Raw genomic sequence first — 117,986 nt, 5'->3', positions numbered from 1 at the left:
AAGTTTGATTGCTTATTGACTTCTGAGTATAACCGCACATTAATTAATTAATTAATTAATTTTTTTGTAAGAAAATTTTAAATCTGCCTGAAATTAGGTTGTTTTTTTTTTTTATCTGAAACTTTAAAGTGGTTGAAATTAATCACATTTTAGAAGTTCAGGGTCTGGCCAGGTGATGAATATATGGCCAAGAAATTTCTTTGTAAGTCTGCTAATAAATAAAAAGGGCATCTTTGATAAGTTCCACAATCTTCTCTTGCATTAGATTGCATGATTAGATTTTTTCCTGTCTTTAATTCTTTCAAGGTGATAACTAGCTAAAGAAACACTATTGAGGACTGAATTTCTATGCAAAGTGATTCTATTGGTTTTTATAACTATTTTAGATGAATATGAAAAACTTTTCAAGCATATATGGAGTTTGGTGTAATATGATATGTCTGAGTGTTATATTTTAGCTCTAGTGTAATATTATAAAATTATTACTTTGGAAGAAAAATTTCATATCCTTATGAGGCCCCAAGATAGTCTTTTTCACTAAAGAAAAAAACATGAGACATTAGCTCAGCCTCTTGGTTTATAAACTGTGCAGCTTGAGTATGTTGTTAGAGTTTTAAAAACAAGGAAATTCAAATTGTAAAGAAGTCTTATGAGTTGTGGTTGAATGCAAAAATTAGTTAATTTTGGGAAGTGTATTGGCTCTATTCTGGAAGCTAATTATCCAAATCTTATTAAGATTAGATGTATTTCTAGCCCAGATTTCTTTCTTGCTAGTTGGCTCAGGATAGTTCCATACCTAGTAGAGACAGAGAATTAAAGTAATTACCTAAATATTTCAAGTGAGAAAGTGATTCTCCTTAAGTATTAAGTTTAATGAGGCTTAAAAAGTTGTTTTAGGTGACCTGAGTCAGTCTTCCCAGCCTACCCTCAATGGCCAATTGAATTCAATACTCAACACAAATAGTTTTTGTAGGGGAAAAAAAAAGGAGTCCTCTTTATGGGGGATATGGACAAAGAATTAGAAGTAGACCTTCTAGTTAGAAGGGCAGCTCCCTATGTCCCTTAATTCTCCACACAAGACCTCTGCCACATGAATGGGGTTGCTAGGACTTCAAGGATCTCTTTAGGACCATGTGACTGTTCCCTGGAACTAACATTTATCCTTGGTCTTTGGCCATTCTCTTCCTTGCTTTCATTTATTAAAATCTTAGTGTTTTCACTGGTGCAACTCCCCAAGGCTTTTACATAGGACATGGGGCTTATTTCCCATTGGCTTTTAAATGGAAAAGGATATTAAACGGGAGGTTTTAACTGAGACAGTACTATATCAGTAAGATATCAAAGTGAGTCATCAAACAGATGACCCTGTAAAGTTTAAATTCGAATGAATGTCTCCCTTCGAATGGAGGTTGTGGAGGCCAAGACTGAGAAGGGTTATCCCAAACTAGAGTGGGCCATCGGCTCAAGGAAACTGGAATGGGAATCTTCCTAATGTTGCCCAGTAGGACAGCCTGGAGGGTACTCAAGAAAAGTTAGAAGTGACTGCCAGAGTAGTAGAAACCAGGAAGGGTATAATAAACTCTGAAAGAGAATGTATTTGCTGGTCAAGAACCACTCCAATGAGTCCATTCTAATGTTGGATAGCTCTGAAGAATGCACAAATTTGCCCCATCAGAGAAAGGCTGCTATAAACATCTGTTATGCCAAGAGAGTGTGAAGGCAGCTTAGGTCTGTGCACTCAACAAATGCCAGGGAAAACACTGTACTGATGGAGTTTGGAGCCAAAGTCAGAGGATACAGCAGCACTGTTAAATATATTTAAAAGACAGTGGAGGGGCGCCTGGGTGGCTCAGTCAGGTGAGTATCTGACTTCGGCTCAGGTCATGATCTTACAGTTTGTGGGTTCGAGCCCCGTGTTGGGCTCTGTGCTGACAGCTCAGAGCCTGGAGCCTGAATCGGATTCCATGTCTCCCTCTCTCTCTCTCTCTCTCTCTCTGCCCCTCCCCCACTCATGCTCTGTCTCTCTCTCTCTCTGTCAAAAATAAATAAACTTTAAAAAAATAAATAAAAGACAATGGGAGATGGAAGCATATTGGCATATTCTGACTGTATTTCATGAACCACGTGCATAACTCCTAAGACTTGCTTAAACAATCAGGGGTTAATTAATACTGGCTCAGATTAATATTAATAAGGAAGCAATGTTTAATAAAATTAGGAATCAAAGTTTATATTTTCAGCCAGGACAAATTTTATTTACATCATATAACAAAGCAACATAATCTAAACAAAACTACTTATTGTATGCTTTTTTTTTCCCCCAGGGTGGGACAATCATAAATCACTAGGATATTGTTACTTTCTTATTTAATTGCTCATGATTGTTACTGTTTTATTTTATTATAGTGTAGGTTAGCATCTCATTTGTAAATTTAAGAAACTTTTTTAATACCTACCCAAAGCCTTAAAGTGACAGGAGGTAGGAAAAACAATAGACCTAGAAACCACTGCAAAATTCCCCTCACTGTGATGTGTTGCATTCCAGGTAGATTGCTTAATTATTGGGCCATGCTCTCTGAGATTGGCTTCTTGCCAAGGATAATATGATAGTGGCTATCCTTGTTCCTGGTTCCTTATTCCTGGTTTATACAAATCATTTTAGAAAACAAAACACAACAATGAAAGATATGTGTAATCTTAAAAATATATATATTCTAGGGGCACCTGGGTGGCTCAGTCGATTGGGCGGCAGACTACGGCTCAGGTCATGATCTCGGGTCTGTGAGTTCAAGCCCCACGTCGGGCTCTGTGCTGACAGCTCAGAGCCTGGAGCCTGTTTCAGATTCTGTGTCTCCCTCTCTCTCTGCCCCTTCCCTGCTTGGTCTCTGTCTCTGTCTCTCTCAAAAATAATAAACATTAAAAAAAATTAAAAATATATATATATATATATATTCTATTTAGAGTAATGATCTGAGGACCTGACAATGAGCTATCTACAGAGAATTATTTCTACCTGCTCCACTCTGCCATATTTTCAGTACTGTGATTTCGATTATGATATTGAGATGCACCTATTATGGCTACTACTATTACCATTCTCTTTTGATTATTTTCATTTTTCTTGGGCTTCTCCTCCTTGGTCTCCCTCAAAGGTCTTCTTCCTCTATTTTGATTCCCCAGGATTCATTCCTTGATCTTGAACTGTGCCCACTCAGATCTCTTTTACCTGCCAGTGCACTTAACTCCTCAACTGCTGTCAGTGTTGGTTGTTAATGGCTCACAACTGACCCCCTTCTCTGAAGACTTGCCAAAATAAAGAGCCACCTCTCCTGGAAGTCATGCTCAGCTCTTTTCTCAAGGCAGTGTACAGCTAATGGCTCTCTAATGGGAGGAGCACTATGAAAACCTGGCCTCTTTGCCTCAAGGTGAAGCCAACTCTGGTACACTGCTGATTCAGGCCTCTCTATGAGATGAAGCTGAAGCTAGGTTCTGAGACCATATTCTTGCTTTGATTTTCCCCCTGCATATCCTGCTTCTTCCACTCTCCTTCTCCTGAGAGCACTCCTTCAGTAAATCATTTGAACAATTCCCACTTTGGACTGTTTCTAAGGAACCCAACTTAAGACAATCATTTGTTCTCTCATTATAGTCCCTCGCTATGCAATCCCATGATTTCAATAGGAGCTAACATACTGACTTTCAAACTGATATTCTCCAGGTCATATCTCATATCTAACTTCCAGACTCAGAAATACAATTGCCTTTTTTAGGTTTTGTCAAATTTAGGACTGCCTCCCATCTCTGGGCAAGGTTGTATTTGGATTCTTTTTAATTGCATTGTATTAGAAATTTCAGGATCATAAAAGTCTGAGGCTTACTGAAAGCTGTGTATGCCCTCTGTTCCCTATCAAATGCAATTGTCTTGTGAATATAACATATTCCTATGGGCACATCAAGATTGTGGGCAGTATCATAAATTACATAGACTTGGGTTATGTGTAGTTCCTGCAGTTTTTGCCCTTTAATAGAAGTCTATGAGCATTCAAGAACATGAAAGTGATATTATAGGGAATACCTTAACTGCACTGAAATTCACAAAACCCAAATCATGCAAACCTCAACATATTAATCATCTTTAGCAATAAGTTACTTGCTATAAGCTTCAAAACACTGCTGTGCCACAACATAGTGAAGTTCATATGCCTGATGGAAGCCCTTCTTGAGTTCCACAGGCAAAGCTTAATTTGGTGAACATATCTCTATTATAGTCTCATCACATGGCATTTCAATTGTTTCTTGTTTGCATCCCCTCTGGCCCCTTGGAGACAAGGGTTGTATTTTTTTTTTTTTTTTTATAATTTCTGGATGAATAGTAGGTACTCAATAAATGTTAGTTTCTGAAATAAAGTGAAAAATGGAGAGGGCAAGAAAAATACAGAAAGAAGAGTTCATAGGATAGAGATGGGTTGACTTTGCTTTGAGGCTGTTATTAATTTATTGCTTCTTAGCACTGCATGCACACTTCAATATATTTGTTTGTGAGAAACAATGACATTCCTTCAAGTATCTCCTCTTTAAAGTGAGCACCAGTCCAGTATAGGATGCTGTATGGATATTGCAGGAGGAAGAAGTTTTCTTGCTGTCTCTTAACGTGGAACTAGGGCTTGTTAGTATGGTTGTCAGGACATTCTGTGGCTCCTGTCCCACCCATAGGCCCAAAACAGTTCTTACAAGGTCTTGCAGCCTTATAGGCCTGGCTCTTACCTTCCTATAGATATCTTGTCAGAGTAGCCAGACCTACTGTGTGCCCTGTGTTCTGCAGGCCTCTTGTTCCCAGCAGTCCCCAGTCTCCCACTGCATACCCATGTCACTGGTTGCTGTTCATCTCCTCTTCCACCTGTATGCTGGAGTTGCCCATTTCTTTCTTTTTTTTTTTAAGTTTATTTATTATTTTGAGAGAGAGAGAGAGAGAGAGAGTGAGACAGCACACAGCAGGGGAGGGGCAGAGAGAGAGGGAAAGAGAGAATCCCAAGCAGGCTTTGCACTGTCAGCACGGAACCCAGCGTGGGGCTTGAACTCAGGAACCATGAGATCATGACCTGAGCCAAAACCAAGAGTCAGACAACCGACTGAGCCACCCAGCTGCCCTGGGTAGAGTTGCCTATGTCTTAACCAGCAATTTAGACCAGCTCAGGCCTTACTGAACCAGTGAAATTCTCTGCTGTATGGTAGCCAAACCATACCTTCTCCAGCAGTGTGATCGCCTCTAAATTTGTTCTCCCCTGAATGCTCTTCCTCAGTCCTAGGGTGAGTTTCCTTGTAGTTTTCTTATAGTTACTTTTATTATATTTAATAATTCTTTATATTAACTGTCCCCCTTTTAACCTACTGTGTGGTTTCTTTCCTGATTGCACTCACACTACTACAGTGTCTGTGCTACAGTATGCCTTCTATAGGCTAGCAAAAGTGACATACCTAAAACTGGATACTTGCATTAGTTTATCAAAATATGCTGGTGCTTAAGAAAAAATCATAAAGATCTTTCACTGTTTCATTTTTGGTCACTGAATTTTTGTGTTTATTTTCAACTTGATTAGATTTCTAGAATAGATGATTAAGGCTTTTGTTTTGTTTTGTTTTGTTTTTGCTTAAGGCTTGTCATAAAATAACAATTTTGAGCTGTGAGCCTTATAGACAGACTTAAAAGTAAATAGAGATATGGGATCCACATGTATAAAACTAAAGATATTTGGGAAAGATTATTTCAGGATATTTAAAATACATATCAAACACTCTCAAAATTTGATGTGAGCTGGTTGCAAACACACAAGGATCCAACTGAAGATACTGAAGAGCACCATTGAGCATGCTCTATGAATCCCCCATATCTGACCCTTCTAGTTTTTGTCAGCTACAGAAATGATGCCTTCCACTATCAGGATTCTTTCTGTTCAATGTGACAGAAAACCAATCCTAGCTGGCTTTAAAAATCAGGAGAATTTATGGGTTCAAATAGCTTGAAAATCTAAAGGATGGTCTTATTTTAAGTGTAGCTTGGTCAGGGGCTTAAAATATGCCACTAGGGCTTTATCCCCCATCTTTACTTCTTACCTCTTTTTCTGTTGTATTTCTTCTCAGTCTCTAGAGGAAAAAAAAAGTCACCCAGCAGTGCTAACCCACATCTTCCTAGACTAAAATACAGTAGATGTGATGGGGTGCCTGGGTGGCTTAGTTGGTGAAGCGTCTGACTCTTGATTTCAGCTCAGGTCATGATTGCAGGGTTTGTGAGTTCGAGCCCCACGTTGGGCTCTACGCTGACCTCAAGGAGCCTGAGATTCTCTATCTTCCTCCCTCTCTCTGCCCCTCTCCCACTTGCTCTCTCTCAAAAATAAATAAACATTAAAAAAATACAGTTGATGTGAAAGCAGTTTTGTTTTTCTCCCCTCACCCCTCCCCCCGGGAACTCCCAGCAAGTACTGCCATTCACTCTGACTAGAACAGCTTGAGTTACATAGCTAACCTTGAGTCAAAGGAGAGGGCACATGGGTTGTGCAGCCCTTTTTTCAGGTTTGGTCACCACTGGAACCAGACAGTGTCAGTAAGGGATGATTCCCTAGAGAAATTTAAAGAAATCTACTTCAGGGTAGGGTGCCTTAAGAACAGAAAAATGCTCAGTAAGCAAAATAATAACTATACACAGCAGTAAGCAAATCCCGAACAAGACAGCCTGGCTCTCAGTAGCCCCACTACTGAGCCCCGCTACTAGCCCCAGCTGGTTTACTTAGACAAATCTTGCCAGCATCACATTTTCTTAGAAATTGGCTGGGTTCTTCCATCAAGATAGGTAGATCACCTGTCAGGCCAGCTAGACTTTGAGTGAAGACACTTGCCATAGTCAGCAGTTTTTCTGTACTTACCCCACATTCAAAAGTAACCTGTGTGTCTTTGAAACCAACCTATCTTTGTTAATTATTTTTGATCATTCAGTGTGCCATACAGTGTCTCATACCTGCCGATCTAAGATGATAAGAACAGACAGTGGAGGCCGGGTACATCTCTCAACTCCATTTCACCTGTTGATGGTAAGGGTAACTTATTGAGTGTTTGCTAAATAATAAGCACGTTTATTGACACTTTATGTACATTAACTTATGTTATCAGCACAATAAGCCTGTGAGATAAATACTATTATTATTCTTATTGCATAAGTGAGGAAACTGAGGCAGAGAGAGATTAAGGTAATTTGTCCAGGGTCACACAAGTAGAAAGAGGTGGACCAGGGATTCTCACTTAGGTGGTTTGACTTCAGGACTTGCTTTCGTAACTACTACACCATGCTGCCTCTAGTGGACACCAAGAGTCATTCTCAGTCCATTTCTAGTAGCCTGGTGGCAGAGGTGTTCTGTCTATATAAAGGAATTTGCTTTATTCAGATAAAACATAGTGGCATAGCTTTCTCATGCCTTTGGCATTTTTGCATAGCTGCTTAAATTTCTAATGCACTCTCTAGGTTTAGAAATAGGCTCAGAGAGAGTAAGATCCTGTTTAACATAATTTGTTTTCCAGAACTTTGAATTTAAAAAACCCACTTCCACATAGAAATACATCCAGACTGCTGGCCCCATGGCACTTCTTGCTCATATTGAACTTGTCATTGCCTCAGTTGTTGGATCAGCACTTGTGAGAGAGGCAGAATAATATAGCAAGTCCAAATGGGATTGGGAGTCGGAGGACCTGGGTTCAAGTTCTGACTTGTGAATTCAAATGTATGTGAACCTTGTACACTACAGTTTTCTTGTATGTGAAGTGGTGAGGAAATCAGATTTATGAAACAGGAAACTTGACTCAGCCTTGGTTAAAAAGAAAAGAAGCCACATTTCACAAAATAGTGGTAATGGATAAGGTTTAGAAGGAAAGAATGCATAGAACAGGCTGGTGGGGTGAGGCTATTTATAGTTTGTGGTCAAAGGCACACAGTCAGCAAAGACTGTTCTATGAGTGCAGACCTATGGGGAAAAGGCCCTGCTTTAGTTGAAATCTATGCAGACTCTATCTCTAGTTTTAATACTGAGAAGAACAAGGAAGCTTTCTTCTTAAGAAGAGAAGTTCTTAAGACGTTTAAAAATTCAGGTTTAATTTCTCTGGAACTTAACTTCCAGGGATAAGTGCCTGGAAGCATTATATTTTAATTTAACTTGTATAATAGATTTGCTGCAGGCAATGGATGTTCTTTAAGTTATAAAGGAACTCACCAGTCTTGTGCGCCCCTGTGTCTGTGGTATGGGCTACTGCCCTGGTTTCCCTTATCTCCCAGGTAAGTCTGGCCCACCTGAAGGTGATCTATATATCTTGATGGAAGAACCAAGCCAATCTCTAAGGGAAGGTGTTGCTGGCAAGGGTGGGGTTCAGACTGTGGCTCGGCGGACACACAGGGGCTCGAGGACCTGCAAGCAGACCACCACCCCAAAAACCGGTCCTTCCAATTCACACCGGGTGGGAGCTCAGTTTCTTGGGCAATAGTTAATGGTGCCTTTTTCACAGTATTCCTTATGAAGATTTAGTGAGATAATCATGCCCAACAAATATAGCCATAAACATGTAATCAGTAGTAGCTACTCTCACCTTGGTTTGTGCAGTGACTGACCTGGGAGCCCATCCCTGTGCTTCTCTACACACATTACCCCCCACTCCCTCCCTCCCTAAACTGGACTCTCGTCTTCTGCTCTGTTCTGCAAAAGTGCCAGCAGCATAACTTGTGCCTACTTGTGGCTGCAACCTCACTCAAACTTAGTGCTCTTTTTGCATTTCAGAAGGATTTGGCTTTAATCCTTAAGGTCCTACAAGTGTTTCTTGCTAGGGTCTGACAAGGCACCTTAATTACTCTCTAATTCCTATCCTTGAGCCATGTGCTCTGTGCTTTCTGTCTCCAGCCTGAAATGTAACAGGATTTCTTGGTACCCTTGAATGTTGTAAACTGGAAAAACTGATTTCAGTTCTCCCAAGTTATTTTGAAGATGTCAGAGCTTAGAATCTTTGCTCCAGCTAAGTAGAGCTGCTTGTGGTTATTTCTGGTTTCTTACTGGCAAAGCTATTGAGCCACACAGGCCATAGTTTGATATTCATTTCTGTACAGTGTCTACAAAGTCTATGTGGCCCCATAATTGTGTGAAATAAATTCCTGAATTATCGATAAGTGCAAAATAAGTAACATTTATATACAGAATAGATCACATATAAACAAACACAAATGTGGCTTTCTAATATTTAAAAAGGCTCTCATTTTTTGATCTGGGGCACTTAACAAGGATTTCTTTTTTACCTGCAGCATTTTGTTCTCAGTTATTACTTTTTTAAGTTTATTTGTTTTGAGAGAGAGACAGAAAGAGAGAGAGAGGGAGAGATCAGGGGAGGGGAAGAGAGAGAGGGAGAGAGAGAATCTCAAGCAGGCTCTGCACTCCCACGAAATGTGAGATCAAGACTCAGACACTTAACTGACTGAGCTACCCAGGCTCTTAGTGATTAATGGATCGGTATTTTCCTCTAGAGCACCCACCTGTTCTTTATATAACCTTGGACTTCTATTTAGTTTTTCTATGTTAGTTAAGCCTATAAATACTCTGCAGTTTCTGTAGACAACATGATACAACTTAAACCCTCCTATTGTAGATGTAATAGGATTTTGTGATATGACCATTGCAAGGAGCTAGAAGGGGATCAGGGGGATATTAAGGTCCAGATTATGGTATACTTGGACAGATGACTTATTGTTTTTTATATAGATACCTCCTGAAATGAGATAAAAGAGACACGACATAGGACACATGGATATTCCAAATCATTTAGACCAAGTTCAAAATCAAGACAGAAATGTCCCTTCTCTGGTTTTTAAAAAAATTTCTTTTACATTTTGATTCACTTCTGTTCTCCACCTTGCCTTAATTAAGACCTCAAATTTAGGCTGATTTAAGCTTTGTTTTCCCTGGTCGTACCTTACTTCATTTCCTTCTGCCATCATCTTCATTAAATCTTCAAGGTTTTCTATGAGGGCTTCATTAATAACTTATAAATCCATAATTTAATGCAACCTAAAGGGAATCTTTTCTGTTACTTTGGATATATGCATTTTCTGTGGATTAAGCATCCCTAAGAGTCAGGCTTTAAAATCAAATTTATATGTTGAATTTCTTACTAGCATTTAAAAAATGCTGGATTATTTTGGAGAGTACAATGTTAATGGTTTTTAAATTATCTGACAAATTCCCTTGATCTAATTCTCTAATCTACTCCCTGATGTTTAATATTGGGTCTTTTCATACATGGTATTACTTTCCTGGATATTTTCAGAATTTAGGATCCCTACAATGGACAGGTCAGGGATAGGTAGTGGGGAGGGTGCGTATCAGCTTTTTGGTATTCTTTTTAAGGTAAGTTATGACAATTACTTCCATTTGTGTTATAGTTTAGTTTCTTCAAAAAGTACAAAGTATAACCATGATAGTTGCTGACAACTAACAAGTAGCATAGGGAAAAAGTAAGGAAAATTGAGGATGATTATTGGGGCTGCTATATATAATATTAAATGAGAGGGCTATATAATTTCTGAGGTTGGGTATATTTAGTAACAAGATAAAATCCTATATTATTAGTATTATCTCATTTTTTATTAGTATAATTTTCATGCAGCCAATGCATCCATTAAAGTGTGCAGTTAAATGAGTTTTAAAAATGTAAATACCCAAGCTACCTTGTAACTGCCAATCCCCGATCAAGTTATAGAACATTTCCAGCACTGCAGAAAGTTCTCTCATGCTCCTTTGTATTTGATCCCCACTGTAGGCAACCACAAGCCCACTTTCTGTTACTGTAAATTAATCTGCTTCATTTAGTATGCTTTTAAGATTCTTCCAAGTTTTCCCATGTATCAGTAGTTTGTACATTTTAATTTTTTATTTATGGAGTAATACTCCATTGTATGACTAGATCACGGTTTGTTCATCTGGTGATGATCATTTGGATTGTTTCTAGTTTAAAACTACTATGAATAAAGGTGCTGCAAACATTAGTGTCCAAGTGATACTGTAAACATAACTTTTCACTTCTTTTAGCTAAATAACTAGAATAAAATTGTTTATGGGCAGCTGTGCAAATGTTTTCCAAAATGTTTATACCATTTTACACCTCCAATCAGTAATATATCAGAATTCCAGTTCCATCCAGTGTCCATAAGTGACATTTTCATTTGGTAGATAGTTTTCTTTGTTGTACAGAGACTTTTAGTTTGATGTAGCCTCACTTGTTAATATTTGCTTTTGTTTCCTATGCTTTTGCTGTCCTATCCAAAAAAATTGTTGCAAAGACCAATGTCAAGGACTTTTTTCCTCTGTGTTTTCTTCTAAGAGTTTTATTTATTTGCCTATATTGAGCTATCCTTGCATCCCAGGGATAAATTCCACTTGATCATAGTGTATGATCTCTTTAACGTGCTGTTGAATTTGGTTTATTCATATTTCATTATGGAAATTTGCATGTGTGTTCATTTTCTTGTGTATGAAGGCAATGCTGGTATCATAAAATGAGTTTGGAATTGATCCCCCCTCTTCAATTTTTTGGAAGAATTTGAGAGGATTGGTTTTAATTCTTTTTTACTTATTTGGTAGAATTTACCCATAAAGCCATCTTGTCCTGGGTTTTTCATCATTGGGAGGTTTTTGATTTCTGCTTCAATCTTCCTACTCATTATTGGTCTGTTCACATTTTCTGTTTCTTCATGATTCCATCTTGGTTGGTTCTATGTTTCTAGGTTTATCCTTTTTGTCCTGGGTTATCCAATTTGTTGGCATAATTTTGATAGTAGTCTCTTTTGATCTTTTGTATTTCTATGGTATTCGTTTTAATGTCTCCTGTTTCTTTATTATACTTTTAGGCCTTACATTTATGTCTTTAATCCATCTCAAGTGGATTTTGTATTTGGTATAAGGGTCCAGTATAATTCTTTTGCACTTAGATATCCAGTTTTCTCAGCACTATTTATTGAGGAGATTATTCTTTCCTCATTGTGTACACTTGGTGCTTTTTTCTTTCTGCTTCCCTAAATGGCTAATTTCAAATGACCTGATTTTGAGTTTGCTGATTCTTCCTTCTGCACAATCAAGTCTGCTGTTGGAAGTCTTCACTGAATTTTTCAACAGTGCTATTGTATTCTTCAGCTCCAGGATTTCTGTGTGTGTGTGTATGTATGTGTGCGTGTTTTAATGGTTTCTATTTCTTCTCATTGGTTTCTAAACTTTGTATTTTGTTCATCTATTATTCCCTGATTTCATTTCATTGTCTATATGTCTTCTATTGTATCTCATTGAGCTTCTTTTTTTTTAATTTTACATTTATTTTTGAGAGAAAGTGTGTGAGTGTATGTGCACAGGAAAGGGGCAGAGAGAGAGGGTGACAGAGGATCTAAAATGGGCTCTGCACTGACAGCATAGAGCCCAATCCGGGGCTCGAACTGACAGATCGAGCTTACAAGATCATGACCTGAGCCAAAGTCCAAAGCTTAACCAACTGAGCCATCCAGGCACCCCTCACTGAGCTTCTTTAAGATGATTGTTTGCATTATTTTTCAGGCAATTCACAGATCTTTATCTCTTTGAGGTTGGTTACTAGAGCTTTATTAATTTTCTGTCATGGTTCCATGTTTGCCTTATTCTTCATGATCTGTGTAGTCTTGCATTAGGGTCTTTGCTTTTGAAGAAACAAGTACCTCTTTCAGTCTTTACAGAGTGTTTTTGGCATTTCCTGTTGTGTCTCCAAGTATCACCTCTGTGACTGCAGTCAAGCAAGTTTAAAGTCAGGTCATGTGTCTACTGCTTGGTTTACACTGGGGTCCTCAACCGGTGGGACCTGGTAACTTGGTCTGTAGGGCTAACGCTGGGTTAAGTGTCTACTTCAGGGTCCACAGATGGTGGATCTGTTATCAGGTATGTGGATGGGTGCGGCTCCTATTATGTCCTTGGGAGGGCTCCCAACATGCCACTGAGTGGATCACTTAGTGGCAGGATTGGCCTCAGACTGCAACTGAGGGGAGTTAGAACTGAGTAACAGGACTGCTTAAAAGTCCACAGTTGGGACCGATATCTGTTGGCCTGCCTTTAGGGGCATGGACAGGCATGCCTCCTGCCAGTGTCCTGAATGACAGGACTGCCCCTAGATGCTCATGTCTGATTGGGGCTGGATCCTGACCACATGGCTGCCTCATGATCTACAGTTGGACCAAAGTCAGTGGTCCTGCTTTTGGGGAGCACAGAGAAGTTTCTCCCACTAAGTCCCTGTGCAGGCAGGACTGCCTCTGGACTATGACTATGTATGGTGGGATCTGAGTCACAGGGCCACTTCAGGATCTACATCAGACTGAGGTCAGCAGACCAGCCTTTGGGGGCATAGATGGGTGTCTCCTTCTGGGTCCCTCAGTAGGTAGGACTACTTTCTGTTGTAGCTGTCAAGGGCTGGAGCCAGGTTATGGGGCTTCTCTAAGATCTGTAGTTAGACCAAGGTCAGTGGGCCTACCACAGGGGGCATGAAGATGTGCATCTCCCAGCATGACCCTGGGTTGATAGGAATGTACTAGCCTGTGGCTGAGAGGGGCCATACAGGGCCATTTCAGATGTGCAGTTGGAATGAGGTCAGAGGACCTGCCTTAGGGGCATGCACAAGCATGTCTTCCCCTACCATCTGTGTGGGTAGGACTGCCAGCTAAGAGGAGTTCCAGCTGAGTCATGGGCTGTTTCTGGGTTCATAGCTGGGACTGAGATTGGCAAACCTGTTACTGGGAACAGAGATGGGTATAATTCTTGACCTTGATCATTGCTGATTGGCCCTGTGGCAGAACCAAGGCCAAACAGGGCTATAGCCAAGTCCTTGAGGGTTTGGGGCTATTTCTGAGACTGCAGCCAGGACCATGGTCAGTGAGTCTGCCATCTGGGAGCAGGCCTGCCTTCTCAAATTGACCCTCCTGGGTCTTTGGCTCTATTAGGTTTCAGAGTGTTTTACCTGGATCCCATAGCTCCCACAAAGGCATGGGATTTCACCATGGATGTTTACCAGATTGTTGTTGCCGAGGATGGATATGAATGGAAGTGGTGGGCTCCTATTCCGTCATCTTGCTCACAAACTTAATTTAAAAATTTTGAGTAGCCTAGTATTCGTTTCTTAGTCTTAGCTTGAGGGTGAGTTGCCTTACTTCTTTGCCTTAGTCGGTAGTTGAAAAAAAATGTTGGCTTGCTATAATTACATGACTCATCCCCATCATATCCAAATTACTACTCTGCTATGGAGTTTTGGTCTTGGAGAGTGGGTGCACATCACATTTTGCTCCTCTGGTTTGTATACCTAACAAGTATGTTAGGTCAGAATTCCACAGATGGAGATTTAACTTTATATAACTGAATTAACTTTTATTTCACAAGTGGGAGAACTAGAAAATTTTGGTCAGTCTTGTGTGGAAAGTTGTATGTATGGATGTCAGACTAATCTCAGCTGTAGCCACTTAATAACTACATGCATTTCATTATCTGTGGAAGATGGGATAATAATACCTATTTTATAGGGTTATTGAGGATTAGATATGCTTTTTTGGACAACCTATTATAAATCCCAATATACAGTAGGCAAGTACTGTTACTTATAGCTATTATTATAATCATTATCATCAGCATTGTCACAATTAAATTATATAAAAGAGGTGTGTGTGTGTGTGTGTGTGTGTGTGTGTGTGTGTAGTTTCTTTATACTGCTTAATAGTTTGGTGGGACCATGTTAAATATTTTAGCTTATACTGAAGAATTGGCTATCTCTTTATAACTAAAAATAAAAATTTTTAGCAATATTAGCTAATATAGTTGCAGTAAACTTTGATAGGCTTCTCTGAGGTTGCCCTTCCCTCCCCAGTTTTAAGGTAGATGATATTGTGTACAAATAACCAGCCTACTGACTTTTTGTTGTGGTGATGATTCTTCAAAGACATAGCTTACTTTGACTTTAAATAAATCATCTAACTATTGCTTACCTTGGTAACATCACGTTATCAAGAAATATACAAAAGATAACACATAAATATTAGCTGTAGCTCAACAACTCTATGTGCCACTTTTCTCCCTTTATTATCTTCACTTGGGCCAGGAACATTCTCTCTTTTCTTGCTGTGTAAGATGAAACTGGTGTCCAATTTCTGAGAGCTGTCTTTTTGCCTCTAAGTCGGAGATTGGCAAACCAAGGTCCATGGGCAACACTTGTCTTATCCTGCTATCTACTTTTGCAAATAAAACTTTATTGAAACACAGACACTCCCATTTGTTTATCTATGGTCTGTGGCTGCTTTGATGCTACAATGCAGAGTTGAGTAGTTGCAACAGAGACTGTATGAGACCCACTAAGTCTAAAATATTTACTATCTGGCTCTTTACAGAAAAAGTTTACCAACTCGTTCTCTAACTCAACAAAACCAATATTTTGGAACTCTGATTCCCCCTGTGGGCCATATATTGGCCTGCCTCATCTTGACCAGTTGTAATCTGGGAGTGTTTTTCCAGAAAGAACATTGAAAGAGTTTAAAATTTCTTCTTAACATGAACATTGGCATCACAATGTATTTTGATCATGAAAAAATAACATTTAAAAATAATCATGAGTAACATTGCTGTTTTATAACTTGCCAGAGAGACACTCTTAACAAATGCTAACAAGGCTTTTAAGAAGTGTGGGGGTTAGAGGAAAGAGAGAGAGAGGGAGAGAAAGGGAGAGCAAGGGCAAGAGAGGGTGAGAGGGAGAGGATGAATGGGCCTATATTTTGCCCATAAGAATATGAAGAATCTGCACCTACAATTTTACTTGCAGTTGTTTTTTGTATCCTACATAATTTTCAAAGCAGAGAAAAGGCCACTGTTTTCCAGAAAATGCTTGATTCCCTCAATTAGTAGTCTATGCTTGCTGTGGAGTGATAAGAAGTTCATTCTGTAAAGAAAGTTCTTGGAGATACATGTTGCAATTGCCATGTGATGATGAACAAAAGCCCACCAAGCATTGTTGACAACTTATCTTGCTCCTGCAATTTTTCTCTTCAGAGAACAGATTACTAATACTGCATGGTGCTAGTTACATTGTCTACTTTTGAATTTGTGGGATGAAAGTGAGAAAGCTATCATTGTTGGGGGTTGGGGTGGGGTAAGATCAGAACATTCATACTTTTGTATTAACTTTGATAACAGTCATGGGGAAACTAAAGTGGTATAATTTTATCCAGGCAAGTCTCTCTCTAGCTCTCTTTCTCTCTCTCGCTCTTTCTCTTTTTCTTGCTCTCTCTCTTAAATCTATTTTGAAAAGAGGAGGCTCAACTCAGGCAACTAGAAAACACATGCACACTCTTGATTGTAGTAAATCACTTAAGAGCAGACAGGTGCAAGATACAACAGGTGGCTCTAAAGGATGTGAAAATACAACAGCATAGATACCGAGAGAAATCCTCTCCCAAAGCCAGGCTCCAGTTTGAGTTTGTGCCAGGGGTTAGAGCTTAAAAGCTTTACAAAAAGTCATCTTGTTTCCAGTGCAACTTTGCATTTTGAAAGCTCAGTCTCTTTTGTATCCATTTGAAATGAATTTTGCATTCTCTGATTCATTTTCCATTTCCTAGTGACCCTTTTCTTTCTAAATTGCAAAACTTTCTTTACCTTGATCTTTTCAAAATTATTAATATTTTTTACTTCTTTGCTGTATGCCATTTTGGTGAGTTTGATTAAAATAAACTTTTCCATTTCCTCTTTAATCTAATTCCTTTCAGAAGGTTTTGCAGAAAGTATTTCCTTCCAGGAAAGGTATCTAAATTTTTAATAGCAGATTTGATTTCAACATGTATTTATTAAATGATTATTATTGTTCATATAGTGTTCCAAGAGTTTGGGGAGGTACAAAAAAGAACAAAACACGGACTCTTTCCTCAAATTTCTTAGAATTTAGTGGAATGTGAGTTTTTACTAGTTATAAAATTTGGAAGAGAGCTAGACAGATGGATAATAATAGAATAAATTAACATCAGTGTTACAATGTATGAGCAGGTCCTAATAATAGTGCAGGCAAAATATACTGCTGTGGAACATTCTGTGTAGTTTTGAAGGCAGTAATCCTTCACATGTGGTGGCCTTTGCTCTGTCTCCCTCATTATATCTCCACATTAGAAAAGATCTTCCTATCTTCTATGTGTAGATATTACTTTGTATCAGTCTCTCTTGGGTTACAGTTCTTTTGCTTAGTTATCTTAAATTTATAGCATCAGAGTGGATCTATTTCACGTGGTTTTTATCCTTTCTTCAATAGGCGCATGCCTAGACTGGCTCTAGCACATAATCTATGGGGTTATAATTGTTAATCTAGAAACTAGCCCTTCCCCTCCCCCATCTTCTCTGCTTTATTTTCTCTAAGCAGAAGTAGGTAACAAATCAGTCACCTTGTTTGTGTGCTCATAGGAGTTATAAGAGTAAAAAGTGTCATATACTCAAGAGATAGAGAAGAGTAGAGTAGTGGTTGAGTACCCCATCTTCGAACTCATATTGCCTGGGTACCCCATCTTTGAACTCATATTGCCTGGGTTTGAACCCCAGCTCTGTTGCTTATGAAGTGAGAAATCTGGGGCAAGTTACTCATGTTACTTCCCTATGTCAAATGGTGATATTAGCAATATTTGACTACACTCAGTTGTGATGATTAAGTTGTTCCTATAAAGTGTATAGAAGGGTATTAGTCATCTAGGGAGAACTCAATGTATGTTAAGGTTTATTATTATTAAAGGTAAATGGGCTTGAGGAAAGATTTCCTTTTTCTACTTTTACTTTCGAGGAAACATTTTTTTTCTAACCACATTTTCAGGGTTTCAAATCTCAGTGGTCAGTATTTGCTATGGAAGGCCATGAACCAATGTGATGAACTGAGATAAATTTCTAAAGAATTAAGAGTTTGGGTTGTGACTTAAGAAAAAACATGGTAGAGAGAAGAGGAAAAACGAGGAGATTTTACAACTGTGGCAGGGGGCAGAGGCCAGTATTGGAGAGTGAGGACCAAGTATAAGATGCCTCAAAAATGCAATGCTGGAAAAGTATGTACAGTTTATGAGGATGCTGACAATTTTGATCTTTAGGACAGTCATGTTACAAAGGAACGGTCACATTGATTACTGCTATGGAGTACCTGGCTGTCTGGTGATGTGGGCCCAGCTGTCCTGGCAGAGACTGTTCCAGCCTGCAGATCTTCAAAACCTTTGTGGGCAGTCTGCACTGAGGAACCTTTAAGATAGGTACAGCAGAGCCCACTTTTCATAAAGCTATGCAAGTATAGCTTAGGAGGATCTATCCAGAGTTGGAAATTATGCATTGGATCCAATTGGAAAGTCTAGATTATTACCTAGTGTCATCTCTTAGAAGTTTTCTACCATGTGTCAATAATCGGTCTGCTTTAACATTTCTTGAGCTCTGATGGATCCCTCTATAGCAAGATTGCTCATTCCTCTGTTGGAAGACTCTGATTATCAGCAAGGGATTTCGATGTTGAGCTATGAACAGTCTCCTAATTATTTACTCTCATGATTGTAGAATCCCTTCTTTTGGCTTTCCCAGCAGCTTGCACGCATGTCTATCCTGACAGTTACAATATGGTGTACTGTAACTGTTTACTTGCCTCTCTCTCCCATTGGACTTTGAGCTCCTCGGGGACAAGTGACATGTCTTCCCACTTTGTTCCTCTGGCCCCTAGCATGATTATGATAGGTGAAGTTGCCCAGTAAACATTAATATACTAGAGTTATACTAACCGGGGTGAATCCCTCTAAACATCTGACAAGCCAACAAAAGTTTGAGGACAACTGTGATTGTAAACAAGTCTCAAGTAATATTCATACATTTGCAAACAATATTAGTTGTGAAAATATGGTTTGATATATATATATATATTTTTTTTAATTTAATTTTTTATTTTTTAACATTTACATCCAAATTAGTTAGCATATAGTGCAACAATGATTTCAGGAGTAGATTCCTTAATGCCCCTTACCCATTTAGCCCATCTCCCCTCCACACCCGCACCAGTAAACCTCTGTTTGTTTTCCATATTTATGAGTCTCTTCTGTTTTGTCCCCCTCCCTGTTTTTATATTATTTTTGTTTCTCTTCCCTTATGTTCATCTGTTTTGTCTCTTAAAGTCCTCATATGAGTGAAGTCATATGATTTTTATCTTTCTCTAATTTCACTTAGCATAATACCCTTCAGTTCCATCCACGTCGTTGCAAATGGCGAGATTTCATTCTTTTTGATAGCTGAGTAATGCTCCATTGTATATATATACCACATTTTCTTTATCCATTCATTTATCAATGGACATTTGGGCTCTTGCCATACTTTGGCTATTGTTGATAGTGCTGCTATAAACATGGGGGTGCATGTGTCCCCTCGAAACAGCACACCTGTATCCTGTGGATAAATGCCTAGTAGTGCAATTGCTGAGTCGTGAGGTAGTTCTATTTTTAGTTTTTTGTGGAACCTCCATACTGTTTTCCAGAGTGGCTGCACCAGCTTGCATTCCCATTGGTATATATTTTTTAAAAATTCAATTTTCCTGTCCTTATAACTGCTTCTTCCAGTTTGTGCACATCTTGAGGGAATTATAACTTGTCAAATGAAAGTACTGATTACCTCCTTAAATCCCACTTTTAAAGCTTTTTGGTTTCTATGGTTTACCATAGGAAATGTGGGTATTCACTCCAAGCAGGCCATGATTCCTTTAACTTCAGGGATGTGCCTTCCTTCTCAGTAGTTCTTGTGCCTAGCACAGTGCCTGGCACTTTGTAAATTTTCAATATATGCCCATCGATGCATAATTAAATGAACATTTCTGCTGTTATGAAGTTCAATAATTTTACTTAGAAGAAAGGAGATTTTTTTAATGTTACTTTCACCTTTCCGAAAATATTTAGGAAACTCCCTGATTCCTACAGGAATTTAACATTAGTTGAAATAATTAATGTCTTTAGTGTTTTTGCTTCTGATTCTTTCTTTCCTTTCATTTCTTGAGTGCATATTTTGAATGCATTTCGGAAACTGAGTTTTGAAACCTCTGAGCCATACCATTAGCCAAGTCATTTAACAGTGTGAAAGTGCTTTCAGAGAAACAGATTCAGGGTTTTCAGAGGAAATAATTTCCCTTCTCACCACTGGCTCGGACTTTCGAAACTGCCTTTTTGCCTCCTGAAGCTAGTGATAGCAGTGAGTGGCTTCTGTATCTATTCTAAATGCAACCTTCCATAGCAGCTTTATAAAGCTTGCACTGGCATCGCTGAACAACCCGTTAATTAAGAATTCACAGCCCTGTTTCTCCTTCATTCTCCTCCACGGCCCGTGCTGTCAGCTTTTGCTCCTCTTCCCTAGTAACGGAAACTGAAATTAGAATTCTGAGTGGAGGCGTCACTCCCTGAGGAGACTGAGAACACCACAGTCTTCTGAACTTGTTCTCTTTTCAGAGCATCTGTCAGTAGTAGCTCACTCGTTAAAATGTGGACATTTCATCATTCTGTCACTCACTTAGCGTCTACCTCTTGGGCAAGTCACACCTTTGTAGGAGGAGGTGTGCTAGAAACCCTCGTAGTTAATAAACCATCATTCTAGCTGTGTGCTCATGAACATAAACAAACATTATTCTCTAACTCCAATTAGAAGCCTTTTTGGGATAAGTCAGGATATTAGTATCTACCCCACAGGGTTGTTATGACTACTCCATGAGTTCATATGTTTAAATTGGTTTGTGTTTATGGCTGAGAGATAACAAGCAGTCAATAAAATTTAGTAGTTCTTCTTACTATTTTTATAGTAAGTACATGTGTAACATAAATAAAATGTTTGATTACTTGACTAAATTTCTAGACAGCCTAGGAAGGGAGCAATACTCTTATTACAATTTAGCCCAAAGACTATACATGGATTTAACATGCATTTCATTGTATTTTATACATTTCTTTTAAGTTAAATTGCATACATTATAAACAGAAAATGTAATTGACAAGAGTAGAGGATCCAGAAGATTTTTTTTAAGTTTTATCTTTTTATGTATTTGTGTGTGTGTGTGTGTGTGAGAGAGAGAGAGAGAGAGAGAGACAGAGCGTGAGCGCAAGAACGTGCACAAGTGGGGGAGGGGCAGGTAGAGAGAGGGGAGAGAATCTCAAGCAGGCTACACACTGGCAGTGCAGAGCCCAATGTGGGGCTCAAACTCAGGAGCTGCAAGATCATGAGCCAGCAGATCATTCTTAATGAATGTATGAACGTAAAAGGAGTTTGATGCATTTTGGTGAAGATGTAAGCTGACCCTGAGTCGTCTGGAATGTAGTATTTTTATTTTGTTTTGAAACCTAATGGGCACTGATTGGTAGCTGACTTTTAAAAGGCAATTTCCTTTCTTGACCCCATGTTCAGTTTTAATATAACTCTAAAGCTTAATAAACATACAGAGAGCTACTAAGTGTACATTTACACCAAATGTACCCAGGCCATTGATTATTTTTCTGAATAATATTAATTTTACTTTTATTTTATACACCAATTTAATGTGCCATTGAAGTAATAACTGTTTCTTACGAAGAAATTACCTGATTATTTTATTCACATCTCTGTTGAAAGAACTAGAGCAACTTGTTTTCCAAAAATAGACAATCAGTAAGGTGAAAAAGACCTGTAAGTTTGTGATATTTGCTTTAGAAAAGGTAGTAGAGCCCAGTTTGTAAACTTGCTAATTATCTTGGCATTTGCTGGGCCTGGAACAGTTTCAAAATATATCCACACATTTTTACTGTCATAGTCAGAATTTCTTTGCCAAAACTGACTCAAACAGGCAAAGCTTAGCATGGTTTACTAAAGAGGATTATTTAAATTTATTTTTAGTAATCTGTCTCCCATTCCTCATTTACCATTACAAACTTGCTGGGGCAGACATGTAATTTTTCTGGACCTTTTCAAATCTTTGTGTAAAACTATAAGTATATAATTGAGGGAAGTTCCTAATCTCTCTCTTGTATTAACTATGTATTTGTTAAGAAAAAAAAAAGATTGGTAACAAATAGGACAAGAATATAATTCAAAAAGCAGAATTATATATAATTTTTACTAGGGAACACATTCATATGCATACAGAGATGAATCTTTAGAGATGTTTTGCAAAAATTGATCACCAAAATATTTATAGAATATTACCTTTTTTGTGTTGCAGAATTTCAGTCAAGAGGTAATGGTTTTGCAAAGGTGCTGGGACGAGGTAGAATTCTGGATGTATTTCAAATACAGAGACAATAGAATTTCCTGACAGAATAGCTTGAGGGTTTTTGAGAAAACACAGGAGACCCCCAAAATTTTGGAATAAGCAACCAGAAGGATGGAGTCACCGTCCTGTGAGAGAGGGAGGTTGAGATTGGAGCAGTTTTTTGGGGCAAATATTCAGTTTTAGAAATGTCAATTTTGACATGCCTATTATGCATGAATACAGAATATCTTCCCTTTGTTCTGTAAGATCCTTCCTCTACTCTTCTCTGTTTTGCTCTCTGCCCCAGGAAATTGATCTATGTTTATTTCATCAGTGGGATCTCTTTGCCCTTTGGCTTCCAACTGTGTTCAGCCAATGGAGAGCTTACAGAATGGATGGAGGAAGGAGAATGAAATCATGAATCTATTTTCCTGGCTTCCCACAGTGAAATTTTTCTCAAGTTCTCTGTATTACCCTACTCAATGTTACCACTATCTCCTGATAGTCTCTTCTACACAATTCTCTCCTTCTGGTTGCTAGTAACCATTCCTTCCCCTCATCAGTTTGGACTTATGGGTCTTAACAGTTCTGGTGCTATTGATCCAGAGATACTATCTATCATGGTTCCCCTACACTCCACCCACACCATTGTGAATAGTCACTTTTTCCATAAACTCTCCTCAGATTTCCTAAATTAGTATGCCCTCTGTTTCTTACCTGGACCCTGTATGATATAATATCCAAGTGGAGCTGAAGAATAAGATATTGACTATATAGGTCTGGAGTTCAGGAGAGAGACTGGGAGTCATTAACAGATGGATGGTATTTAAAATCATGAATCTAGAAAATATTATCAAGGGAATGAACATGGATAGAAACTAGAAAGGTAATAAGTACTGGGCTTGTTCTGGGGAAAAATAGGAATGCACCAAGGAATCCAGGAAGGAGTAACAAGTGAAGCTGAAGGGAAACTATGAGTGTAGTCCCGGCCAAATGAAGAAAGCACAGCAAAGAGAATGGGGGGTGATCAGCTGTGTCAAACACTCCTGAAAGCCAAGTATTATCAGGACAGAGAAGTGACCACTGGATTGAACAACATGATAGGGATAGAAACTTGATTAAAGTAGTTTCAAGAGAGAAGGGTGGTGAGGGATTTGGAAACAAAGACTACAGATAACGTTTTGAAGAGATTTGCAGCAATGGGATATAAAACAATAGGGTGGTAATCTGGTGACAGAAGTGGGGTCAAGATAAGAAGGAATGGAGAACTTTCTATATGAATTCTCTTGGTAATGTCTTACAGCCACAAAACTTTAAATACTATATAATGCTCACACTTTACTATAAGTGACATTCCAGGGAATGGAAACAATTTGCCAAGGTCTTCATCCAAGAGAAATCATGGTGCATTTGGGGGAACTGAATGATTGCAAGTAGCTCAACATGGCTGTAGGAAGGGGTGAAAGCAGAGATGAACCCCTTAGTCTGGTAGCCTAAGAGGTACTGAGTCCTTAACAAGCATATGAGTGAGCTTCCCAGCAGATCCTTCCTCAGCCGAGCCTTGGGTTTTCTACGGCCCTTGACTGTAGTCTTGTGGGAGACTCCAAGCCAGAAGACCAAGCTAAGCCGCACCCAGATTCGTGACCTACAGAAATGGGGAAATAATAAAATTGAAATCATTTGGTTTTGGACTAACTTTTTATGTAGCAACTATTAACAAATACAGTACTTCAAAAAATCACTCCAGATGACACTGTAGTGTCAAGAATGGATTAAGTAGGGCAAGACTGAACTCAGTTGCTCCAATAAGGAGGCTACTTATAGAAATGCAGGTAAGAAGTAACAGTTGCAAGTTACAGTACTCTCCTCAGACCTTCTGGAATGATCTTTCTTCATTCTACTTTTCCCTGCAGATATCAGTTCTCAGAGTATTTACCTTACTTCTGTATGACAGCCAGTTTTAGTCCTAATGTCTCTTCTGTTGACCCATTACATTGTGGTTAGGTCTTCTGTTTGGATCTGTATTATAGAAAACACTCCATGGCTCCAAAAATTCTAGGAAAGAAGATTTCAACTTAATTACTTGGACACTTAAAATTTAGCACATCAGTTTTAAGTACTGTATGTAACTTGAAAAGTAACACATTATACAGTTTCCACTCATGAATATCTTAACATGGATAACTTATCAAAGTAATAGGAACAGGACCCTGAGAGAATAGAACACAGAACAGATGGCTATTTTCATGCATGCATGAAAGAAAGGAAGGGAAAGGCATGGTTAGTGCAGTGTCTAGTATCTGGCACATTGCTGGTGTTCAGTAGATATTGACTGAATGAACAGGTTGGGATGTTAGACCTGGGACAAGGAGACTCTGACATTTAGGGAAGAATATTAGGGTACAGGAGATTGGAGGAGGCTAGGGTAGTAGTGGAAGAAGAGAGTGAGGCACAAAGGAGGAATTTGGGAGGAGGTACTATTAAAAAACCCACCAATTTCACAGGTTTATCTAGACCTATCCATGCTTAACTATTAAGAAAAAACAAGAGACATCATGACAAAGCTGAAGATTAGCACATTGTTTACAGGATTTGAGGCAGTGTATTCTATTGCATAAGCGGGGGGAAATGGGTTATTTTGTTCCTTGAATTCACACAGTAGCTACAGATATAGTTTCTGGAGGAATATTCCTCAATTTACTCTGTCATTATCAGAGAAAAGTGTGGAGGGTTTTGGTGTTGGGGTTTTATTGAGCTGTGTCTAATGTTACAATGGATAGCCTGTGTTTACAGGGAACAGAAGGGATTGTAGAATTGTTATAATGGAAAAAATCAGCTAATAATAGAATACATTAAGCAACAGTGCCAAGAAGGATTAAATATTTCCTGTCTTCCATTTCTAATTATACAGTTGTCATTTCTTGCTTAATTTTAGAATGCTCACCGCATGATTTAACTATGAGTTTAATTTTTCCACTATCATATATATTCTGAGGATAAAGATTAAGGATTTTGTCTATGTTTCCTCCAAATTTTATTATTTTTCATTAGCTTTTTACTTAAATGTGCAGAATGTTGATATCATTTATTTTAACCTCAAGATTAAATGAATGACTTTAACATCATATTGATGATTTTAGAAGCTAATGTGCTTTCTGTCCTGTTTCTAAATAAAATGGAAAATTTAAATGTGCTGGGATCATACTTCGTAACATAAAAAGTTCTTACACTGTGCGCTTTGTTTAGAATGTAGCTTTTCAGTAATTTATGCTTAGGGAAACAAATGAATATGTTAAAATTCCACCCTGTACACCACATGCAGTAGTTATTAGTGAAGTCAACATATTGCTTGACTGTCTTCATTATTACTTTATGACTACTTGTGTTTAACTAATAGCTTTTTTTGGGTTTTGTTTTAGCCTTCCAATGTACTGAAACTTCCGGAATACTCAATACAGCTGTTCCATATAATGACACTGCCTCATTAGTTTGATGCATTTGAGCATACATACTAATAAGGACAGTCACAAGGAAAAAATGCTTTATTTTGTTCTTCCCTGGTGTTCCTTTCTGAAATAAGAACATTTGCCACTAGTGGATGTTGCCGCTCAAATGTAACCAAAGGAAAAATCTCAGGAAAAGACACAGATGGTCTCATTGGACTCTAGAGAAACCTTGTCTGTGTCAGTGGCACTTTCTCCCTGGTTTATCTACCTGTTTGCACAGCATAAAAATTAATTTTTCAGATAATACTTTCATAGCTATAATTAACATCAAGCCTGTAATTTCGTATTGTGGGTGGAAGGAGAGTTACTCAGCTAAAAATAGAACTGCCTAATAGTCTCTAGATAGCCTTGTGGCCCCTTTCTATTAAGAGGTTTTCCTGCCGTGTGTGGGGCTTGCACAGGTGTGCATTACTCATATGCATTCCTGCGTCAGCCATTGTCATGCATCACGTATTACACCATGGGGTCCGCCTTTCCTGAGGAGGAGGGGGAGGTATGTTCCTCTCAGACAAATCCTAAATTGGATTTTCTAGACCATAACTGACATTGATGGTTTGTCTGTAACAGACTTGAAAAATAGTTTTCTTTTTTCCACTGTGGTTATTCCATTTGTTAGAAAGCTATGTCAATAGGAAAGTAGAGATTCATGTTATCATATTTGCAATTTAATGTCCATTCAATTTCACTGAAATGTTTTCTGAAAGAGGGTCCTATGTAGATTTACAACAACTAGAAAGAGGAAAATTTTAAGCTGCCAAACTACAGTTATAACCAAATGAATCTTTTTGAAAGGATTTTCAATGGCTACGAAGGAGTTGAAACCTGTTTGGAGATTTGTTTTGGGGACTCTGTATCTTGGTTTATTAGCAGACTCTGCTTAATTTGATTTTTTTTTACACTTATACTACTAATTCTATTTTATCTAATCTTACTGGGAAAACGAGTACCCTAAACTTTTAGATATAACCACTGCAAAGAAAGAAATGTGAGACTTAGATAATGACACTGTGTCAAGACTTAGATAATGACAGTTTAATTTGGTTGGAAAAGTGGTGGGGAAGAATTTCTTCATTTTTTATGATATTTAGTTCATGTGTTTGCTTCTTTTGTCCTAAAAAGATTTAATGAAAGTTTTCAAAAGGTATAAGATATATTAAAATTAATAATTAGATATATTAAGACATATTATAATATATATCTTATATATTATATTTATATATATTAAGGTATATAATATATTGATATATTAAGATATATATTAAGATATATATTAAGATATAATAAGATATATTAAAATTAATAATTAGAGGAGAAGCATCTAGAAGTAGATACTGATTTGAGTGTTCCTGGAATCTTTTAGCAGCTCAATGCAACCTATGTTAAATAGAAATGATTATAAAGGGGGTGAAAGAGGAGACTGTAAATGGAATATTTGTGTCAGCTAGAAGGCTGCTGCAGACAAATGGCAAGGCAAATCCTAACATTCATAGTCTCTTCTAATCTAGCAAGTTTTAGAAGGCTAAAGTCCCTTTGCTGACTTTACCTAAAAAATATCTGGAAATGTTCTTGTAGTTTTAATTGGCTTTGTGGAATCTCTGCCCTACTGCCCCATGGCCCAGTGCCTGGCATATATTAAATTCTTAGTAAATGTTAAATGTTTCATTACTAGAATGTTCATTCAAATTGTATGGAGATGTATGATTTCAGCAGAGGATGTTATATTCATGAATATTTTGGATTCAGTGTGCCCTTAATAAATCTATAGAGCATTTAATCTATCCCTGAGGAAAAAATAAGAAAAAAAAATGTACTTATTTCATTATGGGTACAATTCTTGGTCACTTAAAATACCCTTCAAAATGTTTTCTAAACAACCAAGAAATTGTCCCTTAAAGTTAACACCTTTGAATTTGACTAATTAAGAGTTAGTCAAATTCTAAAAATAAGATTTAGAAGCAAGATATAATATATGTACACAAAGGAGAAGATGATTCGTTTTTTAAACCAGGTACTGGTCTCAACTTCAAAAGGTATATTGAATTTAGTTCTTTGTTAAAAGGCAAGTAGAAAGCCTTTCATAAGCATTCTGGGAGAGAAAAGGTGTCCACATTGGAAAGACCTTTTAAAACCAATCTGATTTCTAGAAACTAGTTCCTCATTCCTCTGAATGGCCCACCAGTCACACCAGGCACTTTGTCCTAGAGGTCTGTTCCTTTACGGTCATTAATGTTGGAGAGACACATAAACTGCAAGTAAATTCAAAAATAAATACTAAAGGGTGTTCCAGATGGCTGTAGAGTGATTACTCATTAGGGATAATGAAGAATGAGATTTAAAAAAGATCCCTTGGATTAGGAGAGATATTAAAGCAGGGAGGCAGTTAAGGAACTTGGAAGAGAAGATAAAGGAAACTGAACACCTGTCCAGAGAGGTTATTTGAGAAAAGTGACCCTAATTAGATTTCATATTTTATTTATCCATATGGACAGACATATAATTGTGCTATGGTTTTCACCAAAATTTGGTGTAACATCAGCACTTAATTCTAGTTAAGAATTCTGCCTGATTTTTTTCTTCCTAGGTTTTCAGTCTGATATGTATATTCACAATTTTCTACCTTTTTCTTCTTTCTTTCTCTCCTTCCTGTTTATCTCTATATGTTTATTTAATATATACATATTTATTTTCACTTTCAGTTATACAAATAATAAAGAATGCATATAATAAAAAAAGTTCCAAGTGGTAGTGATCAATCAAGAGTCCCCTTTGGAGGTAACCTTCTTACTTCCAACTCTCCACCTCCAACCATATTACTCTGTCACCAGGGTTAATCCCTGTAACTAGTCTATGTTGATTACTCTCTGTAATGAATCTGCATTTAGATTTTTTTCCCCAACATGTTTTTTAAAGAAGGTAAAATACCTCCTTGAGAACATCAGGAAAAGCAAAGTTGATGAACTGAGATGAATTCTTCCAATACTATGCTCCTTTATGATTTATAGAAATCTGAGCTGGCTGATTACGTACTGATATTTAACTGACATAAAGACTTTAGAATACTGTAAAACCTTGGTCTGCAAGCATAATTCATTCTGGAAGCATGTTTGTAATCCAGGACACTTGTATATCAAAGTGATATTTCAACAACCATTCGCTCAGTCATGATCATGTGACATTCGGTGTCACATACTACTCATATTGCAAGAAATCACTTGTTTATCAAATTAAAATTTATTAGAAATGTTTGCTCATCTTGTGGAACACTTGCAGAACAAGTTACTTCAATCCAAGGTTTTACTGTATCTTTAGTTCTGGTATGAGAAAAACTTCCTCATACCACATTCATATACATGACATAAATCTTGAGTAAAAACCTTAAAATATTCTGATTAATACTGCATTAGCCACTTGTATTTATAATAAATGAGATAAAATTTAACCAAATTAATTTCATCTACTGAATATTGAGGTTTTTTTTTTTTTTTTTGATAGGAGGGAAGAAGTTCCCCATGACATGCATTTTTCAGTAAATCCACTTTAATTTTTTGGATGCTTTGTAATAGTTACAGTGAATAACTGAATGAATAATGGACAAGAACATGCCTGCAGTGAAAAAAGATTCCTTCCTCTGTGGTAGTGGTGGAAGAGTGAATGTTGAGCCTTCTAGTTAGCAGTAGGTGCACAGTGTAATGGAATTTTCTCATTGCATTTCAGTTAAGTGAGGATGCTCCTAAGACAGTAAGTCATTGTGCTCTACCAATCAAGTAAGCTTCACTTGGAACACAGTCCTACTTCTCCCTCCTTTACTGTGTATAAGCACTGTGCTCTGTAATAAAACTTATTTCTACATGCTTGTTTTTATGGTCAGTCAACTCCTTCAAACAAAAAGTTAAAGATACGTGGTAGATTCTTGAAATTCCTTTTCTAAGTTCTCTAAAACTTAGTAATTTGTGTCAACAGCGTGCCAGGACTAGGAAAGGGATGGTGCACAGTAGTCTTTCCAGGGAGGGATAGTCTGTGCCGTTCTGATCTGAACTTAGTTCTGAAGTCTTCAAGTAAGTCGATGTAATGTTATTCCTGTGAACTCAGTCTTAGTCACTTGCATTCCACATTGTTTTTTGAATGGCGGATAAGTGAGTAGATTGAGAGTAGAGACTCAGGTATTGTGCATGCTCCACAGCCTAGCTGACCATGAAAAAGTCTAACTCTGGCATGAGGTAGCTGATTGCAACTGACTATCATTGATGAAATGCTTGCAAATTATTCTAGTCCTTGTGAGCTGAACATATGCAGCTATGTCTCTATTATTTTAAATTTTTACCCATGGATCAAATTTTTGAGTAACTTAGAAAATGAAGTGAAGAAAAGGTGAGTAACATATTCCTATAGCAAGTGAAAAAGAAGAATAGAATGAACATTTGATACAATTTTGATGATCAAAAGTCAATAAAATATGTGGCTAATATATATATGTTATATATATATATATATATATATATATATATATGTATGTTATTTAGGTACATATGCACACATGTATAAAGATATGCACACATACACATTTATTTATATAGTTTTGTAAATTTGGAGGTTTTCTAAGAATGTAGAGGAAGACCATCCCATACATAGTGCCTTGTATATGGAATCACTTTGTGAAAATTCTTCAACTGTTATGACGTAATCTATGTATAAGTCCTTTCCTTTTTCTGTCCCACACAGTATATTTTCAAGTACCTGTTTAACTGGGGGCTGATGTCACTGTTTCTCCAGCCCAGCCCATGATCTGAAATATTCTTGTCCACGAGCAAAGCTTTATTCTACGTATTTCAATCACCATGTTCCACCAAACCGAATATACTCCATGGCCCCAGTGAGGGTTAAAATCTCTACTGAAGACTTTAGGTAGTGGTTCTGAAGCCCTGGAAAGTTAGAAGCCAGAATGAACTTGGTAAATCTGCCTTGGGTATTGAGAAGGGAAGATTTTTATTTCTCTTTTTAATGACAGATTGTCACTAAGGATAAGATAATTCTTTCCATCCTCTGCCTTAGGATATTTGGAATTTGGCTTCCTAATTTCTAGGTTGATAAGACTATATATCAAAATAAAATGAACACAAATAGTAATAATAATGCACAAAACCCCACTGAGCCCTGATCAGTGTGGTGGTATGTGAAATTAAAATTAAAATTAAGAAGAGGAATCAAAAGTATTTTTAAACTCAAATTTAAATCCCATTGTGATTTTAAAATAATTAGAGATAATAGATACATATGTTAATAGTAAATATCACTTAAAAAAATAAACATCATTAGCCTGAATTCTCTTAGTTTCCTTTATTGGCACCATTTTCTTATATATCTTTCCAGAAATACTAGGTTTATATGTATATACATCTGTTCTTCTCTCTTTTAATTATAAATTCTTCTTTTCTTTAAAAAAATTTTTTTAATGTTTATTTTATTTTTGAGAGAGAGACAGAATGCAAGCAAGGGAGAGGAAGAGAGAGAGGGAGACACAGAATGCAAAGCAGGCTCCTGGCTCTGAGATGTCAGCACAGAGACCATTGTGGGGCTCTTAAGCAAGAGCCACGAGATCATGATGTGAGACAAAGTCAGACGCTTAACCAACTGAGCCACCCAGGCACCCCTAAATTCTTCCTTTCTTAGAATACTCATCTATAATAAATTTATGTGCCAAGACCTGGGTTTAACTACTAGAAATATTGAAGTTTTTAAGGTATTGAAGACAAATTTTGGAACAAGACTTTCAAATTTATGAGTTTACTGGGGGACTCCAAAATTGATTTATTTGTAAAAAATGAAGAAATTCTTCCCCACCACTTTTCCAACTAAATTAAACTGTCCCCAAATTTATAGACTACAGATTCCTTTCTTTTTGGATCTTGATAATACTTCTTCCTATTGTATAGGTAATTTAAAAATCAAGATAAACTCAACACCCAAAAAACAAATAATCCAGTAAAGAAATGGGCAAAAGACATGAATAGACACTTCTCTAAAGAAGACATCCAGATGGCCAACCGACACATGAAAAAATGCTCAACATCACTCATAATCAGGGAACTACAAATCAAAACCACAATGAGATACCCCACCTTACACCTGTCAGAATGGCTAACATTAACAACTCAGGCAACAACAGTTGTTGGCGAGGATGTGGAGAAAGAGGATCTCTTTTGCATTGTTGGTGAGGATGCAAGCTGGTGCAGCCACTCTGGCAAACAGTATGGGGGTTCCTCAAAAAATTAAAAATAGAACTACCCTACGACCCAGAAATTGCACTACTAGGCATTTATCCATGGGATACAGGTGTGCTGTTTCGAGGGGACACATGCACCCCCATGTTTATAGCAGCACTATCAACAATAGCCAAAGTATGGAAAGAGCCCAAATGTCCATCGATGGATGGATGGATAAAGAAAATGTGGTATATTTATACAATGGAGTATTACTTGGCAATCAAAAAGAATGAAATCTTGCCATTTGCAACTATGTGGATGGAACTGGAGGGTATTATGCTAAGTGAAATTAGTCAGTCAGAGAAAGACAAAAATCATATGACTTCACTCATATGAGGACTTTAAGAGACAAAACAGATGAACATAAGGGAAGGGAAACATAATATAAAAACAGGGAGGGGGACAAAACAGAAGAGACTCATAAATATGGAGAACAAACTGAGGGTTACTGAAGGGGTTGTGGGAGGGGGGATGGGCTAAATGGGTAAGGGGCATTAAGGAATCTACTGAAATCATTGTTGCACTATATGCTAACTAATTTGGATGTAAATTAAAAAAAATTTAAATTAAAAAAAAATTAAGCTAAATACAATCTACAGTGGAGTGTAGGATTTTCTGCCCAAGCTACAAAGGACCCTAATAGTCTTACCAGTTAATCTGACAGCACAGTGCCCAACGTGGGGCTCGGATCCACAAACTACAAGATCATGACCTGAGCCGAAATCAAAAGCCGGACACCTAACCAACTGAGCCACCCAGGCACCCCACCAATTAAAGTAACTTTATCAACTCTCTGAGCAGATCGCATCCGATGGGATTTAGTCTCTTCCACCCTTCCACTTTTATTAAGGGCAACTATACTCCCCTCAAATTATATATAATTATATTATCTCTCAGATGATCCATTTAAAATATTTGCAAACATCTTTATTTATTTCAAACTTGCATTTTCCAAGGACAATAAATCTGGGACATTGTTATTCCACTATTGACCACTGTCATACAATACTATGATTATATTTTCCCCTATATATGTATATACATTGCCTTTGATCAGTGTCCCTTCAGGATTCAGTGGGCAATGAATACGTGGAGGGCCAGTCCACAGCAAAAGCTTTTATTCCAAATTCCTAGATGAAACTTTGATGATTTAGGTTGAACCAGTGGTTAGCTCCTCTTGCCCATTTTGGTGACAGTAGTGACAGCAAAATACTTTCTCCTTAAAGTGAGAGAAGAGCCAGAGTAATCTGCCTATTCCAGCATTTTTATGGAGGCAAAGGTTCCTACCAACACTCTCTCAGACCATCTTACCATGTATGTGAGGAAGAGTGAGAAGGGAGGAAAGGAAAGAGTAATGGCTGGAATTTCTCTCAGAAGGGTAACATCCAACCCTATTTGAACTTCCCATTCTTTCACAAGTAAGCATGTGTAAGACAGAAAGTCAGCCATTTTTCTGGTCTTTAATTCCCTTACCACAATGGATACCCACTTACTAGCAAAATGGACAAAAAATGTCTTTGGTTTTGAGTAGCACTCACTTTCCTTTGGAGGAGATTGAGATGATATATCCTTGGAAACAGGTGGTGGTAGCAGGATGGAACAAAATTTGATTCCTACAAGTGAGCATGGTATTTTGTTAAAGGGTTAAAATTAGCATAGCCTAAAATTGTTATTGTCTTATCATGTGGCACATGATCTTTGGCACTTTGATCATCTTTTTGTTTCTGAGCAGGAGAGTAACTACTTTTTGAAAAGAATGTTGGCTCTACCAGAGGGTCCTCCTTTGTTTATCTCTATGTGCAGATGGAGTGGCTTTCTCTTCAAGCATTTGTCCTTGTCAGACTCATCAACTTCCCTAAGAAAATGTCAATCTGGCCTCTGGGTTGAGGAGCTGTTAAAACATATGGCTTTGCATTTAACTGGAAAAACAGAATAGTTGCACTCCAGGTACTTGTCAGGGAATATAATCTTCAGCTCACTGCCATTCAACGCTAATCAGAAGCTCAGCTGGGAGAAACAGTATTTATTAAAGATTGTCTGAAGGACATGCAGTTTGCCCATTCACCTGGTTACTCTTAAATCTACTCATCTAAAAAAGACAGGCAGAAATTTCTGGAACACTGTCCGGTCCTCATGAGAATGCTTTCACTAAATTGTGCTGTGGCATTTTGCCATAATCTCATTCTGAATGATGACAGAAGGAACAGATCTTAGAAACCCACTGTGTTTACTATGAGGCTATTGTTAATGATTCTTCATGGCATTACACAGTTTTCTCTTTATGAGGGCCCATAGGAAAAATTTTTCTCTCATGTCGGTACCAGCCGCGGAAGTGTTCTACTTTGCAACTGGTTTGCCTATCAGCACATAAACACTGAATCATAACTGGTTGTGCTTCTGCCTTTGAGTAATTTGCTAGCAAGTATAAAGCAAAAGTTTTAACCCATTCCTGGAAAGCATGCAGGAGTTCCCAACATGTATTTTGAGGCCTAATTTCATGTCTGGCTTCATCTTATTTGACTTTCATCTAATTTACCCTTTGTTCTGGGTAGGATGGGGGAGGACTAAAACAAGTCTTCAAAGAAGACGTGTGGAGTCTAGAAGGTCAGTAGTTCCTGGAAGAACAAGAGGGACTCACTTCACTTATAGGGCAGAATGCTTTGGTCTACAGGTAAATCTATGCATAAATAACATTTCATAGAAATCCACGTCATATTATGTCTCAATGATGTGTCACTGTCTGTCTGGCACGCATTCTACCTCCAGTGGCCCACTTTTTGTTTCCTCTGGTCCTCTACTGAGGAAAAAAAGTCTTTTTGGAGAATTGAAAAGAGAAGCATCTGGCAATGGGGTGGGTGAGGAGAAAATGGAGTCTAGAGATAAGAAGATAGAATCCATAGGAATTACATTGCTTTCAGAGTCCCATTCAGGAATTGAATCTGAAGCTAACCATCCAGATAAAATACTGGCACTCAGCCACCAAGTGAATGTGTGCGCCAGGCCATTAGTCACACAGATGCCTCCTTCACAGCTTGTGTCAAAATCTGTCACTGATTTTGGCAGCCGCAGGTAAGTCATTCTTTCAAGGATATAACTGCATGCTATAGAAATGATGAACCTTAATTTTCATCAACTGTTAAAAGACTTTTTTTTTTCTGAAGTATCACTTAAAAGCAGTATTTTCCAAACCCTGATCTATGGAGTATGAGAAACATTTTCTGTCATCAGCCTGGGATGTAAGGGGAATATGATATTATGGGAATGCAAGGAGCTTTTCATGAAGCTAAGGTTATTCCACTTAAAAGCCTATGTTATCTTCTGAGATTAGGTACTTCCTGCTTTTGGATGTTCATATGTTCTTTCCTTTGTGACACAGTGATAGTAGATTTTTTTAAAAAATGCCTCCTGTTGTTAAATAATAACAACCTGAGAGAGTCTGTAGGACTGGCAAGTATGGTTGTTCAGGTTTTATACTGCATAAGACAGTAAAATTCCATGTGAATTACATGTTTGGTGGTTATCTAAATTCCACTAAAACTAAAAACCAACCGACTGAGAGGATGTGAGCTTTTCATGTACCAGATATACTCCCTTTTCCCACAGAAAATTTAGCTATTGTTTCCCACTAAACCTTGCCACTTCATAAATGATTCCTGTGAAAACATTGTGGAGATGAGAAGATAATTATCCACAGCTTTGTCAAACAATATGGAACAGATTAATATGCTTCACTGATGTGAAGAAGATGACAGCTGGAACCCTTTAAAAGACAGCTTCTGCAACTCAGGACCCTGAGGTTTCCAGTTGTTAAGAGCAACACCTTTCGCAGGTTGTTGATTTGTACTGAAGGGCACTTGCCGGTCCCTCACTTATTTAATATGCTGCAACAGAGTGAAAGACAGGAGGGTTTATATGCATTGTTTCCTGCCCTACTATGCTCTCAGGAAGCAAGTTTAAAATGATTTTCTACTAGGTTTCTAGTCTTCTTTTGATAAAGATGGGTATTGCAGATGGCCTCCATGCGCATGTGTGCTCGCATACAGTCCTTGCTGTATTCCAGATCCATGATGTACGACTGAAATAGAATGGGACCGCAGGTACGGTAGGGTGAGGACCATCTGTTATTAAGAACTAAGCACACTGGACACAAAGCCAGTGCTTCACCAATTTTAGAAAGTAGATTCTCAAGGTCATACAAATAACACCACTACATGTCACTGTGTGATTGTTACAAGGATGAGGAAACATGCTTTTTTTTTTTTTTATGTCATTGAAGTTTCTGTAGAGCTCTTAATCCTAACTCGATGCACTACACTGAAAAGCTGAATAAACACATCTCATCCAGCAAAGAGTTTTGCAAGGTTGAATGACTGCAGGTGATATTTTAAGCCAAAGGATTTTTCATTTCCTCTCTACTAGAAAAGCAAAAATATACCCAGTGTGGGTAAAATATGCTATAGAATTTGTCTTCCTTACAGAATGTAGTTTCCTTGTGGTAGTTCTATAAGAGATCATTTTCAGAATACAGTAAAAATTTTCTGGATGATTCCAATATTATTGGATTTGTGGATAACTTCCAATATGTAAGATTGAAACATTACCTTGTAGCAACTAAATTAGTTGAGAACATCACCTTAATAAGACATTTGGCTTTGGCTCACTCTTCTCCAAGGACGTCGCATGGTAAGATACTTCTTTACCCATGTGCATGAATTTCAAAACAATGTGGACATTTTATAAAGGTGCACATTATAATGATTTTGGACAAAAGAAGTTTTTAGATGTGAATGGAATGTAAGTCTAGTCTTATTTAAAATGTCAGTAAGGATCTCAATAGGTTTTTCTTTTCCTAAAAAAGAAATTAAGTTTTTGATAGTACTAAATACTCTTATTCTGGTAAAACGTTCAGGAATAGTAATAGAATAAATAAATATTGAAGTTAAATTCTCTTCATTTTCATAACAATACATGCACATCTTTTTCCATGTGCTCGCTCTCCTTCTCTTCTTCTACCTCTCTGCTTTAAATTCTCAACCACACACTACTCACTTCACTTTTTTCTCCTCTTGGAATACTTTTTTTTCCTTCCAGTCACTCAGATCTCTTTGACTATACAGTCTGTGTTCTTCCCCTGTGCAGTACTGATTGCAAGGGAGTTTGTTGCTAAGGTGAAATGTCTATTTCTGGAAACATTTGAGCCTAACTTTTAAGGAAATCTAAAAAAATGATGCAACCTGGAAGCAAAGAGAAACTGATTCCCTCATGAGAACCCTTCTAATATGATGACTTCACTTTCCATCAAGAAAAGTCTCATTCATGAACACATCCATAGAATCCATATAATTTCTGAACAAATGAGAAACATACTGGTAGCAAGAGAAGTAAAATTAAAATGAATTATAAACTTCTCCTCCTTCCAAGAATAGAAACAAGAGATTGTACTGTCATCTTTGGCAAATCTTTTACTAATTCTTTTTTATTATTTTTTACTTTGTAATATCAGTTGGATTAAATTTCCTCCTGAGCATTTTAGAATCTTAAAGACCAGTAAAATAGTCATACCAATTTTTTCAGTAGACTGAGAAATTGAAGTTTATATTTTATATTTTATTATATTATATTTATATATTTCATGAGGGATGCAGCCCAATCTTCTGTAATGTTTATTTCCTCATCTCACTTTTATGTTCATTATTTAATTCTTCTTTTGTTATTATTTATTTAGCAGACTCTCAAAAAACAATAGTCTGTTCTGAAAAACTTAAATGAGAGACTTTTAGAATTGACCAGTTCAAAATGAAAATAAAAAAGAAAACAATATCTCAACATGACAAATAAAATCACTTTAAAAATGACTACAGTACATTAAATGTAAACTACAATGGTAAACATTACTTTAGATCACAGCAAGTGAAATGTTTTCCTTTAAATAAGTTGCCAAAGGGCAAACTTAACACAGTCTGATCAATAATGCTGTTTTAAAATAAGAAAGCCTTGAAACAGGATTTATAGATGGGTAAATATGTTTTCTCCTCAGCACCTTTCATAACTATTAATTTTTCCCTCTCTTTTCAGCTCTGGTTGAGTAAAATAGCCAATAGCAAAACCATAATTTTTTTTTTCTTTAAAATTTGCTTACCTGGGTTAATATACTAACATCAATCAAGGTGATGCTCAGAAGGACATAAATAGCTATAAACTCTCCCACATGTTTACTCCTTACTGCTGCATAGAAAATGTGAGCTTCATTCTTCACTGTGTTTCAAAGAGTTATGACCTGGTTTATAAGGAATCTGATGATGAAGGTGTTTTTATATATCTTTACATGTTCTCTAGTTCCAATGCAATTAATCGCTATTCAGTATCACCCTATCCCAATAACTTTTGATATAGGATTCATAAACAACTAGAGTCCTTTAGGCCTTCTGTAGAATGGTCAATAACATGCAAAGATCAGTCAGTATCTTTTTGAAGTTCCCAGTCAAGATGGACAAAGAGATTAGAAGTGGGGCCAGAGATAGATCTTGATCTCATTGCAACCATTTAATCGCCCTCACATTCCCCAGACCTCATATTTTCTCCACACTACATCCCCACCTGTCATCTCCCTCCTCCATAAAATGCAAGTGACAAAGAATGAGAGTGCTCTGTTGTCTTAGCAGACTTTAAAGGATTGACATTGTAAAAACTGTTTTGCTAATGCAAAAACTGGGGCTTCCTGGAGAAACTTGCATCCTAAAAATGGCATCTACTGACGTAGTTAACTCATCTTGGAATTGAAATTATGTAGGAGTATTTTGTAAACTGTAAGGTGCATTTACTTTATAAAGTACTAGTTTACTTGACACTAGAATAATTTGATTAATAAATATTACATGTATCCATCAGCTGCTTATTTACTCATTAGCTTGGCTGGTTGGTTCAGTTTCAACACTGCATTAAAGTAACTTATGTGTGTTCTCCTTCCCACATTTCACTGAGGAGAGTAAGTGTTTTACAGTTTTGTGCTAATCTTTAATAGTACCACATTTTCTTCTCTTCTAAATGAACCTTGGGACTTTCAGGCATTGTCAATAGGAAGAGTGGTAGTCATTATCTATTGTTCAGAGGCATTATGTATTTCTAATGAATATTAAATGCAATGCTAATAATATAAGCCAAGAAAAAAGTTGGAAGCTCAAATCAAACCCAAACTAGGCACTTATTTAAAAAACTACTGATTTAAGGAACTTTTTCTTTTTCTGATTATAAAAGATAAAGATTCATAGCATAGGCAATAAGGATATATAAGGGAGGGAATTCCAATACGGTAAAGATGGGAGAGTCAAGATAAAATGGAAGATAAAGAGAGCAGATGAGTTTCTTCCTAAATCAGATCTTATACTAGAATTTGAATAAAGAATGGACTTATATAATAAATGAGAAAAACAGGTTAATTACAGAAATGGTAATATTTTGGCTTCATTTTGTAAGGAATTCATGTGATAGTTTTGTTGGATAATTATATCATTTTATACTTACAGATTATGTCTCTTTTCTGGGACATTTATCTTGAGATATCTGAGTTTATTTATCTTAAGAGAGAGAGAGAGAGAAAGCATGAGTGAGGCAAGGGCGAAGAGAGAGAATCCCAAGCAGCCTCCTTGCTGTCAACATAGAGCCTGACATGGGGCTCAAACTCAGGAACTGTGAAATCATGACCTGAGCCAAAGTTAGATGCTTAACTGAGTGAGCCACTCAGGCACTCCATAGATGATGTCTCTTAAAGAGTAAGCATGCATAGGGGCGCCTGGGCGGCTCAGTAGATTAAGTATCCAACTCTTTATTACTCTTGATTACTGTTGTATAGTTTACATTCTAGTGAAAGTGAAAGAGTATATATAAATAAACAAGCAAATATAAAAAATGTTGAGTGATGAGTATTACAAAGAAAATAAAGAAAGGGGATAGAAAGTGATGAGGTGTGGTTTTTTAAGAGAGGGGGTAGGAGGTCTTTTAAACAAAATCCTAGAAGAAGCTAGGGACTGAGCCAAGTGGCTATCTAAGGAAAAAGTGTAAATGAAGAATTAGAGGTAAAACCGGGATACAATGCTCGAGATAGCTATTAGGAAGACAGTGCTGAAGTTCTAAGTCACTAATTCACAGTTCTAAGACAAATTGCATTTGTTCAAAAGTATGTTTAGTAGCTTCTTTTCACGTGATCAAAACATCTGCAGTCCTGCAAGCTTGAAATGTATTTTTCATCGAAAAACATTCCTGGGGCACCTGTTTGGCTCAGTTGGTTAAGCATCTGACTTCAGTTCAGGTCATGATCTCACAGTTCGTGAGTTCAAGCCCCCCATTGGGCTCTGTCCTGATAGCTTGGAGCCTGAAGCCTGCTTTGGATTCTGTGTCTCCCTCTCTCTCTGCCCCTCCCCACTCGTGCTCTCTCTCTGTCTCTCAAAAAATAAATAAATGTTTAAAAAAATTTCTTATCCATCCTTCAGGCAATTTCAGGTTGACTTTCTAAAATGAACTAAAATTTAATTTTATCATGATTATATTAAGTATGCTAAACGTTGCAGCTCATTTAGATTTATGAAGAGAAAACCACATAATGAATTTTGATATGATTTCAGCTAAATTTGGAAGTCAATTTCTTAAAGAAATGAAAATGTTGCATTCCTTAGCAGGGATCACTAAGAGTCAGTCTGGTTTCTCCAAGAACAAGTGATGCCACACTAGCTCTATTTCCTTTTTTTGACAGAATTGCTAGGCCGGTAGATCAGAGGAAGGGTAGATACAAAGCTTATCTGGATTTTATTAAAGTAATTGAAAGTTTCTTGAAACTTCGGAAGAGATATGGACTTGGTGTTAGTACAGCTATGTTTCTTGGTAACTGATTGATAAGGTATATCCCAGGTTGCCACTTAACAGATAAATGCTGACTTGGAGAAAGTTTCTGGTAATGTGACTTAGGGAATCTGTCCTTGCTTTGTACATTTCAACAATTTTGCTAGTGATTTGAATGAACTAGATTCCAAGTCAAACTCAATATGTTAGAATGCTGTGACAGAGCAACAGAATGAGGTTTTCCAGGAATAAACATTAAAGTTTTATTAAGGGACCCCTTCCCACTCCCCTCCCCCCCGCCCCAAATTAGTGATGACAAGGACAAAATTCCGAAGACATGGCTTAGGAGAAGTATGTGTGGAAACTAAGATTTTAATTTAATGTGGGTAAACAGTTTAATGTGGTTGCCAAAATTGCCACCTTGGGCTGTGTCATTTGAAAGAATCGTGTCTGGAACAAGGGTGATTCATTCTTTGCTCTACTTTACATTAGCCAGACCATATGCCATTTTCAGTTTTAGGCACCAGATTATATTTAGGCATATATTAGGAGAAAAGAGACTGGGATAGTGAAGGAACTTAAAAGGATGCCATATGAGGAAATAAGAAAATACTTTGCCTATTAAAGAAAAGATGTGACATATATGAAGAGCGGCAAAGGACAAACAAATGGAAATCAGAATCAGATTTAAACTTAATGTGATTCTAACCTAAGGATAAACTGGTCCAACAAGTAACTGTATTAGTTTCCTTGGACTGCCATAACAAAGTAACACAAAACAGGTGGCTTAAACAAAGGAACTTTCTTGTCTCACAGTTCCGGAGGCTAGAAGTCTGAGATTGAGGAGTTGCCAGGGTTGGTTTCTGAGGACAAGATGGGAGAGTCTGTCCCATGTCTCTCTCATAGCCTGGTTTTCTGGCAATTTTTGTCATTCTTCGTTTTGGAGATCCGTCACTTCCATCTCTGTTTCATGTTCACATGGTGTTCTCCCTGTGTGTAGTTCTGTCTTCACACTTCCCCTTTTTAAATAAGGACACCATTCCTGGATTAGGGGCCTACCCTACGTCAGTATGACCTCATCTTAACTGACTACATCTGCAATGACCCTTTTCCGTATAAGGACTTATTCTGAGGTACGAGGCTAGAACATCAAGACATGAATTTTTAGAGAATACAATTCAACCCATCAGAGTGACAAGTAGCTGGATCTCCTCCTAGAAGTCAAGTCATGAGATTGTCTCAGGGACATTTTTTTATTCTTTAAACACCAAGATCAAAGAGATAAGAAAGGCTGTTTGAGAAATTCATACCTTGAAAAAATGTCTATTATTATGAAGAGGTGGTAAATATTTTAAAAAATCTATAGGATATCTCTTGTGGTACAAATCTCACAAATCCAACCTCTACTTAATCACTTGTTAGGCAAAACTAAATTCTCCATTATATCTCTCAATTGTTCTAATGCTGAATAGTTGTGGTGAATGAATCATCATAGATCACTATGATTATGGGGTTCATATCATATATGACTGTTCATTTTGGTCCCTCTAGTTGAGACTTTTTTTCTTGATAAGATTTCATTTTATTTGCTCCCAAACCTGCATATTCCTCACATGTCAATATAATTATATCATTTAACTAAATATTACCTAAACTCATAGTAAACATTTAAGCGAGGAAGAAGAAAGTTTTTATTTTTATGAAAATAAAGTTTACACTTTGGAAATACACCATGAAGGCAAATTTTATTTTAAAAAATATTGTCAAATTAGATGTAGGGAAACAACTGTAAAAGCCTGGAAAAATTGTCAAACTGTGAAAGGATGCACATTCATTGCCTCCCAAACGTCTTCTTTCCTCTTGAAAGAAGGTGAAGCTGGAAATTTTAGAAGATGAATTATGAGTGATTTATGCAAGAAAGATAATGGAAGATTACAATCAATAGAGACATTCAAAGAAAGGACTTTGGCATAGCATCAAAAGACAGGAGAGTAAGTCTACCCTTACACATTTTAAATTAGAATAAAATGTTTATAATGCATGCTGGCTGTTTTTTTAAAACTGGCATTCAGTTACTGAGGCAGGAGGGGAGAATGGATGTTGGATAAAGAACCAGCAAGGCTGTCATTGTTAGTACTTTCTTTTTGTGAATATCGAGCTTCTCAGCTTCAGTAGTTAGCAGCAAGAAGCACTGAATCATGAAGCATAAACTATGTATACAGCATTCTTATCTTGCTCGCCTAAAAACAAATGGCAGAACTCTAGCAAACTGTCTTTTGGTGCTTGCTTTTTGGAATGACAGGCCTGGGATCTGAGTCTTAATTACCTTTAGCATTTATGACGGCTTTTTACTGGATCAGATGTTTGACCAAACAAAGTGCATTTCAGTTGACAACTCCACTTCCTTTTAAAGGAAACAGAGTCCAGCTGAAACTGTTCAGTAAGTGAGGTGGGGTCCTGGTGTTCACTTTGGATGAGGCAGCACACTCCTTCCTTAGGTCAGCTCACTTTGACATTCCTGGGTTAGGGTATCACCGTTTGAAGTTACGCAGTGAGTTGGAATCAAACTGCCCTTCTTACTTTTATAAAATTGATCAAAAGAGCGGTAAGAATAATCACTACTTAGAATCCTGTTTAACAAATGCTTTCCATATATTGAATTTCTAAGGAGAATTTAGGCTATTTGTCTAGTGAAATTCATTTGCTATCAGGGTTTGTTACAACCATTCTGCAATCAATCAAATGCTCCTAATATAATGAATAAAATGATTAAATAGTAATGCTAACACTTATATGGTGCCTACTACTTCCAGGAACTGTTACTGTACTTTATTAACTCACTTAATCTTCCTTACCTAAGGAAGGTATGTACCATTATCATTCCTATTTTTTCAGATGATGGAATTGAGGCACAAAGAGATTAAATAACTTGCCCAAGATTATACAGCTGGCAAATAATGGAAGTGGGATTATCAGCATCACAATTTCATAGATTGTATCTCATGATGTGTGGAGCTAGAAAAAGTCTCACAATAAAGTTTGGTTAGAAATGACTATCACTTTTTTAAGAAATTGTATAAATCAAAATTACTGATTAGTTCCTTTTCAAACTCACTAAGCATCATTCACCATAGATAAGGAAGCATGTGAATATGCTTTAATTTCTATTAAATATTTCACTAATGATTAACAGATGGAGGATATGATTACAAATGGTCTGGGGGTTGTTTCAAGATAAGATTCTTGTTGCTGCCCCTTCACCCTCATTTCATATGCTTCTTTCCTCACACGTAGTTTTTACTGCAGTAATGAATCAAATGCAAATGATAGCAATGTATTTCAGTTGAGGAAGGTTGAAAGCCCCTGAAACTTATGTTCTATGTTATTTTTCTAAATACTCTTTTGATGATCATCTCTTTACCTATTGCTTGGTGGCATTTCTAATTAGAGAATTGTTTGGGAAGTTGCATTTTTAAATCTTTTAATCCATATGTATACAAGAGAACCCTCGTAAAAGCTGTCAATGATGAAGATTTATAAAATCTTGAATTCATGAATACTGCAGTTCTGATTGTCTATATAACAACCATCCTGCAAATAGTGATTTGAAACAACTTATTACTATTTATCATGGTTCTGTGGTTGACTGGGCTGAGATTTTGGCTTTTCTTGTGTGGCTGTATGCAGATAGCCCCTGAGACCTGAGTCATCTGCAAGCTCCACTGGGTGGACTGTTCAAGATGGTTTTTTTTCTTGTACATATCTAGGGTTCCCTGGCTTACCTCTTTTGAGCTCCCTGGCTTACCTCTTTTGACACTGTATCTCACCTTCCAGTCTCTCCACATGGTTTGGGCTTCTTGTTACATGATAGTACAAGGTGCTCACATTTCTAACATGGTGGCTGACTTTCAAGATACACAAAGTAGACTCTTCTAGGCCAATTCAAGTCTATACTGAAATGGGCATAGTATCACTCTACTGTAAGCTGTTGGTGAAAGTAGTTTATTTAGGGTCTGCTTAGATTTAAGGGGGTGGAGAAATAGTGTCCATATCTTAATGGAAGAATACCAAAGCCATCTTTTACAAGAGCATGTGGAATGAGAGCTATTATTATAGCCATCTTTAGGAAATATAATCTGCCTCAAGAACTATGGCACCTAATCAGACATGCTTTGCACATGATGTCAGGGAGAGAATAATACAGTTGAGATGTGCCTGCTAAACAGTTGCCTAGACTTCACTTATCAGCTAAGTGATTTGCTTAACATTCAAGATCATGGATCTTTGGGAGTCTAACAAGAGTGGTAAAAAGTTCTGGATTTCTCTTCTTTTTAATCCTTACTGCTCAGAGAAATCTAGGCAAAGGACCTAGAATGGATGTTTTTGGGAGTCCACCAAAAATGGCAAAAATTTCTAGTTGGTCGGCTTCCCTTATTATCTAATCCTTCCTTCTTAGAGGAAGCTCAACACAGGAGCCTAGGGTGTATGCTAGAGAGTCACTGTCTAGGCATGGAATCCAAATCAAACCTATAACATCCTAGTCAACCAAATTAAAGGAAAAACGGACAGAAACACAGGAAACCATGCAGGACAATAAGGACTAAAATTCGAGTGTAGGAGGGAAAGCCTAAAAAATTCTGAGTTGAAGGATTATGACCAATAATCTTATATTAAATTTCAGGATGTTACAATAGGCCCTATTCTGTGTAAGATCACAATTGGTTCAAGATGTTGGGTTCAGCTTGAGTGAGAAGGTGAGTTATTGGTAGTCCCAGTCAGGAGGAAAGGCCAGACAGGATACCAAGGAGGAATTGATGTCTTTAAAATATTGATTTTCTACCTTGAAACTTCTACAGCCATGGATGATTGATGTGTTAGAGGTCATAAGAAGATTCAAAACAACTATCAATAATTTTGTTAAGTAACTAAAATATAGTTATTCATTAGGATGTTTTTTATACATGGTGCTATATAATTTTGATAGGCTAAAGAGTAGGATTTAAAAGTACAAATCCATTTTATTGTTTATACATTCTTTAGTTTCTAGTAATCTGAATTTTCTAAGAACTAAGTTTTACATGTGAAGGTAATGTAAGTAATGTATACATTTGGGAATATCCTTGATTGCATTATTTTCTACTACTATTGCTTATTACAGCACCAATCTGCATTACTCAAAAGAATTGAACTTCGGTATAGCTGATTTAGTTCTGATGATCTTATCATCTTGACAAATGATGAAATCAGATGATTGTGTAGTCTGGCTGATTTTTACACAATTGTTGGTGAGACTAATCAGAAAAAATACAACTACAATTTAGGTTTTGAGTTTAAACCCAAGCCAAAGTCTCAAATTCCTACAGAGGAAGTGCTTTCTGAGCTTGCCTTGATAGGACTGGAATTGTTCTAGCCAGAGAAGTGTTGAATAATGATGAGTCTTTCTCAAACTCAGCTAATCTATTTTTAGGTAAAACATAGTGAGCAAGAATCAAATCAGGTCTTCTGGAAAAAGATGGCAATAGCAGTAAGTGGCTAGATGGTTTTAAAGAGTAGCACTTGCATTTGGATAGAAGTTTTTCCCCAGTCATGTGAATCATTAGTTAATATTTCATTTACTTAATTAGAAAATTGTGATTAAAGCTCTGGTTTCAAAACCTATGCACAAGAATCCAAATCCATCCTTTTTCCTACAAAACTTTTTTTGTAAGAAACAGCACAAAGTAATTAAAGATAAAATGAGTCACAAAATAATTACAGCATCTTACTTACCTTAGAGAAAAACAATAAAAGAACTGATTTAGGTATTGAGGCTATTAAGAGTGTGCATGCCAGAGAAATAAGCCCAATATAGGTAACTCAATTGTAAAAATCCTCAAAAATGTATGTGTGTGTGTGTGTGTGTGTGTGTGTGTGTGTGTGTTATGTAATAGTAGAATTCTATATATCATATATAATATAATAAACTTTAACATAATTTGTTTTTAAAAATAATATATAGATTTTATTGTGACTTTGAGAAGGTATTTGAAAGTATTACCCTGATGTCGCTTTTTTATTTATAATTGTTTTACTAATGAATATACAACTACACATGAGTACTCTTACTATTTTTAATTTTGTGTTTTTTTAATAGACTTTATTTTTTAGGCAGTTTTACAATTCGTGGTTTTTATGTAAAATTTCTCAATTTTACAAATGTTTGACTAAAAAGGCTATATTTAGGTCACCAGAGAAGTTCTTAAAAGTTTCTCAAGTTTTAAAACTTTTTATTTTATCTCCTTTACTTGGAATTTATATCCTGCCTATTTCTGAAAAGATTTGAAGTGGCTTATGAGATTAGGCATAATGCAAAATAAGGCAATTAGGGATAGAAGGAAAATATAGCATCCAAATATAGCAGAGGGGATGAGGTGAACAGACCCCTAGCATGAGGTGATTGGTAGAATTGGGGCACTGGCTTGGCTCTTTCCTGTCAGTCAAGACAAAGAGGAAAACTCACGTAGTATAGAATTTTAATTTCTGACTAGCAAAAGGATTTAGATATTAAGAGTTTTTTTTTTTTTTTAATCGAGCCTAAACTCAGATTGTGGGTTTTTTATGTTTATTTTTAAGAGAGAGAGACAGAGTGAGAATGGAAGACGGGCAGAGAGAGAGACACACACAGAATCTGAAACAGGCTCCAGGCTCTGAGCTGTCAGCACAAAGCCCAACACGGGGTTCAAATTTGTGAACCGTGGGATCATGACCTGGGCAGAAGTTGGATGCTTAACGGACTGAATCACCTAGCTGCCCCCATAAACTCAGATTATGTTTTGATAACTTCTTTAAGAGACAGCGTACAAGGTACAGAACAGTATTCTTGCTTCGTTTAAGACAAACACAGTCATCCTGTTCAAATATACTCCTAAAATACCATATGGTCATTTTGTGCTTTCTGAAGTTGTTTTATTTGAAAGGTAATACATGTGTATGGAAATAAAATTTAAAACTTTCCGAAGTGGCATAAAATGAAAAGTTGAAGTTTCTTTAGTATTTTTACTTTCTCTTGCCTCCCGTCCCTTCCTCAGAAGGAACAACTGCTGACACCCTATTTGAAGGTCCTGCAGTGCATGTCTCTGGAACTCTCAATGAAATGGCTACACTTTATTTCTTGGTCAAATCGAGCACATGGAAGGTATTGACAGACTTTCTACCAACATTTTCTCCTTACTCTCATATTTCTATTAGTCACATTATTATATGTTAATTCTCTTACTCAGTAAATTATACTTAAATTTCTATTTCGGCATCCACAGATTTGAGGCAGTATCTTTTGACTTGTCTGGAGCGGCAGGAAGAAATCAGTGCTCTTACACTTCCTTCCTTTTCTTTTCCATCTCTTCCCCACGCCCCTATCCCTCCCTCCCTCCTCCCCCCCAAGATTTGCCAGCTCTACCTCCTTTTCCATAGTCAGTGTTTAAATTATAAAAGTTGAAGACTGATGGTTGGAGGCCCAGATCTAGGTATTCAGAGGTATTAGGTTTGACCCACATGCTTGACCCACATGATGACTCTTTATTTCTAAAGGAAATCAAACTGATAGCTAATATGTGAAAATAGGGAAATTTCATATAAATATTCTCCTTTGTTTTTCTTTTCTAGAAAAATGGTATCGGACCCACATTTCTGTGTGGTTGTAATTGGTTGGAGCAGAGGAATAACTTCTTCCTTTTTTTTTTTTTATTAAAAAAAAATTTTTTTTTTTTAACATTTATTTATTTTTGAGACAGAGAGAGACAGAGCATGAATGGGGGAGGGTCAGAGAGAGGGAGACACAGAATCCAAAACAGGCTCCAGGCTCTGAGCTGTCAGCACAGAGCCCGACGCGGGGCTCGAACTCACGGACCACGAGATCGTGACCTGAGCCGAAGTTGGCCGCTCAACCGACTGAGCCACCCAGGCGCCCCATAACTTCTCCCTTTCGATGAGGCTGCTTATGCTCATTTCTTCCCAGTCATTTTGACACATTTACATTTACTTTATGCCCCCCACCCCCATAAGCATCTGAGTTTGTGTGTGGCCCTTAGTTTGTAGTATTTAGTTTTATTATATTGTTTTCATTAAATGATCCATGCTTTGTTTATGGAATGATTCTGTTCTATGTTCTGAGATATTTCCTTAACTTTATCTTTTAGCTTTTTATTCGTTTTTTTGGAAAAAAAATATTTCACCAATCATTTTAACACTTTATGAACACTTTATTTTCTTTTTTTAAAATGTTTATTTTATTTTTGAGAGAGCATGCTGGAGAGGAGCAGAAAGAGAGGAGCACAGAGGATCTGAAGCAGTGATCCGATCCGATCTGTCACGCTGACAGCAGTGAGCCCTTGATCTCATGAACCATGGGATCATGACCTGAACTGAAGTCAGACGCTCAACTGACTGAACTAGCCAGGCATCCCTGTTATTTTCTGAATGCAATTTATTATTGCAGGTTATTCTTATTTGCTGGATATAATGAACATAATAAAAAATCCTCTGATTAGACAGTTTTTCCATGTGATCTTTAAATTTCCTGTTTCCACTCAAGTCAGTTGTTTCATTCATTTTCATTGATTGTTCTTGTACTAATTGGTTATTTTTGGTTGTTTGTTCATGTTTGTGAATGTACGAGTATGACTGGATTGACATCTCTAGTCTTTGTCTCTTCTTGTTAGCTCCTTCTCAGAGGCCTCATTGGCCCCTTCTTCCTCTGTTGCTTCGCAAGTACATAGTGTTCTGCAGGGTCCAGCTCTCTCCTCATCTGCACACATTTCTCAGGTGATCTCATGCATTTTCATGGCTTTAAATAGCAAATAGGGCAGTGTCACTCTGTTGCTTAAATCCTCCAGTAGTTTTGCATTACTTTTAGAATAAACCTAACTCTTCTCTGACTTAACGAGCCCTCCATTATCTGGCCCTCGCTTCGCTTTTGATCTCACTTATCCTTCTCTTTCCCTTATCCAGTATGTTCCAGGCACGATAGCCGTCTACCTGTTACTCAAGCATACCTGTCTGATTCCTATTGTCGGGCTTTGTAATCTGTTACCTCTACGTAGAGTGTGATTCTTTTGTTCACCTAGTGGTTTTCAGGCCTCAGCTTTGGTGTCAAAACTTTTGGTGCCTCTCTTTTCAAAGAGGTTATTTCTAAATACTCATCCGAGATGACTTCCAAGTCCCTTGCACTGGCATAGTAATTCACTATGTGGCACCAATGACTCTGACATTTTCCCTGTTCATTTATAAGCGTATTTATATCTTTCACACCTGAATAAAAGCTCTGTGAGAGCAGGACCTGGTACAAATTATCCTCTATGTATCCACAGTCCTTAGAAGAAGTTTTGAATTTATGGTAGGTATTCCATGGATAATTAGTTTGCCCTCCAGTTTTCAATACATTTGTATATTTCTTCTGTATTGTGCACTGTTGTTATAATAAGGTTGGGCAATAGGAAGACAAATAAATCTGATTGCTCAGAATGCTATCCTGAACCAGAGGAGCCATTAAGTGATCTTTGAAATGTTTTTAAAAAGTGAGCAAATAGTGACTTTAGAAGAAAAATTTTTCTTTAAGAGATTGTTTTTCATTATCACATAATATTTTCTGCAAATCATGAGCCTACTTTTTTGGCTCCTTAGTAGTGTGGAAGATAAATGACAGTATAGGTAACTTTGAAGGTTAAGTCTACAGTGCAATTTTTCATTCACAGGCAAAAGTTCAGGTAAGATAACTTTAAAAAGATGTGCAAAAATGTTTATTTTTCTGGGTAATAAGGAAAAATTTTTACTCTCAGATTCTCCAAAGTGATTTTATGAAAGTTATCTCTGGTAATTAAATCTAATTTTATTTTCTCAGATTTCTCTTCAGTAAAGTATGAAAATCAGCAAGGAAACAACTTTTTACCCAAACTTCCCAATGGGATTTTGAATTCATCCAATTTGCATGGTATTTGATGTTTTTCCTTGAACTCATTTTGAAAGCTCTTATATTTTAGGAGTTTCATTAAGTCAAGTGAAGGGAATTTTTTTTTAGCATTAATTTGCTGTATACATAACTGACTTTGATGATGAACACTTCAAGTACATTATACTGAGCAATGATTCTGAGAGTTATTCTTTAAAGTTTTATATTCAAGAAGCATATCTATTCAGTTTCTTCTTGGTGTTTCAAATATTGAGCAAATCTCTCTTTCAATTCTTCAATTCAATGAAGGGTATTTTTCTTTAAAAACCATGGAAATTCAGTATAAAAATAGAGTAGAATTTTATTGTTGGCATTAAAGTCTATATTTAAAAAGACAAAAAAATAGTACTTATGTTGATTTTCAGATAATTAACTGAAAGCAAGTTTGATGTGTTCTTTGAGAAGGTTTTTGAAAGTCAGTAAGTTTTCTCTGGGGTATAATCTAAGAACTAATTTTTAATTTGATTGTTTTCATATATAGGATTTATTCATTTGTCTAAAATTTTGGTTTTGTAACAGAGTTGGAATTTTAAAGTGAACAATTCATTCTATACTGTTCTTCCCCATCATTAATTGAGCTCATTTTCTTCAGTTTTGACCCATTCTTCAAAGAACTTAGTTTATTGGAGATCTCCAAGGCTTGAGAAAATGATGTTCCTTTCATATAGATATAGATACAGATATAGATATATAATGTCTCTTTTAGCTTGTTTTCTTGCATACTTTCCTTTTCTTGTACATGGTATATAATTTTATTTTTTACTTTAATTTTTTTTGTCTGTACTTCTGTTCCCATTGATGTTTTGCTTTCTGATAGATGTCATGGGCAAGAGGGTAGTTCTTTTCTCTTCAGTACCCTTTTATTTAAACAGGAAAGTACTGGCACTCTAGCAGAGAGTAAACAGGAAAGTCATCTCCCCAAGAAAGAAGACAATTATTTCATACTATGGTAATCCTTCTTTTTCTATGTTAACTTTCTCCCCAAATCCAGCAAATTTGTTTTACTTTAAAAGGTATTGGTTACCTGTTCCTTAGATTATGTATTAGACTCAAGACTTTTGCTTTTGAGTCCTTGCTGTTCTCTCTGTGTTGCAGATGAGCCAATGTGATATTCTACAGCTTTTGGGCAGAAGCTTTAAGAGATGGCACAGGTTTTTGGAAAGCTTCTCTTGCTCTTACCCTCTGTAGTAAAAGTGGCATATCTTAAAGAGGGTATAGGAATGAGGAGACCTACTTAGCAGTGACATAGCTGATTACAACTTGCATGCAATGTGGATGAAAAAGAAATATTGTTGTAAATCACTGAGATTTGGGGGTTTTGTCTGCTACTTCAGCAAAGCTAATACATCACTCATGTTTAGACCTGAACCTTTGAAAATATTTGGACAAAGGAGGATATACTCAGAACTCTAAGTCATATATTGTTGATGACAGATCCCCAGTTATCATGCAAGTTTCTTAACTGGTGCCTTTGAATAACTGAATAAGAAGGAAAAAGCTGAAAAAGGATACCCCTGAAAATAATTCATCACCTTATATTTTTCTGATGTGACTGTAAATAATTTACATTGTATATGGTGATTTTACATTCTTCATTGTAAGGGATAATTATGAATTTTTTCTTGATTAGGTAAGTTCTAATTTTATTTTTAAAATTTGTTTTAAAGTAAAAATTTGTTTTTATTGAGACCATTTTCACTTTTTGTTTTTCTAGTCCAGAACTAAAACTACCCAACAATATAGTAAATTTTGATCCCAGTTTATGAGAGTGAAAATTCAAGCACAATTAGAATGTCAAAGCAATATGAAGATAAAATTTCCCCAGGTTTTCTAAAAAATTAATTTTGGGATTGTTTACAAATATTTACAATCTCAGGGTTGTATAAATCTTTATTATAAGAGGAAAACATTATAATATTTATGTTTTTGTAAGACAAATTTTAAATAAGAATTTTTTCTTCTAATTTTCATAAATTTAGTTTTAAACCATAACAATAACATTTTCAAAGTTCTATTTTTCCTCTTTTGTTTATCTAAATATTAGTCCATTGACCTTAGGTGAAATATTTGTGACCCAGTTTAATCTTTTTTTTTTTTTAAAGTGTTTTTTTTTTCTTAATTTTTTTTTTAACGTTTATTTATTTTTGAGACAGAGAGAGACAGAGCATGAATGGGAGAGGATCAGAGAGAGAGGGAGACACAGAATCTGAAACAGGCTCCAGGCTCTGAGCTGTGAGCACAGAGCCCGATGTGGGGCTCGAACTCATGGACCGCGAGATCATGCCTTGAGCCGAAGTCGGCCGCTTAACCGACTGAGCCACCCAGGCGCCCCAATCTTTTTTTTTTATGTTTATTTATTTTTGAGAGAGAGACAGAGCATGAGCGGGGGAGGGGCAGAGAGAGAGGGAGACACAGAATCCCAAGCAGGCTCCAGGGTTCAAGCTGTCAGCACAGAGCCCGATTTGGGGCTCAAACTCACAGACAGGGAGATCATGACCTGAGCCGAAGTCGGACGCTCAACTGACTGAGCCACCCAGGTCCCCCGACCAGGTTTAATCTTAAATAAAATATATTTTGTTTTCTCTTTGAAAATATATATATTTCAGTAAAGTTATAGATAAAGTGAATTTATGATGGTTTGCTGCCAATAGCAAGGAATTGGATATTTGGGTTTTAATAGAAATAAGAATGAAATTTAAACTAGTAGCAGTATCTTTTTTGCCAATAGATTGTCAGAAAACATATCAAATATATAACCAACTTTAAAAAATGTTACTATGAGCTTCTATACACTTACCACCAAAATTCTTTCATCAGTACTTTACTAATACTTTGTCATGCATCTATTCATGTATATATCACTGTAAATATCAGCCAATCTGTCTTACTTTATGGGTAATTTTTAAAAATATTTGTTTTTTGGAAAGCACAAGTGGGTGAGGGGCAGACACATAGGGACAGAAGGGATGGGGGATCCAAAATGGGCTCTGTGCTGACAGGCTGACAACAGTGAGCCCTATGTGGGGCTCAAACTCATGAACTGTGAAATCATGACCTGAGCCAAAGTCTGATACTCAACTGATAGAGCCACCCAAGTGTCCCTTTTGGGTATATTTTAAAGTAAATTACAGGCACCAGTACACTTCTTCCCAAATATTTCATGTATATTATGGAAGAGTTCACTATTTGTTTATAGTCTTTCTTTTGATGAAAAGTTTTCATAAAATATAATCCACAAGTCTTAACTGAACAATAGAAAAGTTATAATAAATGTATATATCTGTGTAACTCAAAGCTCTAATAAAATGTGTACCATTTCCTTTGCCCCATTAAGAGCCCTTCTGTTCCTTCTCAGTGAATCTCCATCTCACTGCCTAGAGAGTTAACAATTGCTCTGTTTGTTTTTTCCCATTAGAATAATGTTTTGCCTGTTCTAGAACGTGGGATAAATGAAGTCATACAGTGTATATACTCTTTTGTGTAATGCTTCATTCACAGTGTTATGTTCTGAGAATCACCCATGAGAGATTGCTTCTTTTCATTGTTGGTTAGTATTCCATTGTATGAATATATAGCAGTTTTGCTCATTCTTTTTCATATTGATGAGATGGATATCTTCACTGTTTCTATTTTGGTATATAATGCATTATGAGTATTTTTGTGTATAGTTTCTTTTATAGATACGTGTTTTTAACATTTTTTATTAGGTAAATACTTAGGATTGAAATTGCTGGCTATCTTCACTTTTGAAGTAAAGAAATATCTTCACTTTTATTAGAAATTGCTAGACCTTTTCCCAAAGTGCTGGGATCGTTTTACATTCCCACCAACAATGTATAAAAATTCCGGTTACTGCACATCCTCACTACCATTTGGTGTTATCAGTCTTCAGTTAAATTTTAGTCATTCTGGTATGTTATTTAGTAACATATTGTTGTAGTTTTAATTTGAATTTACCTAATTATTAATGATGTTGAACATCGTTCCATGTGCTTATTGTCCATTTGCATATCTTTTGTGGAGTATCTGTTTAAATCATTGCCCATATTTAATTTTTTCTTGAACTATTTCAGTCCCGATTTTATTGCCTGACTTCAAATGTATGTGTTTTATCCCTTAATATAAAAAGAAATTTGGCTTACTAGTTTTAAGGTTATGGGACGTATCTGTGGAACTTCTCATGATTTTGGAAAGCCTCCAAGTTCCACATATAGTTATCAAAACTGTTGCACTATCCTTTTGACCATGGTGGTAATTTGGATACAAATTTTCCACAACTTCACTTTTGGAGACAGGTTTTTAGACCTTTGCAAAGGCTTATTTTAATTAGAAAAGATATAATTATGTGTTCCATAAGAAAGAGAAAAACATCTATAATCAGAAAAATGAGCTATTGCTGAATCTAAAAAGAAGGCACTTATACCAGTAAGTCTTCTTGTACCAGTATTTTTTTCTTATACCGATGTATGTTGATGTCCACAAGTTTTTCGAGTAGAATGCCAGTAGAAGACTTCTGTAGTTAGTAGAGATGTTCTTTTCCTTAAAGAAACTGCTTGTGCTACTTCAAAATGTAACATGGGCACTTTTTCTCTTCCTCCTCTTTCTTCCTTTTCTAAAAGTGGTGATGGTGATGATGATAAGGATGATGATAGAAACTATGAATTATTGCTTGCTCACTATGTGTTACACAACATGCTTAAAAACAATATTTTCTTGTATTATATGAGATAAAAAATTAGTTTGCCCTGATTTTATAAATGAAGTATCTAAAGCAAGGGCAACTAGTTATTTGTCTGAAGTCGTGGGGCTGATAAGTGATGGAATTGGAACCCGTATTTAACGTTTTCTGCCTCTTATTAACTGTGATGTGCTAGTTTGGAGATGACAGACTCATGAATTTGGAACATGAAACGTGATTGGTTGTACTATTATACATGTATAAGTCACTTTGTGGTATCAGGAGTGTTCTATAGGACATTCTGTAGGAGTATTCTTGTTTGGTTTGTCTTTTATAGGCACCAGAATCTTAACTCCATTGTGAATTGCAGTCTACCTAGTCCAGAGAGGTAGCTGTAATGATATCTAGAAGAATTCTTGAGTTCAAAGACTTATAAACTAGCAGATAGATTACCTAAGATTGAGTACACTATACAGCATGTGGAAGATAGACTAGTACAGAGCACCTACTGTGTGCTTGGCATTCTGTTAGACAAAGCTGAATAAGTTATGTATCCTTGCCAAGAAGAGCTTATAGTCTAATAAGGATTACTAAAATGTACATAGAGAATTTATTATATGGTTAAGTACTAGGATAGAGACATGCAATCGACTATATATCCTATACCCATGGTGTTTCAGATAGCATCCTTTAGTCTCTGCTTGATAAGACTTGGGCAAAATTCGTGGTTAGATTTCAGTGGGAAATGTTTGCTGATTTTTTTAAAAAAACTTTTTAATGTTTATTTATTTTTGAGAGAGAGAGACAGAGACAGACCATGAGTGGGGGAGGGGCAGAGAGAGAGGGAGACACCGAATCTGAAGCAGGCTCCACGCTCTGAGCCGGCAGCACAGAGCCTGATGTGGGGCTCCAACCCTCCAACCAAGAGATCTTGTCCTGAGCCAAAGTTGGACGCCCGATGGACTGTGCCACCCAGGCGCCCAAATGTTGACTGATTTTAATTTTGCATTTTATGCTCTTCTTGCATAACTTTGTTCAGTACTATAATTGGCTAATTACTAATTTCAGAAACTTCTCTTTTCTAACCACTGCAAAATTCAGAATTTTTAAAATGCTGAATCTTAAAAGCTAAAACTGTCTCTTAAGAGAAAGAGAACAAAATCCTGATTTTATTTCTTTACAGACTTCCAGACCCTATCTTTACTGAGGGTGGGTTGTTCTGTTTGCTCAAACTGCTGAGAAATTTATATCCTTACATGAACAGAGACTAAGGCAGAGAGTGATGTTGGAAAGTAAGGGGCATAGAGAATATGAAATACTTGGATATGTTACTGGATTTCATTGGGATAAATGGGAATAAATCATCCCTTTGTATCTGAAAATTGGAAACTAACAATCTTTATGTTGCCAGTCATTTATTTGGGATGCTTGGGAATTTACTATCATAGAATAATTTAAAGAGATAGAAAATCCAAGGATGGTGGGGTTGAATGCTTATATTTTGAGCATTGGGTAACTTAACAGCATGAAAAAGACAGACTTAGGTTACAAACTATCTGGCTCTGAGAAACAAAAGGAAACACATTATATAATTATGTCACAGGAATTCCCTTCTGCCTGCAGTTGATGCTTGGAGACAGCTGAAAAGAAATTACAGAAATTGATGTTTAAGAAGTACATTTTGCATCATGTTTTAGCAATATAGGTATGTATGGTGTGTGTGTATAAACAGAAACAAAAGTTTCCAGAAACAATACTGACCTTTATAATGTTTCATTTGCTGTGATATCTCCTATTCTGCTCTATTCTATTCTATTCTATTCTATTCTATTCTATTCTATTCTATTCTATTCTATTCTATTCTATTCCATCCCATCCCATCCCATCCCATCCCATCCCATCCCATCCCATCCCATCCCATCTCACCCCATCCTATTTCATTCTTTTTTTTTTAATTTTGACATTTATTGTCAAATTGGTTTCCATACAACACCCAGTGCTAATCCCAGCAGGTGCCTTCCTCAATGCCCATCACCTACTTTCCTCTCCCTCCCACCCCCCATCAACCCTCAGTTTATTCTCAGTTTTGAAGAGTCTCTTATGGTTTGGCTCCCTCCCTCTCTAACCTTTTTTTTCCCTTCCCCTCCCCCATGGTCTTCTGTTAAGTTTCATCCTATTTCATTCTATTCTTATATTAAGGGAAGACTGTCTTTACAGTTGTTCATATAGTTATTAGATCATTTAGGGGAGACAATTATCAAAAATTTGGAAAAACATATGTTTGAAAGCAAACGTAAGGGGTTTAATGTACTAGATAAGCAGACTAGTATTCTCTTTCAGTCTCTTTCTAAAAAAGCCACTCTTCATCCACTCCCATCATCCCTCTTTCCTGCCTTTGTACTCCTATTTATACCACATAACTGCCTATCCCTGGCCACATCTGATTACACCATGGGTAAATATCTGGCTCCAAAGAAATCAATCTGTAGTCTGACTTGTACCAACCAGATGCCTGGATTCTTTAGATTTTTCTAGGATTCTGATAGATCTCTATCTCTTCATTTATTCATTTTTAGAATCAATTTCAGGTTTCACTTCCTTGTATTCAAACATGGCTTGACAGAAGTGCAGGCATTTCACTTATTGTCATTTAAACATCATCCCTCCAGAGATGTAACACGCTATCTTGCAGTCTATATTATTACTTGTTGACTAGTCAGTATGCTATGGCTATGCCAATACTCTTTGTGACATTGGCCAATAAGTTTGATTCAAAATTAAATTTAAGTAAATTTTTATTTTTCTAGGTGCTTCATCACCTCTTCAGACAGACAAAATTATCTTCAGACAGTTAAGTAATAAATAAATATTTTCTCAGACTACTTTTGCTGGCTAAGGAGTCAATAGGTCTTATTGAATGGTTGACAGGCTATAGGCTCTCTTTCTTTAGACTGTCTTTTCTTTTCATCTTCTATTTCTTTGATTCATTACATAGACCTCACGCTTTCAACTTAGGCACTTTTCCCTTAGAGTTGTTAGATGAAGACTTTGATGTCCTGATATATCAGGACATTGGAAAGGATTTAGCCATGGAAAGGATTCCTAGCCTGCCTTTTTTTCTCTTCAGGAAGCATGAATTTCAGGCTGGCTCACAATCTTAAAGTTTCTTTAATATTTGGAAAAGTGACTTATTTTGAAAATTGAGTGATATTAAGTATCTCAAGTAACTATAAAGCATTTCAAAAATCATGTATTTTCAACTTAACATTAATTTTTTGGTTTCTAAGGCCACAGAACTCTTCCATTATGGTCTGAAGCCAAATATTTAGACACACTGCAAAAGAATCCCATTATGAACCTCTCATTCAATTAGCTGTTTTCAAAGGGCAGAGAACAGGAATTTAGTCTCCTTTGTGAGAAGAGTAGATAAGAGTTTTATTTGCTAAGTGGTTTTTGAGAGAGAATTTTGAGTAATTTTTGACAATGAGTTTTATATTGAATATATTCTCTGTATTAAAATTTCTGAGCTACAGTTTCATTTCCCTTCTTATTTTAAAATAAACAAGAGTTGAGTAAGTATACTAATTAGTTTGGAAGACATCTTTATTTTCATAAAAGTATTAGAACTAGTGATTTTATTTTAGAGAGAGTTCATATGTTTTTGTCGAACATTTCATTTGGGGAATTAAATTAATGTACTATTTTTGATAGTATTTTGTACTCAGAGTTTTCTCTTTCCCCCAACCCTCCCATTCCATAAAATTAAGGATTAGAGTGTATTTCCAAATAAACATCAATTATATTTTCATTCTACTGGTAGGGAGAGGATTATACATGCCCTCATGCTTTACCTTTGAAATATTTTATTTTTATTTTTATTTTTTTGTATTCTGTTTTTTAAATATGAAATTTATTGGTTTCCATACAACACCCAGTGCTCATCCCAACAGATGCCCTTCTCAGTGCCCATTACCCACTTTCCCTTCCTTCCCACCTCCCATTAACCCTCAGTTTGTTCTCAGTTTTTAACAGTCTCTTACACTTTGGCTCCCTCCCTCTCTAACTTTTTTTTTTCCTTCCACTCTCTCATGATCTTCTGTTAAGTTTCTCAGGATCCACATAAGAGTGAAAACATATGGTATCTGTCTTTCTCTGTATGACTTATTTCACTTAGCATAAAACTCTCCAGTTCCATCCATGTTCCTACAAAAGGTCATATTTCATTCTTTCTCATTGCCATGTAGTATTCCATTGTGTATACAAACCACAATTTCTTTATCTATTCATCAGTTGGTGGACATTTAGGCTCTTTCCATAATTTGGCTATTGTTGAAAGTGCTGCTATAAACATTGGGGTACATGAGCCCCTATGCATCAGCACTCCTGTATCCCTTGGGTAGACTCCTAGCAGTGCTATTGCTGGGTCATAGGGTAGATCTATTTTTAATTTTTTGAGGAACCTCCACACTGTTTTCCAGAGTGGCTGCACCAGTTTGCATTCCCAACAAGAGTGCAAGAGGGTTCCCATATCTCCACATCCTCACCAGCATCTGTAGTCTCCTGATTTGTTCATTTTAGTCACTCTGACTGGTGTGAGGTGGTATCTGAGTGTGGTTTTGATTTGTATTTCCCTGATGAGGAGTGACATTGAGTATCTTTTCATGTGCCTGTTGGCCATCTGGATGTCTTCTTTAGAGAAGTGTCTGTTCATGTCTTCTGCCCATTTATTCTCTGGATTATTTGTTTTTCAGGTGTGGAGTTTAGTGAGGTCAATATAGATTTTGGATACTAGTCCTTTGTCTGATATGTCATTTGCAAATATCTTTTCCCATTCTGTTGGTTGCCTTTTAGTTTTGTTTATTGCTTCCTTTGCAGTGCAGAAGGTTTTTTATCTTGGTGAGGTCCCAATAGTTCATTTTTGCTTATAATTCCCTTGCCTTTGGAGATGTGTCAAGTAAGAAATTGCTGTGGCTGAGGTCAGAGAGGTTCCTTCCTGCTTTCTCCTCTAGGGTTTTGATGGTTTCCTGTCTCACATTCAGGTCCTTCATCCATTTTTAGTATATCACTTGAGTGAATGGTGTAAGAAAGTGGTATAGTTTTATTCTCCTTCTTCATTTTGCTGTCCAGTTCTCCCAGCACCATTTGTTAAAGAGACTGTCTTTTTTCCATTGGATACTCTTTTCTGCTTTGTCAAAGATTAGGTGGCCATACTTTTGTGGGTCCAATTCTGGAGTCTCTATTTTATTCCATTGGTCTATGTGTCTGTTTATGTGCCACTACCATGCTGTCTTGATGATTACAGCTTTGTAGTAGAGACTAAAGTCTGGGATTGTGATGCCTCCTGCTTTGGTTTTCTTCTTCAATACTTCTTTGGCTATTCAAGGTCTTTTGTGGTTCCATACAAATTTTAAGATTGCTTGTTCTAGCTTCAAGAAGAATGCTGGTGCAATTTTGATTGGGATTGCATTGAATGTGTAGATAGCTTTGGGTAGTATTGACATTTTGACAATATTTATTCTTCCAGTCCATGAGCATGGAATGTTTTTCCATTTCTTTGTATCTTCTTCAGTTTCCTTCATAAGCTTTCTATAGTTTTCAGCATACAGATCTTTTACGACTTTGGTTAGGTGTATTCCTAGATATTTTATGACTCTTGGTGCAGTTGTGAATGGGATCAGTTTCTTTATTTGTCTTTCTGTTGCTTCATTATTAGTGTACAAGAATGCAACTGATTTCTTTACATTCATTTTTTACCCTGTGACTTTGCTGAATTCATGTATCAGTTCTAGCAGACTTTTGGTGGAGTCTATCGGATTTTCCATGTATAATATCATGTCATCTGCAAAAAGCGAAATCTTGACTTCATCTTTGCCAATTTTGTTGCCTTTGATTTCCTTTTGTTGTCTGATTGCTGATGCTAGCACTTCCAACACTATGTTAAACAACAGCGGTGAGAGTGGACATCCCTGTCGTGTTCCTGATCTCAGGGGAAAAGCTTTCAGTTTTTCCCAATTGAGGTTGATATTAGCTGTGGGGTTTTCATAAATGACTTTTATGATGTTTAAGTATGTTACTTCTACCCCGACTTTCTCAAGGGTTTTTATTAAGAAAGGATGCTGAATTTTGTCAAATGCTTTTTCTGCATCAATTGACAGGATCATATGATTCTTATCTCTTCTTTTATTAATGTGATGTATCACGTTGATTGATTTGTGAATATTCAACCAACCCTGCATCCCAGGAATGAATCCCACTTGATCATGGTGAATAATTCTTTTTATATGCTGTTGAATTCGATTTGCTAGTATCTTGTTGAGAATTTTTGCATCCATATTCTTCAGCGATATTGGACTGTAGTTCTCCTTTTTTTCTGGGTCTCTGTCTGGTTTGGGAATCAAAGGAATGCTGGCTTCATAGAATGAGTCTGGAAGTTTCCCTTCCCTTTCTTTTTTTTTGGAACAGCTTGAGAAGGATAGGTATTATATCTGCTTTAAATATTTGGTAGAATTCCCCAGGGAAGCCATCTCGTCCTGGACTCTTATTTGTTGGGAGATTTTTGATAACTGATTCAATTTCTTCACTGGTTATGGGTCTGTTCAGATTTTCTATTTCTTCCTGTTTGAGTTTTGCAAGTGTGGGTGCTTAGCAATTTGTCCATTTCTTCCAGGTTGTCCAGCTTGTTGGCATATAATTTTTCATAGTACTCCCTGACAATTGCTTGTATTTCTGAGGGATTGCTTGTAATAATTCCATTTTCATTCCTGATTTTATCTATTTGGGTCATCTCCCTTTTCTTTTTGAGAAGTCTGGCTAGAGGTTTATCAATGTTGTTTATTTTTTCAAAAAACCAACTCTTGGTTTCATTGATCTGATCTACTGGTTTTGTTGTTGTTCTTCTTGTTTTGTTTTTTTTTTTTTTTTTTTAGATTCTATATTGTTTATTTCTGCTCTGATCTTTATTATTTCTTTTCTTCTGCTGGGTTTGGGGTGTCTTTGCTGTTCTGCTTCTAGTTCCTTTAGGTGTGTTGTTAGATTTTGTATTTGGGGTTTTTCTTGTTTCTTGAGTTAGGCCTGGATTGCAATGTATTTTCCTCTCAGGACTGCCTTTGCTGCATCCCAGAGCGTTTGGATTGTTGTATTTTCATTTTCATTTGTTTCCATATATTTTTAAATTTCTTCTCTAATTGCCTGGTTGACTCATTCATTCTTTAGTAGGGTGTTCTTTAACCTCCATGCTCTTGGAGGTTTTCCAGGCTTTTTCCTATGGTTGATTTCAAGTTTCATAGCATTGTGGTCGGAAAGTGTGCATGGTATGATCTCAATTCTTTTATACTTATGAAGGGCTGTTTGGTGACCCAGTATGTGATCTATCTTGGAGAATGTTCCATGTGTACTCGAGAAGAAAGTATACTCTGTTGCTTTGGGATGCAGAGTTCTAAATATATCTGTCAAGTCCATCTGATCCAATGTATCATTCAGGGCCCTTGTTTCTTTATTGATCCTGTGCCTAGATGATCTATCCATTGGTGTCCTCAGGTCTAAAATGAGTCTCTTGTAGTCAGCAAATAGATGTGTCTTGTTTTTTTTTTGTTTTTTTTTTTGTTTTTATCCATTCTGATACCCTCTGTCTTTTAGTTGGAACATTTAGTCCATTTACATTCAGTGTTATTATTGAAATATATGGGTTTAGAGTAATTGTGATGTCTGTAGGTTTCATGCTTGTAGTGATGTCTTTGGTACTTTGTGGTCCTTGCAACATTTCAGTCACAGAATCCCCCTTAGGATCTCTTGTAGGGCTGGTTTAGTGGTGTTGATTTCCTTCAGTTTTTGTTCGTTTGGGGAAACCTTTATCTCTCCTATTCTGAATGACAGGCTTTCTGGATAAAGGATTCTTGACTGCATATTTTTCCTGTTCATCACATTGAAGATTTCCTGCCATTCCTTTCTGGCCTGCCAAGTTTCAGTAAATAGGTCTGCTACTACCCTTATGTGTCTACCTTTGTATGTTAAGGCCCGTTTATCCCTAGCTGCTTTCAGAATTCTCTCTTTATCCTTGTATTTTTTCAGTGTCACTATGACATGTCATGCAGAAGATTGATTCAAGTTATGTCTGAAGGGAGTACTCTGTGGCTCTTGGATTTCAATGCCCTTTACCTTCCCCAGATCAGGGAAGTTCTCAGCTATGATTTGTTCAAGTATACCTTTAGCCCCTTTCTCTCTCTGTTCTTCTTTTTCTGGAATTCCTGTGATACAGATATTATTCTGTTTGATTTCTTCACCTACTTCTCTAATTCTCCTCTCATACTCCTGGATTTTCTCTTTTTATCAGAGTCTTCTTTTTCCATAATTTTATCTTAGAATTCACCCAAACTCTGCGCTGCCTCTTCAATCCATGCTATGGCTGCCTCCATTTTATTTTGTACCGCATTTATAGCACTTTTTAGTTCCTCATGACTATTTCTTAGTCCCTTGATCTCTGTAGCAATAGATTCTCTGCTATCCTCTATGCTTTTGTCAAGCCCAGCGATTAATTTTATGACTATTATTCTAAATTCTTGTTCCATTATATTGCTTAAATCGTTTTTGATCAATTTGTTAGCTGTTGCTACTTCCTGGAGTTTCCTTTGAGGAGAGTTGTTCTGTTTTGTCATTTTGGGTACTCCCTGCGGTAGCTCCAAAGTGCACAGCACTTCCCCTGTGCTGTCTGGAGTAACTTTGCTGGTGGGCGGGGCCACAGTCAGACCTGATGTCTGCTCCTATCCCACCCCTGGGGCCACAGTCAGACTGGTGTGTACCTTATCTTCCCATCTCCCAGGGGCAGGACTCACTGTGGAGTGGTGTGGGCCTTGTCTGGGCTTCTTGCACACTGCCAGGCTTGTGGTGCTGCTTCGATGGGATCTGGCCAAGGGTGTATTAGCCAGGGTAGATCTGCAAGGTGCACAGGGGTGGGAGGGGCAGGCTTAGCTCCCTTTGCCCTCAGTGGTCCCCTGCGAGGGGCCCTGTAGCACCAGGAGGGAGGCAGGCCTGTTGGAGGGCTAGATCCACAGAAGCACAACTTTGGGCACTTGCACAGTGCAAGCAAGTTCCTTGATGGGTACTGGATCCCTTTGGAATTCTGGCTGGGGGATAGGAGAGGGAGACGGCACTTGCCAGTGCCTTTGTTCCCCCTGCTGAGCTGAGCTCTGTCTCCCGGGGCTCAACAACTCTCCTTCCCAGCGTCCTCTCACCCTCCCCGCTCTCCGAGAGCAAAGCTGTTGACTTTTAACATTCCAGATGTTAAGTCCCACTGGCTGTCAGAACTCACAGAGTATGGCCCCTCCGCTTTTGCAAGCCAGCCTTCGGGGGCTCTGCCTTGCCTGGCGGGCTGCCCCTTCACCTCCCAGCTCCCTCCCACCAGTCTGTGTAGCATGCACCGCCTCTCTGCCCTTCCTACCCTCTTCTGTGGGCCTCTTGTCTATGCTTGGCTCCAGAGAGTCCATTCTGCTAGTCATCTGGTGGTTTTCTGGGTTATTTAGGCAGATGTGGGTGCAATCTAAGTGATCAGCAGGATGAGGTGAGCCCAGCATCCTCCTATACTGCCATCTTTCTAGGTCTCCCCATGAAATATTTTAAAAGTCAAGAGAAAAATTTTGTTTTCAGGTGATTTAGAAATAGTATCTCAAAATTTTCTGATGAAATATTTCTTACCTCATGAGTGAGTCAACTTGTAACCTAGAGAATTCAGGTTATACATTCTGTGTAATGAGATTACAGGTAATTTTAAGCTTTCTCCCTTTTAACATTCTATAGTATCTTATTTTTAATAACAAATACACATTTTCATAGTATGAGAAAATATTAAAATAATTTTCATCCTAGCTTTTTTCCTTGGAAAATTAATGATAGGTATTAGAAGTAGTGATAGAAGCATCATTTGTTCATCTTTATTGAGTTCACTTTGACTTTGAATCTGCAAAGAAGAATTACATATTACACTCCCCTCCATACTGTGCACATAAACATTTTATGAATGAAAAATAAATTGATACAGAGAGTTTGATTCTCTCTGTATGTGCATTTGAAAAATCTTCTAAGAACAAAAATTAAGAATGTAAACCAATCTTTTCCTGCAAAACTTCAAGTACAAATGATGCTTTAGAAAAATGTAGCCTACAAATTAACCTTTTTGTTTTATTTTGTTTTTTTCTTGACAAACTGCTATAGTTCCAGGGTTAGTCATTTCCCAGTTTAAAGTACAGAAGTTTAGAAGATAAATGTAAAATTTTTCCTGCAAATTCTAATGGTCCTCAATATTAAGATGGTGCAAGAGGGGCGCCTGGGTGGCGCAGTCGGTTAAGCGTCCGACTTCAGCCAGGTCACGATCTCACGGTCCGTGAGTTCGAGCCCCGCGTCAGGCTCTGGGCTGATGGCTCGGAGCCTGGGGCCTGTTTCCGATTCTGTGTCTCCCTCTCTCTCTGCCCCTCCCCCGTTCATGCTCTGTCTCTCTCTGTCCCAAAAATAAATAAAAAACGTTGGAAAAAAAAAAAAAAAAAAAAAAAGATGGTGCAAGAAATTTTCCTATTAACAGAATAAAAAATCCTAGATTGCAAATGCCTGTGTGATTAGATAATACTTCACTCACATTTAACTTCTGCAATTTATTCTATAAGATTCTTTGGAGTTAATTTCTATTTTTACTTGTTCTGGTAGGAGCAACTTGGTTTATTTAGTGAGTTAACCATTCCTCATTTTGTGGCATGTTGGTAGAACTGCTAAGTGTTCTCCACTCTCCTGAAAAATAATGGTCATTTTACCTAAAATAATCCAATTGAAATCACTCTCCCAGGAATTTGAGTCTTAAGTCATAAGACCTCAGGACAGAATATATTTGGAGGTGATTCATCAGGGAGTGCATGGTGAAGGAAGCATCGTTAGTTTTTCCTACCATGATTCTTTGCATTGTTATGGTTCTTCTACTTATTGAAGCCTGAGCTTTCAAATTTTCTTCTGATTATTTGAGATTTCTTTCCTTATACAAAATTTCTTTTTTTTAAATAGATCTTTTTTTTTTTAAATAAAAGACTGATTCAGAAAGCCACACAAAATGAACAAAAATCTAAATAAACTCTTGTAAAGTAAACATCCTTACAACTACCATCCAAGGGAAGAAATAGAACTTTGATGGAAGAAAGGAATAAAACTGCCATCCCAGAATGCCCCCTAGCCACTCTGTGTCCTATCTCTATTTCAACCTTCTGCTGCACAACATAATTAATCACTATCTTGACATTTAAAATGACCACTTCTTTGAATTTCTTTACAGTTTTATCATCCAAGTGCAGATACCTCATTTAGCACTGATCTAAAAATTTTCATATGTCTTCTTTGGGTAAATACACAGTTGTGGAATTATTGGATCATATGGTATTTCTATAAGAAAATGAATACTTGCTGAACAGAACAGAGGAAAAAAAAAACTATGCAAAATGAAAATAGACTTAGGGAAATCAGTGACTCCATCAAATGAAACAACATTCATATTATGAGAATCCCAGAAAAAGAAGAGAGAGAAAAGGGACCAGAAAATTTATTTAAAGAAATAGTAGCTTACAGATTCCTAAAATGGGGAAGGAAACAGATATTCAGACCCATGAGGCACAGAACTCCCAACAAAGTCAACAAAAGCAGACCCATAGCAAGTACTACTGTAATTAAATTTTTATCATATATAGTGATAAAGAAAAAAAATTAAAAGCAACAAGACAGAAGATGTCAGTAACTTACAAGGGAAAACCCATAAGGCTACAAGATTTTTCAACAGAAACTTTGCAAGTCAGAGGGAGTGGCATGATCTATTCAAAGTGATGAATGGAAAAAATCTTCAGCCAAGAATACTGAATTCAACAAGGCTATCATTCAGAATAGAAGCAGAGATAGGGAGTTCCCAGGTAAACAAAAACGAAAGGAGTTCTTTACCATTAAACCAGCCTTGCAAGAAATATTAAAGGGGACTTTTTGAGTGAAAAGGAGAGATCAAAAGTGACAGTATGAAGGCAGGAAACATAAAAGCAGTAAAAATAATATTTTTATTTATTTATTTATTTGTTTACTTATTTGTTTATGCAGGGCTCAGTCCCATAACCCTGAGATAATGACCTGAGCTTAAGTTTAGAGTCAGATGCTCAACTGAATGAGCCACTCTGGTGCCCCCAAATTAATATTTCTGTAAATTATCAGTCAAAGAACTCACAAAAAAAGGATACAAAATAAAACACGGGGAAGAGAGGAGAAAAAATAGTTTCAAAATTAAATGACCATTAACTGAATATAGACCACTACATGTAGAAGAGGTTATATACAAATCTAATGGTAACCATATATCAAAAACCACTAATAAATATAAAAAGAATAAAGAAAAATAAATCCAAGTATATCACTAAAAATGAGGAAAACATGAAAGAGAGAAAGATAAGAAAGGACCAGAGAAAACCTACAGAAAAACCACGAATCAAGTAATAAGATGGAAATAAATACTTATCTATCAATAATTATTTTGAAGGTAAATGGACTACACGTTCCAATCCAAAGAATAATGTGTCAGGATAAAAAAACAAGACTCATCTACATGCTGCCTACACGGTACCTAAACACACCTACATTGAACATGAAGGGATGGAGAAACATCTACCATGAAATTGGATGTCAAAATTAAGTTGGAAGAGCAATACTTATATCAAACAAAGTAGACTTTAAAACAAAGACTGTAATAAGAAACAAATAAAGGTACCATAATAATAAAGGGGACAATACAACAAGAAGATATACTTGTAAATATTTGTGCACCCAAAATGGCACCCAAATACATAAAACAGTAACAAACATATAAATATTAGTTATAAATAGCTAATTTATAACAACATAATAATAGTAGGGGACTTTAACACATCACTTACATTAATGGATAGATCATCTAAACAGAAAATCAACAAGAAAACAATAGCTTTGAATAACACACTGGAACAGATGGATTTAACAGATATATTCAGAACAATACATCCTAAAACTGTATTACACACATTCTTTTCAAGTGCACATGGAACATTTTCCAGAATTGACATATATTAGTCCATAAAACAAGTCTCAATAAATTCAAGAATATCAAAGTTATACTCTGCACCTTTTCTGAACAGAATGCTATGAACCAGAAGTCAACCACACACACACACAAAATCTGGAAAGTTCACAAATACATGGAGGTTAAACAATGAATGGATCAACTAGGAAATTAACATAAGAAATAAAATAAAAAAGTTCATAGAAACAAATGAAAATGAAAACACAATGGTCTAAAACCTTTGGGATAAAACAGTAGAAAGATTAAGTAAACAATCTCATTTACAATCACACCAAAAATAATAAGATACTTAGAAAGAAACATTACCAAAGAGGTGAAAGGCCTATATTTTGAAAACTACGTAACACTGATTAAAGAAATTAAAGATGACACAAAGAAATGGAAGGACATTCTGTGCTCATGGATTAGAAAAATTAATATTGTCAAAATGTCTATACTACTCAAAGCAATCTACACATTTAATGCAATCCCTATCAAATACCAACAGTGTTTTTCACAGACCTAGAACAAAAAATCTGAACGTTTGTATGGGACCACAAACGACCTTGAATAGCCAGAGCAACCTTGAAAAAGAAAACAAAGCTGGAGGCATCACAATTACGAGCTTCAAGTTTTAAAACAAAACTGTAGTAATTAAAACAGTATGGTACTGGCACAAAAATAGACATATAAATCAATGGAACAGAATAGAAAATCCAGAAATAAACCCATCACTATATGTCAATTAATCTTTGACAAAGCAGGAAAGAATATCCAAAGGGAAAAGGACAGTTTCTTCAACAAGTGGTATTGGGAAAACTGGACAGCAACATGCAAAACAATGAAAGTGGACCATTCTCTTCCACCATACACAAAAATCAACTTGAAATGGATTGAATGCCTACATGTGAGATGTGAAAGAGTAAAAATCCTAGAAGAAAAACATGCAGTTATTTCTATGACATGGGCTGTAACAACTTATTTTCTAGATATGTCTCCTGAGATAAGGGAAACAAAAGCAAAACAAAAAACAAAAAAACGAAAACCCCCAAAAAACCCAAAAAACAAAGAAAAAACAAAAAAACAACAAACAAACTATTGGGACTACATCAAAATAAAAACTTTCTGCACAGTGAAGGAAACAACAAAAACTAAAAGGCAATCTGTGGAATATAAGAAGATATTTGCAAATGGTATATCTGATAAATGGTTAGTGTCTAAAATACATAAAGAACCAAGAAACAGACTCTTAACTTTAGAAAACAAACTGATAGTTACCAGAGGGTCAGTGGATGGGCAGATGAGTTAAATAGGTGATGGGGATTAAGGAGTGCACTTGTCATGATGAGTATGAGGTGATGTATGGAAATGTTGAATCACTATCTGTACACCTGAAACTAATATTACACTGTATGTTAAATAACTGGAATTAAAATTAAAAACTTAAAAAAATAAAACTCAACACCCAAAAAACAAATAATCCAATTAAAAAATAGGCAGAAGACATGAACAGACATTTCGCCAAAGAAGACATGCAGGTGGCCAATAGCCATTTGAAAAAATGTTCATTATCACTGATCATCAGGGATGCAAATCAAAACTACAATGAGATATCACTTTATGCCTGTCAGAATGGCTAAAATCAGCAACACAGGAAACAACAGTTCTTGGTGAGGATGTGGAAAAGCGGGAATCCTCTTGCACTGTTTGGGGGAATGTAAACTGGTGTAGCCACTCTGGAAAACAGAGTATTTGAGTTTCCTCAAAAAGTTAAAAATAGGACTACCGTATGATCCAGCAATCACACTACTAGGTATTTACCCCAAAATACAAAAATAGTAATTCAGAGGGATACATGCATCCCTATTTATAGCAGCATTATTTATAATAGCCAGATACGGAAGCAGCCCAAGTGTCCATTGATTGATGAATGGATAAAAAAGATGTGGTATTTATATACAATGGAATATTATTCAGCCATTAGAAAGAATGAAATGTTGCCATTTATAATGACATGGATAGAGTTAGAGATTTTAATGCTTAGCACAATAAGTCAGTTGGAGAAAGACAGATGCCATATGATTCCACTCATATGTGGAATTTAAGAAACAAAATAAAGGGGTAAAGGGAAAAAGAGAGAGAGAAACCAAGAAATAGAAACTTAACAGAGAACAAACTGATGGTTACTAGAGGGGGCATAGGTAGGGGGATGAGTTATATAGGTGATGGCAATTAAGATGTGTACTTGTGATGAGTACCAGGTGATGTATGGAATTGTAGAATATATTGTACAACTGAAACTAATATAATGTGTAACACTGTATGTTAACTAACTGGAATTAAAATAAACTTGAAAAAAATAAAATGAAAACTCAAATTCAAAAATATATATGTACCCCTGTGTTTACTGAAATAATATTTACAACAGCCAGGATATGGAAACAAACCAAGTGTCAATTGATAGATGAATGGATAAAAAAGATGTGACAAACACACACACACACACACACACACACACACACTCTCTGAAATATTACACAGCTATAAAAAGGATGAGATTCTTGCCACTTGCAGCAACATGGATGAACTTATAGAGTATTAAGCTAAATGAAATGTCAGACTGATAAAGACAAATGTCATATGATTTCACTCATACGTAGAATCTAAAAAAAAAAAAAGAAAAACAAGCAGAGTCAGACCTGTAAATACAGAGAAAAACTATAGTTGCCAGAGGGAAGGGAATTGGGGGATGAGCAAAATTTGTGAAGCAAAGTGGGAAATACAGGCTTCCAGTTACAGAATGAGTATGTCATGGGAATAAAAGAAACAGGATAAGGAATATAGTCAATGATACTGTAATAGCATTGCAGGGTGGCAGAATGTAGCTACACTTTTGGTAAACATGACACATAGAAATGTTGAATCACTATGTTGTACACATGAAATTAATGTAACATTCTGTGTCAGCTCTACTCAAATAAAAAAATTTAATTTCATATATTTTTTAAATCTTGTTTGATTGGCATTCTCCTCCCCCCTCCCATTCTTTATAATATCATTATATTTGAAATGAATTTTTATAGACAGCACCTCCCTGGGTCATTTTTTTTTAATCCACTCAGCCAATCTCTGTCTTTTAATTGGTTTATTTAGACAATTTACATCTAATTTAGTTATTGTTATGTTAGGGCTTAAGTCTGCCATTTTATTTTTTGTTTTATATTTGTTCCCTTTGCTTTTGGTTCTCTGTTATCTTCTTTCCTCTTTTACTATGGGCTAACCATGTTTTAAACTTCCATTTAGATTTATTTGTAATATTTGTGAGTTATCTTTTTGTATAGATCTTTCAGCATTTGCTTTAGGTATTAAATTTACATACATAACTTATCAGAGTTTACTGGTGTCATGTTGTTTTCATACACGTGGATGTAGTATCTAATACAATGTGAGATGCCTACTGTAATGCTAATTCAAGCAAAACAAGATCCGTTTTTGATGCTGCAGTGAAAAAATGCAAAGTTTATGGTTTTGCATTTTATGGTTAATTATGGTTTGCACAAAGATTTGCATCTTATCCTAATTTTTATGTTGTAAATGTGAATGGTGAGGCTACTTGTTTTGATTTGAAAAGTGCAAAATTCAATCTTAATATTAGAAAAATAATGGATTTACAGAATAATGAACTTATAGAATAGCACAAGGTATATGTAATATTGACTTAAACTAGATTATTAAAAATTATTTTTGAAAAGGAAAAACAACACTAAATTATAAAAATAAGATAAGTTTATACTCTTTCTTGAAGCAGTACAGTTGGACCCTGAAACTTGAAATGGTTACTTGTTTGGCATTCAGAAAATCCATGTTTATTTGAAAGACTTGGCTAATAAATATATCTTTTAGAATTATATAAAACCAAACTGAACAAAAGTTCTGGAACAGAACCATTAGAAAAGTTAATGAGTAACTGGTATTTTCACATTCATTTAGTTTTAAAGTTTGGTGTAATTATTAGCTATTGATTTTATAGTAGCATGTCCAATCCAGAGTGTGTCTTACATATTCTTACAAAGTTAAATTTATGATTTATTTATTAGTTAAATTTTGAGTATTTGGACTTAAATTATACTGCAACAAAAATAGTTTAAAAAACCAAACAGTAGAATAGAATGAGTCAGAAAGTCTCTTTGGTATCTAAAATTGGAGATGATTTCAGTTGCTTCTTAGAATTGAAAATAGAAAAGGAGCATCTGATTTCCACTGGACATGGAATAGTGCCTTAAGTCTAGTTCCTACTCCGGCAGACTAGAATAGCTCTTAGCTCTCCTGAGCCTTCAGATATATAGTTGTTTTTCTGCCCGAGGATACTCTGACTTGGAAATACAGCATATTGAAAGTTGACTGATTCTGCCAAGTGTCCATTAAGGATGCTCCTATTGAAACCTAAATCCTTTGTGTTCAGTGTGGTTTCCTGGATTACTTTTTCTTGATACCATTTTCTCTACATTTTGCCTTATTGCACATAGTATTGACTCCTAGGTTCCTGGTACATTGTCAGTTTTTCTCTTGGGGACAAAAAATGTAGACTGTGAAATGTTTCCTTATTGAGAATGCTACTGTTGCTCAACTTATGTTCTGAGTTGAAATTGAGACCATAATTATTTACGTCAATAGGTTTTGCCTTGAGGTGTCTTATTATTGCTATAACCATTGCACGGGTCATGGGGCAAGAATAGAAAACAGTCCCTGATTCTTGGAGACCCTACAGGGGTATCCATCTGGAACAGCAAAGATCACGAGTCTCATTCTCCCCTGTGTCTTCATTATGATTCATTCTATGTCACTCTCAGAAATATATTCATGGATATTTATTCATTGCTAAGTCTCAGGAAAGCCCAATTTTTATATGTTTAATTGCTTGTTTCCAAAGTTAAGTTCATTTGTTTTTCTCACTTTAAGACCTTCAAATAGATTTTCCTTTCTTATTTGAAACATCTTTCAGCAAAGATAAATGAGCCAGAAGAACGGCACTCACTGATGTGCCTTCTCTTCTTGCTGGCTTGATGAAAGCTCTTTTTTTCTTTTTGGAATTGTCTGTTCAAGATCTAGTCTGGCAGGAAGTCAGTCTCTGCAATGTGTTCGCTGTTGGAAGCATTGATCTTCATTCTTTCTCTCTTTTCAGTTATTTCTTCTTGATAGTGGCCTAGGGACCATAATTCCTGATTGTGGCTGACAAAGCTCCCTATGTAAAATATTTTCCTTCTCCACCTGAACTCTGCATCATCCAAGATTGGTAGCTGAGAAGCTATCTCTGGAAAATACCTTTGTAGTTCTCCCCCGACTTATTCACAGCTCACATTATTTGCTTGACTCTCTAAACTCTCTGTGCTGCTGGGGAAGTTTTTAAACTTAGAATGGGAAGTACTGGGAACAAAATTGATATAACATGTTGCCTGATCCATACTTTAAATTATTTCAAGTCACCCTATCGGCAGATTGTAGAAACACTGGTTGTATTAAACTAAAACTGCTAAAATGAAGTTTCAAAATAAAGTAATTAATGCCATTCTGGTAGACATATTTTAAAGTTTGACTACAATCCATGCTATCAACTTGAGGACAAAATGAAGTTTGAATTGACTTAATGATCCAGGGAATATCATTACTCCACTGGGATGTTTTAATGACAATTAACAACCTATCAGCTAAACAGGTGGGTTATGAATTGATAATTAGAAATATGCTCAACATAGTTTGATTATAATATAGAACATATCATACACCAAATTCACAATTTTAGGTAACTTTTTTTGAAAAATAGGTAGTAAATAAGATGTTCAGTATAGTGCAAAAGATCAAGACATTAGATAACTTGAAAATGTATAACTCTATAAACTTCTAAGCAACACTAAATACTTCTTTGATATAATAAGTACTTAAATAAAAGTCAATAACTTCATATTTTATGTAATATCAGTTTTGTATTTGAAAACCAAAGTCATTGCTCTGTAAAAAAATATATATTTTTTAGTGTTTATAGAGGAAACACTGTTTCTCTTGATTTATAACTCAATCCCTTATATTGGTAGTTAGATCATATTTAGAAGTCTATAGACCTTGACAGAAATGTATAGAAATAATTTATTTCTCATGAATTAAGACATTTTGCAATTTAAAAAGCTATTACATTCTATATCTTTCATTCTAGCTTATGCTCAGAAAAAATACTAGGTGGAAATATTTGCTGCAAAGATAATTCTGTGGTGTTACTCATATTATATGGTATTAGATATTCTTTGTTTGCTCACTCATATCTACTCTTATTCCCTCTCATTTTCCTGATTTGACCAATGGGAAGTATTGGCAGACAATCAAGGCGCAGAGGAAAGAGAGGGCAGGGCTATTTCTCCCCTTCTCTCCCCTTTGGGTTATAGATTATCAGTGGCTTCTTTTTTCATTTAAGACCACAGCTCCTACCAGGTGGCCCTACAGCTACAGCTTTTCTTTGGATTGTGATAACTTCTCCTTCCCTTGCCTTTCAGACCTAAGGGTGGGAATATAGAGTATTCTAAATTCTTGCTAAATCCTTGTAAATCATCTCTGCATTAGTCTCCTAGGGCTGTCATAACAAATTAACACAAACCTGGTAGCTTGAAACAATAGAAATTCACTCACAGTTTTGAAGTTGAGATGCCCAAAGTGAAGGTGCCAACACTAATTTCTTCTGGAGGACAGGAGAAAGATCTCTTCCAGGTCTCTCAGCTTCTGGTGGCTGTCGGAAATTGAGTTTCTGGTGTGTGGACACATCAATCCAGTCTCTGCCTTGGTCTTCATGTGGCCTCCTTCTCTGCATCTCTCTGTGTCTTTTCCTTTTCTGTCTCTTACAAGGACACCTGTTATTGAATTTAAAACCAACCTTAACTTTGAATAATCCCATCTTGAGACTTTTACCTTGATTACATCAGCAAAGACCCGTATTACAAATAAGATCACAGAGATTCTATTGGATCTCTAATACAGGTGCCAGTTGTAATATGTCAAAATAAGGAATATTGGAAAAGTAAAACAAGATATTTGATGCAAAAGATATTCAAGATAAAACAGAGACATAGCTAGACTCATGCTGCAACAGAAACTAGAAATATGTTGTCTAAAAGGAATAGTAGCAAGAAGTATATTTTCACTGTCTTATGTCTTAAGGGAATACTTTTCTTTAGAGTCCCCTTAGACAATAAAATTCTAGTTCCATTTGGAAATTCTGTATTAGAAAAATATAGAATCGTTCAGTTTTATTTAGTCTTTCACATGTGAACTGTTGGGGTATAGAGGTAGGCCTCACACTCCTGGGCCTGACATGTTTGAACAGCAGACATTCCCCTTTCCATGATCTCAAAATGTTTAATTGAATTGCACAGTATGCCAATACAACTCTCAAGCAGAGGAAATCAAGGAAGTTTAAGCTACCAATGAGGAGGTTAAGTTTTCCCCAGGGTGACTGAAAACACTCACAGAATATAAAACATCCAGTCATAAAAGCTGAGGATAAAGCTGCGGCCCTGGACAACCTACGTCATGGGGAAGTGAGGTCAAAACGACTTTCTATAGAAAATAAAGAAGTACATTTGTGTAGGATACTCAGAAGAGGAAGTATTGAGAGGATTATAGCATCTGGATGCAACCAGAATCAAGACCATCTTTTCATGCAAGGGGTTAAGCATTTTTATCAGTTTATGTTAAATCTTTCCATCTTCCCACTGTGTTTTATTTAGAGAATTTGCACTTATTAACTTCAGACAAATATGATCTTACTCCAGGGTGTTCAGTCATTGTTGATGAATCTTTTGTAATTCTTTGAACCTTGTCAATTAAAGAACCCCTTCAGTTTTTGTTAAAAATAGATATTGAATGCATTCTTCCCATCTATATAAGTTGATTCCAGTGAGCCAAAGAAAACTCAAACTATCTAAGACCCATCCCTTTCAGAATGCTGCTTTAATAAACTATTTTGTAAAAAGTCTGGATGTGCTGTATGGTGCACAAAGACAGGGTCCTATTCTTGTCATTTAGTTGAATACACAGTGTTTAAATGAGAGAAAGTAATCTCTTTGTTTCTTTATTGTTCTCTGAAGAACCTATTTGAAAGTGACATTTTCCTTATTATAAAAAATGCAAATCTTTTCATATTTCTAAATGTTTTGTTTATATCGAACAACCTAGTAAGATTAAAATGTCTTTCTTCTTCCACAGCAGAAATGAAAAATTATGAAACTGTAAATCTGTATATATTTTCACTCAAATAAAAGAAAATGAAATATCCTTTCATGAGGTAAAGATGTCTTGATGAGTAACAGATAAACATGGCATGAAATAAATTACTTAATAAACAGTTTGCAGCTGTGATTTGTTTAATACATTATAGTTGACTCATACTGCCTGTTCACATTAATGGCTGAGCATAAACCATTTTTGTCAGGGAAATTGTATTCAGATTTAAAAAGAATAATGTAGTTTATGGCAGACTTAACTACAGCCATCAACCATATACCATCCTGTTGCTTTCAGATTGTAGATTGAACATATGTTTTTAAAATCTTAATATGTCATATAATCAGAAGTGTTTTGTGTTAATATATGGCTTTGTTCATCTGATTACAGCATTGGAAGAACATTAAAGTTTTATGGGAGGCCTATAAAACGCAGCAGTTTGATAGAATACTAAACAGAGTAATCACTATACTTTATGGAACTTTATTGTGAGATGAGTTAGATTTTCTCCAATGATTATTAGATGAACTGATTCTTTCAGATCATTAGCCTACCATTTACCATACATAAACAAGGATGGTGCCTGGCTCTAGTGTCTGGGAAAATTAAAAATATCTCTCAAAATATATATCACCAAAAAGTGACTGAAACATTGGAAAGACAATGCCTTAAGTATGTGATGACAGACTTTCATAGGAATCCAATGATAAATCCTCTGTCCTCTTTTTATCCAGGAGGTCAGCACACTTTTTCTATAAAGGGTCAGGTGGTAAATATTTTTAGTTTTGTGGGCCATACTACACCCTCTGCCTGTCTTAACTACTTAATTCTGCCTTTGTAATGTGAAAGCAGCACAGATAATATGTAAACTAATGTATGCGACTGTGTTTCAGTAAGTCTTTATTTGCAAAAAGAAGTATCAGGTCTGATTTGGCCAGCAGAGTGTAGTTTTCTGACTCTTCTAAACTTTTTGGTTAGCTAAACTTTTCTTGAAGACAAAAATCAGGGAGTGGATCAAGTCGTTAGGCTGTTCCTTTTTTCTTCAAATTTTTCAGCCAATATCTAAAGCTATCAAAACAGGAGGAAGAGCTTTACCAGTCCTGGAATTTCCAACTATGTGGTATTGACCACATAAAACATTTAGTTTGTTTACTCTAACTGTTGAAGTCACTGAAGTCAGTGAATGAAATAATCTGCATCATTTAAGAATCTCCAGAATAAGGGCTCATTAAATCGTGTACAGCCCTCAAAACTACCACTCTGATATCACACTGCCTTTTGAATACTTCCAAATTTATTTTCCAACTTTTTTTTGAAGGTCAAACTGGCTAAAACTCATGCTGTTGTATCTCTGATTATTGTTTCTTTCATTTGCATGGAGATTGTCTAATTATGACACCATGGGTAAAGGGGCTCTGTTACTGAACTTGTAACCTGGAGAGTTCATGTCCATTTTAATTTTTGCAGAGAACTTCACCCCACCAGAATTCAACTGTTACCTTACCTGCAGATGAATGTGAGTCTTCTTCTTCATCTCAATTATGTTGGTGGCCATTTAGATTCTTTCTCCATATTTTACTGATCAAAGCATTTTAAATATTCTTTCCTCTTTACCTGTAATCTCATATGAGTAACGTCCTTTTTGTTGTGTATTTTTCTTAATAAATTTCTTTCCTCATTTTATGAGATCCTACCAACCACAGCTGATCTTGTAGTATGTGGCAAACACCCTTTACTTTTGAGTTCTGATGAGATGCTGACTTCCAGGGAATAGATATTCCTCAGGCAGCATCAAAGAACTCCGTCAACACCAAAGTATGGAGAGAGGGCAGAGCTTCTTGGCTTGCTCTGTGAACTCTGTCCCGCTGTGTCTCCAACTGTGTTGGAGTTAAGTCACAGGGTCCTGCTCATCAACTGCTTTCTTTTGTAGGCGCCAATTTCTATTTATGTAGTGCCCTGGAATGGACGGGTTTTGGGGAGATGTAAGTATATGAAAAATTAAAATGTGAACGTTTTTCAGATAATTTATTCATTCAACAAATTGATAGGTTGGCCATATAATTTGTTGTTGTACAAATCATGAAAATAGTTTTTCTTATTTTTTTTTCTGAAAAGAAATAAAAGAGAAAATAGGAAGAGACAAAAGGATGGTCATTGTATTTACTGAGTGCTTCCTATGTTTCTTCAAGACACCAGAGGTACAGCAAGCGACCAAAAACGCCAAGTCCCCTGCCCTCAAGGAACTTACATTTGGAGTAAGGAGAGACAAATAATAAACAAGCAATAAAAAAGCTAACTTATTTAAAAAATTTTATGCTTATTTATTTTTGAGAGACAGAGCATGAGCGGGCGAGGGGCAGAGAGAGGGAGACAGAATCTGAAGCAGGCTTCAGGCTGGGAGCTGTCAGCACAGAGCCAATGCAGGGCTCCAACCCACGGGCTGTGAAATCATGACCTAAGCTGAAGTCTGACCCTTAACTGACTGAGCCACCCAGGAGCTCCCAAAAAGCTCTTTTAAAAACAACTTTCCTGCTTATATAAATTAAATATTTTTATTATGGAAAACTAAGTTCATAGACTTCTTTTTGTCATTTTCTTCTTTTATATGTTAGTGTAATGGTGGTTAAGAAGTGAACTACTGATGGGGGTGTCTGGATGGCTCAGTCAATTAGGTGTCTAACTCTTCATTTCGGCTGGGGCCATGATCTCATGCTTCTTGAGTTCGAGCCCTGCCTCAGGCTATGCACTGACATTATGGAGCCTGCTTAAGATTCTCTGTGTCTCTCTCTGCCCCTCCCCCACTCTCTCTCTTAGAAAAATAAACATTAAAAAAAGAAGGAACTACAGGTGGAATTTCCTGGTTTTAAGTCCTGCCTCTCCCAGTTGGAGTACTAATATGGAGATTAAATGAGTCAAGGCATGGAAAAGACAACAGGGCTATACATAAAGTAAGAGCTCAGTAAGTAATATGTTACTTTATTATTACTTGACAAAGGTGCTACATTGACTAGTCCTCTGAGAACCTGGAAATAAGATTGTTTTCATTGTTCAGCTGCAAAATCAATACACCAGAGTGGAGATATACAAATTGTCTCAAAAACAAAGGATAGTTTTCTGGAGCAAAAATCTGTGTTATAACTTTTTGCATGGATTAATATAACTAAAAAATTACTCTGTCAGTCATATTTGGGCTTTGTTAGCCATGGAGGTGTAGAAAAAGAAGACCTACAGGGTAAATGTTGGTGTTGTCGATCCAAACACTCCCAAGAGGGAGTAAGTCAGTCTGATAACTTATTCCAGTGTTCCTCTCTGTTTTGGTAGGAGTCCTTGAAAAAGGTCATGTGGGATTTTGTTCCTGAAGAGAAAAAAACCTTCTTTTTCTTCTTTTTTTGTTGGTCACCAGATAGTCCTGTAAAGTAGGTCAAGACTGTAGTGGGTGTTTGGCTGAGACTTAACTTCCTCCAGAGCAGTTGGGATTTAATTTCCTTTGCTATGCTTAAAAATCTAAATTGGATTGGACTATATTCTTTAAAGGAATTGCTGCTTATTTTTTTTGGTGGGGGAGCACAGTCTTTGATTTTATGGTCAAGTTTGGTGTATAGGTTCAACCATAGAAAACTGACATTTTTTAGGTCAAAATGGTCCAATATTGGCAATATCACATGGGTTGGTCAAAAACCCGGGCAGCGAAACTTCAGCACCTAATTGTGTTCAATATGATTCGGCTGCCTGCCTCTGGTTTGGCTGGCCACGTCAGTAAGAGAGAGGCCTGCAGCCAGCCAGCCAGCCAAGTGCAAAGACAGTCTCTTCAGGACAGCTGAAGGCAACCAATGGGACACATCCTGCCTTTGCAGCCTCTTGGCAGCAGGTTGAGTTGGTTAATGCAAGTGCTGCTATTGCTCTTGCCAGACACAAAAGGACTCCACTTCCTCAAGGACTGGTGGACCATGGGGATAAATCTGCCCTCCAGAATCTGTTGTCTGTATGTACTGGACCCTTTCTGCGGTAACGACAAACTGTAACCCTTATCTCTCCTTGTCAGCTAGGCATCCTTTTCTTTCCTACTGGGTCTTGGGAGGCTGCATGAAAGCTGTCTTTGTTTTATCCATATTCTGTAAGCCTATGCCTTGTACGAAGGCTGCCCTCATCTAGGGGATGGAAATCCCTTTTAGCTTCCCCTCTCAGTCACACTGTGAAAGAGCAAGGTCATTTCTGGCTTAGAGATAAAGAAAGGGAGCTATAGTTGAATATTCTGGTCCTATTGGAAAGACCATCCCTGTGGTTAGAGTCTTTTATTCATCTAATTCTTTCCTCAGATTTTAGGCTCATCCAAAAACCTTCTGCTTATCACCTAGCTTCTCATGTTATTATGCCCTGTCACATGAACTTAATAGTATCCTGGCTTCTGTGACATTTATTTCTTGTTGTGAATTAATGAAGTTGAATCTGGATTTATATCATAGTCTTGAGTTCAGTTCATGTAAATTTCTGTTTGTGAAAGCTACGTCTATTTTACAGAATGCCAACACAATCTCATTTCTACTCCTTCAAAAAAAGGAGGGGTGAGGACCAAGTCAAAGTCACTAAAGTAAGGAATAAACTCCAGTGAGAGGTCTTTTAAAAGTTAGCTAGATTTGTCTTTTTGAGTTAGACAACTCAAATCTCTATGGGGCTGACCACAAATAAAAGCTTCTCTGTGCTTAGCACTAACTTTTTACCTTTATTCCCCACCCCCTCCCCACCCCCATTCCTGAAAAAAAAAAACTAAACCATTATTGCAAACATTTTGTAGGATTTTTTGTATACTTGTAGGAATTTTCTAACATGGAAATTTTTAAGATATTAAATGTTTTTGGAAAAAACATAATATTAAATAGCTGTATAATATACTTATACCAATGACATAGACACATCTAAATTTATAGAACAGTATCACTGTTGTTGGATATTTGGGGTTTTTATATATTTATCTATTATAAATATTTCTATGATGAACTGTCTTTTCAACACTTTCTTTTGCACATCTATTATTTTTCCCTTAGTGTAAATTTCTGAGTTAATTCATGAGTTAATATATGCAGTTATTTTAAGCTCTTGCTATATACTTCCATTCTTTTTTTCAATAAGAATATTATTTCACACTGTCACCAACTTTGAAAGAGACTTCATTTCACTACATGCTTACCAAGACTAGTTTTATTCATATTCATTGTTCTAGGTGAAATATACTACAGCATTTTTATAAGTAGCTCCCATTTATACTAATCTTTTTTTTCTAATGTTTTTGGAAATTTTCACTTTCCCTTTTGAAAAGACACTTTTTTTTCCTTTTTTTTACCACATGATTGATGTCTGTGCAGCAGGGAGGAAGAGAGAGTAATGATCCTGGAGGTCTGAGGTTTGGAGATGCTGGTTATTTGATTTCTTCTTGAGCAGTGGTGGGACCCTTGGACTGTAGCTCTTCAGTGACAGACTCCTGTGGCTGGAACACCAAGCCTATTTCTATCAGAGCTTTTTATTGTAGAACTGAGGCTTTTATTGTAGTAACTGATGCCTTTTCACATAGTGCTAGAGGCTGTATCATAGCTTACAAAGGGAGTTACTCAATTTTGTATATATTAAGTGTACTTTCTAACAATAAATCCAAATAATTTAGACACATACTCTTATGAGGTGTGCATTTCAAGCAGCAAACCCACTAGTGGCATTTATTACATCATCCTGAAGCAAACACACTCCTAAAATCAATTAAAGTTAGTAAGCTTGAAAAGCAAATTTTTGCCAATACATAATTTAAAGCATCACTCCAAAACAATTTGTTTACAGTTGTTGGACCCACTAAAATGATATCCTACAGCTAATCCCCTGGAAAACATTATGTAACTTCTTGCTGGAGAACTCTGTCTTTTAGAAATGTATTTGCTAGTATCGCCCTCAGACTCTCTTGTCTCTGGCTCTTGCAATGTGTGAAGAAAAACTGAAGCATGCCTCTCTAAATGTCAAAACTCTTAAATTCAACCAGCACTCTTTTCATTAATTAATTAATTAATTAAGAAATAGCACACACATGAGCTGGGGAAGGGCAAAGAGAGAGGGAGAGAGAGAGAGAGAGAGAGAGAGAGAGAGAGAGAATCCCAAGCCGGTTCCATACTGTTAACCTTTCAGTGCAGAGCCTGACGTGGGGCTCCATCTCACAAAACTTGAGATCATGACCTGAACAGAAATCAAGAGTTGTATGTTTGACTGAGCCACTCAGGCACCCCTCATTCTTAATCTTATCTCTTTTCCTTGGGGAAGCATTGAAAAAGGCTCTCATCTACCTCTAGACTGGCTGCTCTACCTGAGAAGTAAGGTCGGTCTTCCAAAGATGCCACAAGTCGTTGTGCATTTATCTCCTGTCTGCATTGTGTTGTGTAGCTTTCCTTGAACTCCCATTAACCTAATCTGTATCTTTTTCAACTTACCCACAACTGTCACATACTTAGCCTATTGGGCTCCATTTTTAAATGTTCTAAATTCTTATTCAAACCTGTACACATATTTTTGAATGTATAATGTCTTATGAAACATAACACATGTTTTTATACATTCAGATGGTGCTATGTGGCTCTTTTGTTCTATTCATCTTTATTTCTTTTCCTTTCTCCCCAGCTGCTCTGAGCCTTTATCACTTTTTAAAAATATATTTTGAGTATAGTTAACACACAATGTTACGTTAGTTTCAGGTGCACAACTGTGAAACTTCCTAATTCCATATTGGGTTCCTTACTCTCAACACTAGCCACCTTTCTCACTGAGCAATTATCAATCATAAGCCCTCTGCCCCACCTTCTTTCTATCTCTTAAATGCACTTTCAGATTCAGACAACTCTGCTTCTCTCCTAGAGGGCAGTTACTCTCTTTTTCAAGTTTTACCCATTAAATATTTCCTCTTTCTTAGCTATAGTTTTTTTTCTTTTTATTACTTTCTTTACCACAGTCTAAAAATAAGGCTAAATTTTCTCCCTCCTAAAACATTAATTTTACTTCCCCCTACTTTCATTCAACTCTAAACTCATCTTTGTTTACCTTTTCCATTAAGTACCTTGACAAACTGTCCAACATTTTTGTTTCCATTTCCTCACCATTAGCTTAAATCTCAACTCAATGTAATTTGAGGTTTGAGACAGTTCTTCCCAGGGGCAGCAAGGACGTTCTTATCAATAGTCTTTTTTAAGTATTTTCATTCCTTCCCTCTCTGTAACATTAGCTAGCCACTATTATTTTATCTCATGATTTCCATGCCACTGATCTCTCCTGCTTTTTTCTTCCTCTCTGAATATTCCTTCTCAGGCAGTGTCACAGACCTCTCTAATTGAGGTTACTTCATGAATCTCAGGATTCCAGAATGGCTTCTCTTGTTCTCCTTCCCTTCCCCCCCACCCCAACCCTCTGTTTTCTACATATACATACTCCTAGACTTTCTTATCCTTTCCCATGGCTTCAAATCCCATCTGTTTACTGTATACAGTATGCATTGTACTGAGGGAGAAAATACCAAAAATACACACATCAGACAATTATAATACCAGACAGTAATCATATACATGTGTATTATTCTCAAGATATTACCTGACCCCAATCACTTCATTCTTCTTAACAATTTATAGGGATTACAGTTTGGCTAATTCCATTGTGCAAATTAGAATCAAAAGGTGCAGTAAAAGAGATTATACATTCCATGAGAACTGAAATTGTTGCAGTCCTTTGATTTCCTGAAAGACATAGGATTAGGGTTTTGTACAACCTAGGCACTCAGCAACTTTATGATACTCGTAAATAGTCACTGTAACTGTGTGCTTATGCTTGCTTGAGAAAGTTTCTCACGAAGTACAAATGATAAAAATAGATACCACTTTTACCACTGCAATTTTCCAAAGATTATTTTTGAAAACCAAAGCTAAAGAAATAACTTTAAATTATACACAATAAATTTGTATTCAAATGTGGCCTGTTCCTGGAAAGTTAAATAGAAAAATAAGATTCTGTAAACTACTAAACCCCAGGACCATTATAGATCCTGTGCCTCACTAGTGATTCTCATTAAGTGGTAGGCAAAAGTGATTTTATATAATCATGTTAATCAAAAAAATGAAGATGTAAAAACGTATGAGATCTTTGAGCATTTTGAATAATTTTAGAACTACTCTGGTCTTACCTCTTCGCTTTATATGAGAGAAAATTAAAGCCAGAGGGGTTAAATGAGTTCTTCAATTTCACTGAGCTAATTAGTAGTGGCAAAGCAGGGAGAATTCAAGTTTCAAAGCTCAGAGTTTAATGTGCTTTACATTATAAAACAGTGTTCATAAATAGCCAAAGTTGTTGTCAATTCTGGCAGGAAAATTAGACCTGCTTTAACATCTTTCTTTTAATTAAATAAATAGCACTTCTTCCTTACATATGAGTTTATTTATTTGTTCCCTCTTAGATGGCTGAGGAGCTGTGCAGGTGGAGAAAAGTGGTATAATTGCTTTACTCAGCATGATGAGTGAAGCTTCTAGGTGATATTAATGTTGGTGATTATATTGCTTTTTTACATGACATCTTTTGTTCCCCAAATGCACCAGTAGTTATTTTATATGTCTATATCTTTATTACTTATTTGGTCAACAGGTAATCATTAAAAATGTACTTTATTCCAGTCATAATATTGAGAACTGAGAATAGAATAAATTATGATCCAGTCTTTGTTCATGAAGGAGATATAAGCATCTATTAAAGATTAATTAAAATAACATACGAAAGTCCTCTGTTAAGTGTATACATAGTCAAAATAACCAATCAAATACAACTTAAACATCACCGTTGATGCATATGCATTATGGAAATGCATGTAGATATATGATACTGTGTAGATCCTGTGTAGATCCAAAGGGGGCGGAAGAGGGAGACAGGGAGACAGAGAGTCATCATGTCAGCAGTAACCTCTAAGTTGAGATATGAACAATGATACATGCTTTTGAAGGAATGATGGTGGTGTGAGGGTAGAGATGGGAAACAAGGGGTAAGTGACAAGGCAGAGAGAGCAGGGGAGAACTGCACAGAAATGTGAAGTAAAAGCATTTCTGTGAGGTTAAAATCTCAGAGGATGGGTGGGAGGAGAGGATGGCAGGAAGCTGGAGATAATAGGGAGGAGCCAGCTTTTGGAGGGGCTTTCTGTGTCCAAGGTAAGCAGTTTGGTCTTCATCCCTGACTTTGGGCCCATACTTGTCATCATTTGAAAGCATTACTGAGCATATCTTGGATGTGCATGCCTTCAGGGTATTTGCTATGTTATGGGAGAAAGAACCCTAGACTCTAGTGTGAGCAGATCTAAGTTCAAATTCTTGTCCTTTTACTTACTAATCATAAAGTTTTGGTTATTCATATAACCTCTTAGGGCCTCAGTTTTTCTGTTTGCAAAATGAAAATAATAATGGGGATCAAGTAAGATAGAAATTTTGAGTTTAACATAATTATAAAGGTTAATGACTAAAGAGTGATTAAAGTTCTTCTGAGGAAAGAAAAAATTGGCAGCACATTCTTAAATGAGTTGTCTCTTTGTTTTCTTATCATTTGATAGAATTTACTCCAGATGAAGGAAAACATACTAGTTTCTACCCAAACTTTCTTACTATCAGAAACTTTTTTTTTTTTGCAAAAGCCAGCAAAGTATCCATCTAGAAAACTTAGTATTCCAAGAGTCTTGCAATTGGTTGAGCTACATGACATAGTTTTGTGATACGAGTGGAGTCTAATGAGTGGGCTTCTGGGAAAAGTTATAGTTTCATTCATAAAAAGAAAAGACTTATCTGGCAAACAGTGATTTTATGAGCCTGGAGATCAACATTACATATTAAGAATTGTGTATCAGGGGCTACACAGAATTTAGGTCTTTATTCACCTCTTTGAGCTTACCTTGAACTGCCTACCTCTTTGCTTCCTCTTATATGACAAAAATACCCACCTCCCCCTCCTCCCCACCCACCTCCTTGCCCTGGGTTAAGCCACAGTTATCTGAGTTTCTATTATATGTAGGTTAATGTCAAGTCTTGGGACACATTGCCCAAAGCAGTGGATATCAAACTTTAATGAACATCAGAATCATCTGGAGGTCTTATGAAAACAGAGATTGCTGGGCCTCCTCCCAGTTTCTGATTCAATAAATTCATTGCATCTCTAGCAAGTTTCTAGGCGATGCTGCTGCTGCTGTTCCAAGAACTGTGTTCGTAGAAGGTTTAGCAGGTTAGCAGACATGAAACAATTATAAGGTAATATGAAAGCTGTTTTAATTAAGTTGGGTACCAAGTTAAGAGATAAATAAGAAAAACTACACTTTAATCTTCCTGAAGAAGTCAGAGGAGTCTGTGGAGAAGGAATTTGAGTTGAAGAATGAATATGAGTATGCTAGGCAGATAAATGGAAAGAGATGGAGAGGAAACCATTGACAATGACACGGAAACAGGGAAAAGCACTGGGGTTTCTGAGAATTATGGAGATGCTTGTCTAGAAGCTTGGATATGCGTGTGTGGTGTTGGGGTGATCAGGGAATTCTGTACATGTATAATAGGGGCCAGATTATGAAAAGTCCTACATGCTATGTTAAGGAATTTAGATTGTGTAGTATAAATTGGGTTTAGTGGCAAAGCCATAAAAATTGTAAGGAGAGGGTCATGTTTTGTGTGTGTGATTAAAAAGATGATAGTGACAGTATAGAAGATAGGCTGGGGAAGAATATAAGCATAGAGGCAGAAGTCCAGTAAAGTGCCATGCAACCATTCAGGCTGGGTCAATTTTTTGTTGAATGGTTTGATTTCAGTGGGGAGATATGAATGCTAAGTAAGATTATCATATGATCACGATGGAATTTTTGAAAACCTTACCCCTACTTGTATTACAGCACTTAGGAAATACCGGCTTCCTCCCTTGAGCTACTGTCCACGAGAGGAACGCTAGCTTCTTAATGGTTTCTTTGATTCAACATTGGAATTAGAGGTAGGAGTAAGGTTCTTTAATTATCAGGAGATATGGCAGTGCTAGAAATCAAAACATTTCTTTCTAAGTTATCTTTATTATAAATTTAAGCCAAGACATGTGTATTATCTGAACTTAAGCATTAGTACAGCCTTGGTTGTCTCTTCAGTAGAGATAAGGAGGTTCCTGATGATACGTCACAGGGAAGGCCCTCTGTACACAGACTAACATCTGCTCTCCCATGTATCATCAAACTCAAGATACTCACACATGAAGCTCTAAGAAATATCCTCTACATATTTTTATCTAACCACAAATTTATAAAAATGTATTCTAGCTACAGCTACATAATATTTATATTTACAGTTTCTGTCATCATTCAAATTAAATGACAAACAGGACAACTTAGGCCTTGGAAAAAATGCTAAGATATCGGAGATTGGTAAATTGAGCTTTCACCTTTTAGCTGAAATGTTTAGAGACCTTGGTAAAGAGAGGCCAGGAGGATAGCTTTCCAGGTTAAACTTACAGGTGTATACACACACACACACACACACACACAGACACACACACAAAACTTCATAATGATACCCACATGTTTAAATTATCTAGTTCAGAAACTTGTTTTTTGTTTCCTGTACATTTATGGATAATCAGAGTGTACAGAGTAATTATGTGATACAAAATAACTTTCAGGAAAATGATTTATAAATGCATGCCAGCTTTGTAATTTATAATTGGGGTGTGTGCAGGTGCTATGGGGAAATAGTACTTTCCCGCAGACCATCATCATTCTCTTATCTCATGGGCCCATACTTTCCTCCATCAAGATACAAGGACAATCAAATGATTAATCAGAAGGGTGCTCAGTGAGCAAAGGGACTTGTGTAGTTTTGCAGGACATTTAATCTGGACTGGCTGATGTGGAGGCTGATGACCTTCTTCCAATGTTGTACACCTTCCTATTGCTTGACTCGCACTGGTCTCTCAGACACTGTCTTTTGCACAGCTCTGGAGACCACTCACAAAATGGTTATCTGTAGCTCTCATTTTCTCCCCAGCTTTATACAAACTACCATATTTCTGTTATGAAAACATTTTCTGGACAAATTGGATATTATTATATCCTATTTTACCTTAACAATGAAGTTTAGATATTTTGATGCCATTTAAAAGATAAACTTATTCTTTACATATAAGAAATATGCCTTATTCTCATTAGAAAAAAATGATTTCTTAGTAGGCAACTACATTTTAAAAATACCATTTATTATTTTTTATTACTCTGAAAACTTAAGTTTGATGCAAGAACACAGGAAAATGATAAAAAAAATTAAAAATCTAAAATGTATTAACAATAGAGAATATTTTCTTATATATTCTTTCCTTAAAAAATATTAATATGTTGAACATATCATTTAATACACTGACTTTTATTATGAAGAATATATTTTATATATTAATATATTATATATATATATATATATAAAATAATATATTTCTATGGTGGTAAATGTTCTTCTATAATTGTTTTTAATTAATGAATATTATTCTACTATATGGAAATGTCATAATTTACTGCATCCTATTGGTGGATATTTAGGTGCTTCTCAAATTTCAATTATATAGATAATAGTCTAATGAAAGCCTCTGTTTAAATAGCTTTATTTATATCTTTGATTCTTTCCTTGGAAACCATTTCTTTTTTTAATGTTTATTTATTTATTTTGGGAGAGAGAGAGCGTGAACAAGTGAGCGTGAGCTGGGGAGGGGAAGAGAGAGAGAGGGGGAGAGAGAATCCCAGTAGGCTCTGCACTGTCAACCCAGAGCCTGATGCAGACCTGGATCTAATGAACCATGAAATCATGACCTGAGCCAAAACTGAGAGTTGGATGCTTAGCTGACTGAACCACCCAGGCACCCCTAGAAACCATTTCTTAAAAAAGTTTTTTCTAGAAGAATTTTACCTGGTGCCTTGCCAAGTACAGTGTATCACTCTTTCATACAACCACTCCAATCCATCATATACTGATGTTCAGTTTCAAGATACTTTCTGATTATGATCTCAGAATCTCATTCTCTGGATTTGGAACCTGTAGTTCCCTGTATATATATTCCGTGTGTGTGTGTGTGTGTGTGTGTGTGTATTTGTGTATGTGTGTATTAAATATGATATGCATATGGCAAAGAAAGTATATATACTTAGTACATATTTTATAAAATTTGGGCATATACACTTCATCTTCTTTGAACTTATGTGTGTTTCATTAGCTTCTCTATAAACTCAACTTTAAGCTTTCTAAATCTAGATTGAGGAATTATATTTTAAGTAAGTGATAAAATTTATATCAAATTCCACTTTAGGAATGTAGCTCTACTTTATTTGGACCAAAAATATTTGATACATGGGAAATAACCCATCCTAATCTTTTATCACCACTTCATAAGTTTATCTGTTGCCACTTAAAGCTTTTTGAAGGCTACAAATGGTATAAGATTAAACTGAAAAATTTACATAAGTGGTTCTGGATCAAGACAAGTGTGTGTGTGTGTGTGTGTGTGTGTGTACCTATGTCTATTATGAAAACAGATGTATGTGTGCCATTGTCAATAATGGAAACAGCTATGCTTTTATATGTATTTGAAATATTTTTGCAGACTTCTATCCTCTATAGGTTCTTTAACAGGTATCCAGTCCATTACGTTAATTAGATACTAAGTTATAACCAGAAAGTTTTTTTGCATCAATGATTAGAAATATAGTTTACTTGCCTTACCTTCTAGATAAGGGTTTTTAACTTGGGAACATTGATTCCTACATATATGATGGGCTTCACAATGTGTGTGAACCCACCAAAATTGTACAATCTTTATGTTTATGTGTATTTCTGCATTTTTTGTCTTGTGAAAAGTTTTATAGTTTTTAAACCCCATTCTCTAAGGGGTCTGTGGCACTCAACAGGGTTAATAACCATGGTTATAAGATATATTAGGAAGCTTAATTAAAAGGAGTATATATAAATTAGGAATCCAGGGGTTTTAGGATATTCAGTAACATGCTGTTATATTTTCTAATGTGATTTGTCCTGTCAGAGCATAATTCAACTTTTATTGTGCTACACAAATTGGTAGCTGAAACAGACTATATTAGTCACATAACATTTTTTTTAAAGAATGAAGATGTTGCAGAAAAAAAAGTTAATCATAGCAATTTTTTATTCAAGTCAAGGTGAATTTGGATAATTGCCTATGGTCTAATCTTGAGTTCATTTGTTATTTATTTTTTTAGTAAATGAGGGAGCTAGAATGAAAAGAAATTAAGCATATCAAATAAATTTATACTTATATCATTTGTTTGGCTAACTAGCTTAGTCTTGTCAAAAATCCAGAAATAGTGGGGTGCCTGGTGGCTCAATCGGCTAATCATCCACCTTCAGTTCAGGTTATGATCTCATGGTTCGTGAGTTCGAGCCCCTTGTAGGGCTTCGTACAAGCTTCAGAGCTTGTAGCTTTCTCCAGATTCTGTGTCTCCCTCTCTCTCTTTTGCCCCTCCTCCACTCACACTCTGTCTCTCTCTCTCAAAAATAAGTAAACATTTTTTTAAATTTTTAAAAATTAAAAAAAATCCAGATATAGCAAAAGCAAAACCACCAAATCAATAAATAGTATTTAGTGAGAGTTTGTTGTACATGTAAGAACAGTTCACAAACTTGGAGTCTTCGGAAATAAAAACTGATATTAAGTTCAGCAGCATGAATTTACTGGATAGATTATAATGTAAAAATGAAGAAGCTGTTTACTGTTTAAAAAATTTTTTTAATGTTTATTTATTTTTGAGAGAACAGAGTGTGAGCAGAGGAGAGACAGAGAGTGAGGAAGATACAGAATGTGAAGTAGGCTCCAGGCTCTGAGCTGTCAGCACAGAGCACAGAGCCCAACGCGGGCCTTGAACTTAGGGACAGCAAGCTCATGACCTGAGCCGAAGTCGGACACTAAACTGACTGAGCCACCCAGGCACCCCTGTTTACTTTTTATAATGGTTGCTTATAACAGGGATTTCCAGATAGCAGGGGATTGTTTAAAATTAGTTATCTCATTCCATTTTTAGGAAGAGGACTTAAGTTTCTTTTACAGTTGTCAGAGGCATTTACAAGAAATAACCTAAGTTGTTTCACTTATGTTCATGAATAAGATAGATTTAGTTTTGCCTCTGTGGCTTAAGTGGTTTTGTTTTCTCAGGGAATTATCAAGACTGATCTCCATTTTGTATTTAATTTTAACAGCCTTATACATTTGAACCTATAATATGTAGTATACTTTGGGTACTGAGGATTTGGGTGCATATGAAGACATGTAAGTGATGGCTCAAGTTTTCCAAAAACTTACAATCTAGAATGAAAATAAAATTGACAAGAACAGCCACAAATCTAAGGCAGTGTACTTTTTGCTATACATCACTCAAAAATAAGATTGTATCATGTTGCCTGCCCATCTATCCTTAATCACAACCAGTCATGATTTCTACTCACAGCAGAAATTTGACAAGGGGCCGTGTTTTAAATGTAGTTTTATTATTTTTCACGGATGGTGAAGCTAACAGGTCAGGAAATGACTGCCATTGAAATGAAAGTTTGTTACTCACATTACCCAAGAGGAGGGACCCCAGCACCCCATACAGGACACCACCGCAAAGCACTAGGGTTGGTCAGGGGCAGAGGGAGCAAGGTGGAAACGTGGGCAAGAAGCTTTATTATGGTTTTCAGGGGAAGAAACCTAGGAAACAGTGTAGACAAGTTTAGGATTGGCTAGTTTGAATAATTTCAGTGGGCTCTGAGGTGTGGGGACCATCTCTTCTCCGGGTCTGATACCTGGCCCAGGTGTGATTGGAGCAGAGGAATAGTTGGCCAACAGTGTAAAAGCCCACAAGGGGAGTTGGGGATGAGTGGGTTCTGAATTGTTTTATTTGTATACAAATGGCACATTCCTGGACCAGTTGTTTGCTACCTCTAGGAATTGGCTAGCCCTGGAAGAGGCTTTCCAAGATTAGCAAGGCTCCAGATGTCAAATCATCAGAAAAGACAGAAAATAAAAAGAAAAAATTAACATAGGCTTTTACAGACATGTGGCCCTTGAGGCCATTCACCTCCCCATCCTAGTTTAAAACAATAATAAAATACCGAGTTTATCTACTGAATGCCAAATATTGAGAAAAATAGAAATTCAGTCCTTTCATTGGTCTAGGAATGGTTAATTTCTACTAGGACTAGTTCTTAAAGTGCTTCCATTATAAATTGATACTATATTTATAATACAACAAGTTACCTGAGGGAAACTTTCATTAACTCTTCCATTAATTTGCTACTCCTCCCCCAGCCTCACAATTTTGTTTTAGGAGTCAACAGAGAGACAAAACTATTGGTGAACTCTTAATCTAAGGCATTCTTTTCCACTTGAAATATAATGCTAGCCACGTGTAATTTTTTAGTAAAAAATTTTAGTAGCCCCATAAAAATAAAAAGAAACATGTAAAATTAATTTCTATATGACTTACATGTATTTAATATATAATTTTAAATAATATGTTTTATTCAATCCTATATGCCCAAAATACTTTAGCATGTAACCAATAGAAAACTTATTTATGGGCTTTTTTTCAAATCTCTTTTAATACTATGTCTTTGAAATCTGGTGTGTATTCTAACCTTATAGTACATCTCAATTTGGATGCTAAATTTTCATTGAAATATTTGGTCTGTATTTTAATTTCATAAAACTTACAATTGAACATGTAGATTTACATATACAAAATTGTTCCATATATACAGAAAAGTTTCCCAATAACTGATCTCTGAGTACCAGTTTTAAAAATATAAATGGAGTGAAATTAAGTAAAATTTAAAATTCATTTCCTCAGTGGCACTAGCTGCATGTGGCCAATGGGTACAACTACATTGGACAGTTGAGGCCTAGAGTAATGATTATCAAAGTATCAAACTGAAGGTAGAGTTCAGCCATTGTACTCTCTATGTAATTGGTCAGAATAAATGAATCACTGACAGATTATATAGAGATTATAGATTGCTGAACTCTACCTTAAGCCTACTGAATCAGAATCTATATAGTGTTATTTGATCTACAGAATAGTTTGAGGGTCTCTGTGGAAACACCAAACATCCAAATGTCTAGAAACAGTGTGTCATTAGAAGGAAGTGGATAAATTCTTACCTAGTTGGGTGACCCTTACTCTCCAACCCTACTTCTTACCAGTCTTTTCCTAACGTGCTCTGTTCTAGATACACTGACCTATTTGTACCTTTTCCTCTATGTCTTTGAATTTATTTCACCTGGAATTATCTTTTCTTCCATAACTGCTTGGCTCACATGGATTTCATCTTCTCAAGGAAGCATTTACTGAGGATGTAAAACATGAAATAACATATTTTTCAGTTATACTTTGTCTCTTTGCCTTTTGTTAGTTTTAATAACTAACATTTGATATGTTTCTCTACTAGTTACCTCCCCCTTACTAGAATGTAAATCCAATGGAAGATGAGTGTTTGTTTTGTTTATGACTTTATCGCCACCATATGGGAAAATACTTGGCACTCAGTAAATTGTGTTGAAGAGATAAATATAAAACCCCATTCAGCTGGAAGACTAGAATCTAGTCCCTAAGTTTGTACAGTTAAGTGAAATTTGATGCAGTGTCAGCTTCAGAATCTACAGTAACCAAATGCCTGATTAATTTAGAACAGTAAATTTCTGACCAGTGTATTTAGGTCATATCTTGAAAGGTATGATGGACACCAATGGCCAATAACAGGATCTGGAGAAATGGAACACCGTGGCTTCTTACTAGACATATACATTATGTAGTTGAGAGGATCAGGATGCTCAATAATATTTGATATTTCTTATCAAAGATAAGAAAAAAGTTAAAGCAATAGTGGGACTTTGGTAGACATGATGGCATAGACCCATCTTTCCCTTTATCTTGCCTGTTGAGCAAAACTACAAAACCAGAAATGGTACAAGAGATAATGTAAGGATAATTCTGAAGGGTGTTAAGAAGAAGGTGAGCTGGTTTGGGACCCCAGGATTTGAGGCATAGCACAGTGGAAGGGTGTCTTGAATCCCCCTACCCAATCAAGGATGGTGTTTACACTAGCATTTCTAGACCATGGAACTGCAATGGAAGGTAGCCCAGGTATGCTCTTCCCCCGCCAAACCCCAGATGAAATGGGAGTATCTCTAATAACCATCAGTGAGCCTGACATCAGAGAAGCCCCACCAGAAATAGGTATCCAAGGAGATACTGTTTTTCCTGTGGGCCTGAGGCTTTTTTTTTTTTTTTTTCCCCAAAGAGATACTAAGAAGGGTAGATGAATCCTGCTGGGGATATTCAGCTATAGGAGGCAACCTGGTCCCTGTTAGGCTGTTTGTCTCCGTGGGAGACTCTTCTTCCCCACTCAGGATTACCAGAAACCACTGATAGGGGATCCCACTACAATTTTCTCCCACTAAGAAACATCTAGTGGCCTTCCTTGGAAAACTCCTTCAACTTTCTCAGGTAGCACCAGCTGGGACCAGTGGGAGGACTAGTGGCATCAGATAGACCAAACTAACCAAAGTAACACCTCCAAAGCTCTGAAACTTAAATGACCATTAGAATCAGAGCCCACAAATATTGGCCAAGCTCTACATGCTATGCCTAAACAGGGTGACTGCTTGCTAAATATAAGATTCAAATAGGAACCCAAGTCTCTTAACATAGTAGACAAAGTGTTCAGGATACAGAAAAAAAAATCACAACTTGAATGAGGAAAGATAATTCAGTGATGTCAACACCAAGATGAATTAGATGTTGGTATTGTCTAACAAGGATCTTAAAGCAGCCATAATGAAAATGCTTCAATAGTCAATTACAAGTTTTCTTGAGACAAACAAAAAAAATTAGAAACTCTCAGCCAAGATACAAAAGTTATAAAAAAGAACAAAATGGAAATTATAGAACTAAGTAACACAATAATTGTAGTTAAAAAAATCTCATTGGATGAACTTAATAGTTAACTAAGCATACACACTCAATAGAAGATTATGCATTCATTTAAAAGATACTGAGGATCGACTCAGTGTAAACAAATTGGATATACTACCTGTGTGGACCTTAGGTGAAACACAAAATGGAGACAGGTATTAAATCACTGCAGAAATAGTGACAACTGTGACAAGCACCGTGAAGGAAATGCTATGAATAAGGAGTACAGACAATCATGCTTGTGGACATGGAATTTGCAGGAAAGATGATGAGTAGAGGGTAATTCATGAGGAGAAAGTCTCCTCTTTGAAGGGAATTTGCTGAGCATCCTGCAGAGTTCCTTCTGACTTGGCTACCTCACGATTGTTGCCAGCTCTCTTAATAAAGCATAGACTTTCTGAAGTCCTTATGCTACCACTGAAACTTAGGTTTGTGATGAAGTGAGTCAAAGGTGACTTGTATATTTGTGGTACAGGTGATGGAGTGGATATGGCACCGTTATTAGGATTGGTTATCAAGGAGTTGGAATGGGTTTGGAACTGGAAGAAAATGAGATCACTTTTGAATACACTGAGTTGGAGATGCCTGGTTATCTGTTACATCCTATTGGCAGATGGATTTGTGGTTTGGAGCTCAGCAGTGACCAGAGTTATGGTATGGATTTACTAGTCGTTAGCATAGATGGAAATTGATGCCTGGGAGAAATGAAGTTACCAGAAGAGAGTATATGGGATGAGAAAAGAAAGTCTAAAACCTAAATATAGGGATTGGGAGAGGAAGAGAGCTTGCATAGGAGATAAAGACAGAGAAAACAGAAAGGTAATAGAAGTAGATAGTATTAAAGAAGGAAGGAATGATTAATGTCTGATGCTGCATAAATGTGAAGTAGGTCAGAGGACAAATCAGTTTGCAACAAGAACATTATCAGTGCCTTTGGCAGGACCAGCTTCAATAATTTTTAAATTGGGAATATGGAGACAGCACGTGTAGACTCTGTTTCTGGAAATTTGGCAGGGGAAGAAGAAGGTTTATGATTTTGCTGGGAGAGTAGCAATTTTAGTGTTTGTAGGCTTAGTAGAAAGGGCAAATGGGCACCTGGGTGGCTCAGTCGGTTAAGTGTCTGACTTCAGCTCAGGTCATGATCTCACGGCTTGTGAGTTTGAGCCCCACGTTGGGCTCTGTGCTGACAGCTCAGAGCCTGGAGCCTGCTTTGGATTCTGTGTTTCCCTCTCTCTCTGCCCCTCCCCTGTTCTCACTCTGTCTGTCTCTCAAAATTAAATAAACATTAAAAAAACTTTTTTTTTTTAAAAGAAAGGGCAAACAGAGAGGAAGAGATGGAGGGAGTAACAGGTGAAGCAAGGTCCTAGAAGTGATAGTGGCAGCAGCGAAGATGGAGTAGAGGAGGGGGCATTAGCCTTCATGGGGTAAGAGGGAGGGAAAGATTCCTTTTCCAAGGAGGGAAGGACCATTTATAAAGGGGACAGGGGACTTGGATTTCCTTGTCATTAGCAGAAGAAATTCTCTGCTAAAACTAAAAGGACAAATAATGGGTGGTGAAAGTTTGAAAAAATATTGGTGAAAATATTAAGAGGAACAAGAGAAGAAAAAAAATTACAGGGTATCTGGGAAGCATTGATGTATTAGTTGAGGCTAGAGGCATCTGCATGATAGATTCATTTGACTCTTCCTTCAGCAGGTAATTTTTTATCATGAATGTCAGCTTGTGTCTGCTAAATCACCTGACCAACTTGGGGATGGGAGTTTAAGGAAATATAGGCATTTATCAAAGCTTTCACAAATGAGGATAAGCATTTGTAGCATTGTTACTGTCTGTTTACCTCATGGCCAATCTTATCAATATAATAAATATATCACTAATTAGTTGATGAAAAACATGTTTTTTCTTTTACTTACTATTCTGTAGGCACTTATTCATTGCCTATGATGTGCACGGCACTTTATCAGTCCCAGTGGGGAGGGCTCAAAAAGTTGCAATTCTTGCCTGCCACAAACTGTCCATTTATTTGGAAGGAGATGATAAATTAGTACAACAATTAGGCAAGATAAGCAAAAGTGAAAAGATAACTATTATTTCTGTTAAGGTCTAATACGTATCAGGCATTGGACTGGGTGTTTTATAAATAGAAGCAATAATCAGGTAATGATTCAGAGTGTGGGCTCTGGAACGAGAGTCTAAGTGCCTAATACATGATGGTGATTGTTATCATCTAATTGATTTTCACAACAAACACGTGGAGCAGGCATTATTATTCCCATTGTATAAATAAGGAAAGCGAAGTCAGGGGTTAGATGTCTTGCATAAGATCACACGATTGAAGTAGATTAAGATTCTGATTTCTGTGCAGCCTACAGTTTTTTTCACTTGACTGTGCTGCCTCTCACCTAATGTATAATGTTGTACAAATTGCATTTTCCTTAGTACTTATGCTTGCAAAGTAGGGGGTATGCTCAGCATGGGGTGACATTAATCACAGAAAGTATACGGATGGAAATGAGTCTTACGGAGGGATTTGAATGAAGTTGTGGGCATTAATTAGAGAAACAGAGTTAGAAAGATATTCCAGAAGGGGAAATAACATAAGTCAAGCAACAGCCATGGGAAAGACTTTTTTTTTTTTTTTTAAACCTGGGGAATGATAGGAGGTAATCCTACTGAAGTTCTCTTCTGTGCATTGTGGGATGAGAAGTTGAATAAGCATGGCCTTTGTAATGATGATTTGACTTGATTTGTAGCTTTTGTTACTTACCTGACCTTTTGATATTGTTGCATTTTAAAGAAAATTGTAAATATTTTTTTTCTTTTCAATTTAGAGCAATTCTGTAGGCCTACCCAGTGACATGGCCTTTCTTTTTCTGTGAATCACCTATGCCACACAGAATATTTGTGCACAGCGAATTTGTGTGCTTCCTGATGGATTGCCTCATAAATACAAGCTATATTCCATTTGAATGGTTTTGGTTCTAGAATTTCCTGTTTTCTCCATTTCTGTCTCTGCTTCACTCTCTGCCATCCCCCTAAAGGCTCCTCCCACAGCCATGATGATCTTTGGAAAATCTAAATCCAATCAAGCCAATCCTCTGCTCAGAATTTCCAATGACTTTTCTATTCACTCAAAACAAAATCCAATGTTCTTACTATTTGCCTATAAATCCTTACAGGTCTTGTCTCCTGTTGGCAACATGACCCAGGTGCTGCTATTTCTCTCAGTCCAGGGTGCCTAGTCCCTAATTTCCTTCATATCTCTGTTTAAATGCTATCTAGTCATTAAGGTTTCTTCTCACGATCTTATCTAAAATAGCCTAGATCTTTTCATCTCTTCAAATCTATTCCAGCCCTCTATTCTTACTTATCTTTACTTTGTCCTTATCACTCATCACCGTCTGATATATTACATATTTATTCATTTATTGTCCGTCTCTTCTCACTGGATATAAGCCCACTGAGAGTAGGAACTTTGTTTTGTTCACTTTTTGAACACCAAGATCACTGGCACTTAGTAGGCTCTCAACAAATATCTACTAAAGGAATGGGTGAGTAAAACCATTTTTGAAATTATTATTGGGGGGGCGCCTGGGTGGCTCAGTCGGTTAAGCGTTGGACTTCAGCTCAGGTCATGATCTTGCGGTCCGTGAGTTCGAGCCCCACGTTGGGCTCTGGGCTGATGGCTCAGAGCCTGGAGCCTGCTTCGGATTCTGTGTCTCCCTCCCTCTCCGCCCCTCCCCTGCTCACACTCTGTCTCTGTCTCTGTCTCTCTCTCTCAAAAATAAATAAATATTAAAAAAAATTTTTTTAAATAAATTAAAAAAACTATTATTGGGAAGAATAGTAACTCTAATATAGAAGTTATGCTGTACTGGGGAGCCTGGGTGGTTTGGTTGGTTAAGTGTCTGACTCTTGATTTTGGCTCAGGTTGTGATCTCATGGTCATGGAATTGAGTCCCATGTCAGGCTCCATGCTGAGCATAGGCCTGCTTGTGATTCTCTTTCTCCCTCTCTCTCTCTGCCCCTTAACACCCCCTCAAAATAAATAAATAAACAAACATTTTTTTAAAAAAGGAAGTTATGCTGTACTAAAATACTTCACAAAATATAACAATTATACAATTAATTAATTAATTATAATTAATAATTATACAAATTATACAAATAATTAATTAATAATAATTAAACAAAAGCTTGCCATGCAATGCCAGAACATGTACCAGCGGGCGTATTTTCCTTGTCTACATTCAGTATAGTGATATCCAGTATATTGATAGCATTTCCTAAAGAAGATTTGAATACCTTCTTTAAAAATAGAAAGCCAGTAGTGTATAGCGGGTAGGATAAAAAACCAGAGACCTGAAAAAATCAGCAACAACAACAAAATCTGCCCTTTTCTTTTGGTTAAGTGGTGAGATTCTTATGGAAAATCTGGGAGAGGTTATGGATGACATATCTTACATGAAAATGAATTGCATTGCACACCTCTGCTTGGAAGAATTTAAGGCAGTCTGGAGTGGCTTGTCTTTATCTGAAATACAGTAGGAGACAGAGAAAGTTATTAATTCCTCCTCAATCAACAACACAATTTATGAGCTTGGGTGGGTTCACACATAACCGATCAAGGTCTGCCGTTTCCCCCCTGGGGATGAGGCACACCTACTTCTCGCTTTTTCAGGAATGGGCCAGGAATTGCTGCTTTGTCATCACGGTAATTATGGGGGGTAGAAGAGGATGACATTGAACCATCTGAGGCCAAGCTAGCCTTCTAGCTCCTGTCCATTCAGGTATCCTTGATCTAAGCAGTTCAACCTGTTTATGCATATGCTAGGGTCAAATGAAAAATCAGCAAACAAGAGAGTTTTGTACTATTCAACCTCAAATTTGTATCATTTGAAAACCTCCTTAAATTCTTCATGTTCTATTTCTCTGATTTATAGATGCTTGTAGCTTAGTCAAGGCTGAGAAAAATACAGGTTTATTTTTGTATTTTGTATCTTGTGCTGCTTGTAAATTACCAAACACAACCAGGCCAGCTAGCTCTGCAGAGGTTTGTGTTGAAGAGATTGGTAAACTGGCAAATAGTATGGGTTTTGTATCATTGGCTTTTATGTGTGCACCAAATTACTTGTTTGGGCATTGCAGTCCTTTGTAGTAGTTCCATTAAAGTGGGGCCTTCAAACAAGGATCTAGTGGGTTATAGTAGAAATGATAGCTGTACATGTTTAATTGTCAACTTGACATAAACATTGTTAGAAGTTTTTCCCTGACACCCAGTTTCTTACAAAATCATGCAAAGACAGAAAGCTGTCTCAAGAGGCTACAGTCACAGTGGTGATATTCCTTTTTATATTTGTGTTCTCAGAGAAATCTCCCTGATAGTAGAATAGACACCAATCCCAGCAAACATTCAGTTTGAGAATGGGAGAGGAATTCCTGGCTGCAGATTATTAGTCAACATATAGAACTCACTATACCAAATGGGATTTATCCTTCAGTGGTTGCCACTTTCTTTCATTCAGTAATACCAGCACTGCCCTCTCATCGCGCAAACAAAGAACCCAAGTCTCAAATATTCTTCTGTAGATGCTAATGACAGCAGTCTCAGAGGGAGCTTAGTTCTTGTTCTGGTCCTGCTGTACTTCAGACTGACATGTGACATACTGCAAATAATGGATTTTAAATTAAAAGTAGCTGCCTCAGTGACTGCAATAGAAGTATTGGGGGCTGGGCTAGCCCTCTCACCTGTAGCATATCCAAATTCCCCACTATTCCTGACAGGGAGCCCTTCCTGTTTCCATCTGTTCCTTCATCCTCTGCCATCCTTTTTCCTCCATGAAGCTCAAAAAGACTTCCTTCCCGATAAGGAGACACCAGAGGTTCAAATTTGGATTAATGTTATCTTGGTTAGTCATTTACTTCTAAGTAACTACATTTTCTGGGGCTCCCTGGCTTTGTGGCACAGCTCCTGCACCCTTTGCTCCAGTGGCCGTTACACTCCAGCTGGGAGGCTTGCTACCGCTCTCAGAGATGTCTGCAGTTAAAACTTCTCTGCCTTTAAAAGCAGTGTGGGTTTGTCCCATAGTGTGGGTGTGGTGTCTCATTTTAATTTGCAGTTACCTGGTGACAAATGATGATAGATCTTTTCATGCACTTATTTTCCATCTGTATACTTTCTTTTTAAAATTGTTTAAATTTATTTTTAATTTTTGAAAGACAGAAGGAGAGAGGGGAGAGAGAGAGCATAGGGGAGAGAGAGAGAATTGTAAGCAGGCTCCATGCTCTGTCAGCACTGAGCCCTACACCAGGGGACTCCATCTCATGACTGTGAGATCATGACCTGAGCCAAAGTCACAAGTTGGACGCTTAACTGACTTAGCCACCCAGGTGCCCCCCATCTGTATATCTTCCTGAGTGAGATATCTGTACAGATCAATTGCTCATTTTAAAACTTGGGTTTTTTTTATGCTTCAGTTTTAAGTGCTTTTTGTATGTTTTGGATACCAGTGCTTTATCAGATATGTATTGTGAAACATTTTCTCAAAGAGTGTGGCTCATCTTTTGAAACCTTTCACAATGTGTTTTGGAGAGCAAAAGTTTTTAATTTTAATGAAGTCTAACATCAACTTTTTATTTTTTATTTATTTATTTATTTTTATTAAAAAAATTTTTTTTTAATGTTTATTTATTTTTGAGACAGAGAGAGACAGAGCATGAACGGGGGAGGGTCAGAGAGAGAGGGAGACACAGAATCTGAAGCAGGCTCCAGGCTCTGAGCTGTCAGCACAGAGCCTGATGCGGGGCTCGAACCCACGAACCGTGAGATCATGACCTGAGCCGAAGTCGGACGCCCAACTGACTGAGCCACCCAGGCGCCCCTAACATCAACTTTTTAAATTTCATGAATGATGCTTTTGATATTTATCTATAATTTCATTGCTAAACCGAAGGTAATATAGATTTTCTTCTATGTTCCTTCTAGATGTTTTGTAGTATTACATTTTATGTATAATTCTATGATCCTTTTGGAGTTAATTTTTGTGAAAGGCATAAGATCTCTATCTAGGTTCATTTGTTGCATAAGGACGTCCAATTGTTCCAGCATCACTTGTTGAAAAGACTATCCTTTCTCTATTGCCCTTGGTCCTTTGTTAAACATCAGTTGACTATATTTGTGTGGGTCTATTTCTGGGATTTCTATTCTGTTCCATTGATCTATTTGTATTCTTTGCCAAAGCCACACTGTTTTGATATAGTAACACTTGCGGTCAGATAGTGTCTGTCCTCCAATTTTATTCTTCTTCAGTATTGTACTAGTTATTCTAGGTTTTGTGCCTTTCCATATAAGCCTTAGAAACTAATTGCTGAAAACCACAAAATAAATTGCGGAATTTTGGAGGGATTGTGTTGAATCCATAGATCAAGTTGGGAAGAAATGACATCTTAACTCTATTGAATTTTCCTATATGTGAACATGGAATATCTTTCCATTTATTTAGATCTTTGATTCCTTTCATTAGAGTTTTGTAGTTTTCCTCATATAGACCTTGTAATATTATTAGATTTATACATTGTCTTTTTGGGACTAATGTAAATGGAATTATATATATATATATATATATATATATATAATAATTATATATTATATAATTATTATATATTTTATATATATGTTATATATTATATAATTATATATATATTTGAAATTTTATTTTCATATATTTTATTTTAATATTTTCATTTCAGGAGTAGATTTAATATTTTATTTTCAGGAGTAGATTTCTTAATTCCCCTTCCCCATTTAAGCCATCCCCCCTCCCACAACCCCTCCAATAACCCTCTGTTCTCCATATTTAAGAGTCTTTTCTGTTTTGTCTCCCTCCCTGTTTTTATATTATTTTTGCTTCCTTTCCTTATGTTAATCTGTTCTGTGTTTTAAAATCCTCAAATAAGTAAAGTCATATGATATTTGTCTTTCTCTGACTAATTTCACTTAGCATAATACCCTCTCGTTCCATCTACGTAGTTGCAAATGGCAAGATTTCATTCTTTTTGATTGCCGAGTAATACTCCATTGTATATATATGCCACAACTTCTTTATCCACTCATCCATCGATGGACATTTGGGCTCTTTCCATACTTTGGCTATTGTTGATAGTGCTGCTATAAACATGGGGGTACATGTGTCCCTTTGAAACAGCATACCTGTATCACTTGGATAAATACCTAGTAGTGTAATTCCTGGGTCGTAGGGTAGTTCTATTTTTAATTTTTTGAGGAACCTCCATACTGTTTTCCAGAGTGGCTGCACCAGCTTGCATTCCCACCAGCAATGCAAAAGAGATCCTCTCTCTCCACATCCTGGCCAACATCTGTTGTTGCCTGAGTTGTTAATGTTAGTCATTCTGACAGGTGTGAGGTGGTATCTCCTTGTGGTTTTGATTTGTATTTCCCTGATGATGAGTAATGTTGAGCATTTTTTCATGTGTCAGTTGGCCATCTGGATGTCTTCTTTGGAGAAGTGTCTATTCATGTCTTTTGCCCATTTCTTCACTGGATTATTTGTTTTTTGGGTGTTGAATTTGGTAAGTTCTTTATAGATTTTGGATACTAACCCTTTATCTGATATGTCATTTGCAAATATCTTCTCCCATTCTGTCGGTTGCCTTTTAGTTTTGCTGATTGTTTCCTTCACTGAACAGAAGCTTTTTATTTTGATGAGGTACCAATAGTTCATTTTTGCTTTGGTTTCCCTTGTATAAATGGCATTATATTTTAAATGTCAAATTCCAATGGTTTTTGCTGGTATAAGGGTATCAGTTTACTTTTGTTTTTAACTTTTTATTCTGAAACCTTGCTAGAATCACTTATTTGTTCTAGGAGATTTTTTTGTGAATTCATTGGTTATCTTTGTAGAGACAATCACATCACCCATGAACTAAAACCATTTCATTTCTTCCTTCCCAATATGAAAACCTTTTCTTACTTCACTATATAGCACTTTCAGTGAGATGTCTCTTGTTTCCTAACTTAAAGGGAGAGCATTCAGTTTTTCACAGTTAAATACAATGCTAGCTATAGTTTTTTTGTGGATTTATTATCAAGTTGAAGGAGGTCCCCTCTATTCCTAGTTTGTTGAATTTTTATCACAAATGGGTGTTCGATTTTATCAAATGCCTGTTCTTCTTTAGCCTGTTAATGTGGTAGATGAGTTGATTATCAAATGTTGAATCAGCCTTGCATACATGTAATAGATCCCATTTGGTCATGGTGGATAATTCTTTTCATATGTTATCAGATTTAGTTTGTTGATATTTTGTTGAGGATTTTTGCCAGTGTGCAAATATCTTCAATTCCCTCTCCTAAGTGAGTGATGTCTTGCCTGAATACATGATTCTTGGGTGATAGTCTTTGCTCCTTTGGAGAGTAGGGGTGAGAGGTGGTAGACTGCCAGGCCTATTTGATATCACTTATTCCTGGGTCTCCTTAGCTTCAAAGTCTAGGATTTTCTAAAGGTTCTTCCTACCTCCTAGAGTTCTCTGATATGAGAAGGATAGGAAACCACCTGTCCTGGCCAAGCTTTCTCCACTAACACACAGCTTTGATATTTGCCCTAGGATTCTCTACTTTTGGTCCTCAGGCTGCGGTCAAACAGAGCACACAAGAAAGTTAGGTATATGTTCCTTTCTCTCAATCTCCCCCTTCTCCTACTTCTCCACCCTCCATCCCCCACAGCTTTCTCTTAGGAGAACCTAAATCCTTACTCATACTCACCAGTCTCTCCTACTGCTAAATCTAACAGTTGAAAGTGAAAAACTAAGAAAATCAATTGGTAACTAATTTCTAATGAGGGGAGGAAAGAGTAAAGACTTAGAATTTGGGCAATAACTTCCCAGAATCCCTGTGTCATGTCTAAATCTGTTTGGTTTCTCCTTTCCCACTTCCCACTCTACTTATAACAAATCTCATTTTACACCTTTTAAATCAAATGGTAAAATGCATCAGACATGTGATCATTTTTGGTGTCAGCTGTACACAAACTTTTTACTTACAGAAGTATTTTACATGTAGTAAGAGACTGGATTCAAGCCTCAACTTTATTGACATGGATACTATAGGCAGGATTGAAGTGACTTGGTACAGTTGACTCAGTAGCAGAGGCTTTGACAGAAGTGCCCAGAAGCAAGCTGTCATTGGAGTAGACAGAGTGGAAGAGGAAAAAAAATGGCCGATTCAAATGGTTCAGATATACAGGCGAGACCACTTCAAATATCTCTGAAACAATTCAAGATTTTTTTTTACAGGGAATTGGAGATCTTAGAGTAATAATGGAATAGCAAAGGCAGTGAAATACAATCATTATCTAACATGACCCCCTTTTATACACCCCTTTTAACCCTGGCTTAGGTAACCCAAGTTACACAGCATTAGCATGTAGAGAGGAATCATGTAACAATTTACACTTGCTAGTGTATTTGCTGTCTCTTTTGACACAGGTCTTTGGCCTTTGCTCCAATATCATTTCTTTGTAGGATTTAAAGAGGATGATGAATTAACCACATCTTAATGAACATCTTATTATATTCTTGGAGAATATGACTTTATAAAACATGCATGACCACTTTACCAAGGGAAAAAATCTTTAGTTACTCCTGGTCAGCAGCTACCCATGTTCATTTATAAGGAGGCAAAACCATTTCCTCTGTTACTGCTGCTATCTTTCTGACATATCCAGCAGACCTTGACAGGTACAGCACATAAAGCTTATTTCTGTAGTGATAAGAGTGGTGCTTCACTTCTGCCTAAGAAACCTTTACAGGCAAGGCTTCAGTTCCACAAAAATGAGTTGAGACAATCTTACAGCTTCTTCAAAACATAACTTGATATCCTTGCTTCATTTCACTGGGTTTCTGAAAGTAGCATGGAGCCACTTGTTGCTTCTGGTCATCTCCTCAGTTCTTCCATCAATTTGGGGTGCAGTTTTTTTTTTTCCTGGAACACCAGTTTGCTTAGGGACCAATATAGAAAGATTTGAAATTAGGGTCTTTCATGAAGGGAAAGGAATTCTTTGTACTTTTCCTACTCATAAACTCTCAATTTGTATTCATTTAGAGTGTTTTACCTCCTTATACACAAAGAATGGATTTTTCACAGTTGAGGAAAAAGTAAAGAGTGAAAATTTTTGCTGAGTTTAAAGCTAACTTGCTTGAGTGATCGTGAGCATCTTAGAAATACACATCTTAGAAATAAACATCTTAGAAAGTTTAAGAATGTGATGTAATCTTTGGGCAAATGGGGTATTGTTTGGGTCCTGGAAAGAAGGGATTTGTTTCATTTGGTTTGGTATATGGCATTATATTTGACAGTAGACATATGAAAAATATAGCTTCTTTTCCTCTTTCTTGTCTGGCCAAAAGAAAACATAAAATAATAATAAAATAATAAATTCTAAATAATATCCTTTTCTTCAGTTATATAGAATTAGAATTGAGAATGTTAGCTTCATTTGGCATTCTACAATTGAGTTGGAAAATCATTTTAACTTTACTAAGATTGATGAAAAGGAATGGTTCTAAATATGTTCTGATCAGCATCACCCGGAAAATTGTTAGAAATGCATTTTCTCAGGCTCCACCACAGGCTTATTAAATCAGAAATTCTGAGGGTAGATGCCCAGCCATCAATACTTTAATAAAGTAAGTCCTTGATGTGATTAAGCTGTAGGTTAAAATTTGAGAATCACTGGTATAGGACATAGGTCTTTCTTAAAGTCCCTGAAGCTGATTTATTCCTAGGAGTACCAAAGAAAGTGTTATCATTCTATTTCACACGTGACATGGTAGTGAAATGTGTATTTTAGGGATAGGTTTTGAGATTATCTTATATCTAACTAATTTTTGTTTTAGAGGTTGACCTGCTTTTGTAGGAGGATAGATCAGAGTGAAATTTATTATATTGAAAGATAAGAATGTGTTCATTTTTGTTAATAGAGACTATACATACTTCTTTAGTGATTGGTGTATAATATTTTGAACAACAATAGAGATTAAGGGTAAACATAGGAGATGTTTTGCTCCAATGTTACTTTCTCAATGAAGTCTAATCCTATCACATTAGCTGAAATAACAGTGCTATCTGTTCAGCTTTATCCATTTCTTCTCTCTCTTATCACTCTGTTTTCTCCTCTTCTAGAGTATTTATTACTACTATCATATTATATAATATTCTCATTTATTAATTTTGAAATTTATTGTCTCTCTCCCTTGAAAGAATGTAAGATTCTCAAGGGATGGCATAATCTCTGAATCAGTGCATATCCAAAGAACCTAAAGCAGTGCCTGATACATAGTAGGTAATCAATAAATATTTGCTGAAAGAATAGAATGCATAGGGTATGTGTTCTTGCCACTTATAAGAGTGAAGAAAGCCAAGGGCATTGTGGGAGTTTACCCAAATGGGAGAGATAATCTACCTAAGAATAATCTAGGGAAGCATTTATGTTATTTGCCCCAGTTGCGGGATATCTTTATCACATTAATGATGTTATAACGAGCCACTCTACAACAAATAATGTAAATTGTGATTAGGGGTGGGGCAACAAAAGTGTCCCAGCTAGCTCCTACATTTTGGGATGGTTAAAGAGGGAGGTTTGGGTGGATCTTTTATTGTGGGCAAAGAATCAGGTCTTAAGGGCTATAAATAAAGAATAAAAAAGACTGATGTATACATAGAATGTCTGATAAGTAAAAAGTATTGAATTGAGTTGTGAGTTCATAAATTTTTTGAGTATTGCATACCTGGAGACTTTACTATGAAACCAAGACTGGAAGGTAGTAGCTTTTGTGAAATGACTTGTGTTTTGTTATTATTATTATTAATTTTATTTCATAAAATTTATTTTATAATTATAAAACAATATTTTATTATTATTATCATCATTTTAGTTTAAATTTTAATTAACATAGAGTGCAATATTGGTGCAATATTGCAGTAGAATTCAGTGATTCATCACTTACATACAATACACATTGCTCATCACAAGTGCCCTCCTTAGCACCCACCACCCATCTAGCCCATCTCCCACTGTCAACCCATAGTTTGTTCTCTATCGTTAAGAGTCTCTTGTGGTGGAGAATCTGGGTGGCTCAGTCAGTTGAGTGTCTGACCTTGGTTCAGGTCATGATCTTGTCGTTCCTGAGTTTGAGCACCACATCAACTGCTGTCAGCACAGAGCCTACCTCAGATCCTTTCTCTGTTGGTCTCTCTGCCCCCATCTTTCTGCCCTCCCCTGCCTGAGCTTTCTTGCAGAAAAGAAGAATCTCTTGTGGTTTGTTTCCCTATCTTCTCTTTTTTCACCCTTCTTACATTATGTTCACCTGTTTTGTTTCTTAAATTCCATATATGAGTGAAATCATATAGTATTTGTCTTTCTCTGATTGACTTATTTTGCTTAGCATAATACATTCTAGTTCTATCCATTTTGTTGCAAATGACAGCAGTTTATTCTTTTTTGATGACTGAGTAATATTCCATTGTATGTATACACCACATCTTTTTTTTATCTATTCATCAGTCAGTGGACACTTGAGCTTTCTCCATAGTTTGGCTATTGTAGATAATCCTGCTATAAGCTTGCATTATTATTATGACAACTTGTCTTAATTGTTTTCCCTACTCCTTGCTGCTACCCAGCATCCCATCCAAAGGGGTTAGTAGAGATAGAAGGGGGAGTTAACCACAGAGTGTGTTGGATTAGTCTTCTAATATTACTGTCTTCAACTGGTAGAAATACTTTTAAAAATAATTTAAAATTGTGAATAATTCCACTTCACAATATTCTTGTCCCAAGTGTTAAAAATGCTATTGATGCTGACTGTGTAGTTCCAGGTGCTGGTGCAGTGGAAGTGACAATAGCAGAAGCCTTGATTAAATACAAGCCGCATGTAAAGGGCAGGTCCCAACTTGGGGTTCAAGCATTTGCTGATGCACTGCTCATTATTCCTAAAGTTCTTGCTCAGAACACTGGTTTAGATCTTCAGGAAACAGTAAAGTTCAAGCAGAATATTCAGAATCAGGTGAACTTGTGGATGTGGACTTGAACACAGGTGAGCCAATGGTCGCAGCAGAAGTAGGCATGCGGGATAGCTATTGTGTAAAAAACCAGCTTCTTCACACCTGCACTGTGATTGCCACCAACATTCTCCTGGTTAATGAGATCATGCAAGCTGTAATGTCTTCTCTAAAAGATTGAAGGTAAGCTTCCCTTGTGCCATCTGAATATGAAGACTCTGCAGAGTGATCCCAAGAATATAGCTATGGCAATTTTGTCCAAGCTTCAAATGATTTCCAAAAGAATTTTCTTTGCCCGTGTGAAAAAGAGAACACTGACACTCACATTCTGAAGTTCTGAAATTATAATTACAGTATTTTTTTTAAACTGCACTCCAGTGTAGACATGCTAAGCAGGCTACTTTTACCCAATGAACAGAAATCTGAGCTTTTGCTTCAGTGATATAAAAGTACCATGTTAGATAAATATATGTTATCTACCTTATTAAATGTTCCTTGAATAACAAAAACAAAGAACAAACAAAAGGAGGTAGGTAGAGAAACTAAATAGGTGACTGTAAGATAATCATAGGTTAGCAAATTGGAAAATTAGGTCATTTCCTTCTTTGTCTTAAATTTCTATCACCTGTGTACCTCAAAGTTACACTTCTGTCCCATTAATAGCTCTTGCAAGTGACACATTTTTTCCAAGGTATCATTTTCAAATACCTTCTTTTTCTAAAGAGAATGCTAACTGTTGAAAGGATATATTCAATTTCAGTCATCTCATTTACAGCCTGAGAACAGCTTAAGGTCAGCTGAATTTGCTTCAGTAGCTAGAGAACACACTGTTAAAATTTATCATAGCAGATTCTGAAAAATTAAATGAACAGTGAGACACCATTTTAAAAAATTGGTCTGTGTTTTATCCCTGGGCTTTTCCTGATCATAGCCCAGTAACAATAAAGAAACAAACATTTCTCTAAGCTGTGGCTATTCATTTAAGCTGTCATTGTCACCCACTCTGGTAAACAAGAATGCAAATGAAAAGAGCCATGTTGGCTTCTGTTCTTTGAGAGACTCTAGAGAGAACTTGGCATCTGGCAGATGGAAAATAAAAATAGTGGGTTTGTGTTTTGCTAATTATAGATCTCTAAAACAATAGATATGTCAGGAAAACACATGTTGAAAAAAAATGAAAAGCAAAGCACAGCCATCCACACGTTACTTTAGAGAAACATTTTCATGTTTTAGGTGCTAAACTTGGATGCTTGCTAAAGAAATTTATTTTTAGCAAGAGAAAAGAAAACTGCATCCACAAGTATGGCTGTGTGTGTACCCATGTGTGAATGAAGTTAAGAGAGGAAGAAGGAGAGAGGCAGAGAGACAGAGAAGGAGAGAGCAAGAGGAAGAGAGAGATCGGTTAATTTCCTTTTTAGGAGGTTTGGTTTAAACACATTTCCCTGAATTCAGGAGCCCATCTGGGGGGAGCAAAGGCCTAATACTCAACAGATCTTCAGTGATGATTTCATAGTCAGAAGGGTTGCTCTACTTTCCTTTTCTGAAAAAGTAGAGGTGAGAAGCTTTTGCATGGGCTCCGCTATTTGCTTTGGATAACTATGTGCCCTAGAATACAAGAAATCCCTGGATGCAAAATAGATGAAATAGGTGTCCAGAATTTTACAGCACGCTGTAAGATGTCAAGGACTTTCTAACTTTCCCCAGACAGCATTGAACTTGATCCATATTAGTGAATTAGCTAAGTCTTCAAGGAATTAAGGTATATTTGTACTTCAGGATATAAACACATTCAATTCCATTTCATATTAGTGCATTTTTCTGGCCTAAGTTAAGTTAATATTAAACAACAGAAATTAACAGGATAAAATATAGTTATTTTTCAGAAACTTATATTTTAAAATGTTGTGTCATTAACATTGTAATGAGACTGAGGTTTGCACAGAGAGTTGAACTGAGGCTTTTCTTTCCAGGAAGCAACTTTATTTGTGCTGGCGTGGGCTCAGTGGGTTTATAACCTGAAAAACTGAGCCCCTAGCACAGTGAGGTGTAGCCTTTTATAAATTTTCTACTTCTTTTTCTCCCATACATGGTAACATACTAACACACAGTCTGATTGGGTGGTCTCATGTTACAGGATCATGAGGGATGTCACACACAGACATACAGAATCATGAGGAATGTCATGTACTCGCACATAGCCAGATTGCTTTCCCTTATCTTGAGGGTTTTTTTTCTTACCACATTCCTTAGGGAGGGGACTCTCCCACAACATTACTTATTCTTTTCATTCTTCTATGAATGTAACTTTAGGACTTGATACACATTTCATTAAAATATAGCAACAATCATCCATGGGCAATACGCAAACTTAACCTTTTGGGGTAAGGCAAGGATGTCATTAACAAAATAGTTACATTAATTGTTTTAACTGTTTATAGACAAAGGCCCTTAAGCACAGGGTGTGGGCATGGTGTGCTCTAAGGGCAAACAGTAAGGTTGTGATTTGTCTCTAAAGAGTTTAAAAACAATTACAAAATTAAGTGAAAGTCAGTCTTCTATTTATTATCATCAAGCACTTGTGCAATTTTAATTGTCAGTGATAGAGTACACCTCCCTGTCTGGGCAGACTGTTTCCAGGCTGCTCTTTACAGAACTTACTGTTTAATCCTTGCAAATACCCTATGAAGTAGGGACTATTAATATCCCATTTTACAGAGGGAGAATCTGAGGCTTAAAGACGTTAATTTGTTGGAGTAATATCAGTCAGGGTGATATCATGAGGGACCACATTTAAAACTAATATGCCATGTTGTCTTCCTAAAACAGTTTTGGGTATTAAATTGTATTGACCTCCCCTTACCCCGCCATAGAGAAATTCGATGATTCCATAAAGTAATTTCTTTCAGATAACCCTGTTCTAGAAATTTTTCCATCCCTATAAAGCCTTAGAACCACATTTATGAATAAAACTCAAGCTCCAGATTCCTGCTCTCAAAAAGAAAAGTCACTAATACATCCATGACTGGTTTTATTAGATCCTTGTCAGATGTGATCCTTAATCAAAAGCAGACATAAAAAAAAAAATACAATATCTGTAATTCTTCTCCAGAGTTAGGTTGAGTGGTTAGAGATTGCACTGTCAACCACCAATGAGTAAATGGAACTATGTAGAACCTGCACATCAAAAGTATGGCCTTATCAAAATGTCACTGGGAAATATTTAATATCCTTAAAAGTATGACCGTCAGAGATTCCTCCAGAAGACATTTAGCACATCCCTGACTATAAGAATAGTGGTAGATATCTATTAGCATTAGTAGATATCTAAGTGGAGAGTTGTGTGTGTGTATGTGTGTGTATAGGGATTAGAATTGAGTAAGCATGGAATAATGAGAGGACTTGAGAAGTCCTGTGGGGTATAGTAAAGTCTGAATTAACTCAAGGTCTGTACAAATAACCCAGCAGTCCAGGCCCACAGAGTAGGATGTGAACAGAGGGACTCGGGCTTTGGCATAGGAGAGGTAGTGTGAAGTCTATCCAGAACACCAGGACCTGGTTGAGTTCAGAGTTTCTACCTTGACAAAAGGAAGACAGGATAACCGCTAGTGTGGAAGGGGGCTGGAACTAGGACCCTGTTGTATCCATGGTCTTTTCTGTCATAAAGATACAGAATAGTTAAGGGGTCAAATACTAATGGAAATTCTTTACTCTTTTGTCAGCTAAATTTCTTTTCCATTCCCCATAATTGATATTCTTCACCATGCTTCTGAAACTCCTGGTCTTACTGCCTATTGCCTCATATAAATATAATTCCTAATTTTCAATAATCATAGAAGCCACAGGTAAGGAATTACTTCAGCTTTTTACTAACACAGATTTAGCTAAATCTGTACTCATTTTTTTCTTTGCTTCTTTCTTCCTGTTTCAATGAAATATACCTGGGATTCTCCTAAAATAATCTTCCCAGTTTTGCTCTAGATTTCATCTCCTCCCTCCTCAGGGAGCTTATTGTACTGGTTATTTCCTCTCTTTCCTGTGTCTTCAATTTCTCCCTATTTCCTTCTTCCCCAAAGAATTTAAACAGACTCCAGCCTCGTACATCATAAAAACAAACATAGCTAGTTCTGTCTTCCTTACCTCCAAATACTTTTAACTTGCTGCACTCTGGCTTTTGTGTCTATCCAGGTACTGAAATTATTTTCACCAACATGACCAAATATATCTTTGTTGTTAATTCTTTTTTTAAGTTTATTTACTTATTTTTGAGAAAGAGAGAGAGCATGAGCTGGGGAGGGGCAGAGAGAGAGGAGACAAAGAATCTGAAGCAGGTTCCAGGCTCTGAGATGTCAGCACAGAGCCCGATGTGAGGCTCAAACTCCCAACCATGAGATCATGATCTGAGCTGAAGTTGGATGCTCACCTGAGCCCCCTGATACCCCTCTTTGTTGTTAATTCTAATGGATACTTTTCAACTTTTTTCTAAAGGGAACCACTGTTTTTCACTCTTTTCTTTAAATATTCCTTTCTTTGTCGTCTAAATTACCCACATCCTGCTTTTTCACATGTTTTTTTTCTGTTAGCCACTAAAAATCTGTTTTGCAGTGTCCTTTTCTTCTGCCAGGAATTCCAGCCCCTCCTTGGATTCCCTTCTTACTGCTCTCTCCTCTTTATCGGAATAACCCCTACTCTTCCTAAGATCAGTTTTGTTTTTATGTTCTTCAAGAATTTTTCCCTAGAATTTTGAAATATGTGCTATGTCCAAGTTTATATGCTTCCATAGCACATTTCCCTCAAACAGCACTCACCTCTATAGTGTTGTAATCAGCTGTATACTCACCTGCATTCCTCACTCTTCTCAAAACACTGCTCCCAAAACCCTCAGCATTAGCATCACTTGGGAGCTCTTTCGAACTACAAAACCTTGGGGGCACCTGTGTGGCTCAATACGTTAAGTATCTGACTTTAGTTTAGGTCATGATTGTGGAGTTCGAGCCCCACATCGGGCTCTGCCCTGACAGAAAAGAGCCTGCTTCAGATCCTCTGTGTCCCTCTCTGCCCCTTCCCCACCTCCCAAAAATAAACATTTATTAAAAACAAAAAAAAAAAATACAAATCCTCAGACCACTAAATCATATTCAGCATCCCAGGGTGATTCATACTCATATTAAAATCTTGGTGTGGTCATAATAGGAACTTGATAAATACTTGTTCAATGAAACAGAAAAATCCCTATCTGTCAAGAAGTCTAGACAGAGGAAAGCATACGGGTTGGATTGCCTTAAAGCTGAAGTGACATACCTAAAAATCTTGAAACTACCACCAAACTGAGAAGGCTTTTTTACTCAGGTGCAGAAGATGATTCCCACACAGCTGCTCTGTGTCTGTTTGATGCAGAGAAGGGTGTGTGCATGTGTATATAATAGGGGAGGAGAGAGAGGGAAGAGAGAGAAAGAGAAGGTGACGAGAGAGTACATAGAACTAGTGAGCTTTCAAAATCTCTTCAGGTTAAACTTCGATTTGATTCCTGAGCACAGTGGAGCAGCTCAGCTCACAAGTGAGTGGGTAACTACTGTCTAAAGTGAAGCTCATGGAAGAAGCAGAATTCGGAAGCTCCTTCTAGGACAACACCAGGTCTGCTGATTTTATTCCGTTTCAAAATCATAAGAACAGAGGTTTTGTATTAGGTAAACACTGAAACCTATTACCTAACTTGCAATATGCTTTACTGGGTATTGATAAAGCAGGAGTCAGCAAATTGTGCCCTGTAGGCCAAAATCGTTTTGTGTCCTGGTTTTGAATTGCAGAGGTGCTAGGAATGGCTTTTACTTTTTAAAAGGGTTTTTAAGAAAGTAAAGAAGAATATAAAATAAAGACCTTAAGCTACTTGCAAATCCTAAAATATTAGCTGTCTGGGACTTTACAGAAAATGTGTACTAATTCTAATTCAGAACTTTACACCAAGATCAATAACACTATCAGAAGAACCATTTTAAGGCAAACTAGTGCAACCTAAGAACAGTAACAGGAAAAGAGTGTGAAGTTGACGTATGCCATCCCTGTGGTGTGAGGTGTATACATGTACACACACACACATACACACACACAACATACTTTAATGTGTTGCCTAGAAGAAACTCCTGGATATGCTTCTTAGCACATTTTCCAGAAAATACAGAAAGTAGAATTTTCCTAACAATTCTTTGCTTGTGTTTAATGGGTAGTAGAATTTATGTTCTCCAAGTTTTCACTTAAAGTTTTCGAAAGAAACCATTATTATTCTAGAAAAAAATAACTTGTCAACAAATAAGTGCAATCATTTCACAATATTCTCATTTATTGATATGCCCCGATTCGAGAGACCCCCCGAAAACAAACCACCAGAGTCCAGAGTCAAAGCCAAGCGGCAAGGGTCGTTTATTGCAGGTTCGAACCCGGTCCTCCGCCCACTTGTTGCCGGTGACGCTAAGAGGCCCCGAGCAAGGATCTTACAGCTTCTTTTATAGACAGGCACAAACAAGTTAGGGATTTTTTTTGAGGTTACAGAGCTGTTATAGGTTGACATTTAAATTTGAACGGTCAGCAGAACTTGATTGGTTCCCGCCTTTATGTCAGACTACGACCTGGCGCGCCCTGGCTGGTTTCAGGAACGGCGGGGGAGGGGAAAGATCTTTTCTTTGCAGTTGTGAGTACACCTGGTAATTTTTCTCTTAGCCTCTCATTATTTGTATGTATTTGTTCAAAACAATGGATTCTAGCTATCGCTCCATCTCTAACAAAGTGGTGCTTAGGAAGATGCTTAGAGAGATCCGATACGCTGTGATCTCTTAGAGAGATCTGCTGTGCTCTGATGTAAATATAGTGGCAGTCTGAATAAAGATCCCGAGATCTGACTGAGAATACAAAATATAGGGTGGAAAGATCTCTTTATAAACTCAGTTCAGGGAATGTAAGAACTTTGTTTTAAAATTTCTCAGTAGTTTGAGAGTGGGATGTGCATGTGTGTGTATATTTTTGACACATGACCTGTTTTTTCATTAATGAATTGATACTTCACTTAATAGGTAAGGGACTTTGTGTAATTCTTACCTTTCTGTTGAGTCTGGAGATTGTGGCCGGGTATACATGCAGAACACAAAATTATCTCTCATCACAAATGTGGAGTAATTTTTCAGAAGCACTTATCTCATAATTTCTTTGTCCTGTACAAGCTAGATAATCCAAAATAAAGTAAAAAAAAAAAAAAAAAGATTGTTAAGGGGACTTTCTGGAATAAATCCTATGTGTATGATTATATGCAAATTATGGAGGGAGGGAATACTCATAAATGGTTGAAATTATTCTCTAATTTAAATTTGCCAGATAATCTGTCATTATTTCAACTTCAATGCTGTGTGGTTATACATGGAAAAATAACTTTTGCAGCACATGTATCTGTAAATTATTTGAAAACAATTTTAATTGCTGGTGCTTCTGTGATTAGACTTGAACTTAGCTTATTCCCCTTCTGTTTTATACAGCAGCATATAATGTGACCCAGAGGGTGCTTTATAAAACTTAATGTGTTTAAGAAATCTCTAATGATGTTAATTAAGTTTGATCTTGCCTCTAGGATAGGACAGTCTTGTAAAAAATTTTTTTTTTAAATTAGCCTGACATTGAATTTTTCTCTGTATTAGGTAGTATCCCCAAAGTTAAGTGAAAAAGTAATTACTTTTACCATATTAGTTTTTAGAGGGAAGCACTGACTTTATATCAGGTATTAATGGTTTTATACCACATACCAAATTATCAATTATTTTGTTTTTTGTATGTTACTGACTCAAGTTATGGTGAATTAATTCAATTCTAGAAATATTTGTTGTGTGACTAAAATACGCACAATTACTGTTAAAGGTGTGAAAGGTAGAGAAAACGGGAGGGTCATGCCTTCAAGGTAAATTTCATAAGGATGGGATAA

General features: G+C 36.6%; 1 pseudogene; it reads left to right on the top strand.

Moving 5' to 3' along the window:
* Positions 1–34,940: 34,940 nt before the first annotated feature.
* Positions 34,941–110,210, top strand: LOC102973000 (annotated as a pseudogene).
* Positions 110,211–117,986: the final 7,776 nt, after the last annotated feature.

This window comes from Panthera tigris, chromosome B3 (genome assembly GCF_018350195.1).
Source record: "Panthera tigris isolate Pti1 chromosome B3, P.tigris_Pti1_mat1.1, whole genome shotgun sequence".
NCBI lineage: Eukaryota > Metazoa > Chordata > Mammalia > Carnivora > Felidae > Panthera > Panthera tigris.
This window is presented reverse-complemented; position numbering and strand designations above follow the sequence as displayed.